The sequence below is a fragment of the Engystomops pustulosus genome, chromosome 2, assembly GCF_040894005.1.
Source record: "Engystomops pustulosus chromosome 2, aEngPut4.maternal, whole genome shotgun sequence".
NCBI lineage: Eukaryota > Metazoa > Chordata > Amphibia > Anura > Leptodactylidae > Engystomops > Engystomops pustulosus.
Genome location: NC_092412.1, coordinates 264,797,370 through 264,915,423, shown reverse-complemented (window position 1 = coordinate 264,915,423; position 118,054 = coordinate 264,797,370). Strand labels below are relative to the sequence as shown.

The following is a 118,054-nucleotide window of genomic DNA, read 5'->3' as shown; positions in this document are numbered from 1 at the left end:
GACTCTAGAACGTGTAATATACTGACCGGCAGCACAGATGCATCATGGGCACATTCTGTAATAACAGACTCTAGAACATGTAATATAATGACCGGCAGCACAGATGCATCATGGGCACATTCTGTAATAACGGACTCTAGAACGTGTAATATAATGACCGGCAGCACAGATGCATCATGGGCACATTCTGTAATAACGGACTCTAGAACGTGTAATATAATGACCGGCAGCACAGATGCATCATGGGCACATTCTGTAATAACAGACTCTAGAACGTGTAATATAATGACTGGCAGCACAGATGCATCATGGGCACATTCTGTAATAACAGACTCTAGAACGTGTAATATAATGACTGTCAGCACAGATGCATCATGGGCACATTCTGTAATAGACTCTAGAACGTGTAATATAATGACCGGCAGCACAGATGCATCATGGGCACATTCTGTAATAAGACTCTAGAACGTGTAATATAATGACCGGCAGCACAGATACATCATGGGCACATTCTGTAATAACAGACTCTAGAACGTGTAATATAATGACCGGCAGCACAGATGCATCATGGGCACATTCTGTAATAGACTCTAGAACGTGTAATATAATGACCGGCAGCACAGATGCATCATGGGCACATTCTGTAATAGACTCTAGAACGTGTAATATAATGACCGGCAGCACAGATGCATCATGGGCACATTCAGTAATAACAGACTCTAGAACGTGTAATATAATGACCGGCAGCACAGATGCATCATGGGCACATTCTGTAATAACAGACTCTAGAACGTGTAATATAATGACCGGCAGCACAGATGCATCATGGGCACATTCTGTAATAACAGACTCTAGAACGTGTAATATAATGACCGGCAGCACAGATGCATCATGGGCACATTCTGTAATAACAGACTCTAGAACGTGTAATATAATGACCGGCAGCACAGATGCATCATGGGCACATTCTGTAATAGACTCTAGAACGTGTAATATAATGACTGGCAGCACAGATACATCATGGGCACATTCTGTAATAACAGACTCTAGAACATGTAATATAATGACCGGCAGCACAGATGCATCATGGGCACATTCTGTAATAACAGACTCTAGAACGTGTAATATAATGACCGGCAGCACAGATGCATCATGGGCACATTCTGTAATAGACTCTAGAACGTGTAATATAATGACCGGCAGCACAGATGCATCATGGGCACATTCTGTAATAACAGACTCTAGAACGTGTAATATAATGACCGGCAGCACAGATGCATCATGGGCACATTCTGTAATAGACTCTAGAACGTGTAATATAATGACTGGCAGCACAGATGCATCATGGGCACATTCTGTAATAACAGACTCTAGAACGTGTAATATAATGACCGGCAGCACAGATGCATCATGGGTACATTCTGTAATAACAGACTCTAGAACATGTAATATAATGACCGGCAGCACAGATGCATCATGGGCACATTCTGTAATAACAGACTCTAGAACGTGTAATATAATGACCGGCAGCACAGATGCATCATGGGCACATTCTGTAATAAGACTCTAGAACGTGTAATATAATGACTGGCAGCACAGATGCATCATGGGCACATTCTGTAACAGACTCTAGAACGTGTAATATAATGACCGGCAGCACAGATGCATCATGGGCACATTCTGTAATAACAGACTCTAGAACGTGTAATATAATGACCGGCAGCACAGATGCATCATGGGCACATTCTGTAATAAGACTCTAGAACGTGTAATATAATGACTGGCAGCACAGATGCATCATGGGCACATTCTGTAATAGACTCTAGAACGTGTAATATAATGACCGGCAGCACAGATGCATCATGGGCACATTCTGTAATAACAGACTCTAGAACCTGTAATATAATGACCGGCAGCACAGATGCATCATGGGCACATTCTGTAATAATAGACTCTAGAACGTGTAATATAATGACCGGCAGCACAGATGCATCATGGGCACATTCTGTAATAACAGACTCTAGAACGTGTAATATAATGACCGGCAGCACAGATGCATCATGGGCACATTCTGTAATAAGACTCTAGAACGTCTAATATAATGACCGGCAGCACAGATGCATCATGGGCACATTCTGTAATAAGACTCTAGAACGTGTAATATAATGACCGGCAGCACAGATGCATCATGGGCACATTCTGTAATAACAGACTCTAGAACGTGTAATATAATGACCGGCAGCACAGATGCATCATGGGCACATTCTGTAATAACAGACTCTAGAACGTGTAATATAATGACCGGCAGCACAGATGCATCATGGGCACATTCTGTAATAGACTCTAGAACGTGTAATATAATAACTGGCAGCACAGATGCATCATGGGCACATTCTGTAATAGACTCTAGAACGTGTAATATAATGACCGGCAGCACAGATGCATCATGGGCACATTCTGTAATAGACTCTAGAACGTGTAATATACTGACCGGCAGCACAGATGCATCATGGGCACATTCTGTAATAACAGACTCTAGAACATGTAATATAATGACCGGCAGCACAGATGCATCATGGGCACATTCTGTAATAACGGACTCTAGAACGTGTAATATAATGACCGGCAGCACAGATGCATCATGGGCACATTCTGTAATAACGGACTCTAGAACGTGTAATATAATGACCGGCAGCACAGATGCATCATGGGCACATTCTGTAATAACAGACTCTAGAACGTGTAATATAATGACTGGCAGCACAGATGCATCATGGGCACATTCTGTAATAGACTCTAGAACGTGTAATATAATGACCGGCAGCACAGATGCATCATGGGCACATTCTGTAATAACAGACTCTAGAGCGTGTAATATAATGACCGGCAGCACAGATGCATCATGGGCACATTCTGTAATAACAGACTCTAGAACGTGTAATATAATGACCGGCAGCACAGATGCATCATGGGCACATTCTGTAATAGACTCTAGAACGTGTAATATAATGACTGGCAGCACAGATGCATCATGGGCACATTCTGTAATAACAGACTCTAGAACGTGTAATATAATGACCGGCAGCACAGATGCATCATGGGCACATTCTGTAATAGACTCTAGAACGTGTAATATAATGACCGGCAGCACAGATGCATCATGGGCACATTCTGTAATAGACTCTAGAACGTGTAATATAATGACTGGCAGCACAGATGCATCATGGGCACATTCTGTAATAACAGACTCTAGAACGTGTAATATAATGACCGGCAGCACAGATGCATCATGGGTACATTCTGTAATAACAGACTCTAGAACATGTAATATAATGACCGGCAGCACAGATGCATCATGGACACATTCTGTAATAGACTCTAGAACATGTAATATAATGACCGGCAGCACAGATGCATCATGGGCACATTCTGTAATAACAGACTCTAGAACGTGTAATATAATGACCGGCAGCACAGATGCATCATGGGCACATTCTGTAATAACAGACTCTAGAACGTGTAATATAATGACCGGCAGCACAGATGCATCATGGGCACATTCTGTAATAACAGACTCTAGAACATGTAATATAGTGACCGGCAGCACAGATGCATCATGGGCACATTCAGTAATAACAGACTCTAGAACGTGTAATATAATGACCGGCAGCACAGATGCATCATGGGCACATTCTGTAATAAGACTCTAGAACGTGTAATATAATGACCGGCAGCACAGATGCATCATGGGCACATTCTGTAATAACAGACTCTAGAACGTGTAATATAATGACCGGCAGCACAGATGCATCATGGGCACATTCTGTAATAACAGACTCTAGAACATGTAATATAGTGACCGGCAGCACAGATGCATCATGGGCACATTCAGTAATAACAGACTCTAGAACGTGTAATATAATGACCGGCAGCACAGATGCATCATGGGTACATTCTGTAATAAGACTCTAGAACGTGTAATATAATGACCGGCAGCACAGATGCATCATGGGCACATTCTCTAATAACAGACTCTAGAACGTGTAATATAATGACCGGCAGCACAGATGCATCATGGGCACATTCTCTAATAACAGACTCTAGAACGTGTAATATAATGACTGGCAGCACAGATGCATCATGGGCACATTCTGTAATAATAGACTCTAGAACGTGTAATATACTGACCGGCAGCACAGATGCATCATGGGCACATTCTGTAATAACAGACTCTAGAACGTGTAATATAATGACTGGCAGCACAGATGCATCATGGGCACATTCTGTAATAATAGACTCTAGAACGTGTAATATAATGACTGGCAGCACAGATACATCATGGGCACATTCTGTAATAACAGACTCTAGAACGTGTAATTTAATGACCGGCAGCACAGATGCATCATGGGCACATTCTGTAATAGACTCTAGAACGTGTAATATAATGACCGGCAGCACAGATGCATCATGGGCACATTCTGTAATAGACTCTAGAACGTGTAATATAATGACCGGCAGCACAGATGCATCATGGGCACATTCTGTAATAACAGACTCTAGAACGTGTAATATAATGACCGGCAGCACAGATGCATCATGGGTACATTCTGTAATAACAGACTCTAGAACATGTAATATAATGACCGGCAGCACAGATGCATCATGGACACATTCTGTAATAGACTCTAGAACATGTAATATAATGACCGGCAGCACAGATGCATCATGGGCACATTCTGTAATAACAGACTCTAGAACGTGTAATATAATGACCGGCAGCACAGATGCATCATGGGCACATTCTGTAATAAGACTCTAGAACGTGTAATATAATGACTGGCAGCACAGATGCATCATGGGCACATTCTGTAACAGACTCTAGAACGTGTAATATAATGACCGGCAGCACAGATGCATCATGGGCACATTCTGTAATAACAGACTCTAGAACGTGTAATATAATGACCGGCAGCACAGATGCATCATGGGCACATTCTGTAATAAGACTCTAGAACGTGTAATATAATGACCGGCAGCACAGATGCATCATGGGCACATTCTGTAATAAGACTCTAGAACGTGTAATATAATGACCGGCAGCACAGATGCATCATGGGCACATTCTGTAATAGACTCTAGAACGTGTAATATAATGACCGGCAGCACAGATGCATCATGGGCACATTCTGTAATAACGGACTCTAGAACGTGTAATATAATGACTGGCAGCACAGATGCATCATGGGCACATTCTGTAATAGACTCTAGAACGTGTAATATAATGACCGGCAGCACAGATGCATCATGGGCACATTCTGTAATAACGGACTCTAGAACGTGTAATATAATGACCGGCAGCACAGATGCATCATGGGCACATTCTGTAATAGACTCTAGAACGTGTAATATAATGACTGGCAGCACAGATGCATCATGGGTACATTCTGTAATAACAGACTCTAGAACGTGTAATATAATGACCGGCAGCACAGATGCATCATGGGCACATTCTGTAATAACAGACTCTAGAACGTGTAATATAATGACCGGCAGCACAGATGCATCATGGGCACATCTGTAATAACAGACTCTAGAACGTGTAATATAATGACTGGCAGCACAGATGCATCATGGGCACATTCTGTAATAACGGACTCTAGAACGTGTAATATAATGACCGGCAGCACAGATGCATCATGGGCACATTCTGTAATAACAGACTCTAGAACGTGTAATATAATGACCGGCAGCACAGATGCATCATGGGCACATTCTGTAATAAGACTCTAGAACGTGTAATATAATGACCGGCAGCACAGATGCATCATGGGCACATTCTTTAATAAGACTCTAGAACGTGTAATATAATGACCGGCAGCACAGATGCATCATGGGCACATTCTGTAATAGACTCTAGAACGTGTAATATAATGACCGGCAGCACAGATGCATCATGGGCACATTCTGTAATAACGGACTCTAGAACGTGTAATATAATGACTGGCAGCACAGATGCATCATGGGCACATTCTGTAATAGACTCTAGAACGTGTAATATAATGACCGGCAGCACAGATGCATCATGGGCACATTCTGTAATAACGGACTCTAGAACGTGTAATATAATGACCGGCAGCACAGATGCATCATGGGCACATTCTGTAATAGACTCTAGAACGTGTAATATAATGACTGGCAGCACAGATGCATCATGGGTACATTCTGTAATAACAGACTCTAGAACGTGTAATATAATGACCGGCAGCACAGATGCATCATGGGCACATTCTGTAATAACAGACTCTAGAACGTGTAATATAATGACCGGCAGCACAGATGCATCATGGGCACATCTGTAATAACAGACTCTAGAACGTGTAATATAATGACTGGCAGCACAGATGCATCATGGGCACATTCTGTAATAAGACTCTAGAACGTGTAATATAATGACTGGCAGCACAGATGCATCATGGGTACATTCTGTAATAGACTCTAGAACGTGTAATATAATGACCGGCAGCACAGATGCATCATGGGCACATTCTGTAATAGACTCTAGAACGTGTAATATAATGACCGGCAGCACAGATGCATCATGGGCACATTCTGTAATAACAGACTCTAGAACGTGTAATATAATGACCGGCAGCACAGATGCATCATGGGCACATTCTGAAACAGACTCTAGAACGTGTAATATAATGACCGGCAGCACAGATGCATCATGGGCACATTCTGTAATAGACTCTAGAACGTGTAATATAATGACTGGCAGCACAGATGCATCATGGGCACATTCTGTAATAACAGACTCTAGAACGTGTAATATAATGACCGGCAGCACAGATGCATCATGGGCACATTCTGTAATAACAGACTCTAGAACATGTAATATAATGACCGGCAGCACAGATGCATCATGGGCACATTCTGTAATAAGACTCTAGAACGTGTAATATAATGACCGGCAGCACAGATGCATCATGGGCACATTCTGTAATAACAGACTCTAGAACGTGTAATATAATGACCGGCAGCACAGATGCATCATGGGCACATTCTGTAATAACAGACTCTAGAACGTGTAATATAATGACCGGCAGCACAGATGCATCATGGGCACATTCTGTAATAAGACTCTAGAACGTGTAATATAATGACTGGCAGCACAGATGCATCACAGGCACATTCTGTAATAGACTCTAGAACGTGTAATATAATGACCGGCAGCACAGATGCATCATGGGCACATTCTGTAATAACAGACTCTAGAACGTGTAATATAATGACCGGCAGCACAGATGCATCATGGGCACATTCTGTAATAGACTCTGGAACGTGTAATATAATGACCGGCAGCACAGATGCATCATGGGCACATTCTGTAATAACAGACTCTAGAACGTGTAATATAATGACCGGCAGCACAGATGCATCATGGGCACATTCTGTAATAGACTCTGGAACGTGTAATATAATGACCGGCAGCACAGATGCATCATGGGCACATTCTGTAATAACAGACTCTAGAACGTGTAATATAATGACCGGCAGCACAGATGCATCATGGGCACATTCTGTAATAACAGACTCTAGAACGTGTAATATAATGACTGGCAGCACAGATGCATCATGGGCACATTCTGTAATAACAGACTCTAGAACGTGTAATATAATGACCGGCAGCACAGATGCATCATGGGCACATTCTGTAATAGACTCTAGAACGTGTAATATAATGACCGGCAGCACAGATGCATCATGGGCACATTCTGTAATAACAGACTCTAGAACGTGTAATATAATGACTGGCAGCACAGATGCATCATGGGCACATTCTGTAATAACAGACTCTAGAACATGTAATATAATGACCGGCAGCACAGATGCATCATGGGCACATTCTGTAATAGACTCTAGAACGTGTAATATAATGACCGGCAGCACAGATGCATCATGGGCACATTCTGTAATAACAGACTCTAGAACGTGTAATATAATGACTGGCAGCACAGATGCATCATGGGCACATTCTGTAATAACAGACTCTAGAACGTGTAATATAATGACTGGCAGCACAGATGCATCATGGGCACATTCTGTAATAACACTATAATGATATAGGATCAGTCCATGTGGAGGGGGGGGGGGTTCCGTGCCCTCATGTTACGTTTCTTATCAGCAGGCACAAGGACGCGCGACTCTGGAAACGTTTCATCTCCGTTCAGGGTCGGCTGGAAGGAATTTTGTGAATCCGTTCAAGGCCTCGGGGACTCTTTCCTCTCCCTGAAATCTCAGAGAGTTTCCAGTGGAAAGGGTTAATGTATAATCCCCTCCGATTCAGAATCGGGGCAAATTTTAAGGTTTTTCTAAAAGAAAGGAAACTACAGGACACTCCAGTCACATCCAGAGCTGCATCCACAATCCCTGAGCTGGAAGTGACCCCCAGGTGTCAGGGGGGGGGGGGATGTGCAGTATATTAGTTGTGTGTCCCCATGTCTGGGCTGGCGCTTGTCTGTGGGAACTGGTGGGCGCAGGGCAGTGAGCGGTGGTCGGTGGGATCTGGTCAGTGGGCGCTAGTTAGTGGTCGTGGGGTCGGTGGGATCTGGTCAGTGGTTAGTGGGCGCTAGTTAGTGGTCTTGGGGGCGGTGGGATCTGGTCGGTGGTCAGTGGGCGCTAGTTAGTGGTCTTGGGGGCGGTGGGATCTGGTCGGTGGTCAGTGGGCGCTAGTTAGTGGTCGTGGGGGCGGTGGGATCTGGTCGGTGGTCAGTGGGCGCTAGTTAGTGGTCTTGGGGGTGGTGCGATCTGGTCGGTGGTCAGTGGGCGCTAGTTAGTGGTCGTGGGGGCGGTGGGATCTGGTCGGTGGTCAGTGGGCGCTAGTTAGTGGTCTTGGGGGTGGTGCGATCTGGTCGGTGGTCAGTGGGCGCTAGTTAGTGGTCGTGGGGGCGGTGGGATCTGGTCGGTGGTCAGTGGGCGCTAGTTAGTGGTCGTGGGGGCGGTGGGATCTGGTCGGTGGTCAGTGGGCGCTAGTTAGTGGTCTTGGGGGCGGTGGGATCTGGTCGGTGGTCAGTGGGTGCTGGTTGGTGGTCAGTGGTCGGTGGGCGTCCATGTCCGGTGCCGTTATCCCGTGTTCCCTCCAGGTGATGGATTGTTGTCACGTGATGCGCTTTGGTCACGGATGTTCTGTGTCTGCACATTCCGGGACAGGGATTTGGTGGAATGGAAAGATCCGGACCTGGGACTTGTTTTGGATCATTCCTGGTTTTGGAATAAAATTAGATACAAAATCCTGACCCCCCCCCGAGACTCCGCGCAGCCAGTACCTCCGGACCTTCCCTATTCCCTACCAGGAGACACCGGAATATATGTGTCATTGTCTCCTGTGTCATCACTTGTGTCATTGTCTCCTGTGTCATCACTTGTGTCATTGTCTCCTGTGTCATCACTTGTGTCATTGTCTCCTGTGTCATCACTTGTGTCATTGTCTCCTGTGTCATTGTCTCCTGTGTCATTGTCTCCTGTGTCATTGTCTCCTGTGTGCTGTCACTTGTGTCATTGTCTCCTGTGTGCTGTCACTTGTGTCATTGTCTCCTGTGTCATTGTCTCCTGTGTCGTCACTTGTGTCATTGTCTCCTGTGTCATGGTCTCCTGTGTCATGGTCTCCTGTGTCATGGTCTCCTGTGTCGTCACTTGTGTCATTGTCTCCTGTGTCATGGTCTCCTGTGTCATGGTCTCCTGTGTCATGGTCTCCTGTGTCGTCACTTGTGTTATTGTCTCCTGTGTCATTGTCTCCTGTGTCATTGTCTCCTGTGTGCTGTCACTTGTGTCATTGTCTCCTGTGTCATTGTCTCCTGTGTCATTGTCTCCTGTGTCATGGTCTCCTGTGTCATGGTCTCCTGTGTCATGGTCTCCTGTGTCGTCACTTGTGTCATGGTCTCCTGTGTGTCGTCACTTGTGTCATGGTCTCCTGTGTCATTGTCTCCTGTGTCGTTGTCTCCTGTGTCGTTGTCTCCTGTGTTTAGCACTTGATACTTTGTTTCTCTATCACAGTAAATAGATACAATCCATGAGGTTCGGGGTGTGAGGACTTCTGCATCCACCGTACAGAGGCCTTGTGTAATCTACCCCCATCCCCCTCATGTCATACTAAAGATTACTAGGAAGTGTTTAAGGGAACCTGTCAGCAGGAGCCTCATTGTCAGTATACACAGGTTACAGGAGCCCATCACCCCTGCTGCACATCTGCTCCTCTTGTATAACTCACCTTATACCCTGACAGAATCCTCTGTGTAGTAGTTATGGGTCGTTTGCGAACAACTGGACCCGGCTCCCCTCAGTGACCTGATGGCTTACTTGACTCCGCCCCTAACCTGCTCACCACACCCCCTTTAACCTGTTACAATCAGGTTATAAGTGGTGTGGTGCAGGGGACTGGCAGGACTGCGGGCCCTATTATACATGTAATAGGAAGCTGTTCAGTACCAGAACAGCCGGAGCGGAGCCTTATGATCCAGGGAAGAACAGCCGGAATTCCCATCACTACTGTGTAGTCTCAGGGGTTGGGCTCTGGTATGGATACATTTAAAAAAAAAACACCATGTGACTTGTCAGCTCTCAGCCCCCACCTTTGTGCTCCTGTACAGCTCCTCCCTCTCCCATTGATGTCAGGTCACCAGGCTGTGACCTCTGTGAACGAGCAGGAGGGAGGAGCTGTACAGGAGCACAAAGGTGGGGGCTGAGAGCTGACAAGTCACATGGTGTTTTTTTAAAATGCATCCAAACCAAAGCCCAACCCCTGAGACTACACAGATGATTCTGTCAGGGTGGAAGGTAAGTTATAACACACAATTATATCGTAATACAAATGCTAAGAATAGGCAGAGAGGCAGATGTGCAGCAGGTGTGATGGGCTCCTGTAACCCGTCTATAGTGACAATGAGGTCCCTGCTCACAGGTTCCCTTTAAACTCATTCCTCATCAAGGAGGTAAATAGTAGTCACAACCTCAGAAACACAGACCCCAGAACACATATAAACCGTATGGATATAAAGAGACCCCAGACCTATCACACAGGACATAGTGAGGACCCCCAAAATATCATAGACCCTAAAATAGACTCTATAATAAATGCAGCCTCCGGACCATGAGGTCAAAATCACTCAGACCGGACCCTCACATGACACCACTGAGCGGAAGGGTCCGGTGATTTATTCTCTGTCGGATCCTTGAGACTGATGAAATTATCGCCTTGAAGATGAGAGATGATGACGGGCGGAGTGGGGGAGGGGCGCTGCCAACTCAGGGTCACCCCCAGAAATCTCACAGGGCAACTCCACAGCTCAGCAGCCGCCACTACAACCAGGAGATGGGTATAGGGACGTTGTGTGATGCCCGCACAGTGCCAGTCAGGGGATGGGTATCAGGATGTTGTACAGTCCTGGCCGTAAGTTCTGAGAATGATACAAATGGTAATTGTTACAAAGTCTCCGGCATCAGGTGATATAATGGTAATTTGCATATTCTCCAGAATGTTATAAAGAGTGATCAGCAATTCATTACAAAGTCAGTATTTGCCTAGAAAATGAACTTTTTTCCCCAAACACATTTCCCCTTCATTGCAGGCGCCTCGGGCGGAGCAGCGGCCATGGTGTCAGTGATGTCTCCAGTAACACAGGTGCGGTGGCTGATGGGGACAAGGCTGGGGGACAATCACACCCCTGGACACTTTACAAGGAGGCTGGTGCTTGGCATCATTGTTTCTCTTCTGTTACCCATGGTTATCTCTAAAGAAACACGTGCAGTCATCATTGCACTGCACAAAACTGGCCGAACAGGGAAGAGTATCGCAGCGAGAAAGATGTCACCTCAGTCACCAATCTATCGCATCATCAAGGAATCCAAGGAGAGAGGCTCCATTGTTACCAAAAAGGCTCCAGGAGCCCAAGAAGGAGCAGCAAGCGCCAGGAGCGTCTCTTACAAGTGTCTCAGCTTGGGGTTGGGGCTCCCAGCATCGCAGAGCTCAGGAATGGCAGCAGCAGGTGTGAGGCATCTGCACGCACTGTGACACTGCGGAGACTCCTGGAGCAAGGCCTGGTGTCCAGGAGGGCAGCACAGAAGCCGCTTCTCTCCAGGAACCATCAGGGACAGACGGATATTCTGCAGGAGGTGCAGGGAGTGGACGCTGAGGACTGGGGGACAGACGGATATTCTGCAGGAGGTGCAGGGAGTGGACGCTGAGGACTGGGGGACAGACGGATATTCTGCAGGAGGTGCAGGGAGTGGACGCTGAGGACTGGGGGACAGGCGGATATTCTGCAGGAGGTGCAGGGAGTGGACGCTGAGTACTGGGGGACAGACGGATATCCTGCAGGAGGTGCAGGGAGTGGACGCTGAGGACTGGGGGACAGACGGATATTCTGCAGGAGGTGCAGGGAGTGGACGCTGAGGACTGGGGGGACAGACGGATATTCTGCAGGAGGTGCAGGGAGTGGACGCTGAGGACTGGGGGACAGACGGATATTCTGCAGGAGGTGCAGGGAGTGGACGCTGAGGACTGGGGGACAGGCGGATATTCTGCAGGAGGTGCAGGGAGTGGACGCTGAGTACTGGGGGACAGACGGATATCCTGCAGGAGGTGCAGGGAGTGGACGCTGAGGACTGGGGGACAGACGGATATTCTGCAGGAGGTGCAGGGAGTGGACGCTGAGGACTGGGGGACAGACGGATATTCTGCAGGAGGTGCAGGGAGTGGACGCTGAGGACTGGGGGACAGACGGATATTCTGCAGGAGGTGCAGGGAGTGGACGCTGAGGACTGGGGGACAGACGGATATTCTGCAGGAGGTGCAGGGAGTGGACGCTGAGGACTGGGGGACAGACGGATATTCTGCAGGAGGTGCAGGGAGTGGACGCTGAGGACTGGGGGACAGACGCATATTCTGCAGGAGGTGCAGGGAGTGGACGCTTAGGACTGGGGGACAGACGGATATTCTGCAGGAGGTGCAGGGAGTGGACGCTGAGGACTGGGGGACTGACGGATATTCTGCAGGAGGTGCAGGGAGTGGACGCTGAGGACTGGGGGACTGACGGATATTCTGCAGGAGGTGCAGGGAGTGGACGCTGAGGACTGGGGGACTGACGGATATTCTGCAGGAGGTGCAGGGAGTGGACGCTGAGGACTGGGGGACTGACAGATATTCTGCAGGAGGTGCAGGGAGTGGACGCTGAGGACTGGGGGACAGACGCATATTCTGCAGGAGGTGCAGGGAGTGGACGGCTGAGGACTGGGGGACAGACGGATATTCTGCAGGAGGTGCAGGGAGTGGACGCTGAGGACTGGGGGACAGACGGATATTCTGCAGGAGGTGCAGGGAGTGGACGCTGAGGACTAGGGGACTGACGGATATTCTGCAGGAGGTGCAGGGAGTGGACGCTGAGGACTGGGGGATAGACGGATATTCTGCAGGAGGTGCAGGGAGTGGACTGCTGAGGACTGAGGGACAGACGGATATTCTGCAGGAGGTGCAGGGAGTGGACGCTGAGGACTGGGGGACAGACGGATATTCTGCAGGAGGTGCAGGGAGTGGACGCTGAGGACTGGGGGACAGACGGATATTCTGCAGGAGGTGCAGGGAGTGGACGCTGAGGACTGGGGGACTGACGGATATTCTGCAGGAGGTGCAGGGAGTGGACGCTGAGGACTGGGGGACTGACAGATATTCTGCAGGAGGTGCAGGGAGTGGACGCTGAGGACTGGGGGACAGACGCATATTCTGCAGGAGGTGCAGGGAGTGGACGCTGAGGACTGGGGGACAGACGGATATTCTGCAGGAGGTGCAGGGAGTGGACGCTGAGGACTGGGGGGGGGTCATTGTCTCTGATGAATCCCCTTTCCGATTGTTGGGAGAAGACAAGGTGAGCGATGCCCCCAGTCCTGTCTCCTGCACCTGTAAAGCTCCTGCAGCCATTCATGTGTGGGGGGGGGGGGGGGGAATCAGCCTAAAAACACCTCCATGGATAAAGAATGGAGCAGAATGTCCTCCAGGAGCCGCTTCTCCCAACCCTCCAGGAGCAGATGGTGATGAGCAGAGCCTCCTCCAGCATGATGGAGCACCGGCCATAAAGGGGGGAACTAAATGGATCAGGGAACAGAACACAGAGATTCTGGGTCCATGGCTCCGGGAACAGAACACAGAGATTCTGGGTCCATGGCTCCGGGAACAGAACACAGAGATTCTGGGTCCATGGCCTGGGAACAGAACACAGAGATTCTGGGTCCATGGCCCGGGAACAGAACACAGAGATTCTGGGTCCATGGCCCGGGAACAGAACACAGAGATTCTGGGTCCATGGCTCCGGGGACAGAACACAGAGATTCTGGGTCCATGGCCCGGGAACAGAACACAGAGATTCTGGGTCCATGGCTCTGGGAACAGAACACAGAGATTCTGGGTCCATGGCTCCGGGGACAGAACACAGAGATTCTGGGTCCATGGCCCGGGAACAGAACACAGAGATTCTGGGTCCATGGCTCTGGGAACAGAACACAGAGATTCTGGGTCCATGGCTCCGGGGACAGAACACAGAGATTCTGGGTCCATGGCTCTGGGAACAGAACACAGAGATTCTGGGTCCATGGCCCAGGAACAGAACACAGAGATTCTGGGTCCATGGCTCTGGGAACAGAACACAGAGATTCTGGGTCCATGGCTCCGGGAACAGAACACAGAGATTCTGGGTCCATGGCTCCGGGAACAGAACACAGAGATTCTGGGTCCATGGCTCCGGGAACAGAACACAGAGATTCTGGGTCCATGGCTCCGGGAACAGAACACAGAGATAGAGAACTGTATGACACGGCGCCAGTCCAGCGGATGGGTAATAATACTTGTATCTTTCTGGCTCAGATAGCAGGGGTCATGTGTGTGTTGGGGGGTTGGAACAACCCAAATTCAAGGATTCTGAGTACGGAGGATCCTGACCTTCATCGTGTATATGGGGGGGGGGGGGGGGGGCGCTTATATCTCCGCTCTCCTCCAGTAATTCTTACACTTCGCTTTAGTTCAGCATTTTCATTGTTCTCCTCCATGTCACATCCTAAACTTCTCTGACGACCCTGGAGATCTGGGGTCACCATGAGCGGAGCGCTGGCGGGGGTCTCCTGCCTGGTGACAGGGGCCAGCGGGTTTTTAGGACACAGAATTGTACAGATGTTACTGGAAGAAGAAGAAGATCTGGGAGAACTGAGAGCGATGGACAAGACTCTGAGCCGCCAACTCCTGCAAACCTGCGACCGTAAGTAACGTAACCGAGAAATGGCTGATAACAGAGAGTAATAGATTGTATCCCCCCCCCCCACCTGTAGTCTCCTCTCCCCGGGGTGTAATGGCTGATAACAGAGAGTAATAGATTGTATCCCCCCCCCCCTGTAGTCTCCTCTCCCCGGGGTGTAATGGCTGATAACAGAGAGTAATAGATTGTATCCCCCCCTGTACAGTCTCCTCTCCCCGGGGTGTAATGGCTGATACCAGAGAATAATAGATTGTATCCCCCCCTGTACAGTCTCCTCTCCCCGGGATGTAATGGCTGATAACAGAGAGTAATAGATTGTATCCCCCCTGTACAGTCTTCTCTCCCCGGGATGTAATGGCTGATAACAGAGAGTAATAGATTGTATCCCCCCCTGTACAGTCTTCTCTCCCCGGGATGTAATGGCTGATAACAGAGAGTAATAGATTGTATCCCCCCTGTACAGTCTCCTCTCCCCGGGATGTAATGGCTGATAACAGAGAGTAATAGATTGTATCCCCCCCTGTACAGTCTCCTCTCCCCGGGATGTAATGGCTGATACCAGAGAGTAATAGATTGTATCCCCCCCCTGTACAGTCTCCTCTCCCCGGGGTGTAATGGCTGATAACAGAGAGTAATAGATTGTATCCCCCCTGTACAGTCTCCTCTCCCCGGGGTGTAATGGCTGATAACAGAGAGTAATAGATTGTATCCCCCCTGTACAGTCTCCTCTCCCCTGGGTGTAATGGCTGATAACAGAGAGTAATAGATTGTATCCCCCCTGTACAGTCTCCTCTCCCCGGGATGTAATGGCTGATAACAGAGAGTAATAGATTGTATCCCCCCTGTACAGTCTCCTCTCCCCGGGATGTAATGGCTGATAACAGAGAGTAATAGATTGTATCCCCCCTGTACAGTCTCCTCTCCCCGGGATGTAATGGCTGATAACAGAGAGTAATAGATGCTGTTGATTTGGGTCCCTCATGTAATATAATTTCCGGCAGCTGGAGGTAAATTCTCGGTGATTTCTTCCTTTATAATTTATTTTTCTTCTGTCGTCTCCAACACTTTTCAATTTTATTTCTTATGCTAATGAGGCAGTTGGTGCACTGTGGGCGTGTCCTCAGCACTCGGGGCTCTGCTATTCCCACCTTCTCTGCCTCTCACATGATAAATCTCCTGTCTATGTGACGGTTGTGGTGCAGGGAGGGAGCGCTCCGGCTGCTGAGGACACACTCCAGCGCACCAACTGCCTCATTAGCATAAGGATTCCCCTGGAGATATCCTGGACACTTCCTTTATATCCACAATATAATAATTAGAAGCTGCTGCTGTCTGTATCTCCGGGTCTTGTCTGTCCCTCAGGATTCCAGGATAAGATCCCGGTGAAGCTTCTGGAAGGAGACATCCGGGATACGGACGTCCTGCACCGATCCTGCCGGGGGGTGGACCTGGTCATCCACACGGCCGCCATCATAGACACCAACGGCCGCATCAGCCCGGAGACCCTAATGTCCATCAACCTCAACGGTGAGACCAGAACCGGCCTGATACAGGCAGGAGAGGGAGGGGGAGTGCAGAGAATAGCTCAGGCAGGAGAGTGAGGGGGAGTGCAGAGAACAGCTCAGACAGGAGAGGGAGGGGGAGTGCAGAGAACAGCTCAGACAGGAGAGGGAGGGGGAGTGCAGAGAACAGCTCAGGCAGGAGAGGGAGGGGGAGTGCAGAGAACAGCTCAGACAGGAGAGGGAGGGGGAGTGCAGAGAGCAGCTCAGACAGGAGAAAGAGGGGGAGTGCAGAAAGCAGCTCAGACAGGAGAGGGAGGGGGAGTGAGGAGAACAGCTCAGGCAGGAGAGGGAGGGGGAGTGCAGAGAACAGCTCAGGCAGGAGAGGGAGGGGGAGTGCAGAGAACAGCTCAGGCAGGAGAGGGAGGGGGAGTGCAGAGAACGGCTCAGACAGGAGAGGGAGGGGGAGTGCAGAGAACAGCTCAGACAGGAGACGGAGGGAGGGGGAGTGCAGAGAACAGCTCAGGCAGGAGAGAGAGGGGGAGTGCAGAGAACAGCTCAGGCAGGAGAGGGAGGGGGAGTGCAGAGAGCAGCTCAGGCAGGAGAGAGAGGGGGAGTGCAGAGAACAGCTCAGGCAGCAGAGGGAGGGGGAGTGCAGAGAACAGCTCAGGCAGGAGAGGGAGGGGGAGTGCAGAGAACAGCTCAGGCAGGAGAGGGAGGGGGAGTGCAGAGAACAGCTCAGGCAGGAGAGGGAGGGGGAGTGCAGAGAACAGCTCAGGCAGGAGAGGGAGGGGGAGTGCAGAGAACAGCTAAGGCAGGAGAGGGAGGAGGAGTGCAGAGAACAGCTCAGGCAGGAGAGGGAGAGGGAGTGCAGAGAACAGCTCAGACAGGAGAGGGAGGAGGAGTGCAGAGAACAGCTCAGGCAGGAGAGGGAGGGGGAGTGCAGAGAACAGCTCAGACAGGAGAGGGAGAAGCAGTGCAGAGAACGGCTCAGGCAGGAGAGGGAGGGGGAGTGCAGAGAGCAGCTCAGGCAGGAGAGGGAGGGGGAGTGCAGAGAGCAGCTCAGGCAGGAGAGGGAGGGGGAGTGCAGAGAACAGCTTAGGCAGGAGAGGGAGGGGGAGTGCAGAGAACAGCTCAGGCAGGAGAGGGAGGGGGAGTGCAGAGAACAGCTCAGGCAGGAGAGGGAGGGGGAGTGCAGAGAACAGCTAAGGCAGGAGAGGGAGGAGGAGTGCAGAGAACAGCTCAGGCAGGAGACGGAGGGGGAGTGCAGAGAACCGCTAAGGTAGGAGAGGGAGGGGGAGTGCAGAGAACAGCTCAGGCAGGAGAGGGAGGGGGAGTGCAGAGAGCAGCTCAGGCAGGAAAGGCAGGGAGTGCAGAGAACAGCTCAGGAGAGGGAGGGGGAGTGCAGAGAAAATCTCAGGCAGGAGAGGGAGAGGGAGTGCAGAGAGCAGCTCAGGCAAGAGAGGGAGGAGGAGTGCAGAGAGCAGCTCAGGCAGGAGAGGGAGGGGGAGTGCAGAGAGCAGCTCAGGCAGGAGAGGGAGGGGGAGTGCAGAGAACAGCTAAGACAGGAGAGGAGGAGGAGTGCAGAGAACAGCTCAGGCAGGAGAGGGAGGGGGAGTGCAGAGAACAGCTCAGGCAGGAGAGGGAGGGGGAGTGCAGAGAACAGCTCAGGCAGGAGGGGGGGGTGCAAAGAACAGCTCAGGAGAGGGAGGGGGAGTGCAGAGAACAGCTCAGGCAGGAGTGGGATTGCAGAGAACAGCTCAGGCAGGAGAGGGAGGGGGAGTGCAGAGAACAGCTCAGGCAGGAGAGGGAGGGGGAGTGCAGAGAACAGCTCAGGCAGGAGAGGGAGGGGGAGTGCAGAGAACAGCTCAGGCAGGAGTGGAAGGGAGTGCAGAGAACAGCTCAGGCAGGAGTGGAAGGGACAGTGTAGAGAACAGCTCAGACAGGAGAGGGAGGGGGAGTGCAGAGAACAGCTCAGGCAGGAGAGGGAGGGGGAGTGCAGAGAACAGCTCAGGCAGGAGAGGGAGGGGAAATGCAGAGAACAGCTTAGGCAGGAGAGGGAGGGGGAGGGGGAGTGCAAAAAACAGCTCAGGCAAGAGAGAGAGGGGGAGTGCAGAGAACAGCTAAGGCAGGGGTGGGAGGGGGAGTGCAGAGAACAGCTCAGGCAGGAGAGTGAGCCAGAGTGCAGAGAACAGCTCAGGCAGGAGAGGGAGCCGGAGTGCAGAGAACAGGTCAGGCAGGAGGGGGAGGGGGAGTGCAGAGAACAGCTCAGGCCGGAAAGGGAGGGAGTGCAGAGAACAGCTCAGAAGAGGGAGGGGGAGTGCAGAGAAAATCTCAGGCAGGAGAGGGAGAGGGAGTGCAGAGAACAGCTTAGGCAGGAAGGGGAGGGGGAGTGCAGAGAACAGCTCAAGCAGGAGAGGGTGGGGGAGTGCAGAGAACAGCTCAGACAGGAGAGGGAGGGGGAGTGCAGAGAACAGCTCAGGCAGGAGAGGGAGGGTGAGTGCAGAGAACAGCTCAGACAGGAGAGGGAGGGGGAGTGCAGAGAACAGCTCAGGCAGGAGAGGGAAGTGGAGTGCAGAGAACAGCTCAGGCAGGAGAGGGAGGGGGAGTGCAGAGAACAGCTCAGGCAGGAAAGGGAGAGAGTGCAGAGAACAGCTCAGGAGAGGGAGGGGGGAGTGCAGAGAACAGCTCAGGCAGGAGAGGGAGGGGGAGTGCAGAGAACAGCTCAGGCAGGAGAGGGAGGGGGTGCAAAGAACAGCTCAGGAGAGGGAGGGGGAGTGCAGAGAACAGCTTAGGCAGAAGAGGGAGAGGGAGGGGGAGTGCAAAAAACAGCTCAGGCAAGATAGGGAGGGGGAGTGCAGAGAACAGCTAAGGCAGGAGTGGAAGGGGGAGTGCAGAGAACAGCTCAGGCAGGAGAGGGAGGGGGAGTGCAGAGAACAGCTTAGGCAGGAGAGGGAGCCGGAGTGCAGAGAACAGGTCAGGCAGGAGAGGGAGGGGGAGTGCAGAGAACAGCTCAGGCAGGAAAGGGAGGGAGTGCAGAGAACAGCTCAAGAGAGGGAGGGGGAGTGCAGAGAAAATCTCAGGCAGGAGAGGGAGTGCAGAGAACAGCTTAGGCAGGAAGTGGAGGGGGAGTGCAGAGAACAGCTCAGGCAGGAGAGGGAAGGGGAGTGCAGAGAACAGCTCAGGCAGGAGAGGGAGGGGGAGTGCAGAGAACAGCTCAGGCAGGAGAGGGTGAGGGAGTGCAGAGAACAGCTCAGGAGAGGGAGGGGGAGTGCAGAGAACAGCTCAGGCAGGAGTGCGAGGGGGAGTGCAGAGAACAGCTCAGGCAGGAGTGGGAGGGGGAGTGCAGAGAACAGCTCAGGCAGGAGTGGGAGGGGCAGTGCAGAGAACAGCTCAGGCAGGAAAGGGAGGGGGAGTGCAGAGAACAGCTTAGGCAGGGGAGGGAGGGAGAGTGCAAAAAACAGCTCAGGCAAGAGAGGGAGGGGGAGTGCAGAGAACAGCTCAGGCAGGAGAGGAAGCCGGAGTGCAGAGAACAGCTCAGGCAGGAGAGGGAGCCGGAGTGCAGAGAACAGGTCAGGCAGGAGAGGGAGGGGGAGTGCAGAGAACAGCTCAGGAAGGAGAGGGAGGGGAAGTGCAGAGAACAGCTCAGGAAGGAGAGGGAGGGGAAGTGCAGAGAACAGCTCAGGAGAGGGAGGGGGAGTGCAGAGAAAATCTCAGGCAGGAGAGTGAGAGGGAGTGCAGAGAAAATATCAGGCAGGAGAGGGAGAGGGAGTGCAGAGAACAGCTTAGGCAGGAAGGGGAGGGGGAGTGCAGAGAACAGCTCAGGCAGGAGAGGGTGGGGGAGTGCAGAGAACAGCTCAGACAGGAGAGGGAGGGGGAGTGCAGAGAACAGCTCAGGCAGGAGAGGGAGGGGAAGTGCTGAGAACAGCTCAGGCAGGAGAGGGAGGGGGAGTGCAGAGAACAGCTCAGGCAGGAGAGGGAGGATGAGTGCAGAGAGCAGCTCAGACAGGAGAGGGAAGGGGAGTGCAGAGAACAGCTCAGGCAGGAGAGGGAGGGGGAGTGCAGAGAACAGCTCTGGCAGGAAAGGGTGGGAGTGCAGAGAACAGCTCAGGAGAGGGAGGGGGAGTGCTGAGAAAATCTCAGGCAGGAGAGGGTGGGGGAGTGCAGAGAACAGCTCAGGCAGGAGAGGGAGGGGGAGTGCAGAGAACAGCTCAGGCAGGATAGGGAGGGGGTGCAAAGAACAGCTCAGGAGAGGGAGGGGGAGTGCAGAGAACAGCTTAGGCAGGAGAGGGAGGGGGAGGGGGAGTGCAAAAAACAGCTCAGGGAAGAGAGGGAGAGGGAGTGCAGAGAACAGCTAAGGCAGGATTGGGAGGGGGAGTGCAGAGAACAGCTCAGGAAGGAAAGGGAGGGGGAGGGCAGAGAACAGCTCAGGCAGGAGAGGGAGCAAGAGTGCAGAGAACAGGTCAGGCAGGAGAGGGAGGGGGAGTGCAGAGAACAGCTCAGGCAGGAAAGGGAGGGAGTGCAGAGAACAGCTCAGGAGAGGGAGGGGGGGTGCAGAGAAAATCTCAGGCAGGAGAGGGAGAGGGAGTGCAGAGAACAGCTCAGGCAGGAAAAGGTGGGGTAGTGCAGAGAACAGCTCAGGCAGGAGAGGGAGGGTGAGTGCAGAGAACAACTCAGACAGGAGAGGGAGGGGGAGTGCAGAGAACAGCTCAGGCAGGAGAGGGAAGGGGAGTGCAGACAACAGCTCAGGCAGGAGAGGGAAGGGGAGTGCAGAGAACAGCTCAGGCAGGAGAGGGAGGGGGAGTGCAGAGAACAGCTCAGGCAGGAGAGGGAGGGGGAATGCAGAGAACAGCTCAGGCAGGAGAGGGTGGGGGAGTGCAGAGAACAGCGCAGGAGAGGGAGGGGGAGTGCAGAGAACAGCTCAGAAAGGAGAGGGAGGGAGGGGGAGTGCAGAGATCAGCTCAGGCAGGAGTGGGAGGGGGAGTGCAGAGAACAGCTCAGGCAGGAGTGGGAGGGGCAGTGCAGAGAACAGCTCAGGCAGGAGAGGGAGGGGGAGTGCAGAGAACAGCTCAGGCAGGAGAGGGAGGGGGAGGGGGAGTGCAAAAAACTGCTCAGGCAAGAGAGGGAGGGGGAGTGCAGAGAACAGCTCAGGCAGGAGAGGAAGCCGGAGTGCAGAGAACAGCTCAGGCAGGAGAGGGAGCCGGAGTGCAGAGAACAGGTCAGGCAGAAGAGGGAGGGGGAGTGCAGAGAACAGCTCAGGCAGGAGAGGGAGCGGGAGTAAAGAGAACAGCTCAGGAATGAAAGGGAGGGGAAGTGCAGAGAACAGCTCAGGCAGGAGAGGGAGGGAGTGCAGAGAACAGCTCAGGAGAGGGAGGGGGAGTGCAGAGAAAATCTCAGGCAGGAGAGGGAGGGGGAGTGCAGAGAGCAGCTTAGGCAGGAAGGGGATGGGGAGTGCAGTGAACAGCTCAGGCAGGAGAGGGTGGGGGAGTGCAGAGGACAGCTCAGGCCGGAGAGGGAGGGGGAGTGCAGAGAACAGCTCAGGCAGGAAAGGGAGGGAGAATGTAGATAACAGCTTAGGCAGGAGAGGGAGGGAGAATGCAGAGAACAGCTCAGGCAAGAGAGGGAGGGGGCGTGAGACACAGCTCAGGCAGGAGAGGGAGGGGGGGTGCAGAGAACAGCTCAGGCAGGAGAGGGAGGGGGAGTGCAGAGAACAGCTCAGGCAGGAGAGGGAGGGGGAGTACAGAGAACAGCTCAGGCAGGAAAGGGAGGGAAAATGTAGAGAACAGCTCAGGCAGGAGAGGGAGGAGAAGTGAGACACAGCTCAGGCAGGAGAGGAAGGGGGAGTCCAGAGAACAGCTCAGGCAGGAGAGGGAGGGGGAGTGCAGAGAACAGCTCAGGCAGGAGAGGGAGGGGGAGTTCAGAGAACAGCTCAGGCAGGAGAGTGAGGGGGAGTGCAGAGAACAGCTCAGGCAGGAGAGGGAGGGGAAGTGCAGAGAGCAGCTCAGGCAGGAGAGGGAGGGGGAGTGCAGAGAACAGCTCAGGCAGGAGAGGGAGGGGGAGTGCAGAGAACAGCTCAGACAGGAGAGGGAGGGGGGTTGCAGAGAACAGCTCAGGCAGGAGAGGGAGGGGGAGTGAGACACAGCTCAGACAGGAAAGTGAGGGGGAGTGCACAGAACAGCTCAGGCAGGAGAGGGAGGGGGAGTGAGACACAGCTCAGACAGGAGAGGGAGGGGGATGCGAAAAACCGCTCAGGCAGGAGAGGAAAGGGGAGTGCAGAGAACAGCTCAGGAGAGGGAGGGGGAGTGCAGAGAATCTCAGGCAGGAGAGGGAGGGGGAGTGCAGAGAACAGCTCAGGCAGGAGAAGGAGGAGGAGTGAGACACAGCTTAGGCAGGAGAGGGAGGGGGAGTGAGACACAGCTCAGGCAGAAGAGGGAGGGGCAGTGCAGAGAACAGCTCAGGCAGGAGAGGGAGGGGGATTGAGACACAGCTTTGATAGGATAGAGAGGGGGAGTGCAGAGAAAATCTCAGGAGGGAGAGGGAGTGCAGAGAACAGCTTAGGCGGAAGGGAAGGGGGAGTGCAGAGAACAGCTCAGGCAGAAGAGGGAGGGGGAGTGCAGAGAACAGCTCAGGCAGGAGAGGGAGGGGGAGTGCAGAGAACAGCTCAGGCAGGAGAGGGAGGGGGAGTGAAACACAGCTCAGGCAGGAGAGGGAGGGGGAGTGCAGAGAACAGCTCAGGCAGGGGGGAAGGGAGTGCAGAGAACGGCTCTGGAGAGGGAGGGGGTACAGAGAACAGCTTAGGCAGAAGAGGGAGGGGGAGTGCAGAGAACAGCTCAGGCAGGAGAGGGAGTGAGACACAGCCAAGGCAGGAGAGGGAAGGGGAGTGAGACACAGCTCAGACAGGATAGTGAGGGGGGGTGCAGAGAACAGCTCAGGCAGGAGAGGGAGGGGGAGTGCAGAGAACAGCTCAGGCAGGAGAGGGAGTGGGAGTGAGACACAGCCCAGGCAGGAGAGGGAGGGGGAGTGCAGAGAACAGCTCAGGCAGGAGAGGGAGGGGGAGTGCAGAGAACAGCTCAGGCAGGAGAGGGAGGGGGAGTGCAGAGAACAGCTCAGGCAGGAGAGGGAGGGGAAGTGCAGAGAGCAGCTCAGGCAGGAGAGGGAGGGGGAGTGCAGAGAACAGCTCAGGCAGGAGAGGGAGGGGGAGTGCAGAGAACAGCTCAGACAGGAGAGGGAGGGGGGTTGCAGAGAACAGCTCAGGCAGGAGAGGGAGGGGGAGTGAGACACAGCTCAGACAGGAAAGTGAGGGGGAGTGCACAGAACAGCTCAGGCAGGAGAGGGAGGGGGAGTGAGACACAGCTCAGACAGGAGAGGGAGGGGGATGCGAAAAACCGCTCAGGCAGGAGAGGAAAGGGGAGTGCAGAGAACAGCTCAGGAGAGGGAGGGGGAGTGCAGAGAATCTCAGGCAGGAGAGGGAGGGGGAGTGCAGAGAACAGCTCAGGCAGGAGAAGGAGGGGGAGTGAGACACAGCTTAGGCAGGAGAGGGAGGGGGAGTGAGACACAGCTCAGGCAGAAGAGGGAGGGGCAGTGCAGAGAACAGCTCAGGCAGGAGAGGGAGGGGGATTGAGACACAGCTTTGACAGGAGAGGGAGGGGGAGTGCAGAGAATCTCAGGCAGGAGAGGGAGGGGGAGTGCAGAGAACAGCTCAGGCAGGAGAAGGAGGAGGAGTGAGACACAGCTTAGGCAGGAGAGGGAGGGGGAGTTAGACACAGCTCAGGCAGAAGAGGGAGGGGCAGTGCAGAGAACAGCTCAGGCAGGAGAGGGAGGGGGATTGAGACACAGCTTTGACAGGATAGAGAGGGGGAGTGCAGAGAAAATCTCAGGAGGGAGAGGGAGTGCAGAGAACAGCTTAGGCAGAAGGGAAGGGGGAGTGCAGAGAACAGCTCAGGCAGAAGAGGGAGGGGGAGTGCAGAGAACAGCTCAGGCAGGAGAGGGAGGGGGAGTGCAGAGAACAGCTCAGGCAGGAGAGGGAGGGGGAGTGAAACACAGCTCAGGCAGGAGAGGGAGGGGGAGTGCAGAGAACAGCTCAGGCAGGAGAGGGAGTGGGAGTGAGACACAGCCCAGGCAGGAGAGGGAGGGGGAGTGCAGAGAACAGCTCAGGCAGGAGAGGGAGGGGGAGTGCAGAGAACAGCTCAGGCAGGAGAGGGAGGGGGAGTGCAGAGAACAGCTCAGGCAGGAGAGGGAGGGGAAGTGCAGAGAGCAGCTCAGGCAGGAGAGGGAGGGGGAGTGCAGAGAACAGCTCAGGCAGGAGAGGGAGGGGGAGTGCAGAGAACAGCTCAGACAGGAGAGGGAGGGGGGTTGCAGAGAAAAGCTCAACCAGGAGAGGGAGGGGGAGTGAGACACAGCTCAGACAGGAAAGTGAGGGGGAGTGCACAGAACAGCTCAGGCAGGAGAGGGAGGGGGAGTGAGACACAGCTCAGACAGGAGAGGGAGGGGGATGCGAAAAACCGCTCAGGCAGGAGAGGAAAGGGGAGTGCAGAGAACAGCTCAGGAGAGGGAGGGGGAGTGCAGAGAACAGCTTAGGCAGAAGAGGGAGAGGGAGGGGGCGTGCAAAAAACAGCTCAGGCAAGACAGGGAGGGGGAGTGCAGAGAACAGCTAAGGCAGGAGTGGGAGGGGGAGTGCAGAGAACAGCTCAGGCAGGAGAGGGAGGGGGAGTGCAGAGAACAGCTTAGGCAGGAGAGGGAGCCGGAGTGCAGAGAACAGGTCAGGCAGGAGAGGGAGGGGGAGTGCAGAGAACAGCTCAGGCAGGAAAGGGAGGGAGTGCAGAGAACAGCTCAAGAGAGGGAGGGGGAGTGCAGAGAAAATCTCAGGCAGGAGAGGGAGTGCAGAGAACAGCTTAGGCAGGAAGGGGAGGGGGAGTGCAGAGAACAGCTCAGGCAGGAGAGGGAAGGGGAGTGCAGAGAACAGCTCAGGCAGGAGAGGGAGGGGGAGTGCAGAGAACAGCTCAGGCAGGAGAGGGTGAGGGAGTGCAGAGAACAGCTCGGGAGGGGGAGTGCAGAGAACAGCTCAGGCAGGAGTGCGAGGGGGAGTGCAGAGAACAGCTCAGGCAGGAGTGGGAGGGGGAGTGCAGAGAACAGCTCAGGCAGGAGTGGGAGGGGCAGTGCAGAGAACAGCTCAGGCAGGAGAGGGAGGGGGAGTGCAGAGAACAGCTTAGGCAGGGGAGGGAGGGGGAGGGGGAGTGCAAAAAACAGCTCAGGCAAGAGAGGGAGGGGGAGTGCAGAGAACAGCTCAGGCAGGAGAGGAAGCCGGAGTGCAGAGAACAGTTCAGGCAGGAGAGGGAGCCGGAGTGCAGAGAACAGGTCAGGCAGGAGAGGGAGGGGGAGTGCAGAGAACAGCTCAGGAAGGAGAGGGAGGGGAAGTGCAGAGAACAGCTCAGGAAGGAGAGGGAGGGGAAGTGCAGAGAACAGCTCAGGAGAGGGAGGGGGAGTGCAGAGAAAATCTCAGGCAGGAGAGTGAGAGGGAGTGCAGAGAACAGCTTAGGCAGGAAGGGGAGGGGGAGTGCAGAGAACAGCTCAGGCAGGAGAGGGTGGGGGAGTGGTGAGAACAGCTCAGGCAGGAGAGGAAGGGGGAGTGCAGAGAACAGCTCAGGCAGGAAAGGGAGGGAGAATGTAGAGAACAGCTTAGGCAGGAGAGGGAGGGGGATTGCAGAGAACAGCTCAGGCAAGAGAGGGAGGGGGCGTGAGACACAGCTCAGGCAGGAGAGCGAGGGGGAGTGCAGAGAACAGCTCAGGCAGGAGAGGGAGGGGGAGTGCAGAGAACAGCTTAGGCAGGAGAGGGAGGGGGAGTACAGAGAACAGCTCAGGCAGGAGAGGGAGGGAGAATGTAGAGAACAGCTCAGGCAGGAGAGGGAGGAGAAGTGAGACACAGCTCAGGCAGGAGAGGAAGGGGGAGTACAGAGAACAGCTCAGGCAGGAGAGGGAGGGGGAGTGCAGAGAACAGCTCAGGCAGGAGAGGGAAGGGGAGTGCAGAGAACAGCTCAGGCAGGAGAGGGAGGGGGAGTGCAGAGAGCAGCTCAGGCAGGAGAGGGAGGGGGAGTGCAGAGAGCAGCTCAGGCAGGAGAGGGAGGGGGAGTGCAGAGAACAGCTCAGGCAGGAGAGGGAGGGGGAGTGCAGAGAACAGCTCAGGCAGGAGAGGAAGCCGGAGTGCAGAGAACAGCTCAGGCAGGAGAGGGAGCCGGAGTGCAGAGAACAGGTCAGGCAGGAGAGGGAGGGGGAGTGCAGAGAACAGCTCAGGAAGGAGAGGGAGGGGAAGTGCAGAGAACAGCTCAGGAAGGAGAGGGAGGAGGAGTGCAGAGAACAGCTCAGGAGAGGGAGGGGGAGTGCAGAAAAAATCTCAGGCAGGAGAGTGAGAGGGAGTGCAGAGAACAGCTTAGGCAGGAAGGGGAGGGGGAGTGCAGAGAACAGCTCAGGCAGGAGAGGGTGGGGGAGTGCAGAGAACAGCTCAGGCAGGAGAGGGAGGGGGAGTGCAGAGAACAGCTCAGGCAGGAAAGGGAGGGAGAATGTAGAGAACAGCTTAGGCAGGAGAGGGAGGGGGATTGCAGAGAACAGCTCAGGCAAGAGAGGGAGGGGGCGTGAGACACAGCTCAGGCAGGAGAGCGAGGGGGAGTGCAGAGAACAGCTCAGGCAGGAGAGGGAGGGGGAGTGCAGAGAACAGCTTAGGCAGGAGAGGGAGGGGGAGTACAGAGAACAGCTCAGGCAGGAGAGGGAGGGAGAATGTAGAGAACAGCTCAGGCAGGAGAGGGAGGAGAAGTGAGACACAGCTCAGGCAGGAGAGGAAGGGGGAGTACAGAGAACAGCTCAGGCAGGAGAGGGAGGGGGAGTGCAGAGAACAGCTCAGGCAGGAGAGGGAAGGGGAGTGCAGAGAACAGCTCAGGCAGGAGAGGGAGGGGGAGTGCAGAGAGCAGCTCAGGCAGGAAAGGGAGGGGGAGTGCAGAGAGCAGCTCAGGCAGGAGAGGGAGGGGGAGTGCAGAGAACAGCTCAGGTAGGAGAGGGAGGGGGAGTGCAGAGAACAGCACAGACAGGAGAGGGAGGGGGGTTGCAGAGAACAGCTCAGGCAGGAGAGGGAGGGGGAGTGAGACACAGCTCAGACATGAGAGTGAGGGAGAGTGCACAGAACAGCTCAGGCAGGAGAGGGAGGGGGATGCGAAAAACCGCTCAGGCAGGAGAGGAAGGGGGAGTGCAGAGAATAGCTCAGGAGAGGGAGGGGGAGTGCAGAGAATCTCAGGCAGGAGAGGGAGGGGGAGTGCAGAGAGCAGCTCAGGCAGGAGAAGGAGGGGGAGTGAGACACAGCTTAGGCAGGAGAGGGAGGGGGAGTGAGACACAGCTCAGGCAGAAGAGGGAGGGGCAGTGCAGAGAACAGCTCAGGCAGGAGAGGGAGGGGGATTGAGACACAGCTTTGACAGGAGAGGGAGGGGGAGTGCAGAGAACAGCTCAGGCAGGAGAGGGAGGGGGAGTGCAGAGAACAGCTTAGGCAGGAGAGAGAGGGGGAGTGCAAAGAACAGCTTAGGCAGGAGAGGGAGGGGGAGTGAAGAGAACATCTCAGGCAGGGGTGGGAGGGGCAGTGCAGAGAACAGCTCAGGCTGGAGTGGGAGGGGCAGTGCAGAGAACAGCTCAGGTAGGAGAGGGAGGGGGAGTGCAGAGAACAGCTTAGGCAGGAGAGGGAGGGGGAGGGGGAATGCAAAAAACAGCTCAGGCAAGAGAGGGAGGGGGAGTGCAGAGAACAGCTCAGGCAGGAGAGGGAGGGGGAGTGCAGAGAACAGCTCAGGCAGGAGAGGGAGGGGGAGTGCAGAGAACAGCTCAGGCAGGAGAGGAAGCCGGAGTGCAGAGAACAGCTCAGGCAGGAGAGGGAGCCGGAGTGCAGAGAACAGGTCAGGCAGGAGGGGGAGGGGTAGTGCAGAGAACAGCTCAGGAGAGGGAGGGGGAGTGCAGAGAAAATCTCAGGCAGGAGAGGGAGAGGGAGTGCAGAGAACAGCTTAGGCAGGAAGGGGAGGGGGAGTGCAGAGAACAGCTCAGGCAGGAGAGGGTGGGGGAGTGCAGAGAACAGCTCAGACAGGAGAGGGAGGGGGAGTGCAGAGAACAGCTCAGGCAGGAGAGGGAGGGGAAGTGCTGAGAACAGCTCAGGCAGGAGAGGGAGGGGGAGTGCAGAGAACAGCTCAGGCAGGAGAGGGAGGATGAGTGCAGAGAGCAGCTCAGACAGGAGAGGGAAGGGGAGTGCAGAGAACAGCTCAGGCAGGAGAGGGAGGGGGAGTGCAGAGAACAGCTCTGGCAGGAAAGGGAGGGAGTGCAGAGAACAGCTCAGGAGAGGGAGGGGGAGTGCAGAGAAAATCTCAGGCAGGAGAGGGTGGGGGAGTGCAGAGAACAGCTCAGGCAGGAGAGGGAGGGGGAGTGCAGAGAACAGCTCAGGCAAGAGAGGGAGAGGGAGTGCAGAGAACAGCTAAGGCAGGATTGGGAGGGGGATTGCAGAGAACAGCTCAGGCAGGAGAGGAAGGGGGAGTACAGAGAACAGCTCAGGCAGGAGAGGGAGGGGGAGTGCAGAGAACAGCTCAGGCAGGAGAGGGAAGGGGAGTGCAGAGAACAGCTCAGGCAGGAGAGGGAGGGGGAGTGCAGAGAGCAGCTCAGGCAGGAGAGGGCGGGGGAGTGCAGAGAGCAGCTCAGGCAGGAGAGGGAGGGGGAGTGCAGAGAACAGCTCAGGCAGGAGAGGGAGGGGGAGTGCAGAGAACAGCTCAGGCAGGAGAGGAAGCCGGAGTGCAGAGAACAGCTCAGGCAGGAGAGGGAGCCGGAGTGCAGAGAACAGGTCAGGCAGGAGAGGGAGGGGGAGTGCAGAGAACAGCTCAGGAAGGAGAGGGAGGGGAAGTGCAGAGAACAGCTCAGGAAGGAGAGGGAGGAGGAGTGCAGAGAACAGCTCAGGAGAGGGAGGGGGAGTGCAGAGAAAATCTCAGGCAGGAGAGTGAGAGGGAGTGCAGAGAACAGCTTAGGCAGGAAGGGGAGGGGGAGTGCAGAGAACAGCTCAGGCAGGAAAGGGAGGGGGTGCAAAGAACAGCTCAGGAGAGGGAGGGGGAGTGCAGAGAACAGCTTAGGCAGGAGAGGGAGGGGGAGTGCAGAGAACAGCTCAGGCAGGAGAGGGAGGGGGAGTGCAGAGAACAGCTCAGGCAGGAAAGGGAGGGAGAATGTATAGAACAGCTTAGGCAGGAGAGGGAGGGGGATTGCAGAGAACAGCTCAGGCAAGAGAGGGAGGGGGCGTGAGACACAGCTCAGGCAGGAGAGCGAGGGGGAGTGCAGAGAACAGCTCAGGCAGGAGAGGGAGGGGGAGTGCAGAGAACAGCTTAGGCAGGAGAGGGAGGGGGAGTACAGAGAACAGCTCAGGCAGGAGAGGGAGGGAGAATGTAGAGAACAGCTCAGGCAGGAGAGGGAGGAGAAGTGAGACACAGCTCAGGCAGGAGAGGAAGGGGGAGTACAGAGAACAGCTCAGGCAGGAGAGGGAGGGGGAGTGCAGAGAACAGCTCAGGCAGGAGAGGGAAGGGGAGTGCAGAGAACAGCTCAGGCAGGAGAGGGAGGGGGAGTGCAGAGAGCAGCTCAGGCAGGAAAGGGAGGGGGAGTGCAGAGAGCAGCTCAGGCAGGAGAGGGAGGGGGAGTGCAGAGAACAGCTCAGGTAGGAGAGGGAGGGGGAGTGCAGAGAACAGCTCAGACAGGAGAGGGAGGGGGGTTGCAGAGAACAGCTCAGGCAGGAGAGGGAGGGGGAGTGAGACACAGCTCAGACATGAGAGTGAGGGAGAGTGCACAGAACAGCTCAGGCAGGAGAGGGAGGGGGATGCGAAAAACCGCTCAGGCAGGAGAGGAAGGGGGAGTGCAGAGAATAGCTCAGGAGAGGGAGGGGGAGTGCAGAGAATCTCAGGCAGGAGAGGGAGGGGGAGTGCAGAGAGCAGCTCAGGCAGGAGAAGGAGGGGGAGTGAGACACAGCTTAGGCAGGAGAGGGAGGGGGAGTGAGACACAGCTCAGGCAGAAGAGGGAGGGGCAGTGCAGAGAACAGCTCAGGCAGGAGAGGGAGGGGGATTGAGACACAGCTTTGACAGGAGAGGGAGGGGGAGTGCAGAGAACAGCTCAGGCAGGAGAGGGAGGGGGAGTGCAGAGAACAGCTTAGGCAGGAGAGAGAGGGGGAGTGCAAAGAACAGCTTAGGCAGGAGAGGGAGGGGGAGTGAAGAGAACATCTCAGGCAGGGGTGGGAGGGGCAGTGCAGAGAACAGCTCAGGCAGGAGAGGGAGGGGGAGTGCAGAGAACAGCTTAGGCAGGAGAGGGAGGGGGAGGGGGAATGCAAAAAACAGCTCAGGCAAGAGAGGGAGGGGGAGTGCAGAGAACAGCTCAGGCAGGAGAGGAAGCCGGAGTGCAGAGAACAGCTCAGGCAGGAGAGGGAGCCGGAGTGCAGAGAACAGGTCAGGCAGGAGGGGGAGGGGTAGTGCAGAGAACAGCTCAGGAGAGGGAGGGGGAGTGCAGAGAAAATCTCAGGCAGGAGAGGGAGTGCAGAGAACAGCTTAGGCAGGAAGGGGAGGGGGAGTGCAGAGAACAGCTCAGGCAGGAGAGGGTGGGGGAGTGCAGAGAACAGCTCAGACAGGAGAGGGAGGGGGAGTGCAGAGAACAGCTCAGGCAGGAGAGGGAGGGGAAGTGCTGAGAACAGCTCAGGCAGGAGAGGGAGGGGGAGTGCAGAGAACAGCTCAGGCAGGAGAGGGAGGATGAGTGCAGAGAGCAGCTCAGACAGGAGAGGGAAGGGGAGTGCAGAGAACAGCTCAGGCAGGAGAGGGAGGGGGAGTGCAGAGAACAGCTCTGGCAGGAAAGGGAGGGAGTGCAGAGAACAGCTCAGGAGAGGGAGGGGGAGTGCAGAGAAAATCTCAGGCAGGAGAGGGTGGGGGAGTGCAGAGAACAGCTCAGGCAGGAGAGGGTGGGGGAGTGCAGAGAACAGCTCAGGCAGGAGAGGGAGGGGGAGTGCAGAGAACAGCTCAGGCAGGAGAGGGAGGGGGTGCAAAGAACAGCTCAGGAGAGGGAGGGGGAGTGCAGAGAACAGCTTAGGCAGGAGAGGGAGGGGGAGGGGGAGTGCAAAAAACAGCTCAGGCAAGAGAGGGAGAGGGAGTGCAGAGAACAGCTAAGGCAGGATTGGGAGGGGGATTGCAGAGAACAGCTCAGGCAGGAAAGGGAGGGGGAGGGCAGAGAACAGCTCAGGCAGGAGAGGGAGCAAGAGTGCAGAGAACAGGTCAGGCAGGAGAGGGAGGGGGAGTGCAGAGAACAGCTCAGGCAGGAAAGGGAGGGAGTGCAGAGAACAGCTCAGGAGAGGGAGGGGGGGTGCAGAGAAAATCTCAGGCAGGAGAGGGAGAGGGAGTGCAGAGAACAGCTCAGGCAGGAAAGGGTGGGGTAGTGCAGAGAACAGCTCAGGCAGAAGAGGGAGGGTGAGTGCAGAGAACAGCTCAGACAGGAGAGGGAGGGGGAGTGCAGAGAACAGCTCAGGCAGGAGAGGGAACGGGAGTGCAGACAACAGCTCAGGCAGGAGAGGGAACGGGAGTGCAGACAACAGCTCAGGCAGGAGAGGGAAGGGGAGTGCAGAGAACAGCTAAGGCAGGAGAGGGAGGGGGAGTGCAGAGAACAGCTCAGGCAGGAGAGGGAGGGGGGATGCAGAGAACAGCTCAGGCAGGAGAGGGTGGGGGAGTGCAGAGAACAGCGCAGGAGAGGGAGGGGGACTGCAGAGAACAGCTCAGACAGGAGAGGGAGGGAGGGGGAGTGCAGAGATCAGCTCAGGCAGGAGAGGGAGGGGGAGTGCAGAGAACAGCTCAGGGAGGAGAGGGAGGGGGAGGGGGAGTGCAAAAAACTGCTCAGGCAAGAGAGGGAGGGGGAGTGCAGAGAACAGCTGAGGCAGGAGAGGAAGCCGGAGTGCAGAGAACAGCTCAGGCAGGAGAGGGAGCCGGAGTGCAGAGAACAGGTCAGGCAGAAGAGGGAGGGGGAGTGCAGAGAACAGCTCAGGCAGGAGAGGGAGCGGGAGTAAAGAGAACAGCTCAGGAATGAAAGGGAGGGGAAGTGCAGAGAACAGCTCAGGAAGGAGAGGGAAGGGGAGTGCAGAGAACAGCTCAGGCAGGAGAGGGAGGGGGAGTGCAGAGAACAGCTCTGGCAGGAAAGGGAGGGAGTGCAGAGAACAGCTCAGGAGAGGGAGGGGGAGTGCAGAGAACAGCTCGGGCAGGAGAGGGAGGGAGAATGTAGAGAACAGCTCAGGCAGGAGAGGGAGGAGAAGTGAGACACAGCTCAGGCAGGAGAGGAAGGGGGAGTACAGAGAACAGCTCGGGCAGGAGAGGGAGGGAGAATGTAGAGAACAGCTCAGGCAGGAGAGGGAGGAGAAGTGAGACACAGCTCAGGCAGGAGAGGAAGGGGGAGTACAGAGAACAGCTCAGGCAGGAGAGGGAGGGGGAGTGCAGAGAACAGCTCAGGCAGGAGAGGGAAGGGGTTTGCAGAGAACAGCTCAGGCAGGAGAGGGAGGGGGAGTGCAGAGAGCAGCTCAGGCAGGAGAGGGAGGGGGAGTGCAGAGAGCAGCTCAGGCAGGAGAGGGAGGGGTAGTGCAGAGAACAGCTCAGGCAGGAGAGGGAGGGGGAGTGCAGAGAACAGCTCAGGCAGGAGAGGGAGGGGGAGTGCAGAGAACAGCTCAGGCAGGAGAGGAAGCCGGAGTGCAGAGAACAGCTCAGGCAGGAGAGGGAGCCGGAGTGCAGAGAACCGGTCAGGCAGGAGAGGGAGGGGGAGTGCAGAGAACAGCTCAGGAAGGAGAGGGAGGGGAAGTGCAGAGAACAGCTCAGGAAGGAGAGGGAGGAGGAGTGCAGAGAACAGCTCAGGAGAGGGAGGGGGAGTGCAGAGAAAACCTCAGGCAGGAGAGTGAGAGGGAGTGCAGAGAACAGCTTAGGCAGGAAGGGGAGGGGGAGTGCAGAGAACAGCTCAGGCAGGAGAGGGTGGGGGAGTGCAGAGAACAGCTCAGGCAGGAGAGGGAGGGGGAGTGCAGAGAACAGCTCAGGCAGGAAAGGGAGGGAGAATGTAGAGAACAGCTTAGGCAGGAGAGGGAGGGGGATTGCAGAGAACAGCTCAGGCAAGAGAGAGAGGGGGCGTGAGACACAGCTCAGGCAGGAGAGCGAGGGGGAGTGCAGAGAACAGCTCAGGCAGTTGAGGGAGGGGGAGTGCAGAGAACAGCTTAGGCAGGAGAGGGTGGGGGAGTACAGAGAACAGCTCAGGCAGGAGAGGGAGGGAGAATGTAGAGAACAGCTCAGGCAGGAGAGGGAGGAGAAGTGAGACACAGCTCAGGCAGGAGAGGAAGGGGGAGTACAGAGAACAGCTCAGGCAGGAGAGGGAGGGGGAGTGCAGAGAACAGCTCAGGCAGGAGAGGGAAGGGGAGTGCAGAGAACAGCTCAGGCAGGAGAGGGAGGGGGAGTGCAGAGAGCAGCTCAGGCAGGAAAGGGAGGGGGAGTGCAGAGAGCAGCTCAGGCAGGAGAGGGAGGGGGAGTGCAGAGAACAGCTCAGGTAGGAGAGGGAGGGGGAGTGCAGAGAACAGCTCAGACAGGAGAGGGAGGGGGGTTGCAGAGAACAGCTCAGGCAGGAGAGGGAGGGGGAGTGAGACACAGCTCAGACATGAGAGTGAGGGAGAGTGCACAGAACAGCTCAGGCAGGAGAGGGAGGGGGATGCGAAAAACCGCTCAGGCAGGAGAGGAAGGGGGAGTGCAGAGAATAGCTCAGGAGAGGGAGGGGGAGTGCAGAGAATCTCAGGCAGGAGAGGGAGGGGGAGTGCAGAGAGCAGCTCAGGCAGGAGAAGGAGGGGGAGTGAGACACAGCTTAGGCAGGAGAGGGAGGGGGAGTGAGACACAGCTCAGGCAGAAGAGGGAGGGGCAGTGCAGAGAACAGCTCAGGCAGGAGAGGGAGGGGGATTGAGACACAGCTTTGACAGGAGAGGGAGGGGGAGTGCAGAGAACAGCTCAGGCAGGAGAGGGAGGGGGATTGCAGAGAACAGCTTAGGCAGGAGAGAGAGGGGGAGTGCAAAGAACAGCTTAGGCAGGAGAGGGAGGGGGAGTGAAGAGAACATCTCAGGCAGGGGTGGGAGGGGCAGTGCAGAGAACAGCTCAGGCTGGAGTGGGAGGGGCAGTGCAGAGAACAGCTCAGGCAGGAGAGGGAGGGGGAGTGCAGAGAACAGCTCAGGCAGGAGAGGGAAGGGGAGTGCAGAGAACAGCTCAGGCAGGAGAGGGAGGGGGAGTGCAGAGAGCAGCTCAGGCAGGAAAGGGAGGGGGAGTGCAGAGAGCAGCTCAGGCAGGAGAGGGAGGGGGAGTGCAGAGAACAGCTCAGGTAGGAGAGGGAGGGGGAGTGCAGAGAACAGCTCAGACAGGAGAGGGAGGGGGGTTGCAGAGAACAGCTCAGGCAGGAGAGGGAGGGGGAGTGAGACACAGCTCAGACATGAGAGTGAGGGAGAGCGCACAGAACAGCTCAGGCAGGAGAGGGAGGGGGATGCGAAAAACCGCTCAGGCAGGAGAGGAAGGGGGAGTGCAGAGAATAGCTCAGGAGAGGGAGGGGGAGTGCAGAGAATCTCAGGCAGGAGAGGGAGGGGGAGTGCAGAGAGCAGCTCAGGCAGGAGAAGGAGGGGGAGTGAGACACAGCTTAGGCAGGAGAGGGAGGGGGAGTGAGACACAGCTCAGGCAGAAGAGGGAGGGGCAGTGCAGAGAACAGCTCAGGCAGGAGAGGGAGGGGGATTGAGACACAGCTTTGACAGGAGAGGGAGGGGGAGTGCAGAGAACAGCTCAGGCAGGAGAGGGAGGGGGATTGCAGAGAACAGCTTAGGCAGGAGAGAGAGGGGGAGTGCAAAGAACAGCTTAGGCAGGAGAGGGAGGGGGAGTGAAGAGAACATCTCAGGCAGGGGTGGGAGGGGCAGTGCAGAGAACAGCTCAGGCTGGAGTGGGAGGGGCAGTGCAGAGAACAGCTCAGGCAGGAGAGGGAGGGGGAGTGCAGAGAACAGCTTAGGCAGGAGAGGGAGGGGGAGGGGGAATGCAAAAAACAGCTCAGGCAAGAGAGGGAGGGGGAGTGCAGAGAACAGCTCAGGCAGGAGAGGAAGCCGGAGTGCAGAGAACAGCTCAGGCAGGAGAGGGAGCCGGAGTGCAGAGAACAGGTCAGGCAGGAGGGGGAGGGGTAGTGCAGAGAACAGCTCAGGAGAGGGAGGGGGAGTGCAGAGAAAATCTCAGGCAGGAGAGGGAGAGGGAGTGCAGAGAACAGCTTAGGCAGGAAGGGGAGGGGGAGTGCAGAGAACAGCTCAGGCAGGAGAGGGTGGGGGAGTGCAGAGAACAGCTCAGACAGGAGAGGGAGGGGGAGTGCAGAGAACAGCTCAGGCAGGAGAGGGAGGGGAAGTGCTGAGAACAGCTCAGGCAGGAGAGGGAGGGGGAGTGCAGAGAACAGCTCAGGCAGGAGAGGGAGGATGAGTGCAGAGAGCAGCTCAGACAGGAGAGGGAAGGGGAGTGCAGAGAACAGCTCAGGCAGGAGAGGGAGGGGGAGTGCAGAGAACAGCTCTGGCAGGAAAGGGAGGGAGTGCAGAGAACAGCTCAGGAGAGGGAGGGGGAGTGCAGAGAAAATCTCAGGCAGGAGAGGGTGGGGGAGTGCAGAGAACAGCTCAGGCAGGAGAGGGAGGGGGAGTGCAGAGAACAGCTCAGGCAGGAGAGGGAGGGGGTGCAAAGAACAGCTCAGGAGAGGGAGGGTGTGTGCAGAGAACAGCTTAGGCAGGAGAGGGAGGGGGAGGGGGAGTGCAAAAAACAGCTCAGGCAAGAGAGGGAGAGGGAGTGCAGAGAACAGCTAAGGCAGGATTGGGAGGGGGATTGCAGAGAACAGCTCAGGCAGGAGAGGGAGGGGGAGTGCAGAGAACAGCTCAGGCAGGAGAGGGAAGGGGAGTGCAGAGAAGAGCTCAGGCAGGAGAGGGAAGGGGAGTGCAGAGAACAGCTCAGGCAGGAGAGGGAGGGGGAGTGCAGAGAGCAGCTCAGGCAGGAGAGGGAGGGGGAGTGCAGAGAGCAGCTCAGGCAGGAGAGGGAGGGGGAGTGCAGAGAACAGCTCAGGCAGGAGAGGGAGGGGGAGTGCAGAGAACAGCTCAGGCAGGAGAGGAAGCCGGAGTGCAGAGAACAGCTCAGGCAGGAGAGGGAGCCGGAGTGCAGAGAACAGGTCAGGCAGGAGAGGGAGGGGGATTGCAGAGAACAGCTCAGGAAGGAGAGGGAGGGGAAGTGCAGAGAACAGCTCAGGCAGGAGAGGGAAGGGGAGTGCAGAGAACAGCTCAGGCAGGAGAGGAAGCCGGAGTGCAGAGAACAGCTCAGGCAGGAGAGGGAGCCGGAGTGCAGAGAACAGGTCAGGCAGGAGAGGGAGGGGGAGTGCAGAGAACAGCTCAGGAAGGAGAGGGAGGGGAAGTGCAGAGAACAGCTCAGGAAGGAGAGGGAGGAGGAGTGCAGAGAACAGCTCAGGAGAGGGAGGGGGAGTGCAGAGAAAATCTCAGGCAGGAGAGTGAGAGGGAGTGCAGAGAACAGCTTAGGCAGGAAGGGGAGGGGGAGTGCAGAGAACAGCTCAGGCAGGAGAGGGTGGGGGAGTGCAGAGAACAGCTCAGGCAGGAGAGGGAGGGGGAGTGCAGAGAACAGCTCAGGCAGGAAAGGGAGGGAGAATGTAGAGAACAGCTTAGGCAGGAGAGGGAGGGGGATTGCAGAGAACAGCTCAGGCAAGAGAGGGAGGGGGCGTGAGACACAGCTCAGGCAGGAGAGCGAGGGGGAGTGCAGAGAACAGCTCAGGCAGGAGAGGGAGGGGGAGTGCAGAGAACAGCTTAGGCAGGAGAGGGAGGGGGAGTACAGAGAACAGCTCAGGCAGGAGAGGGAGGGAGAATGTAGAGAACAGCTCAGGCAGGAGAGGGAGGAGAAGTGAGACACAGCTCAGGCAGGAGAGGAAGGGGGAGTACAGAGAACAGCTCAGGCAGGAGAGGGAGGGGGAGTGCAGAGAACAGCTCAGGCAGGAGAGGGAAGGGGAGTGCAGAGAACAGCTCAGGCAGGAGAGGGAGGGGGAGTGCAGAGAGCAGCTCAGGCAGGAAAGGGAGGGGGAGTGCAGAGAGCAGCTCAGGCAGGAGAGGGAGGGGGAGTGCAGAGAACAGCTCAGGTAGGAGAGGGAGGGGGAGTGCAGAGAACAGCTCAGACAGGAGAGGGAGGGGGGTTGCAGAGAACAGCTCAGGCAGGAGAGGGAGGGGGAGTGAGACAAAGCTCAGACATGAGAGTGAGGGAGAGTGCACAGAACAGCTCAGGCAGGAGAGGGAGGGGGATGCGAAAAACCGCTCAGGCAGGAGAGGAAGGGGGAGTGCAGAGAATAGCTCAGGAGAGGGAGGGGGAGTGCAGAGAATCTCAGGCAGGAGAGGGAGGGGGAGTGCAGAGAGCAGCTCAGGCAGGAGAAGGAGGGGGAGTGAGACACAGCTTAGGCAGGAGAGGGAGGGGGAGTGAGACACAGCTCAGGCAGAAGAGGGAGGGGCAGTGCAGAGAACAGCTCAGGCAGGAGAGGGAGGGGGATTGAGACACAGCTTTGACAGGAGAGGGAGGGGGAGTGCAGAGAACAGCTCAGGCAGGAGAGGGAGGGGGAGTGCAGAGAACAGCTTAGGCAGGAGAGAGAGGGGGAGTGCAAAGAACAGCTTAGGCAGGAGAGGGAGGGGGAGTGAAGAGAACATCTCAGGCAGGGGTGGGAGGGGCAGTGCAGAGAACAGCTCAGGCTGGAGTGGGAGGGGCAGTGCAGAGAACAGCTCAGGCAGGAGAGGGAGGGGGAGTGCAGAGAACAGCTTAGGCAGGAGAGGGAGGGGGAGGGGGAATGCAAAAAACAGCTCAGGCAAGAGAGGGAGGGGGAGTGCAGAGAACAGCTCAGGCAGGAGAGGAAGCCGGAGTGCAGAGAACAGCTCAGGCAGGAGAGGGAGCCGGAGTGCAGAGAAAAGGTCAGGCAGGAGGGGGAGGGGTAGTGCAGAGAACAGCTCAGGAGAAGGAGGGGGAGTGCAGAGAAAATCTTAGGCAGGAGAGGGAGAGGGAGTGCAGAGAACAGCTTAGGCAGGAAGGGGAGGGGGAGTGCAGAGAACAGCTCAGGCAGGAGAGGGTGGGGGAGTGCAGAGAACAGCTCAGACAGGAGAGGGAGGGGGAGTGCAGAGAACAGCTCAGGCAGGAGAGGGAGGGGAAGTGCTGAGAACAGCTCAGGCAGGAGAGGGAGGGGGAGTGCAGAGAACAGCTCAGGCAGGAGAGGGAGGATGAGTGCAGAGAGCAGCTCAGACAGGAGAGGGAAGGGGAGTGCAGAGAACAGCTCAGGCAGGAGAGGGAGGGGGAGTGCAGAGAACAGCTCTGGCAGGAAAGGGAGGGAGTGCAGAGAACAGCTCAGGAGAGGGAGGGGGAGTGCAGAGAAAATCTCAGGCAGGAGAGGGTGGGGGAGTGCAGAGAACAGCTCAGGCAGGAGAGGGAGGGGGAGTGCAGAGAACAGCTCAGGCAGGAGAGGGAGGGGGTGCAAAGAACAGCTCAGGAGAGGGAGGGGGAGTGCAGAGAACAGCTTAGGCAGGAGAGGGAGGGGGAGGTGGAGTGCAAAAAACAGCTCAGGCAAGAGAGGGAGAGGGAGTGCAGAGAACAGCTAAGGCAGGATTGGGAGGGGGATTGCAGAGAACAGCTCAGGCAGGAAAGGGAGGGGGAGGGCAGAGAACAGCTCAGGCAGGAGAGGGAGCAAGAGTGCAGAGAACAGGTCAGGCAGGAGAGGGAGGGGGAGTGCAGAGAACAGCTCAGGCAGGAGAGGGAAGGGGAGTGCAGACAACAGCTCAGGCAGGAGAGGGAAGGGGAGTGCAGAGAACAGCTCAGGTAGGAGAGGGAGGGGGAGTGCAGAGAACAGCTCAGGCAGGAGAGGGAGGGGGGATGCAGAGAACAGCTCAGGCAGGAGAGGGTGGGGGAGTGCAGAGAACAGCGCAGGAGAGGGAGGGGGAGTGCAGAGAACAGCTCAGACAGGAGAGGGAGGGAGGGGGAGTGCAGAGATCAGCTCAGGCAGGAGTGGGAGGGGGAGTGCAGAGAACAGCTCAGGCAGGAGTGGGAGGGGCAGTGCAGAGAACAGCTCAGGCAGGAGAGGGAGGGGGAGTGCAGAGAACAGCTCAGGCAGGAGAGGGAGGGGGAGTGCAGAGAACAGCTCAGGAGAGGGAGGGGGGGTGCAGAGAAAATCTCAGGCAGGAGAGGGAGAGGGAGTGCAGAGAACAGCTCAGGCAGGAAAGGGTGGGGTAGTGCAGAGAACAGCTCAGGCAGAAGAGGGAGGGTGAGTGCAGAGAACAGCTCAGACAGGAGAGGGAGGGGGAGTGCAGAGAACAGCTCAGGCAGGAGAGGGAAGGGGAGTGCAGACAACAGCTCAGGCAGGAGAGGGAAGGGGAGTGCAGAGAACAGCTCAGGTAGGAGAGGGAGGGGGAGTGCAGAGAACAGCTCAGGCAGGAGAGGGAGGGGGGATGCAGAGAACAGCTCAGGCAGGAGAGGGTGGGGGAGTGCAGAGAACAGCGCAGGAGAGGGAGGGGGAGTGCAGAGAACAGCTCAGACAGGAGAGGGAGGGAGGGGGAGTGCAGAGATCAGCTCAGGCAGGAGTGGGAGGGGGAGTGCAGAGAACAGCTCAGGCAGGAGTGGGAGGGGCAGTGCAGAGAACAGCTCAGGCAGGAGAGGGAGGGGGAGTGCAGAGAACAGCTCAGGCAGGAGAGGGAGGGGGAGGGGGAGTGCAAAAAACTGCTCAGGCAAGAGAGGGAGGGGGAGTGCAGAGAACAGCTGAGGCAGGAGAGGAAGCCGGAGTGCAGAGAACAGCTCAGGCAGGAGAGGGAGCCGGAGTGCAGAGAACAGGTCAGGCAGAAGAGGGAGGGGGAGTGCAGAGAACAGCTCAGGCAGGAGAGGGAGCGGGAGTAAAGAGAACAGCTCAGGAATGAAAGGGAGGGGAAGTGCAGAGAACAGCTCAGGCAGGAGAGGGAGGGAGTGCAGAGAACAGCTCAAGAGAGGGAGGGGGAGTGCAGAGAAAATCTCAGGCAGGAGAGGGAGAGGGAGTGCAGAGAGCAGCTTAGGCAGGAAGGGGATGGGGAGTGCAGAGAACAGCTCAGGCAGGAGAGGGTGGGGGAGTGCAGAGGACAGCTCAGGCCGGAGAGGGAGGGGGAGTGCAGAGAACAGCTCAGGCAGGAAAGGGAGGGAGAATGTAGATAACAGCTTAGGCAGGAGAGGGAGGGGGAATGCAGAGAACAGCTCAGGCAAGAGAGGGAGGGGGCGTGAGACACAGCTCAGGCAGGAGAGGGAGGGGGGGTGCAGAGAACAGCTCAGGCAGGAGAGGGAGGGGGAGTGCAGAGAACAGCTCAGGCAGGAGAGGGAGGGGGAGTACAGAGAACAGCTCAGGCAGGAGAGGGAGGGAAAATGTAGAGAACAGCTCAGGCAGGAGAGGGAGGAGAAGTGAGACACAGCTCAGGCAGGAGAGGAAGGGGGAGTACAGAGAACAGCTCAGGCAGGAGAGGGAGGGGGAGTGCAGAGAACAGCTCAGGCAGGAGAGGGAGGGGGAGTGCAGAGAACAGCTCAGGCAGGAGAGGGAGGGGGAGTGCAGAGAACAGCTCAGGCAGGAGAGGGAGGGGAAGTGCAGAGAGCAGCTCAGGCAGGAGAGGGAGGGGGAGTGCAGAGAACAGCTCAGGCAGGAGAGGGAGGGGGAGTGCAGAGAACAGCTCAGACAGGAGAGGGAGGGGGGTTGCAGAGAACAGCTCAGGCAGGAGAGGGAGGGGGAGTGAGACACAGCTCAGACAGGAAAGTGAGGGGGAGTGCACAGAACAGCTCAGGCAGGGGGGGAAGGGAGTGCAGAGAACGGCTCTGGAGAGGGAGGGGGGTACAGAGAACAGCTTAGGCAGAAGAGGGAGGGGGAGTGCAGAGAACAGCTCAGGCAGGAGAGGGAGTGAGACACAGCCAAGGCAGGAGAGGGAAGGGGAGTGAGACACAGCTCAGACAGGATAGTGAGGGGGGGTGCAGAGAACAGCTCAGGCAGGAGAGGGAGGGGGAGTGCAGAGAACAGCTCAGGCAGGAGAGGGAGTGGGAGTGAGACACAGCCCAGGCAGGAGAGAGAGGGGGAGTGCAGAGAACAGCTCAGGCAGGAGAGGGAGGGGGAGTGCAGAGAACAGCTCAGGCAGGAGAGGGAGGGGGAGTGCAGAGAACAGCTCAGGCAGGAGAGGGAGGGGAAGTGCAGAGAGCAGCTCAGGCAGGAGAGGGAGGGGGAGTGCAGAGAACAGCTCAGGCAGGAGAGGGAGGGGGAGTGCAGAGAACAGCTCAGACAGGAGAGGGAGGGGGGTTGCAGAGAACAGCTCAGGCAGGAGAGGGAGGGGGAGTGAGACACAGCTCAGACAGGAAAGTGAGGGGGAGTGCACAGAACAGCTCAGGCAGGAGAGGGAGGGGGAGTGAGACACAGCTCAGACAGGAGAGGGAGGGGGATGCGAAAAACCGCTCAGGCAGGAGAGGAAAGGGGAGTGCAGAGAACAGCTCAGGAGAGGGAGGGGGAGTGCAGAGAATCTCAGGCAGGAGAGGGAGGGGGAGTGCAGAGAACAGCTCAGGCAGGAGAAGGAGGAGGAGTGAGACACAGCTTAGGCAGGAGAGGGAGGGGGAGTGAGACACAGCTCAGGCAGAAGAGGGAGGGGCAGTGCAGAGAACAGCTCAGGCAGGAGAGGGAGGGGGATTGAGACACAGCTTTGACAGGATAGAGAGGGGGAGTGCAGAGAAAATCTCAGGAGGGAGAGGGAGTGCAGAGAACAGCTTAGGCAGAAGGGAAGGGGGAGTGCAGAGAACAGCTCAGGCAGAAGAGGGAGGGGGAGTGCAGAGAACAGCTCAGGCAGGAGAGGGAGGGGGACTGCAGAGAACAGCTCAGGCAGGAGAGGGAGGGGGAGTGCAGAGAACAGCTCAGGCAGGAGAGGGAGGGGGAGTGAAACACAGCTCAGGCAGGAGAGGGAGGGGGAGTGCAGAGAACAGCTCAGGCAGGGGGGGAAGGGAGTGCAGAGAACGGCTCTGGAGAGGGAGGGGCGTACAGAGAACAGCTTAGGCAGAAGAGGGAGGGGGAGTGCAGAGAACAGCTCAGGCAGGAGAGGGAGTGAGACACAGCCAAGGCCGGAGAGGGAAGGGGAGTGAGACACAGCTCAGACAGGATAGTGAGGGGGGGTGCAGAGAACAGCTCAGGCAGGAGAGGGAGGGGGAGTGCAGAGAACAGCTCAGGCAGGAGAGGGAGTGGGAGTGAGACACAGCCCAGGCAGGAGAGGGAGGGGGAGTGCAGAGAACAGCTCAGGCAGGAGAGGGAGGGGGAGTGCAGAGAACAGCTCAGGCAGGAGAGGGAGGGGGATTGCAGAGAACAGCTCAGGCAGGAGAGGGAGGGGAAGTGCAGAGAGCAGCTCAGGCAGGAGAGGGAGGGGGAGTGCAGAGAACAGCTCAGGCAGGAGAGGGAGGGGGAGTGCAGAGAACAGCTCAGACAGGAGAGGGAGGGGGAGTGAGACACAGCTCAGACAGGAAAGTGAGGGGGAGTGCACAGAACAGCTCAGGCAGGAGAGGGAGGGGGAGTGAGACACAGCTCAGACAGGAGAGGGAGGGGGATGCGAAAAACCGCTCAGGCAGGAGAGGAAAGGGGAGTGCAGAGAACAGCTCAGGAGAGGGAGGGGGAGTGCAGAGAATCTCAGGCAGGAGAGGGAGGGGGAGTGCAGAGAACAGCTCAGGCAGGAGAAGGAGGAGGAGTGAGACACAGCTTAGGCAGGAGAGGGAGGGGGAGTGAGACACAGCTCAGGCAGAAGAGGGAGGGGCAGTGCAGAGAACAGCTCAGGCAGGAGAGGGAGGGGGATTGAGACACAGCTTTGACAGGAGAGAGAGGGGGAGTGCAGAGAAAATCTCAGGAGGGAGAGGGAGTGCAGAGAACAGCTTAGGCAGAAGGGAAGGGGGAGTGCAGAGAACAGCTCAGGCAGGAGAGGGAGGGGGAGTGCAGAGAACAGCTCAGGCAGGAGAGGGAGGGGGAGTGCAGAGAACAGCTCAGGCAGGAGAGGGAGGGGGAGTTAAACACAGCTCAGGCAGGAGAGGGAGGGGGAGTACAGAGAACAGCTCAGGCAGGGGGGGAAGGGAGTGCAGAGAACGGCTCTGGAGAGGGAGGGGGGTACAGAGAACAGCTTAGGCAGAAGAGGGAGGGGGAGTGCAGAGAACAGCTCAGGCAGGAGAGGGAGTGAGACACAGCCAAGGCAGGAGAGGGAACGGGAGTGAGACACAGCTCAGACAGGATAGTGAGGGGGGGTGCAGAGAACAGCTCAGGCAGGAGAGGGAGGGGGAGTGCAGAGAACAGCTCAGGCAGGAGAGGGAGTGGGAGTGAGACACAGCCCAGGCAGGAGAGGGAGGGGGAGTGTGACACAGCTCAGACAAGAGAGGGAGGGGAGTGCAGAGAACAGCTCAGGCAGGAGAGGGAGGTGGAGTGCAGAGATCAGCTCAGGCAGCAGACGGAGTGGGAGTGCAGAGAACAGCTTAGGCAGGAGATGGAGGGGGAGTGCAGAGAACAGCTCAGGCAGGAGAGGGAGGGGGAGTGCAGAGAACAGGTCAGGCAGGAGAGGGAGGGGAATGCAGAGAACAGCTCAGGCAGGAGAGGGAGGGGGAGTGCAGAGAACAGCTCAGGACGGTGAGGGAGGGAGTGCAGAGAACAGCTCTGGAGAGGGAGGGGGAGTGCAGAGAAAATCTCAGGCAGGAGAGGGAGAGGGAGTGCAGAGAACAGCATAGGCAGGAAGGGGAGGGGGAGTGCAGAGAACAGCTCAGGCAGGAGAGGGAGGTGGAGTGCAGAGAAAAGCTCAGGCAGGAGAGGGAGGGAGTGCAGAGAACAGCTCAGGAGAGGGAGGGGGAGTGCAGAGAACAGCATAGGCAGGAAGGGGAGGGGGAGTGCAGAGAACAGCTCAGGCAAGAGAGGGAGGGGGAGTGCAGAGAACAGCTCCGGAGAGGGAGGTGGAGTGCAGAGAAAAGCTCAGGCAGGAGAGGGAGGTAGTGCAGAGAACAGCTCAGGCAAGAGAGGGAGGGGAATGAAGAGAACAGCTCAGGAAGGAGAGGGAGGGGAAGTGCAGAGAACAGCTCAGGAGGGAGAGGGAGGGAGTGGAGAGAACAGCTCAGAAGAGGGAGGGGGAGTGCAGAGAAAATCTCAGGCAGGAGAGGGAGAGGGAGTGCAGAGAACAGCTCAGGCAGGAAGGGGAGGGGGAGTGCAGAGAACAGCTCAGGCAGGAGAGGGAGGGGGAGTGCAGATAACACCTCAGACAGGAGAGGGAGGGTGAGTGCAGAGAACAGCTCAGGCAGGAGAGGGAGGGGGAGTGCAGATAACACCTCAGACAGGAGAGGGAGGGGAAGTGCAGAGAACAGCTCAGGCAGGAGAGGGAGGGGGAGGGGGAGTGCAGAGAACAGCTCAGGCAGGAGAGGGAGGGGGAGTGCAGAGAACAGCTCAGGCAGGAGAGGGAGGGAGAATGTAGAGAACAGCTTAGGCAGGAGAGGGAGGGGGATTGCAGAGAACAGCTCAGGCAAGATAGGGAGGGGGAGTGAGACACAGCTCAGGCAGTAGAGGGAGGGGGAGTGCAGAGAACAGCTCAAGCAGGAGAGGGAGGGGGAGTGCAGAGAACAGCTCAGGCAGGAGACAGAGGGGGAGTAAAGAGAACAGCTTCGGCAGGAGAGGGAGAGGGAGGGGGAGTGCAGAGAACAGCTCAGGCAAAAGAGGGAGGGGGAGTGCAGAGAACAGCTAAGGCAGGAGTGAGAGGGGGAGTGCAGAAAACAGCTTAGGCAGGAGAGGGAGGGGGAGTGCAGAGAACAGCTAAGGCAGGAGTGAGAGGGGGAGTGCAGAGAACAGCTTAGGCAGGAGAGGGAGGGGGAGTGCAGAGAACAGCTCAGGCAGGAGAGGGAGGGGGAGTGCAGAGAACAGCTCAGGCAGGAGAGGGAGGGGGAGTGCAGAGAACAGCTCAGGCAGGAGAGGGTGGGGGAGGGTGAGTGCAGAGAACAGCTCAGGCAGGAGAGGGAGGGGTGTGCAGAGAACAGCTCAGGCAGGAGAGGAAGGGGGAGTGCAGAGAACAGCTCAGGCAGGAGAGGGAGGGGGAGTGCAGAGAACAGCTCAGGGAAGAGAGGGAGGGGGAGTGCAGAGAAGAGCTCCGGAGAGGGAGGTGGAGTGCAGAGAAAAGCTCAGGCAGGAGAGGGAGGGAGTGCAGAGAACAGCTCAGGCAAGAGAGGGAGGGGAATGAAGAGAACAGCTCAGGAAGGAGAGGGAGGGGAAGTGCAGAGAACAGCTCAGGCAGGAGAGGGAGGGAGTGGAGAGAACAGCTCAGAAGAGGGAGGGGGAGTGCAGAGAAAATCTCAGGCAGGAGAGGGAGAGGGAGTGCAGAGAACAGCTCAGGCAGGAAGGGGAGGGGGAGTGCAGAGAACAGCTCAGGCAGGAGAGGGAGGGGGAGTGCAGATAACACCTCAGACAGGATAGGGAGGGTGAGTGCAGAGAACAGCTCAGGCAGGAGAGGGAGGGGGAGTGCAGATAACACCTCAGACAGGAGAGGGAGGGGAAGTGCAGAGAACAGCTCAGGCAGGAGAGGGAGGGGGAGGGGGAGTGCAGAGAACAGCTCAGGCAGGAGAGGGAGGGGGAGTGCAGAGAACAGCTCAGGCAGGAGAGGGAGGGAGAATGTAGAGAACAGCTTAGGCAGGAGAGGGAGGGGGATTGCAGAGAACAGCTCAGGCAAGATAGGGAGGGGGAGTGAGACACAGCTCAGGCAGTAGAGGGAGGGGGAGTGCAGAGAACAGCTCAAGCAGGAGAGGGAGGGGGAGTGCAGAGAACAGCTCAGGCAGGAGACAGAGGGGGAGTAAAGAGAACAGCTTCGGCAGGAGAGGGAGAGGGAGGGGGAGTGCAGAGAACAGCTCAGGCAAAAGAGGGAGGGGGAGTGCAGAGAACAGCTAAGGCAGGAGTGGGAGGGGGAGTGCAGAGAACAGCTTAGGCAGGAGAGGGAGGAGGAGTGCAGAGAACAGCTCAGGCAGGAGAGGGAGGGGGAGTGCAGAGAACAATTCAGGCAGGAGAGGGAGGGGGAGTGCAGAGAACAGCTCAGGCAGGAGAGGGTGGGGGAGGTTGAGTGCAGAGAACAGCTCAGGCAGGAGAGGGAGGGGTGTGCAGAGAATAGCTCAGGCAGGAGAGGGAGGGGGAGTGCAGAGAACAGCTCAGGCAGGAGAGGGAGGGGGAGTGCAGAGAACAGCTCAGGCAGGAGAGGGAGGGGGAGTATAGAGAACAGCTCAGGCAGGATAGGGAGGGGGAGTGCAGAGAACAGCTCAGGCATTAGAGGGAGGGGGAGTGCAGAGAACAGCTCAGGCAGGGGGGGGGGGAGTGCAGAGAACGGCTCTGGAGAGGGAGGGGGGTACAGAGAACATCTCAGGCAGGAGAGGGAGGGGGAGTGCAGAGAAAAGCTCAGGCAGGAGAGGGAGGGGGAGTGCAGAGAACAGCTCAGGCAGGAGAGGGAGGGGAAGTGCAGATAACAGCTCAGGCAGGAGAGGGAGGGAGTGCTGAGAACAGCTCAGGAGAGGGAGGGGGAGTGCAGAGAAAATCTCAGGCAGGAGAGGGAGGGGGAGTGCAGAGTACTGCTCAGGCAGGAGAGGGAGGGGGAGTGCAGAGAACAGCTTAGGCAGGAGAGGGAGGGGGAGTGCAGTGATCAGCTCAGGCAGGAGACGGAGGGGGAGTGCAGAGTACTGCTCAGGCAGGAGAGGGAGGGGGAGTGCAGAGAACAGCTCAGGCAGGAGAGGGAGGGGGAGTGCAGAGAACAGCTCAGGCAGGAGAGGGAGGGGGAGTGCAAAGAACAGCTCAGGCAGGAGAGGGAGGAGGAGTGCAGAGAACAGCTCAGGACGGTGAGCGAGGGAGTGCAGAGAACAGCTCAGGAGAAGGAGGGGGAGTGTAGAGAAAAGCTCAGGCAGGAGAGGGAGGGAGTGCAGAGAACAGCTCAGGCAGGAGAGGGAGGGGGAGTGAAGAGAACAGCTCAGGAAGGAGAGGGAGGGGAAGTGCAGAGAACAGCTCAGGCAGGAGAGGGAGGGGGAGTGCAGAGAACAGCTCAGGACGGTGAGGGAGAGAGTGCAGAGAACAGATCAGGAGAGGGAGGGGGAGTGCAGAGAACAGCTAAGGCAGGAGAGGGAGGGGGAATGCAGAGAACAGCTCAGGCAGGAGAGGGAGGGGGAGTGCAGAGAACAGCTTAGGCAGGAGAGGGAGGGGGAGGGGGAGTGCAGAGAACAGCTCAGGCAAGAGAGGGAGGGGGATTGCAGAGAACAGCTCAGGCAGGGGGGGAAGGGAGTGCAGAGAACGGCTCTGGAGAGGGAGGGGGGTACAGAGAACAGCTTAGGCAGGAGAGGGAGGGGGAGTGCAGAGAACAGCTCAGGAAGGAGAGGGAGGGGGAGTGCAGAGAACAGCTTAGGCAGGAGAGGGAGGGGGAGGGGGAGTGCAGAGAACAGCTCAGGCAGGAGAGGGAGGGGGAGTGCAGAGAACAGCTCAGGCAGGAGAGGGAGGGAGAGTGAGACCCAGCTCAGGCAGAAGAGGGAGGGGGAGTGCAGAGAACAGCTCAGGCAGGAGAGGGAGGGGGAGTGCAGAGAACAGCTCAGGCAGGAGAGGGAGGGGGAGTGCAGAGAACAGCTCAGGCAGGAGAGGGAGGGGGAGTGCAGAGAACAGCTCAGGCAGGAGAGGGAGGGGGAGTGCAGAGAACAGCTCAGGACGGTGAGGGAGGGAGTGCAGAGAACAGCTCAGTAGAAGGAGGGGGAGTGTAGAGAAAAGCTCAGGCAGGAGAGGGAGGGAGTGCAGAGAACAGCTCAGGCAGGAGAGGGAGGGAGTGCAGAGAACAGCTCAGGAAGGAGAGGGAGGGTAAGTGCAGAGAACAGCTCAGGCAGGAGAGGGAGGGGGAGTGCAGAGAACAGCTCAGGACGGTGAGGGAGGGAGTGCAGAGAACAGCTCAGGACGGTGAGGGAGGGAGTGCAGAGAACAGCTCAGGAGAGAGAGGGGGAGTGCAGAGAACAGCTCTGGCAGGAGAGGGAGGGGGAGTACAGAGAACAGCTCAGGCAGGAGAGGGAGGGGGAGTGCAGAGAACAGCTTAGGCAGGAGAGGGAGGGGGAGTGCAGAGAACAGCTCAGGCAGGAGAGGGAGGGGGATTGCAGAGAACAGCTAAGGCAGGAGAGGGAGGGGGAGTGCAGAGAACAGCTCAGGCAGGAGAGGGAGCCGGAGTGCAGAGAACAGCTCAGACAGGAGAGGGAGCCGGAGTGCAGCGAACAGCTCAGGTAGGAGAGGGAGGGGGAGTGTAGAGAACAGCTCAGGCAGGAGATGGAGGGAGGTGCAGAGAACAGCTCAGGCAGGAGAGGGTGGGGGAGTGCAGAGAACAGCTCAGACAGGAGAGAGAGGGGGAGTGCAGAGAACAGCTCAGGCAGGAGAGGGAGGGGGAGTGCAGAGAACAGCTCAGGCAGGGGGGGGAGGGAGTGCAGAGAACGGCTCTGGAGAGGGAGGGGGGTACAGAGAACAGCTTAGGCAGGAGAGGGAGGGGGAGTGCAGAGAACAGCTCAGGCAGGAGAGGGAGGGGGAGTGCAGAGAACAGCTCAGGCAGGAGAGGGAGGGGGAGTGCAGAGAACAGCTCAGGCAGGAGAGGGAGGGGGAGTGCAGAGAACAGCTCAGGCAGGAGAGGGAGGGGGAGTGCAGAGAACAGCTCAGGCAGGAGAGGGAGGGAGTGCAGAGAACAGCTCAGGCAGGAGAGGTAGGGGGAGTGAAGAGAACAGCTCAGGAAGGAGAGGGAGGGGAAATGCAGAGAACAGCTCAGGCAGGAGAGGGAGGGGGAGTGCAGAGAACAGCTCAGGACGGTGAGGGAGGAAGTGCAGAGAACAGCTCAGGAGAGGGAGGGGGAGTGCAGAGAAAATCTCAGGCTGGAGAGGGAGAGGGAGTGCAGAGAACAGCTTAGGCAGGAAGGGGACGGGGAGTGCAGAGAACAGCTCAGGCAGGAGAGGGAGGGAGTGCAGAGAACAGCTCAGGCAGGAGAGGGAGGGGGAGTGAAGAGAACAGCTCAGGAAGGAGAGGGAGGGGAAATGCAGAGAACAGCTCAGGCAGGAGAGGGAGGGGGAGTGCAGAGAACAGCTCAGGACGGTGAGGGAGGAAGTGCAGAGAACAGCTCAGGAGAGGGAGGGGGAGTGCAGAGAAAATCTCAGGCTGGAGAGGGAGAGGGAGTGCAGAGAACAGCTTAGGCAGGAAGGGGACGGGGAGTGCAGAGAACAGCTCAGGCAGGAGAGGGTGGGGGAGTGCAGAGAACAGCTCAGGCAGGAGAGGGAGGGGGAGAGCAGAGAACAGCTCAGGCAGGAGAGGGAGGGGGAGTACAGAGAACAGCTCAGGCAGGAGAGGGTGGGGGAGTGCAGAGAACACCTCAGACAGGAGAGGGAGGGGGAGTGCAGAGAACAGCTCAGGCAGGAGAGGGAGGGGGAGTGAGACCCAGCTCAGTCCGGAGTGGGAGGGAGGGGGAGTGCAGAGAACGGCTCAGGCAGGAGAGGGCGGGGGAGTGCAGTGAACAGCTCAGGCAGGAGAGGGAGGGGGAGTGCAGAGAACAGCTCAGGCAGGAGAGGGAGGGAGAATGTAGAGAACAGCTTAGGCAGGAGAGGGAGGGGGATTGCAGAGAACAGCTCAGGCAAGAGAGGGAGGGGGAGTGAGACACAGCTCAGGCAGGAGAGGGAGTGGGAGTGCAGAGAACAGCTCAGACAGGAGAGGGAGGGGGAGTGCAGAGAACAGCTCAGGCAGGAGAGGGAGGGGGAGTGCAGAGAACAGCTCAGGCAGGAGAGGGAGGGAGAATGTAGAGAACAGCTCAGGCAGGCGAGGGAGGGGGAGTGCAGAGAACAGCTCAGGCAGGAGAGGGAGGGGGAGTGCAGAGAACAGCTCAGGCAGGAGAGGGAGGGGGAGTGCAGAGAACAGCTTAGGCAGGAGAGGGAGGGGGAGGGGGAGTGCAGAGAACAGCTCAGGCAGGAGAGGGAGGGGGAGTGCAGAGAACAGCTTAGGCAGGAGAGGGAGGGGGAGGGGGAGTGCAGAGAACAGCTCAGGCAAGAGAGGGAGGGGGATTGCAGAGAACAGCTCAGGCAGGAGAGGGAGCCGGAGTGCAGAGAACAGCTCAGGCAGGAGAGGGAGGGGGAGTGTAGAGAACAGCTCAGGCAGGAGAGGGAGGGGGGTGCAGAGAACAGCTCAGGCAGGAGAGGGAGGGGGAGTGCAGAGAACAGCTCAGACAAGAGAGGGAGGGGGAGTGCAGAGAACAGCTCAGGCAGGACAGGGAGGGGGAGTGCAGAGAAAAGCTCAGGCAGGAGAGGGAGGGGGAGTGCAGAGAACAGCTCAGGCAGGGGGGGAAGGGAGTGCAGAGAACGGCTCTGGAGAGGGAGGGGGGTACAGAGAACAGCTTAGGCAGGAGAGGGAGGGGGAGTGCAGAGAACAGCTCAGGAAGGAGAGGGAGGGGGAGTGCAGAGAACAGCTTAGGCAGGAGAGGGAGGGGGAGGGGGAGTGCAGAGAACAGCTCAGGCAGGAGAGGGAGGGGGAGTGCAGAGAACAGCTCAGGCAGGAGAGGGAGGGGGAGTGCAGAGAACAGCTCAGGCAGGAGAGGGAGGGGGAGTGCAGAGAACAGCTCAGGCAGGAGAGGGAGGGGGAGTGCAGAGAACAGCTCAGGCAGGAGAGGGAGGGGGAGTGCAGAGAACAGCTCAGGAGAGGGAGGGGGAGTGCAGAGAACAGCTCAGGCAGGAGAGGGAGGGGGAGTGCAGAGAGCAGCTCAGGCAGGAGAGGGAGGGGGAGTGCAGAGAGCAGCTCAGGCAGGAGAGGGAGGGGGAGGGTACATATTGGGGGTCATTTACTATGGGCCCGATTCACGTTTTCCCGACGTGTTACACAAAAATTGTTGATTTGCGCATCGGCGCCGGCATGCACGCAACGGAAATCGGGGAGCATGGCCGAACGAAAACCCGACAGATTCGGAAAAACCGCCGCATTTAAAAAAAAGAAATGTGTCACTTGGGACGCGCTTACCTTCACTTGGTCAGGCCCGGTGTACTTCAGCGCGTTCAGATGCTTTTCAGCGCAGCAGCGCCACCTGGTGGACGTCGGAGGAACTACCTTGATGAATCCCGGCCGGACCCGAATCCACCGCAGAGAATGCGCCGCTGGATCGCGAACGGACCTGGTAAGTAAATCTGTCCCAATGTATCTGTGTAAAAAGTATGTTTCCTATTTATATATTTGAGTGTAATCTGCAGAATGTGATATATTGGGGCAGATTTACTTACCCAGTCCTGTCGCGATCCTGCGGTGGGTTGTCTGACAAGGATTCGAGTTCTGCCGCGATTCACTAAGCTCGTGCGTCTGAGTTCCTGCATCCGTTTCTTCTGCGCGGAGGTCCGCTGGAGTTCATTTTCTTCTTCCCGCATGTAAGTGCCTGTCTTTTCTAATGTTAAATCCTGCGCGTTGTCCGAATCCATTACGCGTGCAAGCCAGCGCCAATGCGCCAAAATATGATCACATGCGCCAAAATCCTGGGGCAATTTGGCGCAAAACGGAAATCGTCAGGAAACCCGGCGAAAATGCGCTCCACGGACCCTTAGTAAATGAGCCCCATTATGTTGTCTGTAGTGTAGCCGCTCTATGTATGTAACTGGAGTCCTTCCTGTATATAGAGGAACTCATCCTTACATCATTTCTCTCACGTCTCTGTCTCTTCTCCCACTGACTTTTTCTTCCTTCCTCTCTGTCTCTTCCTTTCTTCCTTCCTCTCTGTCTCTTCCTTCCTTTCCCTCTGTCTCTTCCTTCCTTCCTTTCTTCCTTCCTCTCTGTCTCTTCCTTCCTTTCCCTCTGTCTCTTCCTTCCTTCCTTTCTTCCTTCCTCTCTGTCTCTTCCTTCCTTTCCCACTGTCTCTTCCTTCCTTTCCCACTGTCTCTTCCTTCCTTTCTTCCTTCCTCTCTGTCTCTTCCTTCCTTTCTTCCTTCCTCTCTGTCTCTTCCTTCCTTTCCCTCTGTCTCTTCCTTCCTTTCCCACTGTCTCTTCCTTCCTTTCTTCCTTCCTCTCTGTCTCTTCCTTCCTTTCTTCCTTCCTCTCTGTCTCTTCCTTCCTTCCTCTCTGTCTCTTCCTTCCTTTCTTCCTTTCCCTCTGTCTCTTCCTTCCTTCCTCTCTGTCTCTTCCTTCCTCTCTGTCTCCTCCTTCCTCTCTGTCTCTTCCTTCCTTTCTTCCTTCCTCTTTGTCTCTTCCTTCCTTTCCCTCTGTCTCTTCCTTCCTTTCTTCCTTCCTCTCTGTCTCTCTTCTCTTCTTCTCGTTTCAGGTACTCAGCAGCTCCTGGAGTCTTGCGTCCAGAACAATGTGGGCTTCTTCATCTACACGAGCAGTATGGAGGTGGTGGGCCCCAATACCACAGGTGACCCCATAGTGGATGGACATGAGGACCTGGTGTATGACAGTAAGCTTGGCTTCTGCTATGGAGAGAGTAAGCGGCAGGCGGAGGGGGCCGTACTGCGAGCCAATGGTCGTAAACTCCACAATGGGGGGTCTCTGGTGACCTGCTCCCTGAGGCCCACCTATATCTTTGGGGAAGGGTCTCAGTTTCTCCAGCTGCACCTTGACCAGGCGCTCCAGAACGGAGGAGTCTTCCATCGAATCTCCAAGAAGGAAGCGTTGGCCAATCCCGTCTATGTGGGGAACGTGGCGTGGGCCCACGTCCTGGCGGCCCGGGCCACACGAGACCCAGAGGCGGCCACGAGGATTTCCGGAAACTTCTACTACATCTGTGATGACACCCCACACATGAGCTACTCAGACCTGAACCATGTGCTGGGCAGGGAGCTGGGCCTGGGGGTGGAGGCCAGGCTGCCTCTGCCCTTCCCTCTTCTCTACTTCTTGGCCTCCATCATGGAGATGCTCAGTTTGCTTCTCCGTCCCATCTTCAGGTTTGTCCCACCCATGACCAGACACCTACTGATCCTGCTGAACACCACCTTCACCTTCTCCTACAAGAAAGCCCAAAGAGATATGGGGTATAAGCCCCGCTACACCTGGGAGGAGGCCCGGAGGCTGACCTCCACCTGGATGGCCGCAGTCCTGCCCCAACGCAAAGAGGAGCTCAGAAAGAAATAGAAAAAGATGGCGAAGCTCCTCGTGGGCGGGGCCTGAATCTAGCCACACCCAGGAGGGAAGAGCTATGAATAAAGGATCATAAAATAAAGTGATCACCAGTAAATAATTCAGCTTTGTCTCGTATCTGTATCTGGGAAAGTGGGTGACGATCTATGAGGGGTTAATTCAGATTTAGCTTGGAGTTGCCCTTTAAGACATCTGTAGTAAAGATTCTAGATGCCCCTTTAATACATTGTGTAATGGATCCGGCCAATGAGGAGGATCTGACCCAACGTCCCATATACAGGATCCGATAAAGATGGCGGCTTCATTACATAAACAGCGCCACGCGTCCGCACAGGTTGTGTAAGGAACTGCAGTTTTGGTCTGTTAGCTAATGAGGCTGAGCTGCAATACCAGACACAGCCTGTGGGTAGTGGTGGCGCTGCTCCTGGGTGAAAATAGTCAGGCTTTTGTAACCCTGTATACCTCGCAATTGCAGCTCTGGATGTAAAGCTGCAGACGGCTCTAACTATGACTCTTATATATGACATGATATAACGAAGAATACAGAACTGCAGCTCTGGATGTGACTGGAGTATGAGACACAATGGTGCTCTGTGCGGTCATACTGGACGGTGTCACCTTGTGCCAGTGCTGTGTCTCCAGAAGTTGGCACTCTGTGGGTGGAGCCTGAGGCAGCGGGCACGGAGGGGGCACCCGGACCCCTGGACCGGCGACCTCTGGCCCTTAGTCAGCAGGGAGGGGCTCCGCCTGACCAAACAAGAGGCCTGGCTAATGATCTGCGGCCTTAACCCCCTCAGTGCTGCAGCGCGGCTGAGCCCGGGATCATCAGCCTCATAGTAATCCCATAATCCCATGAAAGGGTTACAGCCGGGGTCACTCCACACCATGGCCGGAGCAAGAAAGAGGGGCCCACAGCCGACCCCAACCGCAGCCCTACTTACCTGCATGATAGCAACAGGTAGGTGCCCCCTGCAGACACCGACTACTAATACACAGTAATACTCTGACACCGCACAGTAATACTACTACACCGCACAGTAATACTCCTACACCGCACAGTAATACTACTACACCGCACAGTAATACTCCTACACCGCACAGTAATACTACTACACCGCACAGTAATACTACTACACCGCACAGTAATACTCCTACACCGCACAGTAATACTACTACACCGCACAGTAATACTCCCACACCGCACAGTAATACTCCAACACCGCACAGTAATACTACTACACCGCACAGTAATACTACTACACCGCACAGTAATACTACTACACCGCACAGTAATACTACTACACTGCACAGTAATACTCCCACACCGCACAGTAATACTCCCACACCGCACAGTAATACTCCCACACAGCACAGTAATACTCCCACACCGCACAGTAATACTCCTACACCGCACAGTAATACTCCTACACCGCACAGTAATACTACTACACCGCACAGTAATACTCCTACACCGCACAGTAATACTACTACACCGCACAGTAATACTACTACACCGCACAGTAATACTACTACACCGCACAGTAATACTCCTACACCGCACAGTAATACTACTACACCGCACAGTAATACTCCTACACCGCACAGTAATACTACTACACCGCACAGTAATACTACTACACCGCACAGTAATACTACTACACCGCACAGTAATACTCCTACACCGCACAGAAATCTTTTCTAGGGGCCTGGAGGCAGCCGGGGCCCAGAATACCGGAGTGGCAGGCAGTTGCGGCCCAGGGCATGCTGTGGTCACGGTGCTTGGTATGGGGACCGGAGGGCTGTCCTACAGCCTGGCAGCTCTCCAGCAGGTGGTGTGTGCAAGAAATGATATAGAGGGAGAGGCTGATGTACTGGTTCTCCCTGGAGCAGCCCCTGAGTGTCTGTAAGATAGGTCTCTGGGTAATGGATGGGGAGTCCGTGGTGGTAACAGCCATATCCAGGGATCAGACGGAGGCAACGTTGTACAAATCAACTCACGGTTCTTTATTGAACAGCAGGTAGTAGGCCAGAACGGTCACACAGCAGATCTGGATTCTGGTCCTGGAGTGGTCATGGAGAGGGGTCCGCAGGAATAGTGCACCAGACTGGTAGTAGGTGCAGCCTGATGGCAGATGCTGGGAGAATGGAGAAGGAGCTGTGTCCATATTGTGGAAGCTGCAGCTCTGAGTCTCCTGACTCTGGTCCTGGGATCGGTATCTCTGGTGAAGGTGCACTGACACTGTCTGTCTCTTCACTCTGACCATGTGGTCTGAACTACTGACTGGACCATGTGCTCCCCCTGCACCGGGCTATTATACTCCCCCTGGTCAGGTGGTAGCACCTCTCCAATCACACTCCAGGTTACAACTCAGCCACATGATTGGATAACATCTTACACCCATTTAACTATCGCCTGTCCAGGCAGAGGCTACATCTGCTATTACCTGAGATCTCCCTGCATTATCCCTTGGGTGAGTTGCGCTCCCCAGATGGATCCTGACCGGTAGAGGGCGCTATTCACAACTTCCCTCTTGCCTGTACATTGGCCGGGGCGTTGCACTTCCTGTAATCTGTGACCACCTCCAGTGTTAGGTCGGATCTGAGCTACAATCCCCCCCTCGGTCTCTTGGCCATCTTGGGGGGCTGTTCTCTTCACTCCTAGATAACCTTCTCCTCTGTGGTGACTACCCATCATCCCTCTCAGGGGGTCACAGCATCACCTACTGGAATATGCAGCATTACAGTCCGTAATACACCTTTAACTCCACCCGGACTTGTTGCAAGTGGGCTGGACAGACTACGACTACAGCTTCCATTGCTCCTCTGTGGCTCTTCCTCCGCCCTCAGGTGGTGCAGCCTCTTCTACTCCATGGACAGCATGGACCATGGTCGCCACGGACCATCGAGAGGAAGACAAAGCCAATGGTCAGGTTCACTCTACTAATGCCCAATTCTTTCTCTTCCTGCAGTGATTTCCCACTTTCCTCCCCACATCCTCCATGACTGCGCCGACTTCCAGACATCTGGAATTTTCCAGGATAACCGCCTCCAGGTGCAGTTCCTGCTCTTCACCCCCCGGAACCCGACATGTGCCAAGCTCCTCCAAGGCAACAGGACAGACATCATGGAAAGCTCAGCCTTCAATGCAACCCTGGACACCAAGGTCATCATTCATGGCTTCAGGTTAGGCCGCTCGGTGGCGCCTCCCAGGGTGGGTATACAGCATGTCCTCTCCTGTACACCGTGCTCACCAGGCTCACCTTCTATCTTCTCACAGGGCCTTGGGCACAAAGCCTTCATGGATTGACGACATGGTGGCCTCACTGCTGGCCGCTGGCGTGGTTAACGTGGTGGCAGTGGACTGGGTGTACGGTGCCACGGCGAAATATAACCAAGCAGTGGAGAACATCCCGAGGCTCAGCATGGAGGTGGTGGCCCTGCTCAGCGGCTTCCTGGTATCTGAAGATTTCTCTAATCGTGATGTTAGATGTTCTGTCATCTAGAGCTTTCAGATCTATCAGGACCCGGAGCTAAGCTGGAGGAGAAGACCTGGGAGCTGTGATACCTTGTAGTCACCACCGCCCCAGCTCTGGCAGCAACGAGCAGCTCCATCAATGGCCCCAGACAGTGCGGGCCCCAGGCTGTGCCTTGCCCTACATCACTGATGTTCTTCTGGTTCCTCTACACCAGTTCCTCCCTGTGGCCCCTCTACACCAGTTGTCCCCTCCCTGTGGCCCCTCTACACCAGTTCCTCCCTGTGGCCCCTCTACACCAGTTGTCCCCTCCCTGTGGCCCCTCTACACCAGTTGTCCCCTCCCTGTGGCCCCTCTACACCAGTTGCTCCCCCCTGTGGCCCCTCTACACCAGTAGTTCCCCCCTGTGGCCCCTCTACACCAGTTGCTCCCCCTGTGGCCCCTCTACACCAGTTGCCCCCCCCCCTGTGGCCCCTCTACACCAGTTGTTCCCTCCCTGTGGCCCCTCTACCCCAGTCCCTCCCTGTGGCCCCTCTACACCAGTCCCTCCCTGTGGCCCCTCTACACCAGTTCCTCCCTGTGGCCCTTCTACACCAGTTCCTCCCTGTGGCCCCTCTACACCAGTTCCTCCCTTTGGCCCCTCTACACCAGTTGTTCCTCCCTGTGGCCCCTCTACACCAGTAGTTCCCCCCTGTGGCCCCTCTACACCAGTAGTTCCCCCCTGTGGCCCCTCTACACCAGTAGTTCCCCCCTGTGGCCCCTCTACACCAGTTGCTCCCCCCTGTGGCCCCTCTACACCAGTTGTCCCCTCCCTGTGGCCCCTCTACACAAGTTGTTACTCCCTGTGGCCCCTCTACACCAGTTGCTCCCCCCTGTGGCCCCTCTACACCAGTTGCTCCCCCCTGTGGCCCCTCTACACCAGTTGCTCCCCCCTGTGGCCCCTCTACACCAGTAGTTCCCCCCCCTGTGGCCCCTGTACACCAGTAGTTCCCCCCTGTGGCCCCTCTACACCAGTTGTCCCCCCCTGTGGCCCCTGTACACCAGTAGTTCCCCCCTGTGGCCCCTGTACACCAGTAGTTCCCTCCCTGTGGCCCCTGTACACCAGTAGTTCCCTCCCTGTGGCCCCTGTACACCAGTAGTTCCCTCCCTGTGGCCCCTGTACACCAGTAGTTCCCTCCCTGTGGCCCCTCTACACCAGTTGCTCCCCCCTGTGGCCCCTCTACACCAGTAGTTCCCCCCTGTGGCCCCTCTACACCAGTTGCTCCCCCCTGTGGCCCCTGTACACCAGTAGTTCCCTCCCTGTGGCCCCTGTACACCAGTAGTTCCCTCCCTGTGGCCCCTGTACACCAGTAGTTCCCTCCCTGTGGCCCCTGTACACCAGTAGTTCCCTCCCTGTGGCCCCTGTACACCAGTAGTTCCCTCCCTGTGGCCCCTGTACACGAGTGGTTCCCTCCCTGTGGCCCCTCTACACCAGTAGTTCCCCCCCTGTGGCCCCTGTACACCAGTAGTTCCCTCCCTGTGGCCCCTGTACACCAGTAGTTCCCTCCCTGTGGCCCCTGTACACCAGTAGTTCCCTCCCTGTGGCCCCTGTACACCAGTAGTTCCCTCCCTGTGGCCCCTGTACACCAGTAGTTCCCTCCCTGTGGCCCCTGTACACCAGTAGTTCCCTCCCTGTGGCCCCTGTACACGAGTGGTTCCCTCCCTGTGGCCCCTCTACACCAGTAGTTCCCCCCCTGTGGCCCCTGTACACCAGTGGTCCCCTCCATGTCTTGTAGAGCTTTCTCCAGGCGTCAGATGCTCCTCGTCGTCCTCTCCAGATCTTCTCACCTTCTGCTTGTGTTGAATCTGCAGGACTTGGGGTGCAGGGCAGAATCCTTCCACCTGATCGGGGTCTCTCTGGGGGCGCACGTTTCCGGTTATGTAGGAAATTACTTTGGAGGCCGCATCGGAAAGATCACAGGTAACGTGGGGGGCAAGGGTGGAGACCTCCAAGACCTGGGCCCGGGCCTGGACCATCTGCTGCTGGGACCATAGTGACGGGGGGGGGGGGGGGGGGGGGGGTCACAGGGTCAGAGATCTACACGACCCCGGGAGAAGGGTCAGACCCTCTGATTGGTCCAGGTCGTTACTATATTAGGGGTCAGAGATCTACACGACCCCGGGAGAGGGGTCAGACCCTCTGATTGGTCCAGGTCGTTACTATATTAGGGGTCAGAGATCTACACGACCCCCGGAGAGGGGTCAGACCCTCTGATTGGTCCAGGGTGTTACTATATTAGGGGTCAGAGATCCACACGACCCCGGGAGAGGGGTCAGACCCTCTGATTGGTCCAGGTCGTTACTATATTAGGGGTCAGAGATCTACACGACCCCCGGAGAGGGGTCAGACCCTCTGATTGGTCCAGGGTGTTACTATATTAGGGGTCAGAGATCTACACGACCCCGGGAGAGGGGTCAGACCCTCTGATTGGTCCAGGGTGTTACTATATTAGGGGTCAGAGATCTACACGACCCCGGGAGAGGGGTCAGACCCTCTGATTGGTCCAGGTCGTTACTATATTAGGGGTCAGACTTCTCCTTTGGTTCCTCTTAGGTCTGGACCCGGCTGCCTATAAGTTCACCCGCAGCGGCCCCGAGGAGAGGCTGGACCCCGGCGACGCCATGTTTGTGGAGGCCGTGCACACAGACACTGACAGTAACGTATCTGTGACCTGTAGCCCTGACCCCTGACCCTGTAGTATGACCCCAGTGTGTGTCACTACAGAAACCTCTGGCCTCTGCACTGTCCTGGAAGTGAAGGTATCAGAGGGGTATGAGAGGGGCACAGACATTACAGCCACTGGCAGCATTGTCCCCCTCCCCATCCCTTCTCTACCAGCCGCAGCATTGTCCCCCTCCCCATCCCTTCTCTACCAGCCGCAGCATTGTCCCCCTCCCATCCCTTCTCTACCAGCCGCAGCATTGTCCCCCTCCCATCCCTTCTCTACCAGCCGCAGCATTGTCCCCCTCCCCATCCCTTCTCTACCAGCCGCAGCATTGTCCCCCTACCATCCCTCTCTACCAGCCGCAGCATTGTCCCCCTCCCCATCCATTCTCTACCAGCCGCAGCATTGTCCCCCTCCCCATCCATTCTCTACCAGCCGCAGCATTGTCCCCCTCCCATCCCTTCTCTACCAGACGCAGCATTGTCCCCCTCCCATCCCTCTCTACCAGCCGCAGCATTGTCCCCCTCCCCATCCCTTCTCTACCAGCCGCAGCATTGTCCCACTCCCCATCCCTTCTCTACCAGCCGCAGCATTGTCCCCCTCCCCTCCCTCTCTACCAGCCGCAGCATTGTCCCACTCCCCATCCCTTCTCTACCAGCCGCAGCATTGTCCCCCTCCCATCCCTTCTCTACCAGCCGCAGCATTGTCCCCCTCCCATCCCTTCTCTACCAGCCGCAGCATTGTCCCCCTCCCATCCCTTCTCTACCAGCCGCAGCATTGTCCCCCTCCCATCCCTTCTCTAACAGCCGCAGCATTGTCCCCCTCCCATCCCTTCTCTACCAGCCGCAGCATTGTCCCCCTCCCATCCCTTCTCTACCAGCCGCAGCATTGTCCCCCTCCCATCCCTTCTCTACCAGCCGCAGCATTGTCCCCCTCCCATCCCTTCCCTAACAGCCGCAGCATTGCCCCCCTCTCCTCCCTCTCTACCAGCCGCAGCATTGTCCCCCTCCCATCCCTTCTCTACCAGCCGCAGCATTGTCCCCCTCCCATCCCTCTCTACCAGCCGCAGCATTGTCCCCCTCCCCAACCCTTCTCTACCAGCCGCAGCATTGTCCCCCTCCCCATCCCTTCTCTACCAGCCGCAGCATTGTCCCCCTCCCATCCCTTCTCTACCAGCCGCAGCATTGTCCCCCTCCCATACCTCTCTACCAGCCGCAGCATTGTCCCCCTCCCCATCCCTTCTCTACCAGCCGCAGCATTGTCCCCCTTCCATCCCTTCTCTAACAGCCGCAGCATTGTCCCCCTCCCATCCCTTCTCCACCAGCCGCAGCATTGTCCCCCTCCCATCCCTTCTCTACCAGCCGCAGCATTGTCCCCCTCCCATCCCTTCTCTACCAGCCGCAGCATTGTCCCCCTCACATCCCTTCTCTAACAGCCGCAGCATTGTACCCCTCTCCTCCCTCTCTACCAGCCGCAGCATTGTCCCCCTCCCATCCCTTCTCTACCAGCCGCAGCATTGTCCCCCTCCCATCCCTCTCTAAAAGCCGCAGCATTGTCCCCCTCCCTTCTCTACCAGCCGCAGCATTGTCCCCCTCCCCATCCCTTCTCTACCAGCCGCAGCATTGTCCCCCTCCCATCCCTTCTCTACCAGCCGCAGCATTGTCCCCATCCCATCCCTCTCTACCAGCCGCAGCATTGTCCCCCTCCCCATCCCTTCTCTACCAGCCGCAGCATTGTCCCCCTCCCATCCCTTCTCTACCAGCCGCAGCATTGTCCCCCTCCCATCCCTCTCTACCAGCCGCAGCATTGTCCCCCTCCCATCCCTTCTCTACCAGCCGCAGCATTGTCCCCCTCCCATCCCTTCTCTACCAGCCGCAGCATTGTCCCCCTCACATCCCTTCTCTAACAGCCGCAGCATTGTACCCCTCTCCTCCCTCTCTACCAGCCGCAGCATTGTCCCCCTCCCATCCCTTCTCTACCAGCCGCAGCATTGTCCCCCTCCCATCCCTCTCTAAAAGCCGCAGCATTGTCCCCCTCCCTTCTCTACCAGCCGCAGCATTGTCCCCCTCCCCATCCCTTCTCTACCAGCCGCAGCATTGTCCCCCTCCCATCCCTTCTCTACCAGCCGCAGCATTGTCCCCATCCCATCCCTCTCTACCAGCCGCAGCATTGTCCCCCTCCCCATCCCTTCTCTACCAGCCGCAGCATTGTCCCCCTCCCATCCCTTCTCTACCAGCCGCAGCATTGTCCCCCTCCCATCCCTCTCTACCAGCCGCAGCATTGTCCCCCTCCCCATCCCTTCTCTACCAGCCGCAGCATTGTCCCCCTCCCCATCCCTTCTCTACCAGCCGCAGCATTGTCCCTCTCCCATCCCTTCTCTACCAGACGCAGCATTGTCCCCCTCCCATCCCTCTCTACCAGCCGCAGCATTGTCCCCTTCCCCATCCCTTCTCTACCGGCCGCAGCATTGTCCCCCTCCCATCCCTTCTCTACCAGCCACAGCATTGTCCCCCTCCCATCCCTTCTCTACCAGCCGCAGCATTGTCCCCCTCCCATCCCTTCTCTACCAGCCGCAGCATTGTCCCCCTCCCATCCCTTCTCTACCAGCCGCAGCATTGTCCCCCTCACATCCCTTCTCTACCGGCCGCAGCATTGTCCCCCTCCCATCCCTTCTCTACCAGCCACAGCATTGTCCCCCTCCCATCCCTTCTCTACTAGCCGCAGCATTGTCCCCCTCCCATCCCTTCTCTACCAGCCGCAGCATTGTCCCCCTCCCATCCCTTCTCTACTAGCCGCAGCATTGTCACCCTCCCATCCCTTCTCTACCAGCCGCAGCATTGTCCCCCTCCCCATCCCTTCTCTACCAGCCGCAGCATTGTCCCCCTCCCATCCCTTCTCTACCAGACGCAGCATTGTCCCCCTCCCATCCCTCTCTACCAGCCGCAGCATTGTCCCCCTACCATCCCTTCTCTACCAGCCGCAGCATTGTCCCCCTCCCATCCCTTCTCTACCAGCCACAGCATTGTCCCCCTCCCATCCCTTCTCTACCAGCCGCAGCATTGTCCCCCTCCCATCCCTTCTCTACCAGCCGCAGCATTGTCCCCCTCCCATCCCTTCTCTACCAGCCGCAGCATTGTCCCCCTCCCATCCCTTCTCTACCAGCCGCAGCATTGTCCCCCTCCCATCCCTCTCTACCAGCCGCAGCATTGTCCCCCTCCCCATCTCTTCTCTACCAGCCGCAGCATTGTCCCCCTCCCATCCCTTCTCTACCAGCCGCAGCATTGTCCCCCTCCCCATCCCTCTCTACCAGCCGCAGCATTGTCCCCCTCCCATCCCTTCTCTACCAGCCGCAGCATTGTCCCCCTCCCCTCCCTCTCTACCAGCCGCAGCACTGTCCCCCTCCCCATCCCTCTCTACCAGCCGCAGCATTGTCCCCCTCCCATCCCTTCTCTACCAGCCGCAGCATTGTCCCCCTCCCCATCTCTTCTCTACCAGCCGCAGCATTGTCCCCCTCCCATCCCTTCTCTACCAGCCACAGCATTGTCCCCCTCCCCATCCCTCTCTACCAGCCGCAGCATTGTCCCCCTCCCATCCCTTCTCTACCAGCCGCAGCATTGTCCCCCTCCCCTCCCTCTCTACCAGCCGCAGCATTGTCCCCCTCCCCATCCCTCTCTACCAGCCGCAGCATTGTCCCCCTCCCATCCCTTCTCTACCAGTCGCAGCATTGTCCCCCTCCCCTCCCTCTCTACCAGCCGCAGCATTGTCCCCCTCCCATCCCTTCTCTACCAGCCGCAGCATTGTCCCCCTCCCCTCCCTCTCTACCAGCCGCAGCATTGTCCCCCTCTCCTCCCTCTCTACCAGCCGCTGCATTGTCACCCTCCCATCCCTTCTCTACCAGCCGCAGCATTGTCCCCCTCCCCATCCCTTCTCTACCAGCCGCAGCTTTGTCCCCCTCCCATCCCTTCTCTACCAGCCGCAGCATTGTCCCCCTCCCATCCCTTCTCTACCAGCCGCAGCATTGTCCCCCTCCCATCCCTTCTCTACCAGCCGCAGCACTGTCCCCCTCCCATCCCTCTCTACCAGCCGCAGCATTGTCCCCCTCCCCATCTCTTCTCTACCAGCCGCAGCATTGTCCACCTCCCATCCCTTCTCTACCAGCCGCAGCATTGTCCCCCTCCCCATCCCTTCTCTACCAGCCGCAGCATTGTCCCCCTCCCCATCCCTTCTCTACCAGCCGCAGCATTGTCCCCCTCCCCATCCCTCTCTACCAGCCGCAGCATTGTCCCCCTCCCATCCCTCTCTACCAGCCGCAGCATTGTCCCCCTCCCCTCCCTCTCTACCAGCCGCAGCATTGTCCCCCTCCCCATCCCTTCTCTACCAGCCGCAGCATTGTCCCCCTCCCCTCCCTATCTACCAGCCGCAGCATTGTCCCCCTCCCCTCCCTCTCTACCAGCCGCAGCATTGTCCTCCTAACCATCCCTCTCTACCAGCCGCAGCATTGTCCCCCTTCCCTCCCTCTCTACCAGCCGCAGCATTGTCCCCCTCCCCATCCCTTCTCTACCAGCCGCAGCATTGTCCCCCTCCCATCCCTCTCTACCAGCCGCAGCATTGTCCCCCTCCCTATCCCTTCTCTACCAGCCGCAGCATTGTCCCCCTCCCATCCCTTCTCTACCAGCCGCAGCATTGTCCCCCTCCCATCCCTTCTCTACCAGCCGCAGCATTGTCCCCCTCCCATCCCTTCTCTACCAGCCGCAGCATTGTCCCCCTCCCCTCCCTCTCTACCAGCCGCAGCATTGTCCCCCTCCCCATCCCTTCTCTACCAGCCGCAGCATTGTCCCCCTCCCCTCCCTCTCTACCAGCCGCAGCATTGTCCACCTCCCATCCCTTCTCTACCAGCCGCAGCATTGTCCCCCTCCCCATCCCTTCTCTACCAGCCGCAGCATTGTCCCCCTCCCCTCCCTCTCTACCAGCCGCAGCATTGTCACCCTCCCATCCCTTCTCTACCAGCCGCAGCATTGTCCCCCTCCCCTCCCTCTCTACCAGCCGCAGCATTGTCCCCCTCCCCATCCCTTCTCTACCAGCCGCAGCATTGTCCCCCTCCCATCCCTCTCTACCAGCCGCAGCATTGTCCCCCTCCCCATCCCTTCTCTACCAGCCGCAGCATTGTCCCCCTCCCTTCGCTCTCTACCAGCCGCAGCATTGTCCCCCTCCCCTCCCTCTCTACCAGCCGCAGCATTGACCCCCTCCCATCCCTTCTCTACCAGCCGCAGCATTGTCCCCCTCCCATCCCTTCTCTACCAGCCGCAGCATTGTCCCCCTCCCATCCCTCTCTACCAGCCGCAGCATTGTCCCCCTCCCATCCCTCTCTACCAGCCGCAGCATTGTCCCCCTCCCATTCCTTCTCTACCAGCCACAGCATTGTCCCCCTCCCCATCCCTTCTCTACCAGCCGCAGCATTGTCCCCCTCCCCATCCTTTCTCTACCAGCCGCAGCATTGTCCCCCTCCCATCCCTCCTCTACCAGCCGCAGCATTGTCCCCCTCCCATCCCTTCTCTACAAGCCGCAGCATTGTCCCCCTTCCATCCCTTCTCTACCAGCCGCAGCATTGTCCCCCTCCCATCCCTTCTCTACCAGCCGCAGCATTGTCCCCCTCCCATCCCTTCTCTACCAGCCGCAGCATTGTCCCCCTCCCCATCTCTTCTCTACCAGCCGCAGCATTGTCCCCCTCCCATCCCTCTCTACCAGCCGCAGCATTGTCTTCCTCCCCATCCCTTCTCTACCAGCCGCAGCATTGTCCCCCTCCCTCCTCTACCAGCCGCAGCATTGTCCCCCTCCCCATCCCTCTCTACCAGCCGCAGCATTGTCCCCCTTCCCTTCCTCTCTACCAGCCGCAGCATTGTCCCCCTCCCATCCCTTCTCTACCAGCCGCAGCATTGTCCCCCTCCCCTCCCTCTCTACCAGCCGCAGCATTGTCCCCCTCCCCATCCCTTCTCTACCAGACGCAGCATTGTCCCCCTCCCCTCCCTCTCTACCAGCCGCAGCATTGTCCCCCTCCCCTCCCTCTCTACCAGCCGCAGCATTGTCCCCCTCCCCATCCCTTCTCTACCAGCCGCAGCATTGTCCCCCTCCCATCCCTTCTCTACCAGCCGCAGCATTGTCCCCCTCCCATCCCTTCTCTACCAGCCGCAGCATTGTCCCCCTCCCTATCCCTTCTCTACCAGCCGCAGCATTATCCCCCTCCTCTCCCTCTCTACCAGCCGCAGCATTGTCCCCCTCCCATCCCTTCTCTACCAGCCGCAGCATTGTCCCCTCCCCATCCCTTCTCTACCAGCCGCAGCATTGTCCCCCTCCCTCTCTACCAGCCGCAGCATTGTCCCCCTCCCATCCCTTCTCTACCAGCCGCAGCATTGTCCCCCTCCCATCCCTCTCTACCAGCCGCAGCAATGTCCCCCTTCCCATCCCTTCTCTACCAGCCGCAGCATTGTCCCCCTCCCATCCCTTCTCTACCAGCCGCAGCATTGTCCCCCTCCCCATCCCTTCTCTACCAGCCGCAGCATTGTCCCCCTCCCATCCCTTCTCTACCAGCCGCAGCATTGTCCCCCTCCCATCCCTTCTCTACAACCGCAGCATTGTCCCCCTCCCATCCCTCTCTACCAGCCGCAGCATTGTCCCTCTCCCATCCCTCTCTACCAGCCGCAGCATTGTCCCCCTCCCATCCCTTCTCTACCAGCCGCAGCATTGTCCCCCTCCCATCCCTTCTCTACCAGCCGCAGCATTGTCCCCTCCCCATCCCTTCTCTACCAGCCGCAGCATTGTCCCCCTCCCATCCCTTCTCTACCAGCCGCAGCATTGTCCCCTCTCATCCCTTCTCTACCACCGCAGCATTGTCCCCCTCCCATCCCCTCTTACCAGCCGCAGCATTGTCCCTCTCCCATCCCTCTCTACCAGCCGCAGCATTGTCCCCCTCCCCATCCTTCTCTACCAGCCGCAGCATTGTCCCCCTCCCCATCCCTCCTCTACCAGCCGCAGCATTGTCCCCCTCCCCATCCCTCTCTACCAGCCGCAGCATTGTCCCCCTTCCCTTCCTCTCTACCAGCCGCAGCATTGTCCCCCTCCCATCCCTTCTCTACCAGCCGCAGCATTGTCCCCTTCCCTCCCTCTCTACCAGCCGCAGCATTGTCCCCCTCCCCATCCCTTCTCTACCAGACGCAGCATTGTCCCCCTCCCCTCCCTCTCTACCAGCCGCAGCATTGTCCCCCTCCCCTCCCTCTCTACCCAGCCGCAGCATTGTCCCCCTCCCATCCCTTCTCTACCAGCCGCAGCATTGTCCCCCTCCCATCCCTTCTCTACCAGCCGCAGCATTGTCCCCCTCCCATCCCTTCTCTACCAGCCGCAGCATTGTCCCCCTCCCCATCCCTTCTCTACCAGCCGCAGCATTATCCCCCTCCTCTCCCTCTCTACCAGCCGCAGCATTGTCCCCCTCCCATCCCTTCTCTACCAGCCGCAGCATTGTCCCCCTCCCCATCCCTCTCTACCAGCCGCAGCATTGTCCCCCTTCCCATCCCTTCTCTACCAGCCGCAGCATTGTCCCCCTCCCATCTCTTCTCTACCAGCCGCAGCATTGTCCCCCTCCCCATCCCTTCTCTACCAGCCGCAGCATTGTCCCCCTCCCATCCCTTCTCTACCAGCCGCAGCATTGTCCCCCTCCCATCCCTTCTCTACCAACCGCAGCATTGTCCCCCTCCCATCCCTCTCTACCAGCCGCAGCATTGTCCCTCTCCCATCCCTCTCTACCAGCCGCAGCATTGTCCCCCTCCCATCCCTTCTCTACCAGCCGCAGCATTGTCCCCCTCCCATCCCTTCTCTACCAGCCGCAGCATTGTCCCCCTCCCCATCCCTTCTCTACCAGCCGCAGCATTGTCCCCCTCCCATCCCTTCTCTACCAGCCGCAGCATTGTCCCCCTCCCATCCCTTCTCTACCAACCGCAGCATTGTCCCCCTCCCATCCCTCTCTACCAGCCGCAGCATTGTCCCTCTCCCATCCCTCTCTACCAGCCGCAGCATTGTCCCCCTCCCATCCCTTCTCTACCAGCCGCAGCATTGTCCCCCTCCCATCCCTCCTCTACCAGCCGCAGCATTGTCCCCCTCCCCATCCCTCTCTCCCAGCCGCAGCATTGTCCCCCTCCCATCCCTCTCTACCAGCTGCAGCATTGTCCCCCTGCCCTCCCTCTCTACCAGCCGCAGCATTGTCCCCCTCCCCATCCCTTCTCTACCAGCCGCAGCATTGTCCCCCTCCCATCCCTCTCTACCAGCTGCAGCATTGTCCCCCTTCCCAACCCCTCTCTACCAGCCGCAGCATTGTCCCCCTCCCCATCCCTTCTCTACCAGCCGCAGCATTGTCCCCCTCCCCATCCCTTCTCTACCAGCCGCAGCATTGTCCCCCTCTCTCTCTACCAGCCGCAGCATTGTCCCCCTCCCATCCCTTCTCTACCAGCTGCAGCATTGTCCCCCTCCCATCCCTCTCTAGCAGCCGCAGCATTGTCCCCCCTCCCATCCCTCTCTACCAGCTGCAGCATTGTCCCCCTCCCATCCCTCTCTACCAGCCGCAGCATTGTCCCCCTCCCATCCCTCTCTACCAGCCGCAGCATTGTCCCCCTCCCATCCCTTCTCTACCAGCCGCAGCATTGTCCCCCTCCCATCCCTCTCTACCAGCCGCAGCATTGTCCCCCTCCCATCCCTCTCTACCAGCCGCAGCATTGTCCCCCTCCCATCCCTTCTCTACCAGCCGCAGCATTGTCCCCCTCCCATCCCTCTCTACCAGCCGCAGCATTGTCCCCCTCCCATCCCTCTCTACCAGCCGCAGCATTGTCCCCCTCCCATCCGCAGCATTGTCCCCCTCCCATCCCTTCTCTACCAGCCTCAGCAATGTCCCCCTCCCATCCCTTCTCTACCAGCCGCAGCATTGTCCCCCTCCCATCCCTTCTCTACCAGCCGCAGCATTGTCCCCCTCCCCATTCCTTCTCTACCAGCCGCAGCATTGTCCCCCTCCATTACTTCTCTATCAGTCTCCATGGGAACAGACTACATATAAACCCTGTGTAGTCTGCCCCTCAGTCCTGTGTCCCTCCTCTCACTCTGTTTCGCTAATAACCTACAGAACGTAAAAGATGGAGCAACACGGAACTGCAGGATAAGACTACACAGAGATTGTTTGTAGTCTGTTGCCATGGAGACATATCATTCTGTACTGGAGCTGCATACACATTCTGGAGCAATGACTGATATTGATTTCCCATTAGATTTTGGCATCCGCATCCCTGTAGGACACGTAGATTACTATATCAATGGTGGCCGGGACCAGCCGGGGTGTCCGTCGCTACGAAACCGTAAGTTATAATGAATAATAGTTACGTCCTGGTATATAAATGGTTCAGACCTTGTTATATGACGCAGCAGCACTAGGGGGAGCTCTAAGCACACGGGTTATCATGTATACAGTGCGCTCCTGAGCTCCCCCCAGTGGTGGCAGCACATAGTCAGAATATTACTAAGTGTCGGTATAGAAATAACAGAAGTCACATTCCCACAGCAGCACAGAGTATTTTAGCTCATGTTATTCCACCTCTTTTATTCTTTCACTGATGGTTACTCTGTATGAATATTTGCAGCCTACGGATACTTGATCTGTGACCACATGAGGTCGGTCAGCGTGTTCATCAATGCGTTGCGGCGGATCTGCTCGTACGTTGGATTTCCGTGCTCCAGTTACCAGATGTTCCGGGAGGGCAGTGCACCGACTGTCAGACGTCTCCATTGTCCTCCTGCCCTCACATAGGTATCAGCGGGAGCTGGGGTCTGCAGGGGAGATGTGGCACCACAGGACCTTTATCCATGGGGTCCACTATTAGGCCATAGGGCAGCAGCTGCAGTGATTTATAGCGGCGCCCCCTGCTGGCAGTGACAATCATGTGACAATGTGGTCATGTGACTGGTGCTGCCCAGTCACATGACCACTTAATCCCTCCGACAGCTGGACGGGGTATTAATAGATTTATTGGGCCGTCGCATGACATTACTGCCTTCCACAGCTGAGTGTTTGTTACATTGTCTCTAGTCTAGACAGAGGCATTAGATTCTTCCTGTTCTAATGAGTTTGTTACAATGTATCATTTTTGAGTCCAGCTGTTTAGCTCACAGATTGGAGACACTGTAACAGATCCTCATCTGTGAGACGTGAATTCTGTGCAGGAATGAAGAGTCTACAGGTGACTCCAGACGTTGTACACAGCACAGCCAGTCCCGGACCGGAACGCATCATCAGGGCGGAGCCTGTCACCAGGGCGGAGCCTGTCTCCATTGCGAAGAGCACCACCAGGGCAGAGGGTGTCATCAGGGCGGAGCCTGTCACCAGGGTGGAGGGTGTCACCAGGGCGGAGGGTGTCACCAGGGCGGAGCCTGTCACCACCTCTGAGGTCAGCCACATCTCGGTGCCACTCTTTGTGCTGACAACAGCAGCGGAGCCGTACTGCGGTGAGTGAAGGACGGTGTGTACAAGGGGTCGGTGCAGTCTGGGGGAGCAGGGTTTGTGGGGTGACCCTTCTCTCTGCTCCTCACAGCTCATCACATCCTGGTGGAGTTCACACTGACCGAAACAAAGGACAACGTCATCACCCTGGAGGTCCAGCTGATCAGCGCCGACACCGGTACCAGCAAAGCCAAGGTCACCATGTAAGAGCCTGGACCGCTCTATATCATAGGCCCCCCATGCCAGGAGCTGTGCCCCCCATGCCAGGAGCTGTGCCCCCCATGCCAGGAGCTGTGCCCCCCATGCCAGGAGCTGTGCCCCCCATGCCTGGAGCTGTGCCCCCCATGTGAGGAGCTGTGCCCCCCATGCCAGGAGCTGTGCCCCCCATGTGAGGAGCTGTGCCCCCCATGCCAGAAGCTGTGCCCCCCATGCCAGAAGCTGTGCCCCCCCCATGCCAGGAGCTGTGCCCTCCATGCCAGGAGCTGTGCCCCCCATGCCTGGAGCTGTGCCCCCCATGCCAGGAGCTGTGCCCCCCATGCCTGGAGCTGTGCCCCCCATGTGAGGAGCTGTTCCCCCCATGCCAGGAGCTGTGCCCCCCATGCCAGGAGCTGTGCCCCCCATGTGAGGAGCCGTGCCCCCCATGCCAGGAGCTGTGCCCCCCATGTGAGGAGCTGTGCCCCCCATGCCAGGAGCTGTTCCCCCCATGCCAGAGGCTGTGCCCCCCATGCCAGAAGCTGTGCCCCCCATGCCAGGAGCTGTGCCCCCCATGCCAGAAGCTGTGCCCCCCATGCCAGGAGCTGTGCCCCCCATGTCAGAAGCTGTGCCCCCCATGCCAGGAGCTGTGCCCCCCATGCCAGGAGCTGTGCCCGCTGATCCCCAGGGGCCCTGTAATATCTATATGTAATGAAAGTAAATATATCCTCGATATACAAGACCCCCCCGCATGACTCCGTGTGCTGTGCCCCCCATGTGAGGAGCTGTGCCCCCCATGCCAGGAGCTGTGCCCCCCATGCCAGGAGCTGTGCCCCCCATGTGAGGAGCCGTGCCCCCCATGCCAGGAGCTGTGCCCCCCATGTGAGGAGCTGTGCCCCCCATGCCAGGAGCTGTTCCCCCCATGCCAGAGGCTGTGCCCCCCATGCCAGGGGCTGTGCCCCCCATGCCAGGGGCTGTGCCCCCCATGCCAGAAGCTGTGCCCCCCATGCCAGGAGCTGTGCCCCCCATGTCAGAAGCTGTGCCCCCCATGCCAGGAGCTGTGCCCCCCATGCCAGGAGCTGTGCCCCCCATGCCAGGAGCTGTGCCTGCTGATCCCCAGGGGCCCTGTAATATCTATATGTAATGAAAGTAAATATATCCTCGATATACAAGACCCCCCCGCATGACTCCGTGTGACTCCTCAGGATGGAGGCAGAAAGTCACAGAATCATTTAACCCCATAAACCAGATATTAGGGACCACCCAATCTCATGTCCATAGGAAGTGGATGACACACGATGTACATCGCTCTCCCCATCGCTTCTATATTGTGCAGCGCGTTACGTGAATGCGCTTTTCCGTCCTCCATGCGGCCGCAGTAGTTATTATTATTATCCATATTCTGCCTATAATAATCCGTTATATAGGTGAATAGCTGATAACATATATATTCCTGCTGCTTATAGACTACGAGCTGATGTGTAACTTGGCGACTGTCCGGTATATCAGGTGTCAGAACCGCACTGGACCCGCAGTGATCCGCTCCTGGATTATTCATCAACCGCATGGCGTCAGCGCCGAGACCTTAACCCTCCGCAATAAAATGTGAACTGAGATAATAATGGAACAACCTCATATTATATCATAAAACGTTATAAACCTGCAATTACTTCTAACAATCCGGACCTTCCCCCGTGGATTCTCCGGGCGCCGCGCTGCCTCCTGGTGGCCTCCGATCCCTCGTCTCCTCTGTCCATGTCCTGCTCTCTGGGATTCATTTTTCTGATCATCAGATGTGTCTAATATTTGTCCATTTAATGTTCTGTGGAAGATGGGGGAGGATTCTGTCATTCCCTCCTCTCTTCCTTCCTTCTTTCCTCCCTCCCTTCTTTCTTTCACTCCTCCCATCCTTCCTTCTTTCACTCCTCCCTTCCTTCCTTCTTTCAGTCCTCCCTTCCTTCCTTCTTTCAGTCCTTCTTTCCTTCCTCCCATCCTTCTTCCTATAATAATAATTCCATTATCTATGTAGCGCACACAGATCACGTAGCGCTGCACAGAGCGGTCACATCAGTCACTTTCCTTCCCTCCATCCTCCTTTCCTTCCATTCTCACTCCTTACTTTCCTACCGTCTTTCCGTCCTTTCCATCTCCAGGCCTTTTTTCCTCCTTCCCTTCTTTTCTTTCTTCTTTCCTTCACTCCTCCTATTATGTCCCTCCCTTCCTGCCTTAAATCCTTCTTTCCTATTATCTTTCCTTCCTACCTTCCTTTTTCTTTCCTTTCTTCCTCACTCCCTTCTTTCCTTTCCTCCTCACTCCCTTCTTTCCTTTCCTTTCTTCTTCACTCCCTTCTTTCGTTTCCTTCCCTCTCCCTTCTTGACTTCCCCTCACCCTTCTTCTGTTCTGTCCTTCTCCTCCTCCCTCCCTGCCTTCTTTTCTTCACTCCTCACTTCCTTCTTTCAGTCCTTCTTCCTTTCCTTCCTTGCTTTTTCATGCCTTCTTCTGTTCCTTCCTACCCTACTCCCTTCCTTCTTTCCCCTTTCTACTTTTCTTCCTCCTTTTCTTCATTCCTCCCTTTCATCCTTCCCTTCCTTTTTTCATATCTTCTTTTCTTTCCACCTCCCTTTTTTCATTCTTTCTCACTCCCTTCTTTCCTTCCATTCCTCCTCCCACCTTCCTTCTACCTTATTTCCTTCACTTCCATCCCTTCCTTCCTTCATTCAGTCCTTCTTTCTTTCCTTCCTTCTTTCCTTCCTTCCTCCCACCATTCCTTTGTTCCTTCCTTCTCTTACTTCTTCTTTCCTTCCCTCCTCCCTTCCTTCTTTAATTCCCGTCTTCCTTCCTTCCACTTCCTCTTCTAGAGCAGGACATGGACAGAGGAGACGAGGGATCGGAGGCCACCAGGAGGCAGCGCGGCGCCGGAGTCCGGAGAATCCACGGGGGAAGGTCCGGATTGTTAGAAGTAATTGCAGGTTTATAACGTTTTATGATATAATATGAGGTTGTTCCATTATTATCTCAGTTCACATTTTATTGCGGAGGGTTAAGGTCTCGGCGCTGACGCCATGCGGTTGATGAGTAATCCAGGAGCGGATCACTGCGGGTCCAGTGCGGTTCTGACACCTGATATACCGGACGGTCGCCATGTTACACATCAGCTCGTAGTCTATAAGCAGCAGGAATATATATGTTATCAGCTATTCACCTATATAACGGATTATTATAGGCAGAATATGGATAATAATAATAACTACTGCGGCCGCATGGAGGACGGAAAAGCGCATTCACGTAACGCGCTGCACAATATAGAAGCGATGGGGAGAGCGATGTACATCGTGTGCCATCCACTTCCTATGGATCGGGGTCTCCAGCTGCATTGATGCTGTGATGGGGACATTACATTATACATAATATCACTGACCGTGCTCAGGTCTTCCTATCACTCCTGCAGCTTTGGCCAAAGCCTCTATGGTAAACCATTTAGGGTGTTGCAGGGGTCTAGAAATCCTGTTTGGCCACTCAAAACCCCCTGCGTCTCATCCATAGAGTTACAGGATGAATTGTGGTTTTCTGCAGCCACCACTAGGGGGAGCTGACACCATAAAGATTAACCCCTTACAGCCCATAACTGGTATTTGTCTCTGCTCTGCTTCCCTCAAGTTCCAAGCACAATCTGGAGGGTCGGGGTCTGGCAGCGCACGGGACGCCCCTCTGTCGGGTAGATATGGTTGTGCTGAAGACCAGCAGCTCATGGATGTCTCTGAGGAGAAGGAAAGGACTTCAGCGGGACACTGTGCCTGGCAGAGCTGCCCCTGAGCAACAGGTAGGTACTGCTATACAGAGAGGAGTCTGCAGGAGGAGGAGGAGGAGGAGGACAGAGGAGTCTGGGGGAGGAGGAGGACAGAGGAGTCTGGAGGAGGAGGAGGACAGAGGAGTCTGGAGGAGGAGGAGGACAGAGCGGTCTGGAGGAGGAGGAGGACAGAGGGGTCTGGAGGAGGAGGAGGACAGAGGGGTCTGGAGGAGGAGGAGGACAGAGGAGTCTGGAGGAGGAGGAGGACAGAGGAGTCTGGAGGAGGAGGAGGACAGAGGAGTCTGGAGGAGGAGGAGGACAGAGGAGTCTGGAGGAGGAGGAGGACAGAGGAGTCTGGAGTACGAGGAGGACAGAGGAGTCTGGGGTACGAGGAGGACAGAGGAGTCTGGAGGAGGAGGAGGACAGAGGAGTCTGGGGGAGGAGGAGGACAGAGGAGTCTGGGGGAGGAGGAGGACAGGGGAGTCTGGAGGAGGAGGAGGACAGAGGAGTCTGGAGGAGGAGGACAGAGGAGTCTGGAGGAGGAGGAGGACAGAGGAGTCTGGAGTACGAGGAGGACAGAGGAGTCTGGGGTACGAGGAGGACAGAGGAGTCTGGAGGAGGAGGAGGACAGGGGAGTCTGGAGGAGGAGGAGGACAGAGGAGTCTGGAGGAGGAGGAGGACAGAGGAGTCTGGAGGAGGAGGAGGACAGAGGAGTCTGGAGTACGAGGAGGACAGAGGAGTCTGGGGTACGAGGAGGACAGAGGAGTCTGGAGGAGGAGGAGGACAGAGGAGTCTGGGGGAGGAGGAGGACAGAGGAGTCTGGGGGAGGAGGAGGACAGAGGAGTCTGGAGGAGGAGGACAGAGGAGTCTGGGGGAGGAGGAGGAGGACAGAGGAGTCTGGGGGAGGAGGAGGAGGACAGAGGAGTCTGGAAGAGGGGGAGGACAGAGGAGTCTGGAAGAGGGGAGGACAGAGGAGTCTGGAAGAGGGGGAGGACAGAGGAGTCTGGAAGAGGGGGAGGACAGAGGAGTCTGGTGGAGGAGGAGGAGTCTGGAGGAGGACAGAGGAGTCTGGGGGAGGAGGAGGACAGAGGAGTGTGGGGGAGGAGGAGGAGGACAGAGGAGGAGGAGGACAGAGGAGTGTGGGGGAGGAGGAGGACAGAGGAGTGTGGGGGAGGAGGAGGAGGACAGAGGAGTGTGGGGGAGGAGGAGGAGGACAGAGGAGTGTGGGGGAGGAGGAGGAGGACAGAGGAGTGTGGGGGAGGAGGAGGACGACAGAGGAGTCTGGGGGAGGAGGACAGAGGAGTCTGGGGGAGGAGGAGGACAGAGGAGTCTGGGGGAGGAGGAGGACAGAGGAGTCTGGGGGAGGAGGAGGACAGAGGAGTCTGGAGGAGGAGGAGGACAGAGGAGTGTGGGGGAGGAGGACAGAGGAGTCTGGAGGAGGAGGACAGAGGAGTCTGGAGGAGGAGGAGGAGCACAGAGGAGTCTGGAGGAGGAGGAGGAGCACAGAGGAGTCTGGAGGAGGAGGAGGACAGAGGAGTCTGGGGGAGGAGGAGGACAGAGGAGTCTGGAGGAGGAGGAGGACAGAGGAGTCTGGGGGAGGAGGAGGACAGAGGAGTCTGGGGGAGGAGGAGGACAGAGGAGTCTGGGGGAGGAGGAGGACAGAGGAGTCTGGAGGAGGAGGAGGACAGAGGAGTCTGGGGGAGGAGGAGGACAGAGGAGTCTGGAGGAGGAGGAGGACATAGGAGTCTGGAGGAGGAGGAGGACAGAGGAGTCTGGAGGAGGAGGACAGAGGAGTCTGGAGGAGGAGGAGGACAGAGGAGTCTGGGGGAGGAGCACAGAGGAGTCTGGAGGAGGAGGAGGAGGACAGAGGAGTCTGGAGGAGGAGGAGGACAGAGGAGTCTGGGGGAGGAGGAGCACAGAGGAGTCTGGAGGAGGAGGAGGACAGAGGAGTCTGGAGGAGGAGGAGGACAGAGGAGTCTGGGGGAGGAGGAGGACAGAGGAGTCTGGGGGAGGAGGAGGACAGAGGAGTCTGGGGGAGGAGGAGGACAGAGGAGTCTGGGGGAGGAGGAGGACAGAGGAGTCTGGAGGAGGAGGAGGACAGAGGAGTCTGGAGGAGGAGGAGGACAGAGGAGTCTGGGGGAGGAGGAGGACAGAGGAGTCTGGGGGAGGAGGAGGACAGAGGAGTCTGGGGGAGGAGGAGGACAGAGGAGTCTGGGGGAGGAGGAGGACAGAGGAGTCTGGAGGAGGAGGAGGGGGATGATGGCTCTGATGGGTTTGGGGTCCCGGGTGATCACAGTCTCTGTTCCCTGCAGGCAGGAGATGAAGTGTTTGCCGGATGTTCTGACCTTCTCGGGCAGCGACCACCAGACCCACAACCTGGCGCAGAGCAGAAGCCCCCGGTGCCGCTGACCCGAGCACCTACCTGATGGCGGGGGAGCACCCACATAACAAGATCTCTTCTAGCTGTCAGTGAACACTTCTCACAGCTGAGGGGCTGTCACAGTTGATGATTAATACATTGTAACAAACTAACAGCGTGTAGATAACCGTGGATTATCTGTGCTGCTACAGTGTAACAAACCCTCAGCAGTGGGATGTATTTTTAGTCTCTGGATGTGGACAATGTTGTTTCCTTTCGCTGACAGCAAGCAGAGATTGTTCCACCCTGGTCCCTGCGTGATCAATGCAAAGTCCTAACTTACTAATGTCTGTAAGATCTCTGCTTGCTGATCAATGTATCGGTCCAGATGCCAGGATGCAATTGTAACAAACCCTCAGATGTGAGAGCAGCCAGCAGAGGTCTGGGACATGACTCTCTTATGTTTTTGTCATTTTAATAAAGTTTATTCACATTGTAAATGTTCCTTGGGTGAAGTCCAGCAGATTGAGGGTCATGTGACCGCGGCGGGGGGTGAGGGTGGGGGGGTGACAGGATTTGGGAGGTGCCGTCAGTGTCTGTCACCTGCATGAGATGAGGCCCTGACACAGCGCAGAGGGTTTGTTACAGTGTATCGCCCACCATATAGCGCATAACCCTGATCATCGCAGCGGGGGCGCAGACACTGGCCGTGGGGGTCACACTTGTGTATCGGGGGTCCCTTCATTGTTCCCTAGAGTTCTGGAGTCTGAGTGGGGGCCAGGGGGGCTCGACCGTGAGCCAGGAGGCGCGGGGGTCCCTTCTGCAGGAGGCCGGAGGCTGCAAGACACAGAACAGAAGCCACGTTATTACATACAGGGGGACTACAGCACCCAGCATGCACTCACCATGGGGGGCCGCGGGGGCAGGGCTTTGGGGGTCAGTGTTATGGGGGGGATGTGGGGGTCAGTGTTATGGGGGAAGTGGAGGTCAGTGTTATGGGGGGGGATGTGGAGGTCAGTGTTATGGGGGGGGGATGTGGAGGTCAGTGTTATGGGGGGATGTGGTGGTCAGTGTTATGGGGGATGTGGAGGTCAGTGTTATGGGGGATGTGGAGGTCAGTGTTATGGGGGATGTGGGGGTCAGTGTTATGGGGGGCTGTGGGGGTCAGTGTTATGGGGGATGTGGGGGTCAGTGTTATGGGGGGTGTGTCCTGTGCCTCTGTGTATACAGTCTGGGTCCCCTCCCCCCACATCGTGCAGTATTAGTGCGGGGGTCTCATGCTGCTGATGGACGTGTTAGATGACACAACACGCAGACACTTCGGCACATGACACGGTCAGTATATCACGTGTGGCCTCTGTATGTAGTGGTACCTTCCCCTGTCCTGGTGTCAGTCCATACTGTGGTTCTGGAAGGTTTGGCTCACACTCGTCGCCCTCTCCCTCCTGCAGGCGCTGCCTATGGTCAGTGTATACTGGGGGGTGTACAGCTCGGACCCCCGTATTACCCGCACACCACACAGCTGACATGCCACACACGTGTTAGACGCAGGCTCCATGACCGGGCAGGCAGGGTGCTACTTACAGGGTGCCCGTAGCCCCTCACTTCATATACTCCCCCTCGCTCACATAATCCATAAAGGACCCCGGCAGCTCCGCAAAGTCCTCTAGAATGAGGCTACTGGAGTCCTCACCCAGATTGCCACTGTCAGGCCGGGGGCCCCTGGTGCCCGCTGATGCCCTCTGAAGGGCCGGAGCCGCCTGCGGGTGGACAGAGGCCGCTCCAGTATCACCCATGGGCTCGGGCGGAGGCCCCAGGACGTGGTAGAGGCTCGGCAGACGGATGTCAAAGCGGAGGCCAAACTTGGCAAAGAGCTTATCATTGAGGGCGTAAAGCTTCTGCGAGATGTCAAAGCCGAGGAGCGCGGAGAAGAGGCGGCCGATGTACTTCTCCTGCGCCAGCAGCACGTACAGCTTCTTCCGGGGCCAACTGATGTACAGGCTGTCCGTCTCCGCTGTCAGCGTCACCTGGAGGGAGACAGAGCAGAAGGATCACAGTACAGCTCCTCGGGGGCGGGGCCAACATTCACACACCAATCACTGCCCTCTAATGCTGTACCCTCAATGACAAGCAGCCCCACCCCCTGCCTGTATATCCTGTGTGAGAGGTAGTCACAGCCCCGCCCCCTGTATATCTTGTGTGAGAGGTAGTCACAGCCCCGCCCCCTGCCTGTATATCCTGTGTGAGAGGTAGTCACAGCCCCGCCCCCTGCCTGTATATCCTGTGTGATGCCCCGCCCCCTGCCTGTATATCCTGTGTGAGAGGTAGTCACAGCCCCGCCCCCTGCCGGTATATCCTGTGTGAGAGGTAGTCACAGCCCCGCCCCCTGCCTGTATGTCCTGTGTGAGAGGTAGTCACAGCCCCGCCCCCTGCCTGTATGTCCTGTGTGAGAGGTGGTCACAGCCCCTCCCCCTGCCTGTATATCCTGTGTGAGAGGTAGTCACAGCCCCGCCCCCTGCCTGTATGTCCTGTGTGAGAGGTGGTCACAGCCCCGCCCCCTGCCTGTATGTCATGTGTGAGAGGTAGTCACAGCCCCACCCCCTGCCTGTATATCATGTGTGAGAGGTAGTCACAGCCCCGCCCCCTGCCTGTATATCCTGTGTGAGAGGTAGTCACAGCCCCGCCCCCTGCCTGTATATCCTGTGTGAGAGGTAGTCACAGCCCCGCCCCCTGCCTGTATATCCTGTGTGAGAGGTGGTCACAGCCCCGCCCCCTGCCTGTATGTCCTGTGTGAGAGGTGGTCACAGCCCCGCCCCCTGCCTGTATGTCCTGTGTGAGAGGTGGTCACAGCCCCGCCCCCTGCCTGTATATCCTGTGTGAGAGGTAGTCACAGCCCCGCCCCCCGCCTGTATATCCTGTGTAAGAGGTAGTCACAGCCCCGCCCCCTGCCTGTATATCCTGTGTGAGAGGTATTCACAGCCCCGCCCCCTGCCTGTATATCCTGTGTAAGAGGTAGTCACAGCCCCGCCCCCTGCCTGTATATCCTGTGTGATGTCCCGCCCCCTGCCTGTATATCCTGTGTGAGAGGTAGTCACAGCCCCACCCCCTGCCTGTATATCCTGTGTGAGAGGTAGTCACAGCCCCGCCCCCTACCTGTATATCCTGTGTGAGAGGTATTCACAGCCCCGCCCCCTGCCTGTATATCCTGTGTGAGAGGTGGTCACAGCCCCGCCCCCTGCCTGTATATCCTGTGTGAGAGGTAGTCAATCTTTTTATTTATAATACACAAATACAAAATATTCACACCTGATACACAAGACAATTATAAGACCCTACAACAATCCACAAGACCGGCCTGCTGGGCAATATTACTCAGATAAGTCTCATCAAGTCTCATATCTCAGCCGTCGCCATCACCAGAGCCGCCGCCATCACCAGAGCCGTCACCAGAGCCGTCACCAGAGCCGTCGCCATCACCAGAGCCGTCGCCATCACCAGAGCCGTCGCCATCACCAGAGCCGTCACCATCACCAGAGCCGTCACCATCACCAGAGCCATCACTAATCACCAGAGCCGTCACCATCACCAGAGCCGTCACCATCACCAGAGCCGTCACCATCACCAGAGCCGTCGCCATCACTAGACACAATTAAAGTCCCCACACAACATAAACACGGATCTTCAGACTCATGCAGGTCACTTAGATTTCCTGGTCTTCTTCCTTCTACCACTACTGTGTCCTTTTGTTCCCCACCTCTTGGTGGACATGGACACGGCAATGTTCTCCTCCACACTGCGCTCCTCCACACCACGCTCCGGGATGTCAGGATCACACGTATCTCCCACTTCTTCTCCTAAGACGTGGAATTTCCCAGGAGAGATCTCCACATCCGGCGATGCTCTTGCAGATAGATGTTTCCCAGACTCCAGTCCAGATGATACATTCTTACGTTTTACCACCTTGAAACCATCATCATCCATAGGCTGCATCGCTTCTGTGGTGGTACCGGCACTAGGACAACTGCTGGAGGCATCTTTAGGTACCTCAGAGGTCACTCCAGTAACTGACGACACCTCAGGCTGGACATCCACCATCTCTGCTTGCTGCTCTACTGGAGCTGTAACTGGATCACTCAAGCCCTGACATCCAGGGTCACCAGAACTCTGGACTAAAGCACCAGAGCCCACGGTGAGGTCCCTTGAGTTATGATTCTCTTGGTTGAGATCTTCTTCTGCAGGTATATCTCCTCCTCCTCCTCCTCCTTCCTTTGCAGTCTCCTCACCTGGCGGCTCACAGGTCTTATTATGCTGAGCGTCTGGACAATCCAGAAAAGTATGTCCATAAAGCAAGCAGAGATTGCATCTTACGTGTCCTGTACAGGCGTCTCTCCGATGTCCCAGCTCTCCACACAGGGAACATTTGGCATGAGGGCAGGAATACGCCATGTGCCGGCCGCCACATCTGTGGCACAGTCTTGGCTGCCCGGGATAGTAACATATCCCCCTGTCAGAGCCCAAGAAGAAGACGTGCGGCAGATGTCTGGTGACTCCCCGGTCCTGGATCAGCTGCACTCTGACCTTATATCCGCCATTCCAGATCCCCTCTTCATCATAGATTTTGTTTGGCTCATCCAGAACCAGACATTGTCTCCGCAGCCAGTGCAGTACGTCACCCAGAGCCACCACCTCAGACTGGAGAAGGATGGTCACCACCACGGTCAGAGGCTTGGACAGCTGGATGACCTGGAGATACTTCCAGATACTGTTGTCTCTTGTGGCGTTATAGATCTCCCAGAATTGGTTGAGGCTTCGTGGCAGCTTGAAGCTGATGTCATAGATCCTCGTGGTTGGCACATGGATCAGCGCATAGACCTCTAATGCTTCGAACTTCATAAATCCTTTCAGAAGATCTTTCCCAATAAACTGTCGTGTCGGGATCCCCTCCTCAGGACCGATGTATTTTATCCGCACGGCATTCCTCCTCTGGGGGGTGGGGTTCGTCACACTTGAGAATAGTCTCTGCGGTCTTCCACTATTAGAGTCTATGGTGCTCTGGGCACTTGATCTCCGTGACCACGACAATTGCGCACCAGAAACCGCTCCCCCAACTGGATTCTCTGTGCCGGGATTGGTGCCCCCTGCTGGAGCCTGTGTGCCGGAACTAGTGCCCCCTGCTGGAGCCTGTGTGCTGGAACTAGTGCCCCCTGCTGAAGCCTGTATGCTGGAACTAGTGCCCCCTGCTGGAGCCTGTGTGCTGGAACGAATGCTTCCCGCTGGTAGCTTTTGCACGCTGGAGCCCTCTGCTGGCGGGTTTTGGACGCTGGAGCCCTCTGCTGGTGACTTTTGCACGCTGGAGCCCCCCGCTGGCAGCTTTTGCACGCTGGGGCCCTCCGCTGGCGGCCTTTGTGCGCTGGAGCCGGTATCCTCTACCGGTGACTGTACACTGGCATTAGCGACCTCTGTTGCATCTGTGACCTCCATGTTATTCTCCTGGTCTACAGACAACTGCGAGTCCACTTGAGGTCTATTACACGTAGTCTCAGACTCTATTACTGGGGTCACTGGTAATACTGGGGTCACTGCCGGGTTATCTCCACCTGCAGTCTCTGCTCTCTCCACAGTCACTGCTGTCAGGTGTGAACAGGTGTGTACCGCAGGAGTCATTAACACTTTACCCTCTGAAGCAGACACAGTCACTCCTTCACTCTGGGCCTGAACAGAACACACTGGATCTTCAGGTGCCATTGATTTTGTTTTCACCTTTAACCCTTTGATAGTCTCTGAGCCCCTCACTGGGTTGCCCTGTGATACAATATCATACACAGTGTTATAGTCATTACAGCGGCTGATCACATCTTTCCTCTTTAACCCCTGAAGCCGGGTTTCCCTCCTTGTGTTAAGGGGCCAGTTCTGTACTTTATGGGGGGCTCCCATCTCCTTCATATGTCTCTCTCTCATGACACTCAGATCTCGGATACAGTTATCCAGACGCTCGCACTTCATTAATTTCATTTTACAATCTGCTTCAGTTTTTATTTCAGCGCGTAATCTGGAAATCTCCATCTCCTTCTTATAAATCACTTTATCACAGACTGGACTACTCACAGCTGCAGCCGCCGTCACATTGTCTTCTCCAGAATCTTCACCAGCAGCAGGGTGTAGGCCCAACTCCAAGCCAGGGACTCTCCTAGATGACCCAGCCCAGCTCCCCTCCCCGCCTCCTGGGTCTGAGGCCATGATTCCTCCCCACAGGGAGCTCAGCAACACACAACCTCCACCACTGCCTGTATATCCTGTGTGAGAGGTAGTCACAGCCCCGCCCCCTGCCTGTATATCATGTGTGAGAGGTAGTCACAGCCCTGCCCCCTGCCTGTATATCCTGTGTGAGAGGTATTCACAGCCCCACCCCCTGCCTGTATATCCTGTGTGAGAGGTAGTCACAGCCCCGCCCCCTACCTGTATATCCTGTGTGAGAGGTATTCACAGCCCCGCCCCCTACCTGTATATCCTGTGTGAGAGGTAGTCACAGCCCTGCCCCCTGCCTGTATATCCTGTGTGAGAGGTAGTCACAGCCCCACCCCCTGCCTGTATATCCTGTGTGAGAGGTATTCACAGCCCCGCCCCCTGCCTGTATATCCTGTGTAAGAGGTAGTCACAGCCCCGCCCCCTGCCTGTATATCCTGTGTGATGTCCCGCCCCCTGCCTGTATATCCTGTGTGAGAGGTAGTCACAGCCCCACCCCCTGCCTGTATATCCTGTGTGAGAGGTAGTCACAGCCCTGCCCCCTGCCTGTATATCCTGTGTGAGAGGTAGTCACAGCCCTGCCCCCTGCCTGTATATCCTGTGTGAGAGGTAGTCACAGCCCCGCCCCCTGCCTGTATATCCTGTGTGAGAGGTAGTCACAGCCCCGCCCCCTGCCTGTATATCCTGTGTGATGCCCCACCCCCTGCCTGTATATCCTGTGTGAGAGGTAGTCACAGCCCCGCCCCCTGCCTGTATATCCTGTGTGAGAGGTAGTCACAGCCCCGCCCCCTGCCTGTATATCCTGTGTGAGAGGTGGTCACAGCCCCACCCCCTGCCTGTATATCATGTGTGAGAGGTAGTCACAGCCCCGCCCCCTGCCTGTATGTCCTGTGTGAGAGGTGGTCACAGCCCCGCCCCCTGCCTGTATATCATGTGTGAGAGGTAGTCACAGCCCCACCCCCTGCCTGTATATCATGTGTGAGAGGTAGTCACAGCCCCGCCCCCTGCCTGTATATCCTGTGTGAGAGGTAGTCACAGCCCCGCCCCCTGCCTGTATATCCTGTGTGAGAGGTAGTCACAGCCCCGCCCCCTGCCTGTATATCCTGTGTGAGAGGTGGTCACAGCCCCGCCCCCTGCCTGTATGTCCTGTGTGAGAGGTGGTCACAGCCCCGCCCCCTGCCTGTATGTCCTGTGTGAGAGGTGGTCACAGCCCCGCCCCCTGCCTGTATATCCTGTGTGAGAGGTAGTCACAGCCCCGCCCCCCGCCTGTATATCCTGTGTAAGAGGTAGTCACAGCCCCGCCCCCTGCCTGTATATCCTGTGTGAGAGGTATTCACAGCCCCGCCCCCTGCCTGTATATCCTGTGTAAGAGGTAGTCACAGCCCCGCCCCCTGCCTGTATATCCTGTGTGATGTCCCGCCCCCTGCCTGTATATCCTGTGTGAGAGGTAGTCACAGCCCCACCCCCTGCCTGTATATCCTGTGTGAGAGGTAGTCACAGCCCCGCCCCCTACCTGTATATCCTGTGTGAGAGGTATTCACAGCCCCGCCCCCTGCCTGTATATCCTGTGTGAGAGGTGGTCACAGCCCCGCCCCCTGCCTGTATATCCTGTGTGAGAGGCGGTCACAGCCCCGCCCCCTGCCTGTATATCCTGTGTGAGAGGTGGTCACAGCCCTGCCCCCTGCCTGTATATCCTGTGTAAGAGGTAGTCACAGCCCCACCCCCTGCCTGTATATCCTGTGTGAGAGGTAGTCACAGCCCCGCCCCCTGCCTGTATATCCTGTGTGATGCCCCGCCCCCTGCCTGTATATCCTGTGTGAGAGGTAGTCACAGCCCCGCCCCCTGCCTGTATATCCTGTGTGAGAGGCGGTCACAGCCCCGCCCCCTGCCTGTATATCCTGTGTGAGAGGTAGTCACAGCCCCGCCCCCTGCCTGCATATCCTGTGTGAGGTAGTCACAGCCCCGCCCCCTGCCTGTATATCCTGTGTGAGAGGTGGTCACAGCCCCGCCCCCTGCCTGTATATCCTGTGTGATGTCCCGCCCCCTGCCTGTATATCCTGTGTGAGAGGTAGTCACAGCCCCGCCCCCTGCCTGTATATCCTGTGTGATGCCCCGCCCCCTGCCTGTATATCCTGTGTGGGAGGTAGTCACAGCCCCGCCCCCGCCTGTATATCCTGTGTGGGAGGTAGTCACAGCCCCGCCCCCTGCCTGTATATCCTGTGTGAGAGGTGGTCACAGCCCCGTCCCCTGCCTGTATATCCTGTGTGAGAGGTAGTCACAGCCCCGCCCCCTGCCTGTATATCCTGTGTGATGCCCCGCCCCCTGCCTGTATATCCTGTGTGAGAGGCGGTCACAGCCCCGCCCCCTGCCTGTATATCCTGTGTGAGAGGTAGTCACAGCCCCGCCCCCTGCCTGTATATCCTGTGTGAGAGGTAGTCACAGCCCCGCCCCCAGTAACTTGTGGCTCCACCCTTTGCATTTTCCTCACCTGGAATGTTCCTTCTTCGGTGGGCCTCAGAGATTCCCACTCTGGAGAGTCCAGGAATTGATAGGGGAATATGTAGTGTAAGAACTGCCCATCCAGACTCACCTTCACCCTGCACAGACAAAGAGGTAAGTGGCATCAGCAACGCAGGATCCCGGGAGAGAAGAATCAGTCCTGCACTGACACCACCAGAGATTCACATTTCAATCCTATTTCTGCCCTAGACCACCAGGAACACCGACATCTACATCTGCACTGTGGTAGATCATAGGGGAAGGAACACTGTCACTCTTAGCCCTAGAAAAGTAGAGGTTCTGACATTAACCATTGTCCCTGTAGAAATGTGTAATCAGACCTCACACTGCTGTGTTCTGTGCTCTCTGCAGCCAGTGTTATGTATTGTCCCTGGAGAGATGTGTAATCAGACCTCACACTGCTGTGCTCTGTGCTCTCTGCAGCCAGTGTTATGTACTGTCCCTGGAGAGATGTGTAATCAGACCTCACACTGCTGTGCTCTGTGCTCTCTGCAGCCAGTGTTATGTATTGTCCCTGGAGAGATGTGTAATCAGACCTCACACTGCTGTGCTCTGTGCTCTCTGCAGCCAGTGTTATGTATTGTCCCTGGAGAGATGTGTAATCAGACCTCACACTGCTGTGCTCTGTGCTCTCTGCAGCCAGTGTTATGTATTGTCCCTGGAGAGATGTATAATCAGACCTCACACTACTGTGCTCTGTGCTCTCTGCAGCCAGTGTTATGTATTGTCCCTGCAGAGATGTGTAATCAGACCTCACACTGCTGTGCTCTGTGCTCTCTGCAGCCAGTGTTATGTATTGTCCCTGGAGAGATGTGTAATCATTCCTCACACTGCTGTGCTCTGTTCTCTCTGCAGCCAGTGTTATGTATTGTCCCTGGAGAGATGTGTAATCACACCTCACACTGCTGTGCTCTGTACTCTCTGCAGCCAGTGTTATGTACTGTCCCTGGAGAGATGTGTAATCATACCTCACACTGCTGTGCTCTCTGCAGCCAGTGTTATGTATTGTCCCTGGAGAGATGTGTAATCAGACCTCACACTGCTGTGCTCTGTGCTCTCTGCAGCCAGTGTTATGTATTGTCCCTGGAGAGATGTGTAATCAGACCTCACACTGCTGTGCTCTCTGCAGCCAGTGTTATCTATTGTCCCTGGAGAGATGTGTAATCAGACCTCACACTGCTGTGCTCTGTGCTCTCTGCAGCCAGTGTTATATATTGCCACTGGAGCAGCAGGATTGTTATGTATGGATCTATATTCCAGGATTGTAGCTTCTGTAAGTGCAATGGGGCACATCCTCACACTGCTGTGCACTCTGCTCTCTGAGGCTGTTTTCCCTCCTCACTACTTTGTTGCCCTTCTTTTAACTGAAAATCCCTCTCATCCCTATAAAATAAACTTTGTTATCTGACCTGGTATGTAGCCTGATCCAGCAGCGAGTCCCAGGGGGCGTGTCCTGCTCAGCTTTTGATCCTCCCCATGCTCCATGGAGGCTGCTGTGATTTCATGTGATCAGATACATACAGGGGGTAGACTTTGCAAATGTTAGTTTGTTAAAGGAACTGAGATGACATCCCCCTGGTCACGTGGCATGAAGTGTTAAATGGTGAGGCTTGGGGAGGAGACGCTGGACTCGGCTGAGCTGGACACGCCCCTGTGACTCGCTGCTGGATCTATCTGGATGTAAGATAATAAAGCGTCCAGGCTCCTGACCCCCCGGGCACCCACCTGCCAGAGATGAGAAGAGACAGGCGGTCTATGGGGGTCTTCCCCTCCAGGGCGTAGCTCTGCTCGGCGCTCAGGGCGTGCACCTCCAGGCCGCTGCAGTGGGCGATCTCCTTGAAGACGGGCAGCGGCACCTGCAGGGGTTGGTAGACGGTGCGGTACAGGGTGTCATAGTCCTCTCCGTAGGACTCCCTCCGCAGCTGGTAGAGGAGGTGGGAGATCTGGACCAGGCAGGCCACCACCAGCACAACGTTCCAGACCACCGTGTCCACCCCACAGGCCCAGAGCCACCCCCAGATGACCATGCACACGAAGCCCCCCGCCAGCAGCACATAGACGTAGATACAGCCGAAGACTCCGCTGCCCCCCATGAACGCCAGGAGGAGCACCAGGCTGGCCAGGTGGTACATGCTGCCCTCCATGTAGGACCTCCACCCCGCACACTGAGGAGCATGGAAGAGGTGATCCAGGACCGAACCGGGGGCCTCCATCCTACCCCCTGCAGAGACAGAGAGAGGGAGAGGTCATAGCACCTGCACACTGGGCTCAGCCGAGCATGCAAGTCATCATCATGAGGGACATTAGACTCCACTGTCCTACTGAGAGACTGAGACTGATAGCGCCCTCCTGCAGCCTGCACTATATACTAGTAGGGGTGTAAGGGGTGCAGTGTATTATACTGATAGCGCCCTCCTGCAGCCTGCACTATATACTAGTAGGGGTGTAAGGGGTGCAGTGTATGAGACAGATAGCGCCCTCCTGCAGCCTGCGCTATATACTAGTAGGGGTGTAAGGGGTGCAGTGTATTATACTGATAGCGCCCTCCTGCAGCCTGCACTATATACTAGTAGGGGTGTAAGGGGTGCAGTGTATTATACTGATAGCGCCCTCCTGCAGCCTGCACTATATACTAGTAGGGGTGTAAGGGGTGCAGTGTATTATACTGATAGCGCCCTCCTGCAGCCTGCACTATATACTAGTAGGGGTGTAAGAGGTGCAGTGTATTATACTGATAGCGCCCTCCTGCAGCCTGCACTATATACTAGTAGGGGTGTAAGGGGTGCAGTGTATTATACTGATAGCGCCCTACTGCAGCCTGCACTATATACTAGTAGGGGTGTAAGGGGTGCAGTGTATTATACTGATAGCACCCTCCTGCAGCCTGCACTATATACTAGTAGAGGTGTAAGGGGTGCAGTGTATTATACTGATAGCGCCCTCCTGCAGCCTGCACTATATACTAGTAGGGGTGTAAGGGGTGCAGTGTATTATACTGATAGCGCCCTCCTGCAGCCTGCACTATATACTAGTAGGGGTGTAAGAGGTGCAGTGTATTATACTGATAGCGCCCTCCTGCAGCCTGCACTATATACTAGTAGGGGTGTAAGGGGTGCAGTGTATTATACTGATAGCACCCTCCTGCAGCCTGCACTATATACTAGTAGGGGTGTAAGGGGAGCAGTGTATTATACTGATAGCGCCCTACTGCAGCCTGCACTATATACTAGTAGGGGTGTAAGGGGTGCAGTGTATGAGACTGATAGCGCCCTCCTGCAGCCTGCACTATATACTAGTAGGGGTGTAAGGGGTGCAGTGTATTATACTGATAGCACCCTCCTGCAGCCTGCACTATATACTAGTAGGGGTGTAAGGGGTGCAGTGTATTATACTGATAGCACCCTCCTGCAGCCTGCACTATATACTAGTAGGGGTGTAAGGGGTGCAGTGTAATATACTGATAGCGCCCTCCTGCAGCCTGCACTATATACTAGTAGGGGTGTAAGGGGTGCAGTGTATTATACTGATAGCACCCTCCTGCAGCCTGTACTATATACTAGTAGGGGTGTAAGGGGTGCAGTGTATGAGACTGATAGCGCCCTCCTGCAGCCTGCACTATATACTAGTAGGGGTGTAAGGGGTGCAGTGTATTATACTGATAGCACCCTCCTGCAGCCTGCACTATATACTAGTAGGGGTGTAAGGGGTGCAGTGTATTATACTGATTGCACCCTCCTGCAGCCTGCACTATATACTAGTAGGGGTGTAAGGGGTGCAGTGTATGAGACTGATAGCGCCCTCCTGCAGCCTGCACTATATACTAGTAGGGGTGTAAGGGGTGCAGTGTATTATACTGATAGCGCCCTACTGCAGCCTGCACTATATACTAGTAGGGGTGTAAGGGGTGCAGTGTATTATACTGATAGCACCCTCCTGCAGCCTGCACTATATACTAGTAGGGGTGTAAGGGGTGCAGTGTATTATACTGATAGCGCCCTACTGCAGCCTGCACTATATACTAGTAGGGGTGTAAGGGGTGCAGTGTATTATACTGATAGCACCCTCCTGCAGCCTGCACTATATACTAGTAGGGGTGTAAGGGGTGCAGTGTATTATACTGATAGCGCCCTACTGCAGCCTGCACTATATACTAGTAGGGGTGTAAGGGGTGCAGTGTATTATACTGATAGCACCCTCCTGCAGCCTGCACTATATACTAGTAGGGGTGTAAGGGGTGCAGTGTATTATACTGATAGCACCCTCCTGCAGCCTGCACTATATACTAGTAGGGGTGTAAGGGGTGCAGTGTATTATACTGATAGCACCCTCCTGCAGCCTGCACTATATACTAGTAGGGGTGTAAGGGGTGCAGTGTATGAGACTGATAGCACCCTCCTGCAGCCTGCACTATATACTAGTAGGGGTGTAAGGGGTGCAGTGTATGAGACTGATAGCACCCTCCTGCAGCCTGCACTATATACTAGTAGGGGTGTAAGGGGTGCAGTGTATGAGACTGATAGCACCCTCCTGCAGCCTGCACTATATACTAGTAGGGGTGTAAGGGGTGCAGTGTATTATACTGATAGCGCCCTCCTGCAGCCTGCACTATATACTAGTAGGGGTGTAAGGGGTGCAGTGTATTATACTGATAGCGCCCTCCTGCAGCCTGCACTATATACTAGTAGGGGTGTAAGGGGTGCAGTGTATGAGACTGATAGCGCCCTCCTGCAGCCTGCACTATATACTAGTAGGGGTGTAAGGGGTGCAGTGTATTATACTGATAGCGCCCTCCTGCAGCCTGCACTATATACTAGTAGGGGTGTAAGGGGTGCAGTGTATGAGACTGATAGCGCCCTCCTGCAGCCTGCACTATATACTAGTAGGGGTGTAAGGGGTGCAGTGTATTATACTGATAGCGCCCTCCTGCAGCCTGCACTATATACTAGTAGGGGTGTAAGGGGTGCAGTGTATTATACTGATAGCGCCCTCCTGCAGCCTGCACTATATACTAGTAGGGGTGTAAGGGGTGCAGTGTATTATACTGATAGCGCCCTCCTGCAGCCTGTACTATATACTAGTAGGGGTGTAAGGGGTGCAGTGTATGAGACTGATAGCGCCCTCCTGCAGCCTGCACTATATACTAGTAGGGGTGTAAGGGGTGCAGTGTATTATACTGATAGCACCCTCCTGCAGCCTGCACTATATACTAGTAGGGGTGTAAGGGGTGCAGTGTATTATACTGATAGCGCCCTCCTGCAGCCTGCACTATATACTAGTAGGAGTGTAAGGGGTGCAGTGTATGAGACGGATAGCACCCTCCTGCAGCCTGCACTATATACTAGTAGGGGTGTAAGGGGTGCAGTGTATTATACTGATAGCGCCCTCCTGCAGCCTGTACTATATACTAGTAGGGGTGTAAGGGGTGCAGTGTATTATACTGATAGCACCCTCCTGCAGCCTGCACTATATACTAGTAGGGGTGTAAGGGGTGCAGTGTATTATACTGATAGCACCCTCCTGCAGCCTGCACTATATACTAGTAGGGGTGTAAGGGGTGCAGTGTATGAGACTGATAGCGCCCTCCTGCAGCCTGCACTATATACTAGTAGGGGTGTAAGGGGTGCAGTGTATTATACTGATAGCACCCTCCTGCAGCCTGCACTATATACTAGTAGGGGTGTAAGGGGTGCAGTGTATTATACTGATAGCGCCCTCCTGCAGCCTGCACTATATACTAGTAGGGGTGTAAGGGGTGCAGTGTATTATACTGATAGCACCCTCCTGCAGCCTGCACTATATACTAGTAGGGGTGTAAGGGGTGCAGTGTATTATACTGATAGCACCCTCCTGCAGCCTGCACTATATAATAGTAGGGGTGTAAGGGGTGCAGTGTATGAGACTGATAGCGCCCTCCTGCAGCCTGCACTATATACTAGTAGGGGTGTAAGGGGTGCAGTGTATGAGACTGATAGCGCCCTCCTGCAGCCTGCACTATATACTAGTAGGGGTGTAAGGGGTGCAGTGTATGAGACTGATAGCGCCCTCCTGCAGCCTGCACTATATACTAGTAGGGGTGTAAGGGGTGCAGTGTATTATACTGATAGCGCCCTCCTGCAGCCTGCACTATATACTAGTAGGGGTGTAAGGGGAGCAGTGTATGAGACTGAAAGCGCCCTCCTGCAGCCTGCACTATATACTAGTAGGGGTGTAAGGGGTGCAGTGTATGAGACTGATAGCGCCCTCCTGCAGCCTGCACTATATACTAGTAGGGGTGTAAGGGGTGCAGTGTATTATACTGATAGCACCCTCATGCAGCCTGCACTATATACTAGTAGGGGTGTAAGGGGTGCAGTGTATGAGACTGATAGCGCCCTCCTGCAGCCTGCACTATATACTAGTAGGGGTGTAAGGGGTGCAGTGTATTATACTGATAGCGCCCTCCTGCAGCCTGCACTATATACTAGTAGGGGTGTAAGGGGTGCAGTGTATTATACTGATAGCGCCCTCCTGCAGCCTGCACTATATACTAGTAGGGGTGTAAGGGGTGCAGTGTATTATACTGATAGCGCCCTCCTGCAGCCTGCACTATATACTAGTAGGGGTGTAAGGGGTGCAGTGTATTATACTGATAGCACCCTCCTGCAGCCTGCACTATATACTAGTAGGGGTGTAAGGGGTGCAGTGTATTATACTGATAGCACCCTCCTGCAGCCTGCACTATATACTAGTAGGGGTGTAAGGGGTGCAGTGTATTATACTGATAGCACCCTCCTGCAGCCTGCACTATATACTAGTAGGGGTGTAAGGGGTGCAGTGTATTATACTGATAGCACCCTCCTGCAGCCTGCACTATATACTAGTAGGGGTGTAAGGGGTGCAGTGTATTATACTGATAGCACCCTCCTGCAGCCTGCACTATATACTAGTAGGGGTGCAGTGTATTATACTGATAGCACCCTCCTGCAGCCTGCACTATATACTAGTAGGGGTGTAAGGGGTGCAGTGTATTATACTGATAGCACCCTCCTGCAGCCTGCACTATATACTAGTAGGGGTGTAAGGGGTGCAGTATATGAGACTGATAGCACCCTCCTGCAGCCTGCACTATATACTAGTAGGGGTGTAAGGGGAGCAGTGTATTATACTGATAGCGCCCTCCTGCAGCCTGCACTATATACTAGTAGGGGTGTAAGGGGTGCAGTGTATGAGACTGATAGCGCCCTCCTGCAGCCTGCACTATATACTAGTAGGGGTGTAAGGGGTGCAGTGTATTATACTGATAGCGCCCTCCTACAGCCTGCACTATATTCTAGTAGGGGTGTAAGGGGAGCAGTGTATGAGACTGATAGCACCCTCATGCAGCCTGCACTATATACTAGTAGGGGTGTAAGGGGTGCAGTGTATTATACTGATAGCGCCCTCCTGCAGCCTGCACTATATACTAGTAGGGGTGTAAGGGGTGCAGTGTATGAGACTGATAGCGCCCTTCTGCAGCCTGCACTATATACTAGTAGGGGTGTAAGGGGTGCAGTGTATTATACTGATAGCGCCCTCCTGCAGCCTGCACTATATACTAGTAGGGGTGTAAGGGGTGCAGTGTATTATACTGATAGCGCCCTCCTGCAGCCTGCACTATATACTAGTAGGGGTGTAAGGGGTGCAGTGTATGAGACTGATAGCACCCTCCTGCAGCCTGCACTATATACTAGTAGGGGTGTAAGGGGTGCAGTGTATGAGACTGATAGCACCCTCCTGCAGCCTGCACTATATACTAGTAGGGGTTTAAGGGGTGCAGTGTATTACACTGACAGCACCCTCCTGCAGCCTGCACTATATACTAGTAGGGGTGCAGTGTATTATACTGATAGCGCCCTCCTGCAGCCTGTACTATATACTAGTAGGGGTGTAAGGGGTGCAGTGTATGAGACTGATAGCACCCTCCTGCAGCCTGCACTATATACTAGTAGGGGTGTAAGGGGTGCAGTGTATGAGACTGATAGCACCCTCCTGCAGCCTGCACTATATACTAGTAGGGGTGTAAGGGGTGCAGTGTATTATACTGATAGCGCCCTCCTGCAGCCTGCACTATATACTAGTAGGGGTGTAAGGGGTGCAGTGTATGAGACTGATAGCACCCTCCTGCAGCCTGCACTATATACTAGTAGGGGTGTAAGGGGTGCAGTGTATTATACTGATAGCGCCCTCCTGCAGCCTACACTATATACTAGTAGGGGTGTAAGGGGTGCAGTGTATGAGACTGATAGCACCCTCCTGCAGCCTGCACTATATACTAGTAGGGGTGTAAGGGGTGCAGTGTATTATACTGATAGAGCCCTCCTGCAGCCTGCACTATATACTAGTAGGGGTGTAAGGGGTGCAGTGTATTATACTGATAGCGCCCTCCTGCAGCCTGCACTATATACTAGTAGGGGTGTAAGGGGTGCAATGTATGAGACTGATAGCGCCCTCCCGCAGCCTGCACTATATACTAGTAGGGGTGTAAGGGGTGCAGTGTATTATACTGATTGCGCCCTCCTGCAGCCTGCACTATATACTAGTAGGGGTGTAAGGGGAGCCGTGTATGAGACTGATAGCACCCTCCTGCAGCCTGCACTATATACTAGTAGGGGTGTAAGGGGAGCCGTGTATGAGACTGATAGCACCCTCCTGCAGCCTGCACTATATACTAGTAGGGGTGTAAGGGGTGCAATGTATGAGACTGATAGCACCCTCCTGCAGCCTGCACTATATACTAGTAGGGGTGTAAGGGGTGCAATGTATGAGACTGATAGCGCCCTCCCGCAGCCTGCACTATATACTAGTAGGGGTGTAAGGGGTGCAGTGTATTATACTGATTGCGCCCTCCTGCAGCCTGCACTATATACTAGTAGGGGTGTAAGGGGAGCCGTGTATGAGACTGATAGCACCCTCCTGCAGCCTGCACTATATACTAGTAGGGGTGTAAGGGGAGCCGTGTATGAGACTGATAGCACCCTCCTGCAGCCTGCACTATATACTAGTAGGGGTGTAGTGTATTATACTGATAGCACCCTCCTGCAGCCTGCACTATATACTAGTAGGGGTGTAAGGGGAGCAGTGTATTATACTGATAGCGCCCTCCTGCAGCCTGCACTATATACTAGTAGGGGTGTAAGGGGTGCAGTGTATTATACTGATAGCGCCCTCCTGCAGCCTGCACTATATACTAGTAGGGGTGTAAGGGGTGCAGTGTATTATACTGATAGCACCCTTCTGCAGCCTGCACTATATACTAGTAGGGGTGTAAGGGGTGCAGTGTATTATACTGATAGCGCCCTCCTGCAGCCTGCACTATATACTAGTAGGGGTGTAAGGGGTGCAGTGTATTATACTGATAGCGCCCTCCTGCAGCCTGCACTATATACTAGTAGGGGTGTAAGGGGTGCAGTGTATTATACTGATAGCACCCTCCTGCAGCCTGTACTATATACTAGTAGGGGTGTAAGGGGTGCAATGTATGAGACTGATAGCGCCCTCCCGCAGCCTGCACTATATACTAGTAGGGGTGTAAGGGGTGCAGTGTATTATACTGATTGCGCCCTCCTGCAGCCTGCACTATATACTAGTAGGGGTGTAAGGGGAGCCGTGTATGAGACTGATAGCACCCTCCTGCAGCCTGCACTATATACTAGTAGGGGTGTAAGGGGAGCCGTGTATGAGACTGATAGCACCCTCCTGCAGCCTGCACTATATACTAGTAGGGGTGTAAGGGGTGCAGTGTATTATACTGATAGCACCCTCCTGCAGCCTGCACTATATACTAGTAGGGGTGTAAGGGGAGCAGTGTATTATACTGATAGCGCCCTCCTGCAGCCTGCACTATATACTAGTAGGGGTGTAAGGGGTGCAGTGTATTATACTGATAGCGCCCTCCTGCAGCCTGCACTATATACTAGTAGGGGTGTAAGGGGTGCAGTGTATTATACTGATAGCACCCTTCTGCAGCCTGCACTATATACTAGTAGGGGTGTAAGGGGTGCAGTGTATTATACTGATAGCGCCCTCCTGCAGCCTGCACTATATACTAGTAGGGGTGTAAGGGGTGCAGTGTATTATACTGATAGCGCCCTCCTGCAGCCTGCACTATATACTAGTAGGGGTGTAAGGGGTGCAGTGTATTATACTGATAGCACCCTCCTGCAGCCTGTACTATATACTAGTAGGGGTGTAAGGGGTGCAGTGTATGAGACTGATAGCGCCCTCCTGCAGCCTGCACTATATACTAGTAGGGGTGTAAGGGGTGCAGTGTATTATACTGATAGCACCCTCCTGCAGCCTGCACTATATACTAGTAGGGGTGTAAGGGGTGCAGTGTATTATACTGATAGCACCCTCCTGCAGCCTGTACTATATACTAGTAGGGGTGTAAGGGGTGCAGTGTATGAGACTGATAGCGCCCTCCTGCAGCCTGCACTATATACTAGTAGGGGTGTAAGGGGTGCAGTGTATTATACTGATAGCACCCTCCTGCAGCCTGCACTATATACTAGTAAGGGTGGAAGGGGTGCAGTGTATGAGACTGATAGCACCGTCCTGCAGCCTGCACTATATACTAGTAGGGGTGTAAGGGGTGCAGTGTATGAGACTGATAGCACCCTCCTGCAGCCTGTACTATATACTAGTAGGGGTGTAAGGGGTGCAGTGTATTATACTGATAGCGCCCTCCTGCAACCTGCACTATATACTAGTAGGGGTGTAAGGGGAGCAGTGTATTATACTGATAGCACCCTCCTGCAGCCTGCACTATATACTAGTAGGGGTGTAAGGGGTGCAGTGTATTATACTGATAGCGCCCTCCTGCAGCCTGCACTATATAATAGTAGGGGTGTAAGGGGTGCAGTGTATTATACTGATAGCGCCCTCCTGCAGCCTGCACTATATACTAGTAGGGGTGTAAGGGGTGCAGTGTATTATACTGATAGCGCCCTCCTGCAGCCTGCACTATATACTAGTAGGGGTGTAAGGGGTGCAGTGTATTATACTGATAGCACCCTCCTGCAGCCTGTACTATATACTAGTAGGGGTGTAAGGGGTGCAGTGTATGAGACTGATAGCGCCCTCCTGCAGCCTGCACTATATACTAGTAGGGGTGTAAGGGGTGCAGTGTATTATACTGATAGCACCCTCCTGCAGCCTGCACTATATACTAGTAAGGGTGTAAGGGGTGCAGTGTATGAGACTGATAGCACCGTCCTGCAGCCTGCACTATATACTAGTAGGGGTGTAAGGGGTGCAGTGTATGAGACTGATAGCACCCTCCTGCAGCCTGTACTATATACTAGTAGGGGTGTAAGGGGTGCAGTGTATTATACTGATAGCGCCCTCCTGCAGCCTGCACTATATACTAGTAAGGGTGTAAGGGGTGCAGTGTATGAGACTGATAGCACCGTCCTGCAGCCTGCACTATATACTAGTAGGGGTGTAAGGGGTGCAGTGTATGAGACTGATAGCACCCTCCTGCAGCCTGTACTATATACTAGTAGGGGTGTAAGGGGTGCAGTGTATTATACTGATAGCGCCCTCCTGCAGCCTGTACTATATACTAGTAGGGGTGTAAGGGGTGCAGTGTATTATACTGATAGCACCCTCCTGCAGCCTGCACTATATACTAGTAGGGGTGTAAGGGGAGCAGTGTATTATACTGATAGCACCCTCCTGCAGCCTGCACTATATACTAGTAGGGGTGTAAGGGGTGCAGTGTATTATACTGATAGCGCCCTCCTGCAGCCTGCACTATATAATAGTAGGGGTGTAAGGGGTGCAGTGTATGAGACTGATAGCGCCCTCCTGCAGCCTGCACTATATACTAGTAGGGGTGTAAGGGGTGCAGTGTATTATACTGATAGCGCCCTCCTGCAGCCTGCACTATATACTAGTAGGGGTGTAAGGGGTGCAGTGTATTATACTGATAGCGCCCTCCTGCAGCCTGCACTATATACTAGTAGGGGTGTAAGGGGTGCAGTGTATTATACTGATAGCACCCTCCTGCAGCCTGCACTATATACTAGTAGGGGTGTAAGGGGTGCAGTGTATGAGACTGATAGCACCCTCCTGCAGCCTGCACTATATACTAGTAGGGGTGTAAGGGGTGCTGTGTATGAGACTGATAGCACCCTCCTGCAGCCTGCACTATATACTAGTAGGGGTGTAAGGGGTGCAGTGTATGAGACTGATAGCACCCTCCTGCAGCCTGCACTATATACTAGTAGGGGTGTAAGGGGTGCAGTGTATTATACTGATAGCACCCTCCTGCAGCCTGCACTATATACTAGTAGGGGTGTAAGGGGTGCAGTGCATTAGACTGATAGCGCCCTCCTGCAGCCTGTACTATATACTAGTAGGGGTGTAAGGGGTGCAGTGTATTATACTGATAGCGACCTCCTGCAGCCTGCACTATATACTAGTAGGGGTGTAAGGGGAGCAGTGTATGAGACTGATAGCGCCCTCCTGCAGCCTGCACTATATACTAGTAGGGGTGTAAGGGGTGCAGTGTATTATACTGATAGCACCCTCCTGCAGCCTGCACTATATACTAGTAGGGGTGTAAGGGGTGCAGTGTATTATACTGATAGCACCCTCCAGCAGCCTGCACTATATACTAGTAGGGGTGTAAGGGGTGCAGTGTATGAGACTGATAGCGCCCTCCTGCAGCCTGCACTATATAATAGTAGGGGTGTAAGGGGTGCAGTGTATTATACTGATAGCGCCCTCCTGCAGCCTGCACTATATACTAGTAGGGGTGTAAGGGGTGCAGTGTATGAGACTGATAGCACCCTCCTGCAGCCTGCACTATATACTAGTAGGGGTGTAAGGGGTGCAGTGTATGAGACTGATAGCACCCTCCTGCAGCCTGCACTATATACTAGTAGGGGTGTAAGGGGTGCAGTGTATTATACTGATAGCGCCCTCCTGCAGCCTGCACTATATACTAGTAGGGGTGTAAGGGGTGCAGTGTATGAGACTGATAGCGCCCTCCTGCAGCCTGCACTATATACTAGTAGGGGTGTAAGGCGTGCAGTGTATTATACTGATAGCGCCCTCCTGCAGCCTGCACTATATACTAGTAGGGGTGTAAGGGGTGCAGTGTATTATACTGATAGCACCCTCCAGCAGCCTGCACTATATACTAGTAGGGGTGTAAGGGGTGCAGTGTATTATACTGATAGCACCCTCCTGCAGCCTGCACTATATACTAGTAGGGGTGTAAGGGGTGCAGTGTATTGTACTGATAGCGCCCTCCTGCAGCCTGCACTATATACTAGTAGGGGTGTAAGGGGTACAGTGTATTATACTGATAGCGCCCTCCTGCAGCCTGCACTATATACTAGTAGGGGTGTAAGGGGTGCAGTGTATTATACTGATTGCGCCCTCCTGCAGCATGCACTATATACTAGTAGGGGTGTAAGGGGTGCAGTGTATGAGACTGATAGCGCCCTCCTGCAGCCTGCACTATATACTAGTAGGGGTGTAAGGAGTGCAGTGTATTATACTGATAGCGCCCTCCTGCAGCCTGTACTATATACTAGTAGGGGTGTAAGGGGTGCAGTGTATTATACTGATAGCGCCCTCCTGCAGCCTGCACTATATACTAGTAGGGGTGTAAGGAGTGCAGTGTATTATACTGATAGCGCCCTCCTGCAGCCTGCACTATATACTAGTAGGGGTGTAAGGGGTGCAGTGTATTATACTGATAGCGCCCTCCTGCAGCCTGCACTATATACTAGTAGGGGTGTAAGGGGTGCAGTGTATGAGACTGATAGCGCCCTCCTGCAGCCTGCACTATATACTAGTAGGGGTGTAAGGGGTGCAGTGTATTATACTGATAGCGCCCTCCTGCAGCCTGCACTATATACTAGTAGGGGTGTAAGGGGTGCAGTGTATGAGACTGATAGCACCCTCCTGCAGCCTGCACTATATACTAGTAGGGGTGTAAGGGGAGCAGTGTATTATACTGATAGCACCCTCCTGCAGCCTGCACTATATACTAGTAGGGGTGTAAGGGGAGCAGTGTATTATACTGATAGCGCCCTCCTGCAGCCTGCACTATATACTAGTAGGGGTGTAAGGGGTGCAGTGTATGAGACTGATAGCACCCTCCTGCAGCCTGCACTATATACTAGTAGGGGTGTAAGGGGTGCAGTGTATTATACTGATAGCACCCTCCTGCAGCCTGCACTATATACTAGTAGGGGTGTAAGGGGTGCAGTGTATGAGACTGATAGCGCCCTCCTGCAGCCTGCACTATATACTAGTAGGGGTGTAAGGGGTGCAGTGTATTATACTGATTGCACCCTCCTGCAGCCTGCACTATATACTAGTAGGGGTGTAAGGGGTGCAGTGTATTATACTGATTGCGCCCTCCTGCAGCCTGCACTATATACTAGTAGGGGTGTAAGGGGTGCAGTGTATGAGACTGATAGCGCCCTCCTGCAGCCTGCACTATATACTAGTAGGGGTGTAAGGGGTGCAGTGTATGAGACTGATAGCGCCCTCCTGCAGCCTGCACTATATACTAGTAGGGGTGTAAGGCGTGCAGTGTATTATACTGATAGCGCCCTCCTGCAGCCTGCACTATATACTAGTAGGGGTGTAAGGGGTGCAGTGTATTATACTGATAGCACCCTCCTGCAGCCTGCACTATATACTAGTAGGGGTGTAAGGGGTGCAGTGTATTATACTGATAGCGCCCTCCTGCAGCCTGCACTATATATTAGTAGGGGTGTAAGGGGTTCAGTGTATGAGACTGATAGCGCCCTCCTGCAGCCTGCACTATATACTAGTAGGGGTGTAAGGGGTGCTGTGTATTATACTGATAGCGCCCTCCTGCAGCCTGCACTATATACTAGTAGCAGTGTAAGGGGTGCAGTGTATTATACTGATAGCACCCTCCTACAGCCTGCACTATATACTAGTAGGGGTGTAAGGGGTGCAGTGTATTATACTGATAGCACCCTCCTGCAGCCTGCACTATATACTAGTAGGGGTGCAGTGTATTATACTGATAGCGCCCTCCTGCAGCCTGTACTATATACTAGTAGGGGTGTAAGGGGAGCAGTGTATTATACTGATAGCGCCCTCCTGCAGCCTGCACTATATACTAGTAGGGGTGTAAGGGGTGCAGTGTATTATACTGATAGCACCCTCCTGCAGCCTGCACTATATACTAGTAGGGGTGCAGTGTATTATACTGATAGCGCCCTCCTGCAGCCTGTACTATATACTAGTAGGGGTGTAAGGGGTGCAGTGTATGAGACTGATAGCGCCCTCCTGCAGCCTGCACTATATACTAGTAGGGGTGTAAGGGGTGCAGTGTATTATACTGATAGCGCCCTCCTGCAGCCTGCACTATATACTAGTAGGGGTGTAAGGGGTGCAGTGTATGAGACTGATAGCGCCCTCCTGCAGCCTGTACTATATACTAGTAGGGGTGTAAGGGGTGCAGTGTATGAGACTGATAGCGCCCTCCTGCAGCCTGCACTATATACTAGTAGGGGTGTAAGGGGTGCAGTGTATTATACTGATAGCGCCCTCCTGCAGCCTGCACTATATACTAGTAGGGGTGTAAGGGGTGCAGTGTATGAGACTGATAGCGCCCTCCTGCAGCCTGTACTATATACTAGTAGGGGTGTAAGGGGTGCAGTGTATGAGACTGATAGCGCCCTCCTGCAGCCTGTACTATATACTAGTAGGGGTGTAAGGGGTGCAGTGTATGAGACTGATAGCGCCCTCCTGCAGCCTGCACTATATACTAGTAGGGGTGTAAGGGGAGCAGTGTATTATACTGATAGCACCCTCCTGCAGCCTGCACTATATACTAGTAGGGGTGTAAGGGGTGCGCCTTTAGCCCTTCTCTAACTGCTTGAGACTTTTGGTAATTTTCTGGGGCTCCCCCCTCCCCCAGTAACCTGCAGCCCCCCAGATCCTTACCTCTCCTAGCCGGTGGGATGTGGTGGGAGCAGGTCGAGCAGCGGTGCCGGGGATCACCTCCACATTGCGTGTCCTGGGCCCCTCTGTACACTACACACAGCGCAGGCTGCAGCGAGGATGTGGAATGTCTCCCTGCTCCGGAGCTCGGAGTGACACCCCAGCTGGATGGCCATGTACGGAGATGAAATCCAAGAAGAGCAACACAGAGATAGCGAGGAGCCACTTCACATAGCAGAGATTACACCCACTGCACCCCCCGCGCACCCTTAAAGGGGCCCGGATCTATTGTCCTCTGTTATCAGCCATTGGTATAGCAGACCAGACAAGGAGACACTTACCTTATATGTCTGGTCCTGTTTAGTTAATATGGCCCTTATTTATCAGTGTCTGCGCCAGTTTTTCAGGTACTATATACTGATAGAAGATCTTTGTATCTTGTACATGTTATAAAGTGTCTGCGCCACAATTCTCAGCATGAACAAAGCAGAGCAGGGGGCACCAGATTCATGAGGACCGGGCGCCACAAATCCTACATCTGGCGCCCCCTGCACACTACAAGGGACACTGCACAAGTTCTGATAAATGTAGGGCAGCATCTTTGCAGACTTAGGCCCATTGTGACTCACATGCTGTCAATTTGCTTCTGATCCTCCTTGAGATGGTTATACTCCTTCACTGGAGTCCAGTTGTGTTTACTGATACTGATTGGACTTGAGACCTCACAGCTCACAGCGCAGGTCACAGCACATGAGAATCGTCAGGTCTAAGTAACTGCCCAAGGAGCTCAGAGACAGAACTGTGGCAAGGCACACGGACCACAGGGTGTAATAAAAGGAGAGATGAATACGGCCAAGTACAGAGATCCTGGATGAGAACCCCTGGACCTCAGACTGGGCCGAACCTTCCAACATTCCTGACCGGCCCAGCCAGAGCCCGGACCTACACCCAAAGGAGCATCTCTGCAGAGACTGGAGAATGTCTCCACCAACATCAGCATCCAACCTGAGGGACCTGGAGAGGATGCGCAAGGAAGGGGCCGAGGATCCCCTCTTATCTAACTTTTTTCTCTTACCTACCGTATGTTGCAGTACCGGGCAGTGTGTATATGGAGGTACCGGGCAGTGTGTATATGGAGGCACCGGGTAGTGTGTATATGGAGGCACCGGGCAGTGTGTATATGGAGGCACCGGGCAGTGTGTATATGGAGGTACCGGGCAGTGTGTATATGGAGGCACCGGGCACTGTGTATATGGAGGCACCGGGCAGTGTGTATATGGAGGTACCGGGCAGTGTGTATATGGAGGCACCGGGCAGTGTGTATATGGAGGCACCGGGCACTGTGTATATGGAGGCACCGGGCAGTGTGTATATGGAGGTACCGGGCAGTGTGTATATGGAGGCACCGGGCAGTGTGTATATGGAGGCACCGGGCAGTGTGTATATGGAGGCACCGGGCAGTGTGTATATAGAGGCACCGGGCAGTGTGTATATAGAGGCACCGGGCAGTGTGTATGTGGAGGCACCGGGCAGTGTGTATATGGAGGTACCGGGCAGTGTGTATATGGAGGTACCGGGCAGTGTGTATATAGAGGTACCGGGCAGTGTGTATATAGAGGTACCGGGCAGTGTGTATGTGGAGGCACCGGGCAGCGTGTATGTGGAGGCACCGGGCAGCGTGTATGTGGAGGCACCGGGCAGCGTGTATATGGAGGCACCGGGCAGCGTGTATATGGAGGCACCGGGCAGCGTGTATATAGAGGCACCGGGCAGTGTGTATATGGAGGCACCGGGCAGTGTGTATATGGAGGCACCGGGCAGTGTGTATATGGCAGTACCGGGCAGTGTGTATATGGAGGCACCGGGCAGTGTGTATATGGAGGCACCGGGCAGTGTGTATGTGGAGGCACCGGGCAGTGTGTATGTGGAGGCACCGGGCAGCGTGTATGTGGAGGCACCGGGCAGCGTGTATGTGGAGGCACCGGGCAGCGTGTATATGGAGGCACCGGGCAGCGTGTATATGGAGGCACCGGGCAGCGTGTATATAGAGGTACCGGGAAGTGTGTATATAGAGGCACCGGGCAGTGTGTATATGGAGGTACAGGGCAGCGTGTATATGGAGGCACCGGGCAGCGTGTATATGGAGGCACCGGGCAGCGTGTATATGGAGGCACCGGGCAGCGTGTATATGGAGGCACCGGGCAGCGTGTATATGGAGGCACCGGGCAGCGTGTATATGGAGGCACCGGGCAGTGTGTATATGGAGGCACCGGGCACTGTGTATGTGGAGGCACCGGGCACTGTGTATGTGGAGGTACCGGGCAGTGTGTATGTGGAGGCACCGGGCAGTGTGTATGTGGAGGCACCGGGCAGTGTGTATATGGAGGCACCGGGCAGTGTGTATATGGTGGTACCGGGCAGTGTGTATGTGGAGGTACCGGGCAGTGTGTATGTGGAGGCACCGGGCAGTGTGTATGTGGAGGTACCGGGCAGTGTGTATGTGGAGGCACCGGGCAGTGTGTATGTGGAGGCACCGGGCAGTGTGTATATGGAGGCACCGGGCAGTGTGTATATGGAGGCACCGGGCAGTGTGTATGTGGAGGTACCGGGCAGTGTGTATGTGGAGGCACCGGGCAGTGTGTATATGGAGGCACCGGGCAGTGTGTATATGGAGGCACCGGGCAGTGTGTATGTGGAGGCACCGGGCAGTGTGTATGTGGAGGCACCGGGCAGTGTGTATGTGGAGGCACCGGGCAGTGTGTATATGGAGGCACCGGGCACTGTGTATGTGGAGGTACCGGGCAGTGTGTATGTGGAGGCACCGGGCAGTGTGTATATGGAGGCACCGGGCAGTGTGTATGTGGAGGCACCGGGCAGTGTGTATATGGAGGCACCGGGCAGTGTGTATATGGAGGCACCGGGCAGTATGTATATGGGGGCACCGGGCAGTGTGTATATGGAGGTACCGGGCAGTGTGTATATGGGGGCACCGGGCAGTGTGTATATGGAGGTACCGGGCAGTGTGTATGTGGGGGCACCGGGCAGTGTGTATATGGAGGTACCGGGCAGTGTGTATGTGGAGGCACCGGGCAGTGTGTATATGGAGGCACCGGGCAGTGTGTATATGGGGGCACCGGGCAGTGTGTATATGGAGGTACCGGGCAGTGTGTATATGGGGGCACCGGGCAGTGTGTATATGGAGGCACCGGGCAGTGTGTATATGGGGGCACCGGGCAGCGTGTATATGGAGGTACCGGGCAGTGTGTATGTGGAGGCACGGGGCAGTGTGTATATGGCAGTACCGGGCAGTGTGTATATGGAGGCACCGGGCAGTGTGTATGTGGAGGCACGGGGCAGTGTGTATGTGGAGGCACCGGGCAGTGTGTATGTGGAGGTACCGGGCAGTGTGTATATGGCAGTACCGGGCAGTGTGTATATGGAGGCACCGGGCAGTGTGTATGTGGAGGCACCGGGCAGTGTGTATGTGGAGGCACCGGGCAGTGTGTATGTGGAGGCACCGGGCAGTGTGTATATGGAGGCACCGGGCACTGTGTATATGGAGGCACCGGGCAGTGTGTATGTGGGGGCACCGGGCAGTGTGTATATGGAGGTACCGGGCAGTGTGTATGTGGAGGCACGGGGCAGTGTGTATATGGCAGTACCGGGCAGTGTGTATGTGGAGGCACCGGGCAGTGTGTATGTGGAGGCACGGGGCAGTGTGTATATGGCAGTACCGGGCAGTGTGTATATGGAGGCACCGGGCAGTGTGTATATGGCAGTACCGGGCAGTGTGTATATGGAGGCACCGGGCAGTGTGTATATGGAGGTACCGGGCAGTGTGTATGTGGGGGCACCGGGCAGTGTGTATATGGAGGTACCGGGCACTGTGTATGTGGAGGCACCGGGCAGTGTGTATGTGGGGGCACCGGGCAGTGTGTATATGGAGGTACCGGGCAGTGTGTATGTGGAGGCACGGGGCAGTGTGTATATGGCAGTACCGGGCAGTGTGTATATGGAGGCACCGGGCAGTGTGTATATGCTGTTACTCCGTGAGTCATGTGATGGGGGGGGGGGGGGGCGTTGGTTCCGCATTTCTGGCCTCTATCTGTAGCAGCTGCTGAGTGAGAGCGACACGGAGCAGGATGATAAGGGACGTATATAGCGCAGCCTGATAACACTTATCTGTCCATAGGAGTTGTGACCCAGCTTTCCCAGACTCCCGAGTAGCAGATCCTCTGCCGTGCCCACAATCCCTCCAGTCTGGGGTGTGAGAAAGCTGCAGGGATTATATCAGATATAAGATCCGGCTGGAGAATGACCCTTCACCCATCAGGGCGGCCGAGGAGGAGAAGGTGCCCAACCTCACCATCCCCTCCGCTCATACCCCATCTGCCCCATCTGCCCCAGACACTGGATGATACCATTACACCATCTCCCGGGGGGCGGTGGAGAGACACCCCTGCCAGTAATGAGCCTGTGCTCGCCGGGCACCGCGCCCGCAGCTAATGGTGGGAGAGTTAACTGTTTGTGGCTGGATGATTAGATGTAAGAGCCGGGCAACCAGTGGCAGAGCAGGGCTCCTAGAGGGGCAGATGGCTGCTACCCAATGCCAGGCTCATGCCACCTAAGCACCAACCCTTCACGTATGAGGCTGATGACAGACGGAAACAGACACCTATCAGAACCGGCGCTGGCACCTCGTGGGGGCACAACCTGCGCAAAGTCATTTAGAAGAAAAGGGTCATCCTACAAAAACGATTGCCCCCGATGATGCCCCAGAAGAGAGACTGGTAGAACGCACAAGACGATGGAAGCTGCGGGGTATGTAGTGCGGATGAGCACAGAGGGTAATGACGCAGGGTAAATGGGCACTCACCTGCTGCGCGTGTGGAGCACATCCTCCTCTCAGGAGCAGCGGGCGGATCACTGCCGGCAGCAAACACCAGGGTTATTTACACCGAGAGATAAATTATTCACGGGGCCCCATAGGGAGAGAGGCCGAGAGAGCACAGGGGGCAGGTGCCAGCAGAGGGGGGGCCGCCAGGTGAGGACATACAGGAGGTGATGCTGCCGCACTACTAATCCCAGCAGGGGGCAGGTGAGGGCACACAGGAGGTGATGCTGCTGCACTACTAATCCCAGCAGGGGGCAGGTGAGGACATACAGGAGGGGATGCTGCTGCACTACTAATCCCAGCAGGGGGCAGGTGCCAGCAGAGGGGGGGCCGCCAGGTGAGGACATACAGGAGGTGATGCTGCCGCACTACTAATCCCAGCAGGGGGCAGGTGAGGGCACACAGGAGGTGATGCTGCTGCACTACTAATCCCAGCAGGGGGCAGGTGAGGACATACAGGAGGTGATGCTGCTGCACTACTAATCCCAGCAGGAGGCAGGTGAGGACATACAGGAGGTGATGCTGCTGCACTACTAATCCCAGCAGGGGGCAGGTGAGGACATACAGGAGGTGATGCTGCTGCACTACTAATCCCAGCAGGAGGCAGGTGAGGACATACAGGAGGTGATGCTGCCGTACTACTAATCCCAGCAGGGGGCAGGTGCCAGCAGAGGGGGGGCCGCCAGGTGAGGACATACAGGAGGTGGTGCTGCTGCACTACTAATCCCAGCAGGGGGCAGGTGAGGACACACAGGAGGTGATGCTGCTGCACTACTAATCCCAGCAGGGGGCAGGTGAGGACATACAGGAGGTGATGCTGCTGCACTACTAATCCCAGCAGGAGGCAGGTGAGGACATACAGGAGGTGATGCTGCTGCACTACTAATCCCAGCAGGAGGCAGGTGAGGACATACAGGAGGTGATGCTGCTGCACTACTAATCCCAGCAGGGGGCAGGTGAGGACATACAGGAGGTGAGGCTGCTGCACTACTAATCCCAGCAGGAGGCAGGTGAGGACACACAGGAGGTGATGAGGCTGCACTACTAATCCCAGCAGGAGGCAGGTGAGGACATACAGGAGGTGATGCTGCTGCACTACTAATCCCAGCAGGGGGCAGGTGAGGACATACAGGAGGTGAGGCTGCTGCACTACTAATCCCAGCAGGGGGCAGGTGAGGACATACAGGAGGTGAGGCTGCTGCACTACTAATCCCAGCAGGGGGCAGGTGAGGACATACAGGAGGTGATGCTGCTGCACTACTAATCCCAGCAGGGGGCAGGTGAGGACATACAGGAGGTGATGCTGCTGCACTACTAATCCCAGCAGGGGGCAGGCGAGGACATACAGGAGGTGATGCTGCTGCACTACTAATCCCAGCAGGGGGCAGGTGAGGACACACAGGAGGTGATGCTGCCGCACTACTAATCCCAGCAGGGGGCAGGTGAGGACATACAGGAGGTGATGCTGCTGCACTACTAATCCCAGCAGGGGGCAGGTGAGGACATACAGGAGGTGAGGCTGCTGCACTACTAATCCCAGCAGGGGGCAGGTGAGGACATACAGGAGGTGATGCTGCTGCACTACTAATCCCAGCAGGGGGCAGGTGAGGACATACAGGAGGTGATGCTGCTGCACTACTAATCCCAGCAGGGGGCAGGCGAGGACATACAGGAGGTGATGCTGCTGCACTACTAATCCCAGCAGGGGGCAGGTGAGGACACACAGGAGGTGATGCTGCCGCACTACTAATCCCAGCAGGGGGCAGGTGAGGACATACAGGAGGTGATGCTGCTGCACTACTAATCCCAGCAGGGGGCAGGTGAGGACATACAGGAGGTGATGCTGCTGCACTACTAATCCCAGCAGGGGGCAGGTGAGGACATACAGGAGGTGATGCTGCCGCACTACTAATCCCAGCAGGGGGCAGGTGAGGACATACAGGAGGGGATGCTGCTGCACTACTAATCCCAGCAGGGGGCAGGTGAGGACATACAGGAGGGGATGCTGCTGCACTACTAATCCCAGCAGGGGGCAGGTGAGGACATACAGGAGGTGATGCTGCTGCACTACTAATCCCAGCAGGAGGCAGGTGAGGACATACAGGAGGTGATGCTGCTGCACTACTAATCCCAGCAGGGGGCAGGTGAGGACACACAGGAGGTGATGCTGCTGCACTACTAATCCCAGCAGGGGGCAGGTGAGGACATACAGGAGGTGATGCTGCTGCACTACTAATCCCAGCAGGGGGCAGGTGAGGACACACAGGAGGTGATGCTGCTGCACTACTAATCCCAGCAGGAGGCAGGTGAGGACATACAGGAGGTGATGCTGCTGCACTACTAATCCCAGCAGGGGGCAGGTGAGGACACACAGGAGGTGATGCTGCTGCACTACTAATCCCAGCAGGGGGCAGGTGAGGACATACAGGAGGTGATGCTGCCGCACTACTAATCCCAGCAGGGGGCAGGTGAGGACATACAGGAGGTGATGCTGCTGCACTACTAATCCCAGCAGGGGGCAGGTGAGGACATACAGGAGGTGATGCTGCTGCACTACTAATCCCAGCAGGGGGCAGGTGAGGACATACAGGAGGGGATGCTGCTGCACTACTAATCCCAGCAGGGGGCAGGTGAGGACATACAGGAGGAGATGCTGCTGCACTACTAATCCCAGCAGGGGGCAGGTGAGGACATACAGGAGGTGGTGCTGCTGCACTACTAATCCCAGCAGGGGCCAGGTGAGGACATACAGGAGGTGATGCTACTGCACTACTAATCCCAGCAGGGGGCAGGTGAGGACATACAGGAGGTGATGCTGCTGCACTACTAATCCCAGCAGGGGGCAGGTGAGGACATACAGGAGGTGATGCTGCTGCACTACTAATCCCAGCAGGGGGCAGGTGAGGGCATACAGGAGGTGATGAGGCCGCACTACTAATCCCAGCAGGGGGCAGGTGAGGACATACAGGAGGTGATGCTGCTGCACTACTAATCCCAGCAGGGGGCAGGTGAGGACATACAGGAGGTGATGAGGCCGCACTACTAATCCCAGCAGGGGGCAGGTGAGGACATACAGGAGGTGATGAGGCCGCACTACTAATGCCAGCAGGGGGCAGGTGAGGACATACAGGAGGTGATGCTACTGCACTACTAATCCCAGCAGGGGGCAGGTGAGGACATACAGGAGGTGATGCTGCTGCACTACTAATCCCAGCAGGGGGCAGGTGAGGACATACAGGAGGTGATGAGGCCGCACTACTAGTCCCAGCAGGAGGCAGGTGAGGACATACAGGAGGTGATGCTGCTGCACTACTTATCCCAGCAGGGGGCAGGTGAGGACACACAGGAGGTGATGCTGCCGCACTACTAATCCCAGCAGGGGGCAGGTGAGGACATACAGGAGGTGAGGCTGCTGCACTACTAATCCCAGCAGGGGGCAGGTGAGGACACACAGGAGGTGATGCTGCTGCACTACTAATCCCAGCAGGGGGCAGGTGAGGACACACAGGAGGTGATGCTGCTGCACTACTAATCCCAGCAGGGGGCAGGTGAGGACATACAGGAGGTGATGCTGCTGCACTACTAATCCCAGCAGGGGGCAGGTGAGGACATACAGGAGGTGATGCTGCTGCACTACTAATCCCAGCAGGGGGCAGGTGAGGACATACAGGAGGTGATGAGGCCGCACTACTAATCCCAGCAGGGGGCAGGTGAGGACATACAGGAGGTGATGAGGCCGCACTACTAATCCCAGCAGGGGGCAGGTGAGGACATACAGGAGGTGATGAGGCCGCACTACTAATCCCAGCAGGAGGCAGGTGAGGACATACAGGAGGTGATGCTGCTGCACTACTTATCCCAGCAGGGGGCAGGTGAGGACACACAGGAGGTGATGCTGCTGCACTACTAATCCCAGCAGGGGGCAGGTGAGGACATACAGGAGGTGATGAGGCCGCACTACTAATCCCAGCAGGGGGCAGGAGAGGACATACAGGAGGTGATGCTGCTGCACTACTAATCCCAGCAGGGGGCAGGTGAGGACACACAGGAGGTGATGCTGCTGCACTACTAATCCCAGCAGGGGGCAGGTGAGGACACACAGGAGGTGATGCTGCTGCACTACTAATCCCAGCAGGGGGCAGGTGAGGACATACAGGAGGTGATGAGGCCGCACTACTAATCCCAGCAGGGGGCAGGTGAGGACATACAGGAGGTGATGAGGCCGCACTACTAATCCCAGCAGGGGGCAGGTGAGGACATACAGGAGGTGATGAGGCCGCACTACTAATCCCAGCAGGAGGCAGGTGAGGACATACAGGAGGTGATGCTGCTGCACTACTTATCCCAGCAGGGGGCAGGTGAGGACACACAGGAGGTGATGCTGCTGCACTACTAATCCCAGCAGGGGGCAGGTGAGGACATACAGGAGGTGATGAGGCCGCACTACTAATCCCAGCAGGGGGCAGGTGAGGACATACAGGAGGTGATGCTGCTGCACTACTAATCCCAGCAGGGGGCAGGTGAGGACACACAGGAGGTGATGCTGCTGCACTACTAATCCCAGCAGGGGGCAGGTGAGGACACACAGGAGGTGATGCTGCTGCACTACTAATCCCAGCAGGGGGCAGGTGAGGACATACAGGAGGTGATGAGGCCGCACTACTAATCCCAGCAGGGGGCAGGTGAGGACATACAGGAGGTGATGAGGCCGCACTACTAATCCCAGCAGGGGGCAGGTGAGGACATACAGGAGGTGATGAGGCCGCACTACTAATCCCAGCAGGGGGCAGGTGAGGACATACAGGAGGTGATGAGGCCGCACTACTAATCCCAGCAGGGGGCAGGTGAGGACATACAGGAGGTGATGAGGCCGCACTACTAATCCCAGCAGGGGGCAGGTGAGGACACACAGGAGGTGATGCTGCTGCACTACTAATCCCAGCAGGGGGCAGGTGAGGACATACAGGAGGTGATGAGGCCGCACTACTAATCCCAGCAGGGGGCAGGTGAGGACATACAGGAGGTGATGAGGCCGCACTACTAATCCCAGCAGGGGGCAGGTGAGGACATACAGGAGGTGATGAGGCCGCACTACTAATCCCAGCAGGGGGCAGGTGAGGACATACAGGAGGTGAGGCTGCTGCACTACTTATCCCAGCAGGGGGCAGGTGAGGACATACAGGAGGTGATTCTGCTGCACTACTAATCCCAGCAGGGGGCAGGTGAGGACATACAGGAGGTGATGCTGCTGCACTACTAATCCCAGCAGGGGGCAGGTGAGGACATACAGGAGGTGATGAGGCCGCACTACTAATCCCAGCAGGGGGCAGGTGAGGACATACAGGAGGTGATGCTGCTGCACTACTAATCCCAGCAGGGGGCAGGTGAGGACACACAGGAGGTGATGCTGCTGCACTACTAATCCCAGCAGGGGGCAGGTGAGGACACACAGGAGGTGATGCTGCTGCACTACTAATCCCAGCAGGGGGCAGGTGAGGACATACAGGAGGTGATGAGGCCGCACTACTAATCCCAGCAGGGGGCAGGTGAGGACACACAGGAGGTGATGCTGCTGCACTACTAATCCCAGCAGGGGGCAGGTGAGGACATACAGGAGGTGATGCTGCTGCACTACTAATCCCAGCAGGGGGCAGGTGAGGACATACAGGAGGTGATGCTGCTGCACTACTAATCCCAGCAGGGGGCAGGTGAGGACATACAGGAGGTGATGCTGCCGCACTACTAATCCCAGCAGGGGGCAGGTGAGGACATACAGGAGGTGATGAGGCCGCACTACTAATCCCAGCAGGGGGCAGGTGAGGACATACAGGAGGTGATGAGGCCGCACTACTAATCCCAGCAGGGGGCAGGTGCCAGCAGAGGGGGCGACGTGCATATAAATGAGCATAAATGACTAACAGAGACCCTCATCATCAATGGGATCAAAAAGAAAGACTAGAAGATGAAGTGCGTGGGAACCTTTGATGCTTAGGCCGAGGATGTGAAGGAAATCCTGCATAGATTTTGGCCTCTGTTACGCGCTGATACGGACCGGACTGAAGTCACAGGAAATGGACCCTCCATAACATTAAAGGTAATTTGGATATGGGGCCCCTGCAGAAAAGACCTGGCCCTCCACACCCATCAGGGGATCATTCCCGAGTGGCGATTGCAGATTTTACAGATATGTGCCCAAAATGAAACAATTTGAGACAAATGTCAATGTCTTCACAATTCGGATATTTTTGAATTACAAAATCACTTGTGTCGTTCATACAGCCCAATGCGCATGTACCAGGATCTATGCTGGGAAACGATCCAACGATTCGTGACATCCTCCCATCTAAGCTCGGTCTGAACGGACAAAGAAACTTTGTTGGCAAAAACACGTCAATCTGCCCTGATGGTCGGAGGTATCATCTAAAGATTTGGGCCATTGACCAAATAAATCCGGGTCCCCGTAAGGGTAATATCGACAAAAGACTCCTACAACTAGAGGCCCGATGGATGGACCAGAAAGACTCAGCCCGAAGGGTCTAAATGAGATCCTGAGAGAGAGAGAAAACTACACAATGGGGATCATTTACTAAGGGTCCGTGGTCTGCACTATCATCGAAATACCCGCCGATTTCCGATGTGCGCTGCATTTAGAAAGGACAATGCACTTACATGCACCAGACGGAAGAAGGTGAACTCCGGGGGCCTGAGCGGGGAAGTGACACATGCAGGATATCGGGCGCAGGATCTTAGTGACTCCCCGCACAGCGCATTATACACGGACAATGCACTTACATGCACCAGGAAGAAGGTGAACTCCAGTGACCTGAGCGGGGAAGTGACACATGCAGGATATCGGGCGCAGGATCTTAGTGACTCCCCGCACAGCGCATTATACACGGACAATGCACTTACATGTACCAGGAAGAAGAAGGTGAACTCCAGGGACCTGAGTGGGGAAGCGACACATGCAGGATATCGGGTGCAGGATCTTAGTGACTCCCCGCACAGCGCATTATACACGGACAATGCACTTACATGCACCAGGAAGAAGGTGAACTCCAGGGACCTGAGCGGGGAAGCGACACATGCAGGATATCGGGTGCAGGATCTTAGTGACTCCCCGCACAGCGCATTATACACGGACAATGCACTTACATGCACCAGGAAGAAGAAGGTGAACTCCTGGGACCTGAGCGGGGAAGCGACACATGTAGGATATCGGGTGCAGGATCTTAGTGACTCCCCGCACAGCGCATTATACACGGACAATGCACTTACATGCACCAGGAAGAAGAAGGTGAACTCCAGGGACCTGAGCGGGGAAGCGACACATGCAGGATATCGGGGGCGTATGATCTTAGTGACTCCCCGCACAGCGCATTATACACGGACAATGCACTTACATGCACCAGGAAGAAGAAGGTGAACTCCGGGGACCTGAGCGGGGAAGTGACACATGCAGGATATCGGGCGCAGGATCTTAGTGACTCCCCGCACATCGCATTATACACGGACAATGCACTTACATGCACCAGAAAGAAGAAGGTGAACTTCGGGGACCTGAGCGGGGAAGCGACACATGCAGGATATCGGGTGCTGGATCTTAGTGACTCCCCGCACAGCGCATTATACACGGACAATGCACTTACATGCACCAGGAAGAAGAAGGTGAACTCCGGGGACCTGAGCGGGGAAGCGACACATGCAGGATATCGGGCGCAGGATCTTAGTGAATCGCGGCAGATGTGGATTCCGGCAGACAACGCACCTCGGCGATCGCGCAGGGACCAGGTGTAAATGTGCCCCAATGAATCTGTCCTAATAAAGATGGTTCTGAAAACAGAATGAACATGAATGACAGTAAAAATGTAACCTTCTTGTCTTGCAGACGTCCTATTCTATTCTTCTGTGGTTGTCAACTAATATTTATATATACACTATGTCCTTGTCATATGGAATACTGTAATAATCTAACACTTCAGATTGGAACATTATCATCATCTCCTGTAGTTCTGAAGTCATTAATTATGAACTTTTCTCAACGATTCATAAAAGAAATGTCATTATAATTTTACGTATAATATTGAATTCATTCACTTACCTCCCTATACCAGTATCTTGACTGCATTGGATTGATACTCCTCCTCCCAATAGCGTCTACATGGCCAGCCCTGGTGCAGAGACATAAGGATGATACATAGAATTTAGGCACTGGGCGCAGATTCCTAGTTTCTTGGAAGGATTGCGCGATTCTGTACATACATCCAGGCTGCGCAATCGCAAATGGAAAACTACTTACGATGAAGAACATAAAGTCCATGCGCATGCGCAGTATACCTTCTGTAGTACAGATGTACCACCAACAACCTGCACAGCCGATAGCTTCATTGAAATTAAAATGTAAGTTTACCTGCACGCCTACACCCAATGACAACATAGAGGCAGGATAGTCTGAGTGTGTGTGAGTGGTAGAGATGTGCCCAGGGCAGGATAGTGCAAATGGCTCCTCTAAAGTGACACAGTGGATTAGATCTGTAACGTGAGTGCCCCCCCCCCCCCCACCACCACCACCACCTTGTTTAAATCCAATAAAATTGGTGTCAAACATTTGTGCTGGTTTGTGCATCAGAAATTTCTGTTTGTGCTGCTATCGTTTTTTAAAATATTAATTACATTTTCCAGAGGTCATCAGAGGTCAACCCGCCCCCCCCCCCACATTGCCCAAACCAAACAAAACTGGTGCCGAACAATTCTGCTATATTTGTGATGCTCAAATTTTTGTTTGTGCTGCTTTTGTTTTGAATATATTTACAAAAAAAATTAAAGGTCAAAAGTTCAACCAGCCCCCCCACATTTACCGAATCGAACAAAACTGGTGTCAAACGTTAGTGCAGCAAAAATTTTCGTTGGTGCCGCTATCATTTTTAAGGTATATTTAGGTATTTACATAGGTTAAAAGTGTTTAGGATGAACTGGTAAAATAAACACACACACAGAATAGGTAATTAATAAATTGCAGCTCGCCAGTTTGGAGTGTGGTTAAAACTCCAAAATGTTAAAGAGAAAGAGATTGTAATCAATATGACAACTGATGTACCTTCACATTTCGTAATAATGTTAGTAGAACGCATTATCAGTATATATCATATCATATATATATGAAGAAAGGAAAAGCACAGTAAAATAGAGACACCCTCAACTTACAAGAGCAAATATGACATCCTCTAAGAACTCTGACTGTTAATCTTGAACTGAAAATGTTGATAACGTATCATATGTATTCTATGTCATTGTACTTCTTTTTGTTTGGAAAAGTAATAAAAAATACTTAAAAAAACAAACAAAAAACAAACAAACCTGGCGACACTTCCCTGGTTTGATCACCAGGGGGAGCTAGCAAACACATTGGGGGTCATTTACTAAGGGCCCAATTCGCGTTTTCCCGACGTGTTACCCAAATATTTCCGATTTGTGCCAATTGTACCTGAATTGCCCCGGGATTTTGGTGCACGCGATCGGATTGTGGCGCATCAGCGCCGGCATGCACGCGACGGAAATCGGGGGCGTGGCCGAACGAAAACCCGACGGATTCGGAAAAACCGCCGCATTTAAAAACCGAAAATGTGTCGCTTGGGAAGCGCTTACCTTCACCTGGTCCAGCTCGGTGTATTCCGGTGCGTTCCGATGCTTTTCAGCGCAGCAGTGCCACCTGGTGGACGGCGGAGGAACTACCTTCATAAATCCTGTCCGGACCAGAATCCTGTTCAGAGAACGCGCCACTGGATCGCGATTGGGCCGGGTAAGTAAATCTACCCCATTGTACTTTGGTAGAAATGACCTCTGATGACCTCTGGAAAAAAGTATGAATATATTAAAAATGATACTTATTATATTAAAAAAAAACTAATTGTTTGATTTGAACAAAGTGGTGGTGGGGGGGGGGGGACATGACTCAGGTTTTATAAAGTGAGAGTGTCCATACTCCAATCACTGTATTGTTCATACATTTACTATCAACACGAAGAGAGAAACAATGTATCATCCTCACAAATAGAACTAATAATAGTGACCCCCGGACTGACACCGAGTGTCCGAGGAGAAGAGGTCAGCACCGGCTCGTGATCCCTCTACAGGGCTGACATTGTGTAAAGTAAAACACGATCATCCCCACCAGGCGGATTACACTGAGGGTGTGTATGAGCGGGCACAAGGGCAGTATATATATATACAAGGGAGACCTAATGTGAGTGTCTGTACTCCACCACCCGGGTACATGTATAACGCTACCTACTACTACTATCAGTGAGAGCGAGTAACAGTGTATCACCCCCAGAGGATACAATCCACACATTGTGCAACAAGGGACTAACTTATAGATGACCCGGTCACCCTCCTCTCCATACTGTGCTCCAGGAGAGGAGGCCACTAATATACGTCCTTATCACTGTACTGACCACTCAGGCCACTAATATACGTCCTTATCACTGTACTGACCACTCAGGCCACTAATATACGTCCTTATCACTGTACTGACCGCTCAGGCCACCAATATACGTCCTTATCACTGTACTCACCACTCAGGCCACTAATATACGTCCTTATCACTGTACTGACCACTCAGGCCACTAATATACGTCCTTATCACTGTACTGACCACTCAGGCCACTAATATACGTCCTTATCACTGTACTGACCACTCAGGCCACTAATATACGTCCTTATCACTGTACTGACCGCTCAGGCCACCAATATACGTCCTTATCACTGTACTCACCACTCAGGCCACTAATATACGTCCTTATCACTGTACTGACCACTCAGGCCACTAATATACGTCCTTATCACTGTACTCACCACTCAGGCCACTAATATACGTCCTTATCACTGTACTGACCACTCAGGCCACTAATATACGTCCTTATCACTGTACTGACCACTCAGGCCACTAATATACGTCCTTATCACTGTACTCACCACTCAGGCCACTAATATACGTCCTTATCACTGTACTCACCACTCAGGCCACTAATATAAGTCCTTATCACTGTACTCACCACTCAGGCCACTAATATACGTCCTTATCACTGTACTGACCACTCAGGCCACTAATATACGTCCTTATCACTGTACTGACCACTCAGGCCACTAATATACGTCCTTATCACTGTACTGACCACTCAGGCCACTAATATACGTCCTTATCACTGTACTCACCACTCAGGCCACTAATATACGTCCTTATCACTGTACTCACCACTCAGGCCACTAATATACGTCCTTATCACTGTACTGACCACTGAGACCACTAATATACGTCCTTATCACTGTACTCACCTCTCAGGCCACTAATATACGTCCTTATCACTGTACTGACCACTCAGGCCACTAATAT

The 118,054-nt window shown here is 55.8% G+C and overlaps 3 protein-coding genes and 1 long non-coding RNA gene across 5 annotated transcripts; 3 read left to right on the top strand and 1 right to left on the bottom strand.

Annotated features, from left to right (window-relative positions):
* The first annotated feature begins 15,040 nt into the window (after nt 1–15,040).
* LOC140119724 (3 beta-hydroxysteroid dehydrogenase/Delta 5-->4-isomerase-like) lies at nt 15,041–54,101 on the top strand. Its single transcript, XM_072139070.1, has 3 exons — nt 15,041–15,296; nt 16,656–16,820; nt 53,187–54,101. Exons 1-3 carry the CDS (start codon nt 15,137–15,139, stop codon nt 53,993–53,995), a joined length of 1,134 nt encoding a protein of 377 aa, XP_071995171.1. The 5' UTR covers nt 15,041–15,136; the 3' UTR covers nt 53,996–54,101.
* Nucleotides 54,102–54,619: 518 nt separating this feature from the next.
* On the top strand, nt 54,620–77,542 carry LOC140119723 (phospholipase A1 member A-like). Its single transcript, XM_072139069.1, is given in 13 exon segments — nt 54,620–54,959; nt 56,971–57,184; nt 57,279–57,456; nt 59,326–59,434; nt 60,068–60,169; nt 69,479–69,565; nt 69,848–69,964; nt 69,967–70,014; nt 70,428–70,709; nt 70,796–70,907; nt 73,755–73,865; nt 74,554–74,716; nt 76,996–77,542. Coding segments are annotated over 13 exon segments (1,743 nt in total). The 5' UTR covers nt 54,620–54,853; the 3' UTR covers nt 77,110–77,542.
* POPDC2 (popeye domain cAMP effector 2) lies at nt 77,501–101,972 on the bottom strand. Of its 2 annotated transcripts, none has more exons than XM_072139072.1 (5): nt 101,772–101,972; nt 87,531–88,026; nt 85,774–85,882; nt 78,736–79,069; nt 77,501–77,879 (listed from the first exon to the last, which is right to left on the bottom strand). In XM_072139072.1, the coding sequence occupies exons 2-5, from the start codon at nt 88,016–88,018 to the stop codon at nt 77,794–77,796; spliced, it is 1,017 nt and encodes a 338-aa protein (XP_071995173.1). In that variant the 5' UTR covers nt 88,019–88,026; nt 101,772–101,972; the 3' UTR covers nt 77,501–77,793. The 2 variants fall into 2 exon arrangements, with proteins under 2 accessions (XP_071995173.1, XP_071995174.1); XM_072139073.1 differs by having other exon boundaries at nt 78,627–79,069; nt 101,772–101,956.
* Nucleotides 101,973–106,406: 4,434 nt separating this feature from the next.
* On the top strand, nt 106,407–113,871 carry LOC140116845 (uncharacterized). The gene is made up of 3 exons (XR_011852989.1): nt 106,407–106,589; nt 112,613–112,756; nt 112,942–113,871. It is a non-coding gene; the product is annotated as an uncharacterized lncRNA (long non-coding RNA).
* Nucleotides 113,872–118,054: the final 4,183 nt, after the last annotated feature.

What these genes read in the sequence shown, in the direction of transcription:
- LOC140119724 (XM_072139070.1), top strand. Translation starts at nt 15,137, where the DNA reads ATGAGCGGAGCGCTGGCGGGGGTCTCCTGCCTGGTGACAGGGGCCAGC. An exon ending in ACTCCTGCAAACCTGCGACC is followed by an intron (nt 15,297 to 16,655) that starts GTAAGTAACGTA and finishes TCTGTCCCTCAG; the next exon opens with GATTCCAGGATAAGATCCCG. An exon ending in AATGTCCATCAACCTCAACG is followed by an intron (nt 16,821 to 53,186) that starts GTGAGACCAGAA and finishes TTCTCGTTTCAG; the next exon opens with GTACTCAGCAGCTCCTGGAG.
- POPDC2 (XM_072139073.1), bottom strand. Translation starts at nt 88,018, where the DNA reads ATGGAGGCCCCCGGTTCGGTCCTGGATCACCTCTTCCATGCTCCTCAG. An exon ending in TCTCTTCTCATCTCTGGCAG is followed by an intron (nt 85,883 to 87,530) that starts GTGGGTGCCCGG and finishes TTGTCTGTGCAG; the next exon opens with GGTGAAGGTGAGTCTGGATG. An exon ending in CCGAAGAAGGAACATTCCAG is followed by an intron (nt 79,070 to 85,773) that starts GTGAGGAAAATG and finishes GTCTCCCTCCAG; the next exon opens with GTGACGCTGACAGCGGAGAC.